Consider the following 121,896-nt stretch of genomic DNA (forward strand, 5'->3'; position numbering starts at 1 on the left):
TGGGAACTACTGGAGTTTACTGAGTAGGGGGTGATCCGGTCAGATATTCACTTTAGGAAAATCACTTTAATGTCTAACTGAAGGATGGATTGGAGTAGAGAGATACTCAGACAGGCTCACCAACCAGCCAGGTATTGCAGTAGTGTAGGAATGAGATGATGAAAGCTTGTACCTGCTGGAAGGGGGGACGATATCAGAGGAGAAAAGGGGGGCATATTCAAGAGATGTTGGATCTGGGGGGTGAGAGATTGTGAGGGATCCAGGATGGCTCCTAGGCTCCGAACCTGAGGGACTAGGAGAATGGTATTGCTCCCTCTGGTAATAGGGACTGTAGGAGGCAGGGGAGATAGAAGGAAAGATGGCTTTCATTTTAGACATATTGGAATGATGTATATTGTCTACATTGAGATCAAAAATACACAATCAAATTTTGACATGTGGTAAATGTCAAGTTTTTAAAATAAATATTTCCTTGACCATTTAAAAATCATTAATCAACTAAAATACATTAAGAATGTACTATATGCCAGGCACTATTCTAAGCACTTATTATTTACTCCTTCCTCCCTGTCTCACCACCTCACCCATCAGAAACCTCCCTTATAACAAGCTTGGTGGCAAATTGGGCTTGAAATCAGAAAGACTCATCTTCCTGAGTTCAAACATGGTCTCAGACATTAGCTGTGTGACCCTGGGCAAGTCACTTAGTCCTGTTTGCCTCAGTTTACTCATCAATCAAATGAGCTGAAGAAGGAAATGGCAAACCACTCCAGTATATTTGCCAAGAAAACCTCAAATGGTGTCACAAAGAGTTGGATACAACCGAAATGACTGAACAAGAACTCAGAACAAATGTATACACAGTCAGAGAAAACAGATCGACACACTGAACATGTTTCACTATGCCTATCTTACCCCACATCTCTAGTCTACCACTTTTCTGTTTCTGGGAGTCATACTTCCCCATCAGCCCTCTGAAGTCATGATCAGCACTGAATTAGGCGTAGACATGCAGTCTTTCAGTCTATAATAAACATTCATCAGCTTATCTTTTTTTTTAGAAAAAAGTAATTTATTTATCATTAGTTTTTAACATTTACTTTTATGAGATTTTGAATTCCAAATTTTTTCCCCTCCATCCCCTCCCTTTTCCCTAAGACAGCATGCAATTTCATATAGGCTATACATGTACAATCATATTAAACATATGAGAAAAAAACAGGAAAAAAAGAGAAAATAGTCTGCTTCCATCTGCATTCAGACTCCATAGTCTTTCTCTGGAGGTAGACAGCATTCTCCATCATGAGTCCTTTACAATTGTTCAGGGGTGGGGTCTGAGGTCTCAGCATTGCTGAGAAGAGCTAAGTATATCATAGTTAATCATTGCACAGTGTGGCTGTTACTGTGTAAAATGTTCTCCCAGTTTAACTCACTTCACTCAGCATCAGTTCATGTAAGTCTTTCCAGGTTCATCAGCTTATCTGACTGAAGAGTGAGGGGCAATTGGAGCGGAGAGAAAGAGGATGGCTGCCAAATGACAGCCAAGACTTGAAGAATCAGAGGAAAAAAGAAAGGAAAAATGTCGATGGAACTCACAAAAGTGGGGACCCTTCAGAGGTATCATTAGTGTTAGCAAGCATTTAAGGAGCACAAACCACGTACTAGCGAGGCCCCGGGCCAGGACCAGGGATGCAAACGCAGAGGACAGACGATCCTTGCCCTTGAGGAGATACAACATACTTACAGAAAAGTAAATACAGAACATGTCCAGAATATTTATATGAGGAATACTAGCAACTATACAAATCAGGAAGACTTTTTGAAAAAGGTAGCATATAGAGGTAGCTAGGTGGTGAAGTGTATTAGAGCATTGGCCCTGGAGTCAGGAAGACCTGAGTTCAAATCCAACCTCAAACATTCATTAGCTAGGTGACAACCCCAATTGCCTCCCTGCCTTCCCCCAAAATTTCCACTATTTCGTAAGTAATCTCAATCCACAATCATCCTGGAGAATCCCCCACAATTTGTAAGACTATGCCCTTGACACCTAATTCTGGTTCTTGCTCTTTTTCCCAGAGTGTGTGTGTAATATCTTGCGTCGTCAATTTTGCAAATGATTGTCCAAGACCCTGTCAATACAACACTCTGTATTTACGGACTAGGAAATTGCAAAGGCAGTTAATTAAGGTTCTATAGCATTGAAAATAATGAGATAATCAAGGCACAGAATGCTTCTCTGTGCTATCCACAAATGAGTGTAACCTTGGACACCTCCCAAGGTGGTGGAGGAGGAAGAAGCTTCCTGGAAGTAAACTGTAATTCAAGGATGTGAGCAAAGAACGTAAGAGAATTGTCATTTGTTTCCCCATATTCTTTCAGCATGCTCTTGGGATAGCCTACCAGTGGCCCCTCAGAACTAGATTTACCTCAGTTCCAACCCTGGGCTTCCATCTCCTACATGCAGTGGGTCTTTTGGCTTCCAGTCAGCCTCCAGAACCCGAATGTACTAAGTGTAGCTGGAACATGGACGTTCTGGCTCCATGGCCCAAATCCCATAAGAACAGATGACTCCAGCTCACTCTCTTCCCAACACAGTTTAAGAATATGCCAGGATTCTCCTATGTCTCCCTTCTGTCCTTCCCATGTTTGCACCTTCTCACAAAACTAATCCTCAGATTCAGGCTTGAGTCACATTGGGATTCACAGAATCATAGAATTTCAGAGTTGGAAGTGACCAACAACCACCCTGGGCAACTAGATGGCATAGCTGGGGTGAGGAACCTGTGGCCTCAAGACCGCATCTTCACAGAACAAATCCTTTTATTAGGGGGAGGCCGCAGGTTCCCCACCCCTGGGCCATAGTGAATAGAGGGCTGGACTTAACAACCAGGAAGACATGAGTTTGAATCCTGACTCAGACACTAAATCATGTTATTGTGAATCTCAGATGAGATTATAGATGTCAAGTGCTATACAAACCTTAGGGCATATATACATGTTAGCTCTTATTATTGGAAGGCAGCATGGTAGAGAGGAGGAAAAATGAATTCAGAGTCAAGGGACCTGAATTCTGATGCCTACTGTGAGACCCTAAACAAGTCACTTTACCACTCTGGGTCCCAGCTTCCACATCTGTTAAATGAGGGAGTTGGACTTGAATTCTGAGGTCCCTCCCAGCTCTAAATCTATGATCCTATGATCTTATTCACTGGTATCCGAGATTCTCAACTTGGAGTCTGTAAGTAGGTTGGTTATGAGAGAAGTACCTCATGGTGTCATAGGCAGGGACAGGACACTGGACAGAATAGATCACAGATGCAATTTTTCATTTGTCCTTATGCTTGGGCACTGTGAATACCAGCTCTGGAGTACTTTGCAAGGAGGGAGTGCCAGGGAAGCGATACGAGAGAGGAGGTCAGGTCTCCTGTGAGGATGGCCTTGGCCAAAAGCAGTTGAGGAGTGCCCAGGAGGTGCTAAAAGACCCGGAATGAAGCTCAAGACTGGAAAACAGCTATGAGTCCAAGTCAAAATGGCTCATTAAACTGGAATCCAACATCAGCTTTTTCAAACAGTTTGAGTCAAGAGAGTGTCTAGGTATTGAGGCAAGAGTAGCCATCAAGTCAGGAAACCCAAGGCTTTTACACCATGAAAGAGGCCAAATTTCTCATCATTAGCTTCCACGGAGTCAATGCAAGGAACGTTCTGGGTCATACGCTGTACTTCCACCAGCAGGTAAAATCAGGTTAAAAAGAACATCAGCTTTGGAAGAGAAAAGCAGTCCTCAAAGGGTGTAAGGGTGTGTGTGTGTGTGTGTGTGTGTGTGTGTGTGTGTGTGTGTGTGTGTGTGTGTGTGTGTGTGTGTGTGTGTGTGTGTGTGTGTGTGTGTGTGTGTGTGTGTGTGTGTGTGTGTGTGTGTGTGTGTGTGTGTGTGTGTGTGTGTGTGTGTGTGTGTGTGTGTGTGTGTGTGTGTGTGTGTGTGTGTGTGTGTGTGTGTGTGTCTTCAAGGGGAAAGGTGGGGACAGGTTCTGCCATTCCTTACTAATAGTTGGGAGATTATTATATGCACAAGAAATTTGCATCATTTTTTTTTCTATCACCAGTTAGTGGAGTTCACTTCCTTCTCACCCCCCAGCTGCCTGCCTCCCTGAGCCATTGCTCATTTACTGCACTTAATACATGTTGAAGGGGTCTCAGAAAACACAGGGCTAGGATGATCACTCTGATGAAATGATTCCATCTCACCTGGCCCATTCCAACAATCTCATCTACATTTCTAGTAGCCCTACTGGAGCTTAGATCTTCCATTCTGAAGGGATTCTACCAATCTCACACTCCCCAAAGAGCAGGGATTATAGGGACTACCGACCATGACTAACCTTTCTCAAATAGGATATGACTCAGGGTCACCGTTATGAACACCTTTTATTGCAGTTGGCTGAAATACAGAGCTGCCCTTAGACCTATCGAGTGAATGAAAAATCATTGATTAAGTGCCTACTGTGCATCAAACACTGTTGCTAGAGCTGTGGATACGAATACAAAAGCAAAGAAGTCTCTGCCTTCAAGAGGTTTGCATTTTTTTTAAATAAAATTTTTAGTGAAATCTTTTGTTTCCACAGTGCCCAGATTTACCCATCTCTGTCCCCTTTCCCCTCTCCCAAAGATCCATTCTTTAATTCAACTGATTTATTTTAAAAAGGAAAAATCAAGCAAAACTGATGGACACATTGAAAAAAATCTTACATGGAACATTCCACACCCATGGACCCAGATGATTACAAAGGAGTAGGTGGAGGCAAGAGGACACAAAGGTGACTTCTCTTATCTCTTCTTTGGGACCAAGCTTGCTCTTTATAATTTCGATTGTCTCGGAGTAGTTATTCTATTTAAATTATTGTCATCTTTGTTTATTTCCCTTTCTGTCAATTCATTTACATCTTTCCATTCTTTTGTATCCATCACCTTCATTGTCTTTTAGTCAATTACATTCACGTATCCTATCTATGGGAATCTACGTTGTTTCCAGTTCTTGGCTACTACAAAAAAATACTGCTGTTAAGTTTTCAGGTATATATAGAATCTTGCTTTTTATCAATGACACACTCCTGGGGTATAAGCCTAGAAAAGAAAATTCTAGATCAAGGACATTTTGTAGCTTTATCTACATAATTCCAAATTACTTTCCAGATTAGTTGTACCAATTCATAGCTCTATCAACAGTTCATTAGTGTGCCTGCCTTGCCAAAACAGCCCAGAAAATGGACCATTCTCTCTTTTTTTTGGTCATCTTTGCAAATTTCCTGAGTGTGGGATGAAATCTCAAGGTGGTTTTGATTTACATTTCTCTGAATATTAGTGATTTAGAGCATTCTTTTATATGAGTGTTAAATTATTATTATTCTTTTGAGAACTGTTTGTTCACATCTTTTGACTCATTATTTTTCTCCCTAAACTTCCTCCTCCTACTTCTGTTACTAGGGGAACACTATCCTCCCAGTGCCTCAGGCTCACAACATTGAGGAGTCACCCTGGACTCCTCACTATCTCTCGCCCCACCCCACCCATTTCCAAGCTGTTGCCAAGGCCTGCGGATTTCACTGTTGCAACATCTCTCCAATATGGCCCCTTCTCTCCTCTGATTTCTACTTACTCTAGTGAAGAGTCTTATCACCTCATGCAGTGGTCATTCCAATAGCCTGCTGGTGGGTCAGCCTGCCTCAAGTCTCTCCCCACTCCAATCCATCTTTTATTCAGCCACTAAAGAGATTTTCCTGAAGTGCATATCTGACCATGTCACCCCCTACTCGGTAAACTCCAGTGGCTCCCTATTGCCTCCAGGAGCAAACACAAAATTCTCTGTTTGGCATTTAAAGCCCTTATAACCTACCCCCTCCTACCTTGCCAATCTTCTTACACATTACCCCCTGACCCAGGGACACTGTCCTCTTGGCTGTTCCATGTACAAGATGCTCCACCTCTTCACTCCAGGTATTTTCTCTGTCTTCCATTGCTGGAACACACTCCTTATCTCTGCCTACTTGTTTCCCTGAATTCCTCTAAGTTCCAACTAAAATCCCATCTTCTACAAGAAGCCTTTCCCAACCTCTCTTAATTCTACTGCCTTCCCTCTATGAATTATTTCCTACTTTCCTGTAGATAGCTTGCTTTTGAATGTTGTTTTCCCCATTAGATTGGGAGCTCCTTGAGGGCAGTGGACTGCCTTTTGCTTCCTTTTAGTTTTTTTCTTTTTAAAAAAATTCATTTATTTATTTAGTTTTAGTTTTCAACATTCACTTTTATAAGATTTTGAGTTCTAAATTTTCCTCCCTCTCCCCTGCCCAAGATGGCAGGCAATCTGATATAGGCTATACATGTATAATCATATTAAACATATTTTCACATTAGTCACGTTGTGAAAAAAGAATCATAACAAAAGGAGAAAAAGGAGAAAACCACAAGAAAGAAAAATAAAGGAAAGAGAGAAAGTAGTGTGCTTTGATCTGCATTCAGACTCCACGGTTCTTTCTCTGGGTGTGGATAGCATTTTCCATCATGAGTCTTTTGGAATTGTCTTAGATGATTGATCTGCTCAGAAGAGTTAAGTCTAACAAAGTCAGTCATTGAATACTATGGCTGTTACTGTGTATGATGTTCTCTTGGTTCTGCCTGCTTCACACAGTATCGGTTCATGTAGGTCTTTCCAAGTTTTTCTGAAATCTGCCTACTCACCATTTCTTATGGAACAATAGTATCCCATTACATTCGTATACCACAACTTGTTCAGCCATTCTCCAATTGATGGGCATTCCCTCATTTTCCAATTCTTTGCTGCCATAAAAATAACTGCTATAAATACATATGTGTCCTTTCCCCTTTTTTATGATATATTTGGGATATAGACCTAGTGGTGGTATTGTGGGGTCAACAGTTATGCTCAGTTTTAGAGCCCTTTGGGCACAGTTCCAAATTGCTCTCCAGAATGGTTGGATCAGTTCTCAACTCTACCAACAGCATTAGGGTTCTGATTTTCCCACATCTTCTTCAACATTTATTATTCTCCTGTTTTGTCATGTTAGCCAGTCTGATAGGTATGATATGGTAGCTCAGAGCTGTTTTTGAATTGCATTTCTCTAACCAATAATGATTTAGAGAATTTTTGTATGACTAGATAGCTTTAATTTATTCATCTGAAAACTGCCCATTCATATCCTTTGACCATTTATCAATTGGGGAATGACTTTTATTCTTATAGATTTGACTCAGTTCTATGTATTTTAGAAACAAAGCCTTTATCAGGGACAGTGGCTATAAAAATTGTTTCCCAGCTTTTTGCTTCCCTTCTAATCTTGGTTAACTTTGTGCAAAAACTTTTAAATCTAATATAATCAAAATTATCCATTTTACATTTCATAATGTTCTCTCTTTTTGGTCATAAATTCTTCCCTTCTCCATAGATCTGACAGGTAAACTATTCTTTGCTCTCCTAATTTGCTTATAGTTTCACCCTTTATGTCTAAATTGTATACCCATTTTGACCATTTTTGACTTGATATATGGTGTAGGATGTTGGTCTAGTTTTGCTTCCTTTTGTTTTCTCACCATTTAACACAGTAGGTAACACTTAGTAGGCACTTTACTAAATGTTTACTGATTGACTGATTTTGACCTCTTCTTTTTGAGGGAATCATTTTGGCCTTATGTATTTGTCAATTTTCTTAATATCATATAGATCAAATCCTTTTCAAAGAGATTTGATAGTAAGATTTTTTCCCATTTGACTACTTCCCTTCTTATCTTAGATGTACTAATTTTATTCATGCAGAAGCTTTTCAATTTCATGTGATTAAAATTATCTGTTTAATCTTTTGTGATTGCCTCTATCCTTGTTTAGCTAAAAACATCTCCTACCCATAGTTGTGAAACATACTATTCTAATTACTTTATGGTATGATCTTTAATATTCAGGTCACATGTACAATTTGAAATTATTGTGGGCATAGGGTATAATCTGTTGGCTTATGCCTAATTTATATCATTCTCCTTTCCATTTTTTCTAGAAATTCTTATCAATAAAGACCTTTTTTTCCCCCTAGGTAGTTTATATTCTCAGGCTATCTAACACTGAGTTATTGAATTTCCTTATTTTTTATACTTCCTTAACTACTCTGTTCCTTTGATGTACTTTTCTATTTCTTAACCAGTAGCAAGTAGTTTGTATGAGTGCTTTTTTGTAAGGTAATTTGATGCCTGGAAGTGCTATTTCCTCTTAATTCCTACCTTTTTTTGTGGTTTCCCTTGATATTCTAGATATTTTGTTCCTCCAAATGAATTTGGTTATTATATTATCAAGCTCTGTAAAGTATCCCTTTGGTAGTTTTATCATTATAGCATTAAAATGTAAATTAACTTTGGTAGTATTGTCATTTTTTATATTGGTACAGTCTAGCCATAAACATTGAATATCCTCCAGCTATTTAAGTTGTTCATTTTTTTAAGGAGGATTCTGCAGTTGAGTCTGTAGAAGTGTTAACTCGTTTTGGTAAGCTGACTCCCAGGTATTTTATGCATTTTTGTAGTTATTTTGAATGAGACTTTATTATTAGTCCCTGTCCCACCCCTCGCCCCCCATCAGTTCCATTGTTCTTGAGGAATACAACCTAAGTCCCAAAGTCCATTGATTCAGGACTCTCTCCTTATTAGTAAGGCACAATGTCCTGTGCCTACATAAGGGGTGGGTAGAGCTGGTGAGAGTGGGAGAGAAAACTCCTTAGTCCTTTGCAAGTCTCTTCAGTTTGTTTTTCGGGTGAAGGAGGGGAAGTTCTGCAGTCACTTTAGGTGTTTGGGGCTTCCAGTTTCCCTAGAGAAGACAAAAGATGCCAAACCCACTTCACATTGCTGGAGGAAAAGACTGGGAAGAAGCCAACATAGGAGGCGCTGGCAGTCTCCATCATGTCTCTGTCCCTAGCTTGCTCTTTCCCAGGGAACTTCCCCTGGGATGAAATCTGGGACTATCTTGGTTAATCTGAATTACCTTGAGCCTAATGGGAGAGCTCCTCCACTCTCTATTGTCTGAGATAATTCACTGAATGGGTGTTACCTCACTCTAAGTGAGTACCTGAATAGGCCAACGTCTCCCATTGCATCCTGGGCCATCTCCAGTCATCCTGATGAATATCTGGTCACTGGATCCAGATGACTCAGGAGGGGAAGTGAGGCTGGTGACTTGCACAGCCCTCCCTCACTCAAAACAAAGTCCAGTGCAAGTCATGTCATCATTTGTCTGATGTCATGGTCTACTTCAAAAATGAAGGACAAACACACAGACAGATGATGGATAGATAGATAGATAGATAGATAGATAGATAGATAGATAGATAAATAGATAGATACATATGTGTGTATATAGATAGTCTCATATGAATATTTCTCTGATTTCTGTTTTCTTATCAACTTGGATAATTTTTTAAAATTTTTTATGTGTGTTCATTGTGGAACTAGGGTGTCTGGTGGGAGGGGAAATCAAGCCTTATACATAAAGCTAGGTGTGCTTCTCCCTTTAGTTAATGAAATAGTGATTGGAAGTTAGCTGGAACCTAAAAACCACAAACCCTAAACTAGTAATACTGAAGGGATCAGACCAATATCATTCTAGCCTGGTACCCCCTCTTCTAAGGAGAACAGAAGGCCAAACTTCTGGACGCAACTTCCTGCTTTATGTTTCTGATAGAAAATAAAGTCCCCCTTGGAGAAAAGGGGGATGGAGGAGGGCACAAAAGAAGCTAGAAATGTCTATTCTCCCTCGCTTCAAGCCACACACCATACCCTATGCCACAACATAAAAAAATGTGATTGGTTTTTAGGAACCTTCAGTTCTGGAAATATGATCACATCAACTGTGGTTGTTTCTGAAAGAAGCCTGTTAATCTACTCCTCAATACCTCTACTCACCTTTCTTGGACCTTTTCAGTGTCTCTCTCTGGCCATCATCCCCACTGCATTCCACCTCTTTACTCCAGCCCACACTCCTTAGAATGCAAGCTCCTAAAAACCCATCACATTTTGAGGCTTCTCAAAGGCCCTTTTTGAGTCTTTCTTAGGTCCAGTCGACACTGTAGAAAATTGAAGTTACAGGATGTCCGTTCTAGTCACTGTAATAATGATCATGCCCCTTTCTCCAGCTACATATATGTCTCTTCTCTCCTCTGAACTCTTTGTTTCTATCTCTGCTAGGCACTTACTATGTGCTGACTTGGAATATCTCCTCTACTTGATTTTAAACCCCTTGAAGGCAGGCACTGTGACTCCTTCAGTACTTGTTGTTTGTCCTTTGTTTTCAAAGAGGACCAATGACTTCGCCAGGGTGATGTCTTTGACTTGTCTGTGAATTGCATTTAAGTGAGGCAGAGTTTTGCAAAGCTGGCAGCTTCCCTCTCTCTTCCAGTGATCCAAATCCGGAGCAGGACAAAAGTTAAGGCAACTGCCAGTGGCCCAGGATGCAGTGGATGACCTTGGCCTTTATCCATATTTGACCAAGATCTAAGTGCTCCACAGCATCTTCATGGCTGTTGAAACAAATTGTTCTCATCTGTCCATTCCACCTGAGGAAGTCTTCACATGCTTGGGGTAGACATCCTCTTAACTGACAGGTATGAAGGCTGTTGGTTACCCTCAACCTGTTTAAGCCCATCTGCCTGAGATAGGGTGCAGATGTGGCTTGTGCTACAGCTACTTGGAGTCACAGATGAGAGTTGGGTGAAGGTGGACACTAAAGATGGATGAGCCAGCCTTCATACCAAAGGTGCTAGTCCTACCTGCACAACCCAGACATTCTTCTTCAGTACCTAGCATAATATGGAACACAGCAAGATCATCAGTAATAGTCTTTATGCTTTTCAAAGCTTTCACAGGCATCATCTTTTTTTATCCTCACAGCAATCCTATGAAGTAACCACCAGAGACCAAGCTATTCAGGCATGTTAGGCATGTAGGAGAGATGCTATTTTGTCCATTTTTTATATAAGGAGATTGAGGCCCAGTGAAGTCAAGTCGTTTGTCCAAGGCTACACTACAAGTTAATAGAAGAAGTAACATTAGAACCCAGATCTACCAGAATTATTCTTTATACAGACAGAATCACATTTTGCAGCATATTACAGGATCAAATTGTCTCAGAAATAGAGAGGACCTCAAAGACCACTTAGTTCAACCCATAAATGACAAGAGTGCTCTATACAATAGCGGCAAACCTAGCGATACCTCCACCCTGTACCCCAGTGTAACAGCAAGCACCCTAGCATACTCAGGATGACCTGCTATCACAGGTTCTTAGATCTGCGTTACTAGGAAAGATAGCTGTTTAAGGGGTCAACAATCTTTTTAAATTACATTCACTAATTCAGAAGAAAAGTCAGCACCCTGAACTTCAGAGAAAATAGAAGCAGAGAAATAAAGACCAATAGACAGGCTTTGCTGGCAATATTGTTATACACTTTACATACATCCCTGGATGGAGAGAGAGAGCTTTTACATCTGAGCAGTCAGGGGCAGGAGAGGGGTGCTGGGAGGTGGGGTGGAGTGGGGTGTGTAAACATATGGCCACTCAGAGTCTCAACCAGGGAATCACAAAGTATTTCTCATAAACAAGCCCCCAAAGCAAAAACTCACCTCAGAATATATATACACTTCTCAGAGCCAGAAAGCATTACAACCCTCATGATTCAGTGCCTAATTAGAAATTAGCAAAAGGTGTGAAAGTCTTCCTACAAGCAAGTGTTTCCTAAGCAAGCGTCCCCTAATGGGTTCCACGTGAGGCCTATTAATGGACAGGGAAGATCTTACATCCCTCTAACATTACACCCAGTGAGATTGAAGAATAAAAAAAAGGACTCATGCATAAAAATATTTATAGTAGCTCTTTCTATGGTGACAAAGAACTCAATACCAAAAGGAGTGGTCATGAGTTGGGGAATTAATGGCTAAACAAATCATAGTATATGAATGTAATGGAATACTGTTGTTCTGTAAAATATAATGAAAGCCAAGGAAACTTGTATGATATGGTGAAAAGTGAAGTGGACAGAATAATTCATGCTGTAACAACACTGTAAGAAATGAAGAATTTTGAAAGACTTAAAAATTTCAGTCAATATAATAATCAACCATGATTTCAGAGATCAATGATGAAGAATGCCACCCACCTCCTGATAAGGTGATAGACTCAGTGCATCTTTGGATGTGGCCAATGTGGGAATTTGTTTCACTTGATTATACCTACTTTTCACAGGGGTTTTCTTTTCTTTTTCTTTTCAGTTTTGGAAAAGAAGAGAGGCAGAAATAGGAAGGAGAAAACCAAATTCCTGTTAATGGAAAAGATATATTCACTTCAGAAAAAGTAGTCATCCACTTGCCTTTGCTTGATGATCCCAATGAACTCTAAGCTCCTTGAGAGCAGGAATTGTTTCATGTTCTTGTCTTTGTCCCCTCAGCCCCTAATCCAGTATCTGGCACACAGCAGGAGTTTATTAATTGCATACTGTTTGATAGTGATGAGGAACCTTTTGAAGTAGTCTATTCCACTTTTAGAGGCTCGGCTTGTGAGGAAACTTTTCCTTAATTTTTAATAAACTTTTTAAAATTTTTAATAAGCTTTTCCCTAAATTTGCCTTTTTGAATTTGCCTCTCCCCATGGCTCCTAAATCCTGCCTAATTCTTCTTCCACAGGACAACTCTTTCGATACTTGAAGGCATCTGTCATGTCCCTCTTCTAGATTAAACATCCCTAGCTCCCGAACCCAGCCTCCTCTGCATTATCTCAAACCCCTCTTGCTACCCTAGTCATCCTTCCCTACTCTCTCTAGCTCATCAGTATCCTTTCTAAGATGTGGTCCTCTGCATGGTGAACAGTACTCTAGATATGATCTGACTAGGGCAGAGTATAGTGGGAGGATCCCCTCTCTTATCCTGGACACTGCCTCCATTGATGAAAGCTAAGATTGCTTTAACTTCATAGTTTCCGTAACATTGATGACTCACACTGAGTTTTCAGTCTACTAAAATTACTGGCTCTTTTTCAAGTAATCTACTAATCTCCCCATACCCCACATATTCCAGTGCCACCCTCTTCTACTCTTCCTGTCACCCTTGTTATCTTTTTCCATCCTGATTCACTCATCCAGCATGTTAGTGATGTTTTCCAGCCTTGGTCTCTGAGAGTCATGTCATGTATGTCTTTATCCAATTGATAAAATTATCAGGTAACATAAGTGCAAGAGCACGTCTTTGGGACACTCCACAGAATCTTCCTCCTGAATTACACTTTATAATTCTTTTGTTGGTCATTTCCGGTGACCCACCCCTCTCTCCAAGGCTTTCCTATGTCATTTTGGTGATTTGGTTATTTTGAGACATAGGGACCAGGTCACTGGATCTCTTACCAGAGGACCCCAGGGCAAGTGAGGGCAGAATTAGAACTCCCAGTCCTTAAGGAAACATTCCCTTCCTTTCTCAGCAGTTCAATCTCCCCTGCTTGGATGAATCTATGATCTTACTCTTTCATATCTTCTCCTGGATGATTCTTTTTGACTTTTAAAGCCCTTCACAACCTGGCCCCAACTTTCCATTACATTTTAATATCATTTATTATTATATTTTGTATAATATTATATATTTTATATTTTAATCCCTTTCTCACATTCTGCAGTCTGGCTTTCCCTAATCCTCACACAATACTTCATCTCCTCTCTCTAGACTTTTGCACTTCTGGATCTTATGCCTGGAATGCATTCCCTCCTCAGCTCTGACCTTTGGAATTCCTCTCTTTCTTCATTCACTTCTTTCTACATGAAGTCTTCCCTAAACCTCTGTTTAAATCTCAAACCCTCACTCTCAAACTTCCTTTCATTTAATTATTTTACAATTGTTTTATATTATATTCACATATTATAAATATTACATATTTATATATTATATATAATGTAATTTATAAACCATAATTTTAAAATATATATTTATTATGAATATATTGATCTTGTATTTCATATTTATTCTCTTTATATTTATTTGTGTGTACATTTATATATGTGGTTGTTGTCTCTCCCAATAGGATATCAATTCTAATACATAAGAATGGTTTAATTTTTTTGTACCCCCAGACTAGCATAGTGCCTGTCCATAAGTGTTTAATAAATGTTTGTTCTTTTCCACATCTTTCCATAAATCTTCTACAAAGGACTGAACCAAGTGTGGAGGCTTTATTCTGGTTCTTTTAGTATTTTCTGAGTACCCCCATAGCCCCTGGGATTTCTGATCTATTGTCTCTCACTCTTTCCAGTTAATCAGCCCATCTCCTTTTCTGATCATGAGTATCTTTGATAATTCTGTTCTGTGTCATTTTTCAAATAAATGTCTTGAAATAACAAATCACAAGCATTCTAACGCTTTCAGTTGCCCTTAGACAATGGCAGTTTGCTCACTGTCATCCTTAAGTCCTCATTCTCACTCACCTCACATATCCAGTTTGTTGCCTAATCTCGTTGCTTCTCTTTTCACGTCTCGCCTAGGTTCCCTCCTCTCTCCTATCCCCCTTTAAAGCCCTCAGTGCCTCTCACCTGGACCAGTGTCCCAGACTTACCTCTCTCTGCGTATCTCCGGGCCATTCTCTGCTCAGCTGCCAATGATTTTCCTCTCCCATTAGAATGTGAATTCCCTGAGGGCAGGAATTGTTTTTTTTTCTACCTTTCTTGGAATTCCCATTGTTACTTGGCATAACGCCAGGCACACAGTAGGTGAGCAGTTAATAAATGCTTGTGGCTGCCTGACTGCCATCCATCCAGCATCCTATGCAGCAAAAGCTTGTTTTAAACCCAATATTCTCAGATGTTTACAATTAATTTTTTTTTTACAACTCTTTCCCCTGGGGAAAATCATAAGTTCATGCATTTAGAGACCTGAGGGACTTTCAAAGTCATGTAGTCCAACCCCCTTGTTTTACAGATGAGGAAACAGAAGTCTAGACAAGTTAAGTGACTTGGTCACAATGACTCAGATATTAGCTGACAAAAACAGAATCTGAACCCGTCGCCCGATTCCAAATTCCATGGTTTTTCTCTTCAGTGCCTATTATTATTCCATCTTCAATTTTTCTGACTTCTGCCTTCTTCACTCCTAGGTTGGTGAAAGGTTGGGATTCCTGGTCTGCTCCCAAGTTCTGGAAGGCAGAGGCTTTCCCAAGAATAGCCGTTCCAGCACCAATGCCCTCCATGCCATGGCAGGCTTGGGGCACAAGCATGAACAGCAAGAGAAGGGAAAATTAGACACCAGGTTCCTGAAGTGGGTTGTCTTTGCACCCAGAGGCAGTGCAGTGCAGTAGCCAAAGCAGACTGGGCTGCAGTCCCCAAAGAGAGGATCACCCTTAGCATCTGAGTGCCAGGATCAAAGAGCATTACCTTCTGCAATTGAAGCTAAGAAGAAATCACACAAAATGCATGATATCAGCCTCTTGCTGAAGTCATCTACAGGACAGCTCACAAGGGAGGGCATGGGGCCAGGGTGACTCTGATATGTGTGCTCCCCAGAGGCTCTGCCTTCTGATAATCCCTGCATATATCCTACACCCAGCCATTAGCAATCATTCTCCTTCTTAGAAGTCCTCAGGAGGGCTTTCCCTCTGACAGACACAACTAGACAGGGTACACCTGGTCCTTTGATGACGTCATAAGTCTTGGTCCCAGTGGGTTATTCCCTGCCTTTCTCCTGAACACTCTCATTAGTGAGGCCAACAGAAACTCACTACCCTTCCTGAACAGCTGTCATTGTCTGGTGCCAAAAAAGAATTTCCCTGGAGCCCATGGTGTCCAGATACTTGATATAGGGTCACTAGTGCCAGCCTGTGTGTCTAAGGCTATAAATTCAGCTGATTAGAGCTATTTTTCCAGTAACTTTGATTTTTCCCTCTTCCCTTGCTCAATGATCTGTTCAACAGATGTTTCCAAGTCTTCTTTTTATTTTAAATTGATCAATATGCTGAGTTTCGATACCACAGACAGTTCCTAGGAGACATCCAAACACTCCCTGTAGAGTGCATTCCCTGAAAAACATTTCATCCTATCGTTAACAGAAGGAAGGCGCCCTCTAATGGCAGGAGTACGGTGCTAACCATTCCTTAGCCATCACGCTATTTCAGGATTTGACTTCACATTTACTCGCTGTGTGACCTTGGGCAAGTCATATAACCTGCTTGCCTCAGTTTCCTCAAATGTAAAATGGGGATAATAATAGCAACTACCTCCCAAGATTGTTCTGAGGATCAAACGAGATAACAGCCAGTACGTGGCCCATAGTGTTACAGAATGCTAATTATCATCCTTTTCCTTCTCCTCCTCCTCCTCCTCATTGTTATTACTGTTGCCAGGTTCTCTGAATTCTTCATGTTCACCATTCCTTGCATATACCTAATTATTAACATGTTGTTTCCTTCATTAGAATGAGAGCTTTTTAAGGGCAGAGACTTGGTTAGCATAGTGCATGTCAAATCGTTGTTCACTTGTGTATGACTCCTCACAACCACACAGACCACACTTTTCATGGGGTTTTCTGGGCAGAGATGCTGGAGTGGTGTGCAATTTTCTTCTCCAGTGGAACAGAGGTTAAGTGACTTGCCTAAGGTCACACAAGCTAGTCAGTGTCTGAGGTTGGATTTGAATTCAAGTCTTCCTGACTCCAGGACTCTATATCCACTGAGCCACCTAGCTGCCAACCTGGCAAATAGTAAGTGCTGAATAGTGCTTTTTGATGGATCGCTCACTTCCAGCTGGGGATAATTGTGGAGTTTTTGATGGAAGAGGTCACATTTTCGCTGGGTTTTGAAGGACAGCTTATATTTCTAGAAGGAAAGAAGGATCAAGTGAGGACATCCCAGGCATTTGGAGTGAAAAGAGGAAGGGAGAAATTTTAAATTTTTATAAGGATCAGGGAGTGGCCTACCCACTGACTGAAGAGAGAGTCCCTGAAGGGAAATAGTTACAAAAGGCTGGGAAGCTCGAGAGACATCAAATTACAAATGGCTAAGGAGTCTACCATCAATTGGATGTCGAGGTTCTTGTTTTCTGGGTTTCTCTGATTCATCAGGGCCTTACCCAGAAGCTGCCTCCCTTCCCTCGCCCCCAGCACGCTTACAATAGAAAATAAGCTAGGCAGGAAGAGAGGCACACTCACCAGCGGATGAAGTTGAGAATGAGCACAACTCTTCTGGAAACAACTTGGAATTACATGAGAAAAGTGATTTAATGTTCAAACCCAGCAGTCCTACTACTAAGCACATGCCCAAAGTAGCTGAAAGACGAAAAAGGGTCCCACGTATATAGCATTCATAGCATAATATTTCCAGCACCTAGCAGGAACCTGGCACATAGTAGGCACCATAATGTTATTGATTGTCTAATTGATAGCACTTTTCAGCAGTAAAACAAGCAAACTTTGATAGGTGTCCTTTCGATGGTGAATAACTAAAAAATGTGGTCTGTGAATGGGGTATATGAATGAGTATGCTGTAAGAAAGGATGGGGAAGACTTACATGAACTAACACAGAATGATTTAAACAGGACTAAGAGAAAATATACACGATTTCTACAGAAATGCTAAATGGCAACTGAAGCCAGAACAACTATAATGGCCAGTCTTGATTCTGGAAAACATCCCTTGTCTTCTTAGAGAATTGGACAAATAACGGTGCAGAATGGTTCATGAGTTTTCTGATGAACTTAACTTGTTGGTTGGTTTAGGTTTAGTTGTGTTTGTTATACAGGATAAATTGGAGAGATTGAATTTGTTGGGAAAAGATTGTAATCTGAAAAACAAATGGCACCTACCTGCATATGTATAACCTGGGACAAATCATTTGCCTTCTCCATGAGGGAGGAGAGGAAAGAGAAGGGAGAGAATTTGGAATCTTCCGGCTTGTTGAGGCCTCTTCTGGCCCTCCCATTCTGTTATTTTTGTGACCTGCCAAGATAGAGAGGTAGGACTGACGGGAAGATCCTCTTACTCAGAATCTTTCTCCTTTTTTCAGTCACACCTCAAGGCTCATCTAGGGGATAGCCTTGATCACCAACCCTGCCTGCTGATTACATCGCTGGGGAGTGGGGGTCCTGAGAATATGCTGATCCTCAAGCTGTGTACCCATTTATTTCATTATTTGTAGTTTTCATAAAAATTTATCTTGGGGATTTCTCACCAGAGCTGAAGAACTGAGTGATTCACCTTATTCGTTCAAATGTACCTTCCATTTCCCACTTTAGGTATTTCATCACATTCTAAAATTAAGGTATTGTGTATCTAAATGAAGCACTTTGGAAACACGCTAAGTATCACTAATCCAATATAGATTAACGGGGAAAGGGTTCCTCTTCCTCAAAAGGTAAGTTTCTAAATAGAAGGGAAATATGTATCATACCAATATTCCCTTCATCCCAACATAACTCATTCTACACCGTTTTGGTTCATTAACTGATAGAAAAAGCTAGGTCCCAAAGTAACTCATTCTGTGCTGTCTGTTTTGGTTAATTAATTGACAGAATAAGATATGCAAAGAACCCTGAAAATTGCAGGCTACAATCTTTTACAAGGAAGTTCAGCAAAACATCTGTAACTCTCCAAGCTTGGCACTCACAACTGGGTCCTTGGGTTTACTTCAACACCTGACCTTTTACCTCGTTCCATAAAGTTTCTGCTGTCACATTAGACTAGAGTTTCACAAATACAACCAGGGCCTTCCAAACACACCAGATAACGTTTTCACTTCACTTTCAGAAGGAAAGACTCAGGAATCTCAGCACCCAGGGCAGCATGGAGAGACCTGGGGGTAAATTCCTGCTCTATCACTTAAGACCTGTGTGACCATGGACAAATATCACTGCACCTCCCCGAACCTCGGTTTCCTCATCTGTAAAACAAGGAAGTTAGATTCTAAATTACTTCTTTTTTGGTGGGAGGAGGGGGAATTGGGGTTGAGTGACTTGCCCAGGGTCACATAACTAGTGAGTGTCTGAGACCAAATTTTGAACTCAGGTCCTCCTGACTCCAGGGCCTGTGCTATATCCACTGCACCACCTAGTTGTCCCCCTAAATTACTTCTAAGGTCTCTTTCAACTCTAAATTTATGATCCCTATGATGGTCTGAAATGTGCTGCCTCTTTTAACTAAAAGACATACCCATCCCACCTGCTCTGGTATTCCAGGTACCAGGTCCCATGATAGCTTCTGACCTAAGCAAACCTTTCACTGGAAAGATAGAAATCCTGGCTTTTACTCTTGCGCCAGAATATGGATATTCTCCATAGTTCCTCTTCTTACTCAGCCACTGGTTCTTAGTCTTTCCATCACCACCTTGTCCACCTGGCCTTGATCCCTATTTGACCCTAGTGGTTTATCCTTCCTCCATGCTTCCAGATCCATAATCTTCCCCATCCCCTCTTTGTCCAGGAATATCCTGCCTCCCTCAACCACCTAAGAATTCCAGAGCCCCCAGAGTGCTGGAGCCTCAGAGAATCATCAGTGCAGAGGACACCGTGCCTCATTTCACCTGAGATATCTCATTAAGATTTGTTTTCCAATCAGAGAGAAGCCTGAAATGAGAACAGGGGTAAGGGGGACTATCTTGGAAGGATAACAGAATATAATTGCATCTGCCCTCCAAAAGACTTGTGGTCACCATCCTCAATGCCTCCCCAAAGGTAAGCCTTCCTCCCCAAACTTTGTAGTTTCCCTAGTAACTCATTCCAAAGTAACTTGTCATATCTAGTAACTCATCATACCTAAAGTCATCTTTTTTTTAAACTTGTAAATATTTTCCTTCTTATGGGGAAATGAGTTTGTTAAGTTTGCTCCTTACTCTGTGAAGTAACCCTGTTTATTTGTCCTAGATTTACCAGTTTCAAACTCAAAGAAAGCACCCCTTCTGGTAAGCTAGCATGAATTGTGAATTGTGTTCACCCCTCCCCCAAAAAAGACCTCTCCATTTTGCAGTTTTGTAGATTTCCATACTATTCCAGTAGCCTTCTAGCCTTTATCTTCCTAGACTGGAGAGTTACCATTATTTTAGCCTGTGCTCAGGACTCAGACCCAAATATCCTGTTCCAGAAGCCAGACACCACTGAATACTTCGGCCACCCCAAGCATTACTGTTCCCTGTCTCTCACGCAGCAAAGGAGTCACCTGAAGCTGAATCTAACCCACATGGATTCTTTTGGTGCCCAAGGAAAACACAAAGAGGGGCAGGGAAAGGGGAATTCCAGGGCAATGTGTTTATTTTAGGTCCCCGGACTGTTTCTACAGTCAGGCTCTGCTGCCTGACTTCCTAGAGGTGCATCCATATACTATTAAGACCCAGAAGCTTTGTGAACATAGTTACCATCTTACCCACAGGTATCCACGTCCCTGTGCTAGGGTTTGCCTCACTTCTGTTATAAAGAGGACTTCTAGCAGGCTTCAAGGGAGGACCACTGAATGGAAACCAAAGCCTTTGCAAGGTTCCATACATGCGCTGTTGAAAATGTTCAGTGGGGTTCTCTTGGGTTTCCATGTGGCTGTCTCATTCTGACTCTTTCTTGTCTTTAGTGAAGTCTTTAGTGAAGTCAAACCAAGTCAACAAGGATTTATTAAGACTTACTATGTGCCGGGTCCTTTGACAGGCTCTGATGGTCCTTGCCTTACATCCTAATGGAGGAAGATAACACATAAAGAAACTGAAAAGCAGAGAGGGGAAGGTACCCATGTTGGAGTATGGTAGAGAAAGTCTGGAATGTAGGAATAGCAGCTCTACTCTCCAGGCTCTACCCCAACTCTTCCTTCTCCCAGGGGAAGTACACCATCCCCCTGTACACCCTTCCTCCAGTTGATCTGTTCCTTCCAAGAAACCACATTTTGAGGAAAGTGCCCAAGCCAACTATGTCTGTCTTCCTCTTCAGATGACATCATGACTTGGCAGACTTTCTCTAGCATGGTGCTTTTTTTTACCTCACACTTTTTTCAGCTTCCTATTGTATATTGTCTTCCCGAATTGGACTATACAGGCTATGTGGGCAGGAACTATTTTTTCCCAGAGCTTAGTATAGTGCCTGGCACTTAGTAACAGTGTTTTATAAACAACTAAATGAGTGCTTGTTGACTTGACTTAACTTGATTCCATGAGGGCAGGGTCATGGTTTCAGGGCTTAGTACAGGGCCATATCAGTAGCTCAATAATTTTTCTTTTCAAAATTGAATTTCATAGGACCCAGTCCTAACCCTCAAGTAATTACATTCTATTTGAGCATACATGACATACATGTGAACATGAAACAATTATAAGTGACCAGACCATATATAATCAAATATTGCAGTGATACAGAACCAGAGTGCTGGAATAGTTTCGAAAAGTGAGGGTCCTGAGGGCTTTGTTGCAAAGAGTGTTTTTAGGCTAAATGTCCCAAACAAGATACACATTTTTGGACAAGGTCAGTATAGGAATTTGTTTTGCTTGACTATGAATATTCATTCCAAGGGTGGTTTATTTATTTTTTTCCCAATTGGGGATGGGGGAAGGAGTGGAAGAGAGAGGAAAAAAAATGCTTGCTAATTGAAAAATAAACTTTTTAAAGACAGTTTAGGGCAAAGGAAGCCATCTGTAAGGAGGAAGGAAAACAAGTCACCCTCCCAAATCCTCTCAAGTTAGCAAGTCTCAGAGGTACTATGAATGTCCCTTCCCTGTCTTAATGACTCTCTGCCCAATAATTGACAAGCTGGGTGAACAGTTCATAGCCTCACAGGCACATCTGTCCTTCAATTCAGGATCAGAGTTGATGTGGAATTGGACTAAAGTGTCAGCTTCTGGGGGAAGGCTTGACTTATCCATTGAACAGGCAAGGTTGTAACCTGGGGAATCCACTGAGGGTATGCAGTTCCATTTTTCAGGGACAATAATTGGGTGGAATAATCACTCTCTCTGGGTGTGTCCAAGCATGGCAATTAGCCTGGCATGGAATCAGCTCAGGGTGGGGAGGATATTAAGTAGCTCACTGAGAAGCAAGGAAGGAAGTCACGTACATGAAATGAGTTGTAATGGAAGCCCAGCCTATATAGCCAAACAATGCCTCAGGTTGCGTCTGTCCATGCAGAAGAGGCTCTGGAGACTGTTTTCACCAGTCAAGATGTGGAAGAAAAGTACTTTGTAGAGACAATGGGTCAATCTGGTTAGCTAACTCCATGGTGAAGAGGAGGTCTTTGGTCAGTTGCAGAGAAATTGTAAAGGGCCTGTCAATTTCAGCTTACTTCCTCTTATTCTCATTTGGTGACTCCTTCCCTCATGGCATCCAATGTAAAAAACCAATCCAAAAAAACCCCAATCCTATAGGGAAAGAGGCTCCAGGGCATTCTCTCCTCAGAGGCTATGGGCCTCAGGCCTTCACCTCTGTTTGTGCTTCTCCTTTCCAGATGATGGGAGCAGACCTTGAAGAAGCTTTTTTGCTTCAAAAGGTCCAGAAAGCAGCTCAGCATCCCAACACTCCAAGTAAAGAGGCACTTTCATGTCTTGGCATTCCAGGCAGGGTTTCTCAGTCCACCTAGCAATGATGCCCCAGGAAGCAAGGAGGGACCCTTAGGACATCTGCCCAACAGTGGTTGAGACAAGAACTTATCCAGCCACCTTTGGACATGAGCTTGAAGGGACCAGTACTATGTAGGTAAGCCTACTCCTCCAGAGACTAAGGTGGTTTAGGGAGGAATATACCCCACTACATCCCCAAGGTATTGAGGAAAACATATGTTTGTTCTTGCTGTGTTTTTGAAGTAAATATTCCTTTGAAAAAGCCATTTGATGTTAGATAGTTAAATAAAAACTGGGAGCTAGTTACTGGAAGCTAATACAGCTAGTGGGGGCTCCAGATAATCAGAGAAAAGAAAACCCCACAAACCCCAAGGATTACCTTGTGCATGGAACCCTGAGGGGCAAATGGAGCAGCCAGGCTCTGAGGGACAAAGCATAGTCTCCTCAGAGTGAACACAAATTCACAACTTGAGGATCTAAAGTTTTCTCATTCGACAAGTATTTACTGAATCCTCACCATGTGTCCACCACTGGACTAGCTGCTATGGGAGAGAGGTGGTCTCTGCTCTCTAGGCCTTTACACTCTAATTGAAGAGACAAGTTTAACACATGTGAAATTGTGCTGTTCAAATTTTGAAAGTGAAATATTAAGAGCTAAACTAGGGGGTACAGAATGTAGGTGCTGTAGGAATCGAGAGAGATAGAGAGATAGGGAGAGAGATTAAAAAGAGATGGAGAGAGGTAAAGAGAAAGGGTGAGGGAGATATATAGAGAAACATAACATAACGAGAGAGAAAGAGAGAGAAAGAGAGAGAGAGAGAGAGAGAGAGAGAGAGAGAGAGAGAGAGAGAGAGAGAGAGAGAGACTTAGTTCCCAGTGGCCTGAAACAGGAGAGACTTCATTCAAGACAAAGGATAGAACTGGGCTTAGACAGATATATCGTTAATAATATTTCAATGTCAGTGGAACATTAAAAAAATACAGAGGAGAAAAGAAGGAAGTTCAGAAGGGGACACAAGCAAGACAGAGTGAGAACTGCAGTGATGAAATTAATATAGACTTAAAAAAACAAGCTGTACTTCACAGATTCTTGGTGTCATATATAATTCCCCTTTTCTGCTTTTTTTTTTTGTGTAAGGAAATGTTCTTATTTTTTATTGATATTATCAAGTTAATAACAACAAAAAAGAAAATTAATTTTAATAGCTCTGATTGTATTCCCCATTAAATGGAAGCTCATTAAGGCAGGAAATTTGGCTTCAGTTTCTTCATGTACAAAATGAGATGGTTGTACTAGATGCCTGGGGTCCCTTTCCCCCCTAAATCCTATGATTCCTCCATAGCTTTACCTTAAAAAATCTGAGGCTTTGGAAGGTTAAGTGATTGACCCAAGGTCACACAGTTAACAAGTGTTCGAGCTGAGGGCCAGACCATAGAGAGCTCTGAGAACCTTACAGAATCATTTGCATTTGATTTGCTAGGCAATAAGAAGTTAATTCGGTTGTGGAGCCAGGGATAGTATAGTGAAACTGGATGAAAATGGAACAGACTGTTCCAAAAACAATCAAGGAATAGACATGTATTAAGCACCTGCTGTGTGCTAGGCTCCATCCTGGGCATTGGGAACACAAAAGAGAAACAGCTTTCCCCAGGAGCTTACAGATAAACCTTGACTTAATGATGGCCCAACAGAAGCTTAGTTTTACTTATTAGTGAACTTCATGAATTAGGAAGTCTCCAGAAATACCCCTGGCTTGGGCCAGGTGGAACCTATCTGAGAATAAAAGCATCTTGCCACCCCACAGAAGCTGGAGTTCCCAGGGGCAAGGATACAGGCCAAGAGGTACACCCTTTCAATCTGCCCCTTCATCCTCCTCCCCTCCCCCACTCCCATTCCCCCCCTCCCCCCAAGAGACAATGCAGACAATTTGGGGGCGATAGCATGAGTGGGGAGGTCGTCAAAACATATGCCTACCTATTAGGGGATTTAAAAAACCCTTCATGTGGAAAAATTGGTGGCATCACCAGGGCAAGACATGCATGTGTCCAAGGCAGAGTGGGAAAAGGACTTAGACTTGGGTTTCTCTGGGGATAAAACTGGGTCAGAATAGTCAAATGATCCAGATTTGAATCCTGCTTGCTGTTTGCCTGCCTCTGTGACCTTAGGGAAGTCGCTTAACCTGAAATCCCACTTTCCACAGGAAGCCTTTCTCAATCCCTCTTAATTCTAATGCTTTCCCTTTGTTGCTTGTTTCCGATTTATCCTGCACAGAGTTTGTTTGTACATAGTTATGTGCATATTGTCACTTTCCTTAGTGTGTGATAGCTTACCAATTGACTAAAACCCTCTGGACTTGAGGGTTCCTTATTTGTAAAATGAGGGGTCTCCAACGGTCCTTCCTTTTAAAAAAAAAGATTGAAAAGGGGAAGAAAAAAACAGTTCAGCAAAACTCATGTAACACATTAACTGAGACCAGCAGCATATTTAATAATTCACATCCACAATCCTCCACTTTTCCAAGAGAAGGAGGCAGGCCAAGCTTTCCTGCTCCCTAATCAAGTACGCCTTTTACCCATATCCACTTCCCTTTCCTATAATCACAGGATAATGAGCTGAAGGAGAGCATGAGAGAACTAGTCCAACTCCTTTATTTTACAGATGAAGAAACTGAGGCCCAGAGGGTTAGTGCACATAGGTAGTAAACAGCAGAGCTAAAATTTGAGCCCAATTCCTCGGACTCCAAGTCTAGTGCTCCTGACAATACTATAATACATGCCACCAGCCAAATAGCTATCCTCAAACCAGGAATTAGTCCTGCTCATCTTTCCCTAATGGTATAGACTTAGAAACAGGATTGGGAAGTTTTTTTATCTCCAGTCTCCTGATTTGATTGCCAAGGTTCTTCCCAAAAGGAGGATACTACTTAATAAAGCAGAGAGCTGACTCTGAGGTCTACCAGCTTCTCCCTTTGGTCAGGCATGCTGACTAGACCTTCAATATCCATCTACTTATGGAAATAATGACAGCATGAATAAAATAGCCTCAATTACAAGATACTCAGGAAAGATTCTACTGCATATCTCAGCAAAAAAAAAAAATCCAACTAGATAAAAACATAGACGGCAACAAAAGTACAACTGAGAGACTTGGTTACTCATGGCTCAATAGACCAGAATAATGGGGGTACAGGCCTTTATTGTTTTCCAGTGATCCAGGGCCCAACTACCAATAAAGGCTTCTGGACCAAACTCTGAACCCACCTTACCCTTATCAGATTTCTTTCACTAAGTGCTTCTCACCCTTCTAGGTTCCATATTATGGAGCAGATATCAGAACCCAGAAGTCTCTATAGGACCTAAGTTTAGTTCTTAGTCAACCCAAACTCTCCAGCTCCTCATGTACACAGCAAGCAGTGCCAAGCACTTTACAAATATCTCATTTGATCTTCACAACTCGGAGTCAGATACTCTTATTATTTCTATTTTACAGTTGGGAAAACTAAGGCAGAGAGACGTTAAATGTCTTGCCCAGGAGACACTTAGCTGAGAAGTGTTAGAGGCTGGATTGTAACTTGGGTCTCTCTTGACCCTAGGCCCAGTGCTTTATCCACTACACCAGCCAGCTCATTGCCTCATATAAGGTCACGAGTGTTACCTCTGCTTTTTTACATTTACCTGAAGCATAATAAATATGTTCCAGACTTATTTTAATTCTGTGAATCACTGTTTCAGGTATGTTTCATATAAATATATATGTTGTGCTCTGCTATTGTTTTCCAGATGAGTTCATCCAATTCATGTTCACTTATTGTTGATTGTGTATGTCCCTCCATCCTATTATCCTGAACTTTCCCTCTCTTTACAAAGAAGGTAGTGAAAGATCAGGTTGCAGAACACTATGGATCTGTAACCAAACCGTGTGTACCTGCTCCACTGCTCCTCTCCCTCTCCCCTCGCCTAGCTCCCAGTCACAGATTTTGTTTTTCTTTCCTTTTAATTCCCGCTTCCTGTTCACCTCTCTAACCTTAGCCTTTGTTTACAACTAATCCCTCACTTTTAAACCTCTATCTCCCTTGTCTCTGTCTCTGCCTGTTTCCTTGTTGAACTGAATGTATTTCAGCACCAGATGATATGTGTGCTCAACCCCTCTTTGGTTCAGATGAAAGGGAGGTTCATGTGATGCATTTTTCCCCTATCCGTTCTTCTGGTTTTGCATATTCTCCAATTCATGCACTCCCTTTTATTATGTGAAAATAAAGTCCCTCTCCTTTCTCTTCCTTTCTTTACTATTTCCCTTTTCTCATCTTAGAATCAGATTTAAAGCTTAAACACTGCTCTCTTAGATGAAAAGGGAGGTAGAGAGAGATTAAGTGACTTTCCTTGGGTCACATACCCAGTATCTCTGAGGCAGGTCTTGAATTCAGGTTTTCCTGACTCTAAGGCTAGTTCAATATCCACTACGTCAAGCTGCCTCTCAAAACAGCAACATACACCACCAGCAGCAGCACTACCTCCTCCACCTTATTTAATTCCCTCTATGTCCCCTAAACCCATCAGGCTTCTGAGAAGACATTTATTCTTCCTATTTTAAAATGTAAGCACTTCATTGTATTACCCCTTCTAAAATACTCAAATGCATTTATCCTAAATGCCCAAAGGTATTTACTTGTTTTCTTCTGAATCCTGTGGTTGCATTTCAAAGATTCTACTCAGCTCTGATATTTTCTTTGGAAATGCAAGAGAGTCTTCCATTTTTTCCCCTACAGGATTATACTGAGTTTTTTAGCTAAGTTATTCTTGGTTGTTAAGTCTTTGTATTTTGTCTTTTGGAATGTTATTCTAAGATCCCTCCCTTTGAATTGATAGCTGCCAAAGCTTGCATATTAACTGGTTTTAGTGCTTTTTTTTTTCTTCATCCTTCGAATATTTTTTCTTTAACCTGGAAGCTCCTGATTTTGGCTATCATGGTCCTGGGAATTTTAATTTTAGGACTTCTTTTGGGATGAGGGGGGAATCTTTATATGTTCATTTTGTCATCTAGTTCTAATGGATCTGGGGAGTTCTCACTTATAATTTCCTGGTTATGATTTTCATGTAAACATGAATCTTAGATATGTTTCCTAAATCAGTTTTTTTTGTAGCAGATTACATATTCTTCTGTGATTTTGCTTTAATATTTAACTCATGAAATCATGGTTTTAGTGTGCCCCATTCTAACTTTCAGGAAGTCCATTTTGCAGTTTGGAACTGTCCGAATCTATTCTTCTTCCCATCGTGTCCTCCTTAGCTCTTGTTTCACTTACCATTACATTTAAAACAATCTCTTGGACCATTTCTTCCAGGTACTCTTGTGGTCCGTATGTCCTGGTCATTCTTTTTCTTCACACTCTACTTGCATTTGTGAAGTATCTTCTTCTGGCTTCATGCCCTTGGACTTTTCTCAATTTATACTGCATTCAGCATTTTCTATTAACTCTTTATCTCCAGACTTTCTTGATTTAGAGTTTGAGTCAGACCACTCTTTCCTAAATCCTTAGATGTTTTGGGCTGGTCCTCCTGAATGAGGATACTAAGGCCAGGTAGGCCCAGACCTCTGAAGGAATTCCTGTTTTGACAGTTTCCTGGTAGTTTAGCCTAGGTTATGGCCTCAGCCTTTTCTCTGTATTTCTCTTTTAGGGTCCTACATCCAGGCTCCATCCCTTTCTGTGATTCTGACAGGCTCCAAACAGATGTTACCAATTACACTGATAGCAGGGTTCCTGAAAACAAATAAACAAAAACACTTTTAAGTGCTTTGCTTCCTAGGCGCTGACAGCCCCCTCCTCCAGTTGTGACTCGATCCTGGAATGGCCCTGTCTGCTGCTGCTGCTTGGGCAGCGATGCTCTCCAGGGGTGACCCTGAGCTGCTTGTGTCCCTTGTCTGTCTATCCTGGCTTGTCTCACTCAGATCTTCTCCAGGTTTTCTTGTACAGTCCTAGACTCAGTGGAGATTACAATTGTTTCTCTGACTTCCTTTCTTTGTTTCCCTCTGGTGCCTTTTTAGAGTTTTACTGATCAATTAGAGGGATGGGAAAGGAAGACCTGGACTCCTCTAGATCCTAGTTCCTAGGCATCTAGTCAGAACACCTGGATGGATGTCATTGACATAAAAAATATTAAAATATGCTAAAATTAAATTTTCTTTGTTAAAAAAAATGCAGGTCTTGTAGTTGCCAAAAACTGGAAGTCAAGGGGATGTCCATCAATTGGGGAATGGCTGAATAAATTATGGTATATGAATGTAATGGAGTACTATTGTGCCATAAGAAATGATGAACAAGAAGACTTCAGAGAGGCCTGGAAGGACTTATATGATCTGATGCTGAGTGAAAGGAGCAGAACCAGGAGAACTTTGTGCACAGCAACGACCACAGTGTGCGAGAGTTTTTTCTGGTAGACTTGGAATTTCGTAATAACACAAAAACTTCTTAAAAAAAAAAAATCCCAATGGTGGTTCTCAAGGCAAAATGCCTTCCACACTCAGAGAAAGAAATATGGAAGTCATTCGCAAAATGTAGCAGATCATGTTTGTGTATGTGTATGTTTTTGTGTATCATGTTTTGATTTGTTATATGATTTCTTTCATTTATTTTAGTCTGACTTCATAGCATGACTATAGTGAAAATATACTCAATAGGAAAGTATATGTAGAACCTATTGTATGCAGTCGTGGGGAGGGAGGGGGGTAGTGGGGGGCAGGTGGGGGGGGTAGTGGGGGGCAGGTGGGGGGGGATAAAATCTCAATTGTATGGCAGTGATTGTTAAACATTAAAAAATAATAAAAAATTTAAAAAAATAGATATGGAAATGATAAAAAAATAAAAAAATAAAAAATAAAAGAAAATAAAAAAATGCAGGTCACTGAATTTCTAGGGGAAAGTGTCATAAAACCAACAAAAGACAGTATATATAGTACCTTCAGAAGAGACTCAGGACTGCTTTTTTCCTCAATAGCACAAAAATTTAGAAGATGCAGTGGACGCCCCTTCTGGGCTGTTATTTCTTACATATCCTTATGCCCACATTCTGCACAGTTGGGCATGTAGTTGAAGTCAAGTATTAAAAAGACACCACAAAGTTTCACACTGCTTCCATCAGACCGTGAGCTCCTGGAGGGCAAGGAAGCATCTTTTGTCTTTCTTTGTATTCCCAGAACCTAGCACAGCATCTGGCATACAACAGGCAATTAATGAATGCTTACTGAATGAGGAGTAAAGAAACAGGAAGGCTAATCACATCTGAATGCCACTGAAATAACCCAAGCAGTAGAAGAACAAGAAAGAGACCAGAAAACTGCTGAGAGACATAACACCATGGATGACAGGGGTTAGAACGAAGAGGGGACTTGAGCTAATGAGTCCAAGCCCCTTTGACAGATGCCCTTGTCTCACACAGTTACTGGTAGATCCCCGTTCCTGAACTTTGGGTTTGACTCCTCCTCAGCCCCATGACCCCCTGGCTCTTTCCACCATGCGCTATATTGTCTCCATGAAATTCAAACTAAATACCAAAACTGAATGTGAGTGGAGAGATGCTTCCGTAAGTGAAATCTGAAGTGTTGGCATTTCATTGGCTGGTCTTACATGTCACTGTAAGAACACCCTAAGGTCTCCCCTCCAAACAGCACATTATCACTGGTCTTCTTTTCCTGGAAGGACCAATGTTAATGTTGTGGGGGGAGAAGGAGGGAGAGGAAAGAAGAGGCATTAGGGTATGTTGGTACATATTCGGAACAGGGACAAACCTATGCTTCTTACATGGTGAGCTGACAGAGAAGACCCCAACCCCTCCCATTTAATGGTTCCTCTGCCTGGTTAGTATTCAATTTTCCATGTCTCTAGCAGGCTTAGCTGTGTCTAGTTACTTATCAGTCTTCATCTAAGCAGTATCACTTCAAAGTACAAGCTGCAGGATTCTTCAAAATAAAACAGGCTTAATTAAGGTATCAAAAATCCTACCATATTTTGGGATAGCACAAAAGCAAATAGCTTCACCTATCCATGACAGCATCATTTTATTGCAGCTTTATGTAATAATGAATATTTATAATGTTGACTTTGAGCCATTAAGGTTAAATTATGTCCCATACTTTCCATTTAGGGAGGCAGGAAATGTTTAATATATTTCAGAAGGAATTCCTTTCTAAATGACTAAAATTTTTTTTAAATATAGTGCTTATAAAACCCCAGAGAATCTTCCACTAAATCCTTCTCTGATACCTCACCATGGTGTGGAATTACCCCTGTATTCTTTAGAGCTCTATCAATGGAGCACAAGCTCTGGCAGGACCGATATACTCACCATGCTCTAGACCAAATGTCCTGACAAAAGCAGCAACCTAAATGAAATCAGGGGTCTTATCACTAGGTTTTCATCCAGGTCATGAATTTTTCAGCAACAAAAACTCACCACTAAGACACAGAAGGGTTACAAACCAGAAAAGGGCAGGGAACACACACTGCTGAAAACAGATCTGAATTATGAACATACCAGCAACAAATCTGGGTATCAGGGCACTGTTCTGAGCGACACAAACTGTGACTCGTTTTTTTTTTTTTTACCAATGCCATCTCAGAAAAAGACATGCCCTGTCAGAGAACAACGAATAAAGCCAGGATAAAAGTCTTCTAGCCTACTCATTGTAATCTTTCAAGCTACAGTTTAAGAGATTGTAGACACAGTATCTTTAGCAAGGTCAGACCTTTAGGGTGGAGCAAAAGGAGGAAAAAAAAGAACACTGGTTTTCTCAGCACTGAGCATCACCTAGTATGTTTTAGACCAAAAAAGTTCCTTAATCACAAGAGGAACTGAAATTGATGGTTCCTTTTACTCCTTCCGTTATAATTTGCTGCAATGTAGTAAGTTCATTACTATCCAAACTCCTGGTGATATTTAAGGGGGAAAAAAGCTAGGTACAAATCCACCATCTAAAGATGGCAAACCTCTAGCAGGTCTACTGAGAAGGGTGAACCTGGGTTAGTTAGGCTCAGCAAGCATTTACTAAGTACCTATTGTGGGGGGTGTAGGGGAGAGGGAGGGGGAAGCACTGGGGATAATAAAAAGAAAAACAGGCCCTGCTTTTATAAAGCCTATAGTATATCAATAAGATAATAAGAACTTCTGATAATTATCAATGATAAATTTTCCACAGCAAGGAAATTACAAGTCTGGAAGATTTGCTCTAGCTCCCCTACCTAACCTATCCCCGCCCCCAGATAAATATGAAAGCCTGAGAAGTAGAAATTATGGCAGTAGATATAATGGTCACACAGACAAGGCCTTAGTTAAGACTCTCTACTTCCCAAAGCTACTTGAAAAATCACTTTTCTATATTCTTAAAATTAGCATGAGTTTTTAATTTGACAGATTATTAATAGGCACTTAATTCTTCCTAAGCATAAAGTAGAACCTAAAAGTAGCATTCTCCTTTAGAGAAGGATTTGAAAGCACTCTTAGCAACAGAATCTCAAAGCTGCACGAGTTTTTAAAAATACTTCACACACAGTAGGTGTTTATTATATTGCACTGTATAATGTCTACTGTACTTCTTTGTAAGGTGTATCATTCACAGGCTTATGTTAACACCCACAAGCTTACCAGTATGTTCTTTGTTAATAAGGAGATTCAATGAACAAGAAGTCCAGAGAAGAAAGATAAGCCTCCAGTAAGAGATGTTGACGTTTAAAGAGGTTTCTACAGACACTAGCACGCAGCACCTCTCTGAGATTTGTAAGGCAATCTGGAACAACCTGCTTACAGCCTGCTTTTGTTTGTAAAGTTTACAGGGGCTGATTAAACAAAAAAGTAAAACAAACGGACCTAATGAAATCTGTGAGTGATACTCTATTTTATTTCACATTATTATCTTGTAGACAACCAGGTCTATTTCTGCTACTGCAAAAAGTTCACAGAAGATCTTGAACTTCTACACATTAGATATAATGAACAGTGAAGAAGTCTTTGTATAAAGTATTAACAACCACGGTTGCTTGCTTACTACTGTATTTTTTGCCTGTCCTTTAGTAGAAAAAATGATTTACCATTGAGTTAATGGACTCGAGTGCAAAAAAAATTGTTTTTAAAAGCAAACCTAGATTCCAATTCTGTATACTGAGATTTTCAGAGTTTTATTTATACTACTAGCTAGATAAAAAGCATACATATTGTGTCTGTTGTACAGTCAATACAATTGCAACTTTTTCTACGTAAATTCTCTATACAAAGTCATTGCCAACTGATATGGTCATTGATGGCGTAGGGCTTAGAATAACCAAAAGGTATAAAAAACAAGTTTGCAGTCTTGCCCCAAGATACAAAAACTGAATTTCAAACAATGTCATAACATACATGATTTAAACTGTATACGAAAAATCACACATCAAATCAAGTACAAAAATAGTTAAGCTACCCATTATGAACAATTGTAATGTTTCATTATTCTGCACAGTATTTAGCACAGATTTTAGCAGTTTCCAAAATACTTTCATTATTTAGTTTAAGCATCATCAGCTTTGCAGAACAGTGTGACATTTAAGTGGAGTGATAATACTCCTTTTAGTGTTTTAAAAATACAAAAGTTTTCCCTATGAATTAATGAAGGAAAGCAATTCCTATCCCAGGCTTTGTAGTAACCAGACCCAATGCCCCCAAATTGAGGAAGAATATAGCTATTATTCTTCAGCAGGGCAGAGAAATACCTCTTGTTAATCACAGTTATCAGACAGAGAGCAAAATGGAATTTAAAACAAGTTTTTGTCTAGCAATAAGAACTTTTCAAATATGTACATACGTATTAGCCTTGGCAAATGTAAAATTGAAGCTGCAAGCTACAATATGAATTAAAACTTTGTCTCATTCGAGTTTTAAGGAAATAATTTTGGGAAGAGGTTACATTGAAATTTTTGTGACTAAAACTCCTTAAATGCAGAGTCAAGTTGCTCTTAATAATATTAACTCACCCACATGGCACAGTATTTTTGATTAAGATATATGCTCAATAGTAACCACTCACATACAGAATGAGATAGAGGTGAATTATCTTTGAGAACTTTCTCTGCATTTAAACGTTAGCAATGTTGAATTTATTCTGTAGAATAACATCTATAGATTATGTATATAGGTTTTGCACACAAAAGGCTCTAGAATATGTGCTAAAGGTTACATTTTCCAGCACTGGAATGATTCCTTCATATATAGCTAGTGAGGGCTTCATCTGGATTGTTTTCCCCTAATTCAAGCTCTGAGTCATGCCTCATACCTGAACGAGTTTCTAAATGGGGGAAAATTTTTAAAATCCAGTTTCTGTCTGCTAGGAGCAAGGCAGCAAACACATTTTCCAACCTTTTATGAAAAGATTAAGCAGAACAAAAGTAAAATATATCTTCAGGTTATAAACAGGATTGTATTTTACAGTCCACCATCCTGACAAACAGCCACAACAGAGACTTCAGTCTAATGGTTGTGGGTCTGCAATAGGCATGGTATGGAGTACTTCATCTAGGAGTTGGAGGGCGCGGTGTAAATGAATCTCAATCCAGCAAGGTGTTTCTTTGATGCTTTGCCTTGGGTAGTCAGGGCCCCAGCCTTTTACAAAACTCATCCTGAGTATGCATAATCGGCGTAGGTCATCCACACCAATCCCAGCAGCTGCTGATAGACCTAACAGGAGAGAAGAGAGTATGTCAGACAGACATGTTAACATCCCCCCTCCTCCCCACATTGCAAGTTAAATAAAATGACCAGTTTTTCTTCAGTTTCTCCTCAGCATACAATCTCTTTGCCAAAGTGCTAAGAAACAACTGGAGACCTTGACTTGACAAAAAGGGTCTGAAAACACTTTGGGCTGAGGTGGTTTGCTGCTCACAAGTGTGTCTACCAATATAAAATATCAAATGACCACAACCTAGAAACACTCCACCTAACTTTGTCTTTAGAAGTGGAGGTAAAGGGATTAAGAGACAACTCACATTTAGGCCATAATAGTACATAAATAATGGGTTGGTTATGAGAACCTTAGTGCCTACATCTACCCTAACATAGACTAGTTTGAAATAAAATATGGGGGGAAAAGAGATTGTTTCTATCTCTGATTCCACTAGGAATTCTTTGACCTGAGATAACTGCAGTGCCTCCATTTCCCAGTAAACAAAGTACAGAAAGTGTTACTGTGTTATTTAATGGTGGTGTTGGGATGAGAATGAGGATGTTGGTAACACTTTTGAGATCTCTGGTGAAAATATTTTATGTCATCAACAATTACATTGATGGTTTTGATGCCTGAGGAATTAAAAAAAGCCAAGCTGTCATCATTAAATATTAAATGCTAGCTAATTATTCTACATCTCATTTTCCAGTCAGAACATATATAATCAATCTGAACCCATCAATATAACAATGAAACTAATGGGAAGAATTTGCATGTACTGTAGAGAAACCTGCAGGGCCACTGCAGTTTTCTTAGCCAGTGTGATTTGCTTACCACACTGAAGAGGTTAAGAACAGGGGTTGAATGAATCACTAGTTATGCCTTCAGACGTGGAAGATGGTGCCACGTGTTTCCATCATAAAAGTCTATAGTCAGCAGTTTAACTCTGCAGTAAAAAATTCCCCATCAGTGTGAAACCTGGCACACAGTTCAATTTTACCCTAAAATTAAAAAAAAGTTCTACACGTTATCAAATACCACCCTCACTCAGTTTCATCTCCATGCTTAGAATAACTTAACAATGAAAAAGCCCTGAGAGGTGCCTGATTCTGAAATCAGGTTCCACTTTCCTGCTAAAGTAAAAAACAGCAGCCCACCCTGATAGAGCCTCTGGCCTGGTTTGGCAGGAAGGAGGGAATAAAAAAGGGTCAACATGATAGCACAGTAACCTTTACCACTTTGACCCCACTCTTCTCTTGAAATTAAGGAAAAATTCAGATACCATCTAAGAAATTTGTAAGCAAATTCATGTCACTTTCCTTAAGTACTATAATCCCAATAAGAAAGGTACTCATAACTTAAAGTAATGTACAGGCTGAGTTTATGAGGACAAAATACTAAGCATTAGCCTTTTTTTTTTTTTTAAAGGACAAATCAAAAGGATACTTACTGATAGCAGGGGCTATTCCACCTACTGATCCTGGTCCAGGGATATTTCCTGCTACTGCTGCGGCCTGAGCAGCTGCTGCAGCTTGTGCAGTGGCAGCTTGTTGTTGCATCTGACGATGGCACTGGCGTAAATCAAATACCTTTTTAAAAAAAGTATAAATTTTGCATTATTGAAAATAGCAAGAAAAGGTATTATAGATCAAACCTAGTACATCCTTATTATACACACCTTAAATGTGTAGCCCTAATTGTTTGGAACATAATATGTAGAGGCTATATTTAGTCTTTTATCTTGAAAAACTGGTAAAAATTTGCTTAGGAAAGGTGGTGGCCCTTAATTCTTCCACGCGTGCGTGCATACATGTGTGCATGTGTGCGTGTGTTTTCCACTTCTGAGTTAGCTCTGATTGCTTTATCTATTTCCTCCTGGGTGTGATTACGCTAAGAGGAGTAGAGGGTGAGAAGGGGGGGTGGTCTCTCCCCTTTTGCTCTTCATTCCTCTTGCCAGCCAGCATTAGAATATATACTCAGGAAGACCAGTAAAAATGGCAGAGTAAGAAGCAGCAGTCTAGCCCAGTTTTCCCCACAACTATTCTCACGAACACAAGCACCAACCCAAGAAAGTTGTGATCAGGAAAATGAAGGAGAAACCATATTGGCCATTTTTTCTAGTCTAAGATCATAAAGGCAGCTGACCAGAGGAAGAATTGTAGAACAGGCCTGTAGCTCTGTCACTGATTCAAGGAAGGACTGTCTCTGACCACCTTCTGAGGTCCAGAGCAGGGAGAAGCCAGCAGTGCTAGACCTCTGACCTCCAAGCAGGTGTGGAGATTCAAGCCCCTAGGTATTAGAAAGACTAGACCTACAGTTCTATTTGTCTGGACTTGAAAAGGCTTCTAAGCTAGATAACCAGGGCTTTGGCCAGTAACCGTCCACTGAAGTTCCACCCAAAGGCAAGCCTGCAGTTGTGTTGCCTTGAACCGAACAGAAATTGAGAGTCTATAAAGTCCAGATGGGCAGGGACCAAGAGAATGCCCTAAATCAGACCACTTAGGGACCAGTGAAAGTTTACAGCTCCCTCGCTCAAGGTGTCCTTGGGATCTTTAAAAAAGACAGCAATCAATACAAAGAGAAAGAACATAGTGGCCAGCCTCTAAGCAATACAAACAAGGACCACAAAAAGTAATGGCATTTCCTCCAGAAGTTATTGACCCTAACACAAAGTCCCAATCTGAGATGTACTGGAATATGAAAAAAAAATTCCCAAAATAATGCATTATTATATAATTCCAGGGACATCCAAGGCACCTATGTGCAAAGTGGAAAAAAATACAACAAAAAACCCCAGCTTAGCCAAAAGGCAAATTCAAAGTCCTAGAAGAAATGAATTCTATGGAATAAAGACTCAGAAGCAGAACTCACAGCTTAGTACAAGAAGCAGTGTGCACCAGGCAAATCAAACCACCACCCCCACCTTCACCAGCATCTCCCTCAGACTCTCATGGCGACAAACCCAGGAACCTGAACCCAAGAGATCTGAGCACAGCAGGGCTCCCAGCTCAGTGACCTCTGCCATCATCCCGGGAAGCAACCCCTGTGGAGAGGCAGCCTGGCAACTGCTCCGCCAGGGCCTGTAGCAATGGCTACTGAAGTCGAATAGTTCAACATCAGTAATTGCTATGATTTTATCAGTGGAAATGATATTAAAAATGATACTTTGCTGTTGTACCCTGAGGACCGTGGGACCTTTCCATCTGACACCTACGTGTTGTCTCCCCTATCAGCACATAAGCCCCTTAAGAGCAGGCACTACCTTAACTTTTCTACTTGTATCCTCACAGTTTAGCACGGTGCTTGCACACGCTAAGTGCTCGATAAATGCTTTGTTCATTCATTTAATCAGGAGTACAAAATCTTACCCAAGTAAAAGATGCCTTGAAATTTAGAAGAGACCAAACAGAACACAAGGATTCAATAGGAAATATGAAAGTGAAAAGTTTAATAAAAGAAGGAAATATAAGATACCTCATCAAAAATAACTGGCCTAGAAAACAGATCAAGGAGAAAGATTATTAAAACAGACCCCTGAGTTATATGAAAGCCATGACCAAAAACAAACAACAAAAAAGAAACCCTTCGATATTACATTCCAAATGATGGACAAAACTGCCTAGATCTAGTAGAACAAGAAAACAAAGACAGAAAGGATCCAACAACCAAAACAATAATCCACATAATTCTCCAGTACTGACAGTGAAGAATCCGACCTACGTGTTGACAGAAGGGAAGTGGAGAAACTATGCAGAACAAGACACATTTCTGGACACAGGCAACAATGAAATTTGTTTTTATTAATTCTGCATATCTGTCACAAAGACTGTGTTTTTTCTTTTTTCCTCCCTGCCACGGGGAAAGAAAACGTTTGATAAGATTATAAAAAATGAAATTTTAAAAAAAATTCACTGACAATTTTCTGAAAAAAAAAAAAATCCCAAAATGAAAACTCACAAGAATATTAGAACCAAATCCAGAGATTCCAGGTCAAAGAAAAAATACTGCAAACAGTCAGAAAGAATTCAATCAGTCAACAAGCATCTATTAAGCACTTACTATGAGCCAGGCACTATGAAAGCACTGAGAATATGAATGAGCAAAAAGTTAGTCCGACATCACAGAACTTACATTTTATTGCAAAAAGACAAAATATAAAAGGAAGATAAAGGGATCGGGAAGGAAGAGGAGTCAGGGAGTCAGGAACAAAGCCCAGGAAGGAATTAAGAAATAAATATGGCTGGCTGTGAGGGTCAGAGATCTTTCAGAATAAGAAGTCAAGATCAGAGGAGGAACATGACGGGAACACGCAGCCAGGAGAATGCAGAGAACACTTGAGAACACTAGAGAACACAAGATGGCAACTATACGAGTACAACTACCAAGCACTGTTTACAAAAATAAAGACAGATCAAAATGATCAGAGAAATATTCACTGCTTGTTAGTAGACCAAAGGGTGAAGAGAAAAAGCATTTACACCTGACCTGCACAATGTGGCAGCAGGAAGGCGCCAAAATTAAAACAGGCTAAACTTCTTCAAGGGTGCAGATAGGTTTTTAGCGGCTGCTCACTTTCCAAGTAAAGGTATAATTAATGATTAAACTATTTTGCAAATAAACTGTATTTTTAAAAAGGGAAATTTCAATTAATATCAATTAATTACACTTAATACTCAAGATTTTTATTTATCATGAAACCACATTAGTTTAAAAATTTTGCTTTAGTGGTACAAGTTTTAATATATTTTTCAGGTTTTCTTACTGTTTACATTTAGTTAATGGTACACTTCTTGTCAGCAATCAGTTTATCACATACTCCAAAATCATGTTTGAAATAGATTTCTTTAGAAATCTGAAAACTAACGTTAGTAGCCACCTCATTCTCTGAGTTTACTTTCTTGAAAAACCATTGTTCCCCACTGAGATTTTTCAACAATTTTGGACTCTTTAAGTTGTTTTTCATTGGTGTTCAATTTGCTTAAGTCCACTCTGGATTAAACACTCTATGCTCTGATTCAATTTTCTATTTCTCTTTATCACTCACTTTACAGAGTCACCCTAAAAACTCTAATGTTAGAACCGAAAAAATCTCCACAACAACTGCTCACATACAAATACTGAACCGAGTGTCTGACCTTGGAGAGAACACCAGATCCTCACTGGTGAGTGGCTGCACTCACTTCGTCCCTGTTCAAAGCCAGTAACAACCAAAAACAGAGCAAAAAGATACGACTCTTAACTCCTTTCAAACTAAAGACAAATTGATGATGGTCATGTGACACACAGGACAGTGTATACAGTGGCAACCCACCTGCTAAGTTACATCTTATTTTCTTTTACATCCTCTTCATTTTTCATGGGCCACCTGAAATGCTTTAGCAGGCTGCAAGTGGCCCACAGACCTGATATTGTGCAAGCCTGATTTACACAGTGCCTGCTACACACCAGGAGCTACTCTAAGTGCTTTACAAATATTATCTCACTTAATGAGTTAATAGACCATGCAAATATAATAAAAACATCAAAATTATTACCTAAACTAATTACTCGATGCCATGCCAAACCACAGGATTACTTTACAGAACTAGAAAAAATAATAAGGAAATTCATCTGAAGGAACAAAAAGTCAAGAATCTTAGGAAATAATGGGAAAAAGTAAGAAGGAAGTGGCCCTAGCAGTACCAGATTTCAAACTATTATTACAAAACAGTTATCACCAAAATGATTTGGAACTGTTTAAAAGATAAGAAAAGTTCATCAATGGAACTGATCAGATACAGAACATACTGAAGCAAACAAGTCAGATAAATTCAGACCCCAACTGCTAGGATAAAACCGCTGAAAAAACTAGACAGAAGTCTAGTAGAAATTAGGTTTAGACTAACATCTATCACCATACACCAAGGTAAACACCAAATGAATACCTGACCTGGATACAAAAGGTCATATATCATAACGAATAGAGGTACAAGGAAGAAATTATTGGAGACCTATGGATAGAGGAATAAATAGTTTATGACCGAACAAGGCATAGAAAGGATCACAAAAGATAAAATGGATGTTTTGGATTACATGAAATTCTTAAATTTTTACACAAACAAAACCAAATTCAGCTAAAATTAGAAGGAAAAATTGTCTTTGCAGCAAATTTATCTGCTAAGTGTCTCATTTCCAAGATATATAAGGAACCAATTCAAATCTTTAAGAGTCATTCCCCAACTGATAAAGTCAAAGGATAGGCACAGGCAGTTTTCAAGGGAAGAAATCCAAGCTATTAATATGAAAAAATGTCCCAAATCACTAATAATTCAAGAAAAGAACATTGTATAAAAATATAGCAACTCTTTTTGTAGTACTCAAAGACCTAGAAATTAAGGGGAAAAGGGTATCCACCAAAATGCTGAATAAATAAAATATGACAATTCATGAATATAATGCAATATTGTGCCATAAGAAATCATGAAAGGGATGGTTTCAGTGAAACCTAGGAAGACTATGAAATTATGTGGAATGAAGTAAGTATAGCTCAGAGAATAAGTTATACAATAACAATAACACCCTGAAAACCTCAGAATTCTGATCAAAGCGCTGGTCAGCCACAATTCCAGAGCAGTGCTGACAAAGCTCCTGAAAGAGACGATGGATTCAACACGTAAAGTAATACATATTTTGGATACAGCCACTGTGGGGATTGGTTTTGCTCAACCATGCATATTTTTTACAAATGTTCTAATGGTAGGTGAGGGTGGTTAAGAAGGGGAAGAGAAAACTGATTTGTAGTTCTTAACTAGGGCAAAAATAACATTTGATTTTTTAAGTTAAAAAAAGAAGAAATTTTGCTGTTTTTTCCCCTCTCTTAAAATAATGAAGAGGGATTTATGGTGAGCCATCAGAACTGTGCTGACTAGGCTCCCTTATAACAAACAGCATGCTTTACTAGCCATACGGTTAGGAGTCATGGGACAAAGCAAACGTAATTGGTCCATTGAGTACTAAACCCCTGATCCTACTACTTCTTCACCACTTACTAATAAACAACCAAATAATGTCAGGAATAGTTCTCAACTCAGCAAGCTAACCTTCCCTTTCCTCATCCCAACACATACACACATCATGTGTATATGTATATGCGTGTGTGTATACACAAATAAAAACACATGATATGCTAGCTCATAATTGAAAGACAAGTGTTAGAGGCATAAATTAACCCTGAAAACAAAGGAAAGATTCTTTACTCCTTTTTCCTGGTTTATATAAGTTTAAGAACCCAAATGTTGATGTACACAGACATTCCTTATCCATGATGGGTAAGTACCAAACTGATTAACTTTAGCTACAGTATCAACTATTCAAACCCATCTACTCTACAGCTGATAAATTATTAGGTATGAACCAAAGTAAACTAGAGAAAATACCCTTTCCCATTTGAGTTAATACCTTAGGTCATTCATATATACATAAAATCATTTTCATTTTCCCAAGTGCAAAACCACAGTCCTCCCCATTGTTTACATCTCTGTTCAAGACATATCTTTTTCTAGAAAGCCTTCACTGATAAATGCCAGTGAAATAAAAACCACAAACTTCTATTATGAATTTACATATCAGTTTACTGCGTTATGTTCACTCTAATTCCATTTATATCTCTTGCATACTGAGGTCAAAGGCAAAAAAATTATAATTTTATCATCACAAGAATTTTCACCAGAATTAAATTACAGAACTTCTACAGAGCTAGAATGAAGTATCCAAGACATTAACAGATACCTTCTGCTTATGTGCTTATCAATGGCCTTAATAACTACTAATTTCTTGTTTTCTCCCCAATTAAAATGTGATTTTAGTCAAAATGATGGGCAATACAACTTACTAAATTTCAACAACTAAAATATGCTTCCAAAACTCCTGGAAGAAACCATAAAAATAACATAGATGACTTTACCATGTTGTTAACCACACTTGGTTTCATAGGCTATTGTAAACAATTTCAGTTATGGTTGTTTTAGAGTAAATCTAGTATGATACTGATGGCATATGAAGTATGCACAATGATAAAGCTTGGTGACTGCAGTGTTGATAATCAAATGCAAGAATCTTAGCAGTGTTTTTCTCCTACAAGAGTCATTTCTGAAGTTTTAAAAGACATTAAATTCAAAAGCCTGACAATTCTTCCCAACTACAATGCTGGGGAAAAAAGTGAGTTGTTGTCTGCTGTCAAATTCTGATTCATCCATTATATCATAATGGATTCCATTTGCAAATATTAGAACATATTATTAAAGACATCATTAAAATGCTACCTTCTCTTATTTAGAATTTTTCATTATAATTTAGAACAATTTAGGATAACTAATGTTAAACAGATGCTGGCTTGAGGTCAAAAATACTTCTGTGTAGTTTCAAGCTAATAGGTGACTTCATTTGAACTTCCTTTGTTCAGAAATGTTTCTAGTCAGCTCTGAGATATGGATAAATGTAACCATCTCTGTCACAAGTAAGTGCTTCATAAATATCTCCAATGACTAATATTGTCTTTCTCCCTAGTGTTTGAATTTAATTAGCAATAAATCTTTGACAATACTTTCATAAATCATAACGTGAACACTAAGGAAAAAATCCAATCCTTCAATTAAAAAAAAGAATTTAAAATAAAATGATGTTTGGAAGTGTGAAGGCACTATGTTGGAGATATGAACATAGGATCCAACTGGATTCAAACATTTCTTTACTGCCTACTATGCACAAGGAACTGGGATAGACATCAGAGATTCAATATTAAAAAGATGATAACCTTAAGGAAGTTAAATTCTATCCTTTTCCTTAAGGAAGTTAAATTCTGCTAATGTAGACAAGATATATACATATACAAGTATAATACAAGATATGGGGTGATGCCAGAAAATGTGGAATCCAAAGTACTCTAGGATAGGAAAGAAAGAATACTTTCAGTTTGGGAGGGAGATTTAAAGCCAGACCACTACTACTTAGTGGCATTCTGGTGCCTGTTTTGCAACTCTTATTTCAAGTCTGGTGTTTTTTTCACCACTCCACACCACACCGCCTCCCAAAAAAAAAGTAAGGCCCCAGGTGCTCAAGTATCCAGAAAATTAGTTATGAAAAGAAAGGAATTTGAGGATGGGAAGCAAATTAAGACTTCCTGCCAGTAGATTCTAGGTCATGATACACAGTTATTTGTAGTGTGACAGGAAGCCTTTATTTACGACTGAAGGGATTATACATAATACTTGCTGAATTATGTGGTCTAACAGGTTAAATGAAAAGATTGGTATTAACTAAAAATGAATCAGAGAGGGATCAAGAATGGACTTATAATTTTCACTGATGATACAGAGAACTTGCAAGTAACTCTATCAATGAACATTATCACCTTCTTTGCGATCTATAATCTTCAGGTTGCCTAGCACACTGTGAGTTTAGGTGATTGCTCATGGCCACAGTCAAAGCTCTCGAACCCAGATCCTGCTAGCTTCAAAGCTACCTCTTATCCATTACATTACAATGACTCTCTGGGAAACAATGAGGATTTGTTTGTTTAAATCATTTGGCAATATGGATGCCATTCTCTATACATATACCTTGTGTTCTACTGCGCAAAAATTAACTGATAAAATGCCATGGCCTTAGACTTTGTACACATCCAGGTTCTTTTTTATTTTAGCTAATAAAAGCTAAAGAATGTGCTGAATACATGCTTGATGAAGTACAGGGATTTTCTGCCAGTTTCAAAAAAGCCTACTAAACAAGATGGAATAGTGCTCTCCTTACATTGTGCATTTATAATGAATGCTTCATAAAATCTGCTAACTGCTAACAAGAAAAGCCTGGGGTCACTGTAAAAATGGTCATCTAAAGTGCTAATCAGATATCTCTCTGTTTGTCTTTACACAAATTGCCCCACTCCAGATACTCAAGTATGGTACCTTTGCCAAAACATTGAATAAAACTTTTTCTTCTATGGCAACTCAATAGCAGTTCATACCAATTAATATATAAAATATGTTTTATATATGTATATATATACATATATATCAAATATCTACAACTTAATCACTTCAGAAATGGTCCATCATTAACTAAACCCACAAATTTTAATGGAATGGTAGCTTATAATGAGACCCCTGAGAATGTGGTTTATAAGGACTATCATTTCTACACAAGAATTGTTTGACTGAGGTAATATGGCATCCCAAGTAACTTTCCAAGAACTATAGGAAAATCCTCAGTCACTGTTAATATACATTAAAACACATCACTAAATTCACAAGCAAGAGAGGGCAAAGATAATATGCTAAAAAAAAATACAAATTACTAAATTACCACTCCTTCATGTGGAATGCATATTATAAATTTCAATTAGGTTGTAATATGCAAAAATGAGCGAAAATAAGGTAATTTACAATAGGCTTAAATTACATAATAATGCATCAAATATAAAATTATTTTAACACACCCAGATGCTGAAGACATATTGAAGATTTCTTACATTTTTGAGCCTTTGGTTTGAAAACTTACTAATTTTAGCCTGGATTCCCATTACTTGTAATATACTAAAAATGTGCAAAGGAAGAAATTTTTAACTTCTTTTGTTCAGTGAGGACTACATATAAGTGTCTTTATTTTTGCAAATTCCAAATGAGTTATAACTTGAATTTATGAGGTTCTGATGCATTAAAATACTTTTATGATGAACAAGAGATTTCATGTTACTCTGAAGCAAAAATTTTATAACAGACCCTCTAATAAAAGAGTCTGCTACCTAGGGTCTGCTAACTGAAAAAAAAAAAACCAATCACTAAATAATTAGTTCACGGTTGCTTCTACAAAATTCTAAGAGTTAGTTCTCAGAATGCTAAGCAAAATTTTCAAATAATTCCACACTTATTACAAGTAAGCACAAAAAACATTTCATCTTCCATTTACCCCAAATTCTTGTAAATGGTAATATTTTAGAAAGAACAAATTTAAAACACCAACCTTTATATATGCACTTGGATAAATCTTATGAACAGCATCTCCTGGTGCTCGTCCAGCTTCTCGGTCTAAGTAGTAACTCTGCACAAACACTGCATGATCACTGAGGCACCTAACCCAAACATCACCTTCACCTTTACATTCCAATTGCACACCCTTGCCTATGTGCAACCTTAAAAGAGGAAAAAGAAAATTAAATTTTAATGTATTTGCACATTTTACCAAAATTTGTTCTAAAACATTTTAATGCTTCTTTCATCTTATCCCTGGGAAACTATAATCTCTTATATTAACAAACAACAAATACTTGAGATAAAGATTTTTTTTTTCTTTTTATTTCCTCATTCAGAATTAAACCCCAGTAGGTTATACAGCTAGCCTTTGAAGGACATTATTGACCTTGCCCAAAAATTTACCTCACCTATGCCATCTTACCTAGGTAGAAATGTTACCCCCTCAACTAGAAAAACTTTACAAAGAGAATCCAATCTAGGTGAATTCTAGCCCATAGTGTTCTACTCAGGCTGGGTGGTGGGGTAGTCCTTTGTCTAGACTACCAAGGTTGGGGGTGGTCTAGGAGTAGGAGTAACATAATTAAAGTCACTTCACCCAGCCCCTCATTAGAATAGGTCCACTTCATTATAATATTCATTCTCTCATTGTTAACCAATCACAGAGATCTCCAGGAAACCAGGTCTTTGCTTTGGAGAGAAGGCCAAATGACCATCCTTTTATTAATTATTCAATAGTCATAATTCAGAAAATGATTAATTACCCATAAATAATGTCTTTTCATACATCACATCCCAAATTAAACTACAGAATTTCAAATGATTTAGCCACTTAACGACAGAACTAAAATTGTAGAAATATATATGTATGTATGCTTTAGAAAAAACAAGAACAAATCTTCCTCTGCCCATATAGTCACATTCATTTTTGCCACATTACCTTGCTCTCTCAATGGCTTCAGTTCTGTGAACGTTGGAAAGCTGACCCAAGCAAAAGCGGTCTCCTCCAGATGGGTCCACATATCCATCAACCGTAACAATTGGGCAGCTTGAAGGAACTTTAAATGTCTCTCCTACCTGAACATCCATTTCAAAGTAAGCAATTGAACACCAATATTCAGGAGCTGTAGGATAAAGCAAATGGAAGAAAAGAAATTGTGAGCATGAACAAAGAGATTTTGGAAAGATTTCTACATCCATTAAGTAGTAATAGCTAAAACTCTTCCTGAGAGCTTCTGTATCACTATAAAATCCATTCAAAGCAATGAATATTAGCAGTATACAAAAAAGCAGGTATTTTTAGCTTTTGAAATTATAAAGAAAAAAATGTTTTTTAAGTTTTTAGACAAGCATGGTTTTGTAAAACTATTCATTATCCACTGTGTACAGTGCACCATACCTATTGTTCTAATAAGTTATGAAGAATGGAGAAGATGCAAGTCCCTATATCTAGGTGTTAAGTGAACTAATAGCTAACATGCTGAATGCAAAATGTACGCTGGCCAAAAAGACTATTTTATGGAGAACGCTCATGGGACAGGAGATCACATGGTGGTCAGAAGAAGTGATACAAGGACACTCTCAAGGTCTCTCTCAAGAACTTTGGACTTGATTGTGGGACTGGCACAGGATCGCTCAGCATGGCATGCCCACATCAAAAAGGGTGCTGTGCTCTATGAGCAAAGCAGAATTGAGACATCACAAAGTAAATGTAGGATGTACAAAATTGGACTATCTGTGCCGAATCTGTGGTAGAGCATTCCGAGGTCATGTTGGTCTGATCAGCCACAGTTGGACAAACTGAAACTTGAGTTTATCATGGTGATGTCATTTTGGTCCTCTCTGAGAACAAAGGACAACAACCAACCGGCCAAGCTAACATGCCTAAAATGAAAGGGAGTTAAAGAAATTATTTTTCCATAATGATGCCAAATGATTATATGAGAGTGCTTTCAACCCTTTTTTAGGAGGCCCTGAAAATATTTCTTATTCTAAACTAAACTTAAGCATTTGTGGAGGGAATTCTGATTTTTATAATAATCACTATAATGTGTGTAATGAATATACAAAAAGATTAGACTTCTCAGACCTGCTGCTCTTGTGAGAGAGCTCACAATGCAGCTTGAAATGATCAAACCTTGACAACGCTCAGAATCACTGGCATCCTTGCGCCTACATACCTGAAATGAAGGGAATTAAAGATTGTACAACCTATTTCCATCACAGAAACTGGAACTATGACCCACCAAGTAACGACCCCCAAGAACTCAAGTAATATTGCTCCCCCAGGACTCTGTCTTCCATTTGTAGATTTGTCACGGCAAATCACTCTGGCCCTGGGACCGATTATTTGTAATCCACCTTCTCTCTTCCTTTCCTATTTGTGATTCATTTGTGATCTGTCTTCACTTAAGCAAAGTGGAATTCTGATTGGGAGAATTCTCAGTTTGCAAATCTGTTCCTCATAATGAAACTAATTAATGAAATGGCTACCTAATTACTAGCACTTTGTCTATGGCCTGCTGTTTCGTCATTCTCAGCCTAGAGACTGGCTCAGTAAAATCCTGTTAACATATTCCAAAATTTGAACCTGTCATTAAGGTGCAGAAAATCACAGGGTAGAAATTCAAAATTCTTGTTCCGAGATGGCTTTCCTATCCCTCATTTGATAGTCACATGGGATATCATAATCATCCTCCACCTCAACACTGAATCAAAACTACTAAAAACTTCTAAAACTATAGATGACCTATCCTTCTTCCTTGCCTCCAGTCAGGACTAATGTATGAAAAACTGGCATTTTTAAAAATAGTGTGTGGATCAGCAACAGTGTTGGGAGATCCTGAAGGTTACTTTATGGTTAAATGCAAAGTTATGGATAGCGTGGTCATGTTTTTATTGGGCTTTGCTAGTTAACCTCAGTTAACTGAAAAATCTGTTAACTGTTAGAAGAAATGGGATGACTGATAGGAGGAAAAAGACTTGGAGAAGTCTGGTCAAATTCTTTCCCAATTTTTAGTCAAGATCAGCAGTCTCAAGAACTACTTTGAATGATCTTGGAACAATTTCACTGAGCAGTCCACTTCATCATAACTGTTGAAAAATCCTTCCTCATACTGAGCTGAAATCTCCCTCTGTAATATGTGCTTAGGTATGCTCTGGACTCCAAGAGAGCAAGACTAATTCTTCTATCCAATAGATACTACATACTCCTACAGCTACAGGAGCAATGGGATTTGTAATAAGAGAACCTAGATTTGGAAACGAACAATGTTGCTTCTTGGCCATGTGATCTTAGAGAAATGGCCTAATTTCTCTATGCCATGTTTCCTTTTTTGGAGGGGACTGAACTACAAGGAACTGGGGTTCTTTCTGGCTCTGGCATTCTATTACCAAGTATTAAGTCTTCCCTTATCCAGAACAAAGACTCTCACGCTAATACCACTTGTGCTTAAGTTGTTTCAACCAATGCATCCTCATCATCCTCCTCTGGGGGCACTCAGATTCAAAAAGATTCTCCTTGAAATGTAAAGCCTATGACTGATCATATTCCAGATGTAGTCTATCTAGGGAAGAAGACAGAAGTACCATTCTCCCTATTCTTGAATATCATCTTCTATTAGCCTGTTAACAGGCAGCTTTTTAATAGCAATTTCCTGCTACTGACATACTGAGCTTAAAACTAAACCCCCAAAGCCTCAAATGAACTTTTAAGTCATTTCTACAGCTGATTTTCCCCCCTAATGTGAGGTTTTTTTGCAGGAAGGAATAAATTTCATTCTTTTGCCAAAACGGAGTAGCCATTTCTCAGAAAAATGTGATACCTATAGGTTAAATATCATTGTTTAACAAACTTCAAGGGAATGGACTAGAATGCTATCTATTGAACATTGCTTATAATAAGCAGGTCTCAGTAATCTATTGCTTTTAAAGAGCTTTTCAGTTTGTCAGGATTTGCAATTTAAGTAATAATACAATTCAATTCAATTCAAATATTTACCATGTGGAAAATACTGAAAATACAAAGACAAAAACAAAACAGTGCCTGCCCTCAATGAGTTTAGGTTCTACAGAGAAACTACAACCTGAAAAAATTTTTTAACGAATATAAAGTATATAAAATAGTACAAAATAATTTCAAGAGAGTAGTAATAACTGAAGGACAATCAGGAGAAGGAAAAGTCAAGTGGCACCTGATAAGCCTTGAAGGAAGATAAGGACTTTAAAAGGAAGAAGGGAAGGGAATACATTCTGGGGCAATTTGCCCAGATGATACCTGAGCTGAGTCTTGATAAAGGTTGGAGAGAGCAAGACGACAGATGTGAAGAGGAAGAGTGTTCTAGGGATAAAATAGGGGGTAGAGAGACTGGAATAGCATGTGCAAGGAACACAAGAAGGCTAGGGTTTGCTAGATCATAAGGTAGAGAGAGGGAGGGAGAGAGGAAGAGGAAAGGAGGGAGAGAATACATCTTTATGTGTGTGACTGTGCATTCTCCACCCTAGAACTGAGGAGGGAACAGAACAGAGCACAGAGACTAGGATCCCAAAACCACAATTTACCACTTTGCCCCAAAAAGAAAGAATGCTGGAAAACACAGGGTCAAAAAGCTACTGTTCAGCAGGATTGTTAGTTGTCTTACTCCAGTCCTAAAAAAGAGCTTACTGCCAAGCATTCCCACCCTCCAGTCCTTCACTGAGTGACAATAACTCCAGCAAATGCAGAGATAACAGAAGACTGGGGGTGGGTGGATGGGGAATGGAATATATGGTCAAGGTATGACATCTTTCCCAGTCTCTCTAGCAGAGGAGATGAAGATATATGCAAGCAGAAGTTAAAACTACAGGTTAAGAGACTACAAGCTAAAATTCCAGAAAAAAAAAAATTATGCAACTGATAAAGAAGGAAAAAAAACCTGGGAGGAGAACAAACAACTTATAACAGAAGATGGAAAATTTTACCCAAGTAGTGGGATAGCCTGTAAAGCAGAACGGAGAAAAGAAAATAAAAAAATTCAATAACAGAAAATATTACAACAAAGTCAAAGGTTAAAAAAAATAGAATAAATGAGAATAAAACTATCCTGAAAAAGAAAAAAATTAGAATAAATGAGAATAAATAAAACTGTCCTGAAAAAGGCTAGGAAAGAAGTTTAAAATCATTGAATTCCCTGAGAACTGTGACAAAACAAAAACCTGAATACCATAAAAGAAGTCTTTCCAGAATTACAAAGCCAATCCACTTGAAGGAAACTCCAAGTTTAAGAAAATCAGAAGTGTTACAGTCAAACTTCAGAACTTCCAAGTCAATGGAAAAAAAAAATATAAGCAGCCCAAAAGACCAAGTAGCAAGGAACTATAGTAAAGATTGCACAGGACTATAAAGCAAATATATATTAATATAAGCACCAAATAATCATAGTAAGGATAACACAAGACTATACAGCAAATATACAGCTTAGAATAAGACATATCTAAATAGAAAAGAAAAAAATCTACAACACCAAGAATAACTTGTCCTTCAATTAGAACTGAGGAAAAAACCCCACAAATAGAATGATGACTTTGAAGGACTCCTGTTGGGTTTAAAAAAACAAGCCACAGTAAAATGCAAATTCAGAAAGTAAGAGAAATCTAAACAAGAAAGCAATTTTGAGAGCTAAAAAGTGATAAATTTTTACATCCTACTAAAAGGAGAAGAGACTGTTATCCTTTCTTAATCTCACCACCTCTCAAGGGTCAGAGGGAACAAAACCAAAAAGTCTGATTGTGTTTTATGTTTTTAACTTAATTTGGTTTTAAGAGAAAAAAAGGAGAGGAAAAAGATATATACTAGGGAAGGATTGAGTAAGAAGAGGGAAGAATTAAGTATGGAGAAAATGGGGGGAAAGGAGTGGTAATCTCATCAATTTTATTCTTAGCTGGTAAAAGTTACTAATATTATGAATGGGGCGTGTATAGGGTAGAAATGTGGAACTGAGTAGCAAGACAGAAGAGATGAGTTCAATAGGGTTTAAGAATTGGGAAAGGCATCACTAAAAGCAAAATGAATCAATAAACATTTATTAAGTGCCTACTATGGAGGCACCAACTGTAGATGGTCTTTTGGGGATATTTAGCTAGAGAGGACCAAAGAGATGAGACAACGGCAAGAGTGGAAGGATGGGGGAGACAATGGCATGTCTGTGAGCAGAAGAGAATGAAGGGGTGTTACAAAAAGAAAAAGCAAAATCAAGACTCAATGACAAGAAGAGGGGGAAGAAAAGAGATTACGTGGTTCATTTCCTTTCTTCCCTCATATTCGTTCTGGTGCAGAGTAGACATAAGACATGCTTTTCTTACATCACAGATTTAGAACTAAAAGGAACCTCAAAAGCCAACTAGTCCAACTCCCGCATTCTACAGATTCCCTTATTCTACAGATAAGGAAACTGAGATGCAGAGAGGTTAAATGACTTCCACAAGATCATAGACATAGTCAGAAGTGGTATTTTAACCATGGTCCTCTGACTCCAGCATTGTCAGTAAGCATCTATTAAGTACTTAGCATATGCCAGGAACAGCACCAAGAGCCAGGGATATAAAGAAAGGGAAAAACGTCCCTAGACTCTAGAATTTCACAGTTAAGGGGGAGATAATATGTAAACAACTAAGAACAAGCAAGACATATACAGGATAAATTGTAGGGAACTGCAGAAGGAAGGCATTGGAATGAAAGAGGATCAGGGACACAGCAGTTAAGATTTTAGATGAGACTTGAAGGAAGCCAGAAGGTGCAGATAAGGGAGAAAATTCCAGGCATAGAGGACAGTCTAAGTGCACAGAGTTAAGATGGAAGTGTCTTGTTTGAGGAACAGCAGGGATGTCAGGAACATTGGATCACAGTGTATGTGGAGGAAAGTTAAGCATAAGAAGATCAGAAAGTTGACTAAGTTAGGAACTAACTTATGCAGGCATCTGAACATTAAAGGATCCTGATAGTTACATGGATGATGGACTAGAAACTGAAGCAGAAAGAGTAATAAGTCCATGCTAAAGGGGATGAGGGCCTGCATGAGGACGATGGCAGTGTCAAAGGAGAAAAGGAGGTATGTATATACAAGAGATGCTGGAAAGGTAGATGAGGCAACAGATCTGATATGGAGGTTGAGGAGAGATAAGGGTAAGGAATAATGGGTTACAGTCTAGGTTATAAGCCTGAATGACTGGAGAATGGTGATGGCCTCAATAAGAAAAATAATGGGTTTTGTTTTGAACATATTGAGTCTGACATGTCTACAAGACATCTAATTCAAGAGAGAAGGTAGAGTTGGATAAACAGATACGAAAATCGTATGCACAGGGATAACTGAATCCATTAGAGGTACTAAAATCATCTAACAAAATAGGAGGAAGAAGAGGGCCTAGGATAGAGCTTTGAAGTATATCCATGGTTAGTTGTCATGACCTAGATGCAGAACCAGCAAAGGATATAGAAAAGGGACAGTCAGACAGGCAGGAGGACAACCAAGAGAAAGCAATGTTGCAAAAACCTAGAGAAGTGTAAAGCAGATGAGAATTGAGAAAAGGCCATTAGCCATTAATTGCAATATCAATTAGCCAACTGTTGGTAGCTTTTTTACTATATTATGAAACTACTCTGGAGGAAAAAAAAATAGACCAAACAATAAAATTGTAAATGTGAATTTACTCATGGAACAGGAGAGTGGCAGAAAAATCAGGAAAAAAATCCAATAAAATGCTATAAGAAAACTTAAATATGTTTAAAGAGTTAACTAGGGAAACTGTTGTTGTTGTTAAAGAGTTAAATAGGGAAATTACATAATGTTTAAGGGAAACAAAAATAATGAAAACATATATTCCCTCAGAACTCTACCAGACATAGAACCTAGAACTGATTTGCTATGCTTTGATCATATTAAAAGAAGGATGAAAAAGATGTGAAGAGAAATACACTGGAAAGTGGTGGGAAAGAGGAAGAATGAGGAAAATTATATAAATGGAGTATGTAAGTAGAATTCTATACAAGGAAGAAGAGTGAGTACCAGTGGGTAACATTTGAATCACATGGATCAGTCACAGGAGTTAAGAATACATATACATACACATTCAGTTGGGTTCGGAAATACATTTCATCCATCAGGGAAAGAGGAAGAAAGGGAGTTAAGGGAAAGGAGTGTATAGAAGGAATAAGAGAGAGGACAGATCAAGGGAAGGATTAGTTGGGTGAAAAACATTTAAAGGGGATGGGAAATAAAGAGAAGAAAAGTATAAGAGAAAAGAAGGAAACATGCATTCGTTAAGCACTGCCAGGCAGTGTACTAAGCACTTTGCAAATATCACATTACAAATACTCAAACTACAAAGGACCTATAAAGGAAGATGCTATCCAATTCCAGAATTGCAGAGAAAGAATTGATAAACAGAAGTATGCACAGTACAGTTTTAAATACATACATATGCGTATACACACAGGCAGAGAGAGAGAGAGAGAAATAGTGGCCTTCTCTAGTTAGGTCACCAGTGGGGAAGGAGGAAGCCAGTTCAGAAATTAAAATGTAACTGAAATTTTTTTTACTTTAAAAAGCAAAATAAAAAAGCTCACTGAACAAAATAATTCATAGAAAGAGAGAATTGAGTTCAGGGAAATGAATGACTATGAGTTAAACCAAGCAGTTAGTAAACAAAACCAAAAATTTGAAAAAATAGAAGATAATGTGAAACATCTCCTTGGAAAAACAACTGACCTGGAAAATAGATCCAGGAGAAACAATTTAAAAATTATGGGACTACCAGAAAGCTATGATCAAAAAAAGAACCTAGACATTATCTTCCATGAAATTATCAAGGAAAACTGCCTTGATATTCTAGAACCAGAGGGCAAAATAAATATTAAAAGAATCCACCGATCACCTCCTGAAAGAGACCTGAACAGAGAAACTCCTAGGAATATTGTGGCCAAATTTCAGAGTTCCCAGATCAAGGAGAAAATACTGCAAGCAGCTAGAAAGAAACAATTTGAGTATTGTGGAAATACAATCAGGATAACACAAGATCTGGCAGCTTCTATATAAAGGGATCGAAGGGCTTGGAATGGGATATTTCAGAGGTCAAAGGAATTGGGATTGAAACCAAGAATCACCTACCCAGAAAAAGTGAGTATAATATTTCCACAAGGGAATAAATGGTCATTCAATGATATAGAGGATTTTGAAGCATTCATATTGAGGAAAAGACCAGATCTGTATAGAAAATTTGACTTCCCAAGACAAGAATCAAGAGAAGCATGAAAAGGTAAACAGGAAAGAAAAATCATAAAAGACCCTCTAGAGCTGAACTGTTTACATTACGACACGGAAAGAAAATATTTATAACTCCTGAATCTTTTCTCAGTATTTGGGTAGATGAAGAGATTGTACATATACACATACACACACACACAGATAGAGTACAGGGTGTGTTGAATCAGAAGAGATGATACACACACACACACACACACACACACACACACACACACACACACACACACACATAAAAATTAAGGGATGAAGGAGGAAAATACCGGGAAGAGAAAGGGAGAAATGGAACAGGGCAGGCTATAACTCATAAAAGAGATAAGAAAAAGCTTGTTCAATGGAGGAGAAAAGGGAGAAGGGGAGAGGAAAAATGAATCTACTCTCTTCACATGTGGCTGAAGGAGGGAATAACATGCTCACTAAATTTGATATGAAAATTTATATCACACAACAGGAAAGTAGAAGAGGAGGCAACAAGTGGGGTGAGGGGAATGTTAGAAGGGAGGGCAAATGGGAGAAGGGAGTCACTAGAAATAAACACTTTCAAGAGGGGACAACATCAACTGTGGTGGAAAAAATAAGGGGGGACAGAGTAGGACAGAGGGCAATATAATTAGTATTACACAACATGATTATTATGGAAGTCTTTTGCAAAACAACACATTTAGTCTGTACTGAATTGCTTGCCTTCTCAATGGGGCTAGGGAGTAAAGGGGAGGGAGAGAAGTTAGAATTCGAAGTATTAAAAACAAATGTTGAGAATTTTTATTGCATATAATCAGGAAATAAGAAATACAGGGAATGGGGTGTAGAAATTTATCTTGCCCTACATGAAAAGAGAGAAGATGAGGATAATGAGAGGGTGGGGTGTGATAGAAAGGAGGGTACAGTGAGGGAAAGAGTAATCAGAATGCAAGGTATTAGGAAACGGGGGGGTAGGGGAGTGATGGGGAGAAAAACTGGACATGTTACAAAGTGAGGTAAAAGCAATTAGTATTAAAACAACTGACCGAATTAATTACTGAGAATAAATCAATGACATCTTTAGTTTGGTGAAAAGAATTTTACTCTAAATTTCCTAGAGGAAGGTAACTTCGGATAAAATTTGGCACTGATGGAAAAGTTAAGGTTTTAATGGAAATTTGATTTTAAGATTGCTATTTAATCAGGAACTAGAACATGTATAGAAAGGCATGTAAGCCACTTAAGACTTGCCTCAAAAGATGTTCCTTAGCCAAAGTGAAATTATAATCATATTTGAAACTGGTTATTGGAACTTGCCATTTTTAGATGCTATGAGACTATAAAGTGACTGTTCTTCTGAGTCTAACTCCAGGTATGGATAGCAAAAAGGTGGTCTGAGCCTCCAATCCATGATGCTAGTAAGCCGGTGGGATGCTGGTATGAACTGCAAAAGGTGATCTCATGGGAAGGCTGCGAGAGCGGCTGTTCAGTCTGGGCTGAGGTAGGATTCTCCTGACTCCATTTCCCCACTGACACCTGGCAGACTTTAAGCCTGACTGAATGCAAGTGACAATCTAATCTTGCCTGGAACTGACATGAAGTTGGGGAGATATTGTATCCCTGCAATGTTCCTATTCTTGGTGGCAATTTCCTATCGTCAAACAGTTTGCAAGCTTAATACCAGATTTATTAAATTATAGATTATTGGTAGGGGAGCATACAAGGTTAAGTCTAACATTAAGCTACTAAACATAAGACTTTAGACCAACAACATTAAGTTAGGGTCCTTTAATTCTTAGTAATACTGTGGAGATAATTAGGTCAAGAGCTTGGGAAGTTAGCATCATAAATATTATTTGTGTCTCAGTTGGTTAATGTTTAAAAAAAAAAATTTTTTTTGTGGTCCATATTGTAAATGCTTTAAAAAGAAGTATCACCTGACCAAAAGTTTGAATTGTTTTATCTGTTATAAACTGTGTCAAAAATTAAAAATAAAGTTAAAAAAAATTAAAATAAAATGCAGCCTGCAACACTCCTGAGTGGCCCCAATCAGAGTAAAAGCAATTGAAAAATGAAAGAGAAAAGAAGTGAAGGCAACCAATGTAGATGACATCTTGTTTTTTAAAGAAATCTAGTTTGAAAGGGAGGAGGGATATGATATGACAGTTTGAGGGAATGGAAGTGTTAAGCAAAGTCTTCTTAAAGATAAATGAGATCTGGGAATGTTTACATGTAGTAGATTAGAAATCAGGAGATGAGGAAATAATTTGGCTGCAAAGTGTAGATAAGTTATGTACAAGATATCTACATATATATACACATTCATATGTATATATATGTGTGTGTGTACATGTGTGTGTGTGTCTACACATGTATACAAGTCTGGTACATCTTTTTACTCAGCAATTCTAACCCCAAAGAATAGATTTTATTTGAATAGACCCCTTTAAAATTGAAAGGGATCTGGGATCTTAAAGATCATCTAGTTCAACTTTTTTAGTATTACCAATATTCTTTAATTCTTTAATGTAATGTAATATTACATTAAACATGTTTAATGTAATATTACAAATATGAAGTCCTGGGTGAACTGATTAGTAGTAGATCCTAGAGTAGATAATGCTTCTCCTAATTTCACACTATTCTCTGTACTAGTTTCAACTAGATGAGGCTGAAGATAAAAGAAAAATTAGGTGGTGGCACATACCTTGACCTACCTGTACCCCGCCCCCCCCAAGCCAATCTCTAAGTCCTACTTCTACAAAGCAGGTGTCTACCTGCATTTGTAAAGAGTTTCCTAAATAGGAGTTCCCTATGCAAATGAAAAGTTCAGTCCAAAACAAACAAACAAGAAAAGAAACCTGGGAATCTATTCAAAATCTATTTATGGAAAGGACAGTAATTTAATGGCAAGTCAAGTATACTGCGCTTACGAGAAAAAGTAGACCGTTCACAGAAATCATATGCTTTATCTTAGAGCTTAGATCACTCAGATGAACAATTTAAAGAAGTCTAGAAGTTGGCTGCCTCAGGAGACTACGGGTCTAGCTAAAGGAGAGATTCTGACACAGAGGCTGAGTTAGGGATGTACAATATTGTACAATGAATTCCTGTTGAAGACTTGTACCACTCAAAGTATTTATTTGTATTTACACCTCTTCAAAAGGAAACATTTTTATTTTATTTAGTAATAGGTTCTAGTTAGCAATAGTGATCCAGATGACAGATGATAAGATATCTCTTTCTCAGCAAAAGTGGGGAACTATATAGGTGCCCAACTTTGCATATGCTGTCAGACTCTATGGTTGAATGGATTGGTTTTGCTCAACTCCCTTTGTTATAGGGATGGGAAGATAATGAGAAATGACAGTGGTGCAAGAAAACTTTAAATAAAACTTGATCAATAAAGCTTAAAACAACATAAATTCCAGTTGGATAACTTTCTTGGATGTTCAAGAAAACCACTATCTCATCCAGTCTAAGAAAGTAAAATATGTCAGATTCTTCTGCTTGTCAGTAACCACTTCAAAATCTTTCTTTGTTCTTAAACTATAGTCAGTCTCTCCATTCTACTCTGAAAGATGCTCTTCACTACTGTGAACTTTTCTCCATGCCTAACCTGTCATACACATTTAGTCATTAGTTATTTTGCAGAAACTACTCCTCTCTATTCTTTTGAATTAAAAAAAGGCAGTCATGAAGATAATTTATGTCAGCTAAGAAACTATTCCTTTACCATAAAGGAAAAAAATATATATCCACTAACAGAAGGCAGATGGGTAAAATTTCTATTTATTGTGTAATATATCTGAAGCCTTTATAAAGCCATAAAAACAAATGTATTCAGAAATATACTTACCAGGATGATTAGAAATAGGAGGTTGGAATGCAATCTCATTGTGAACTGGCCCTAGAGAAACAATAACAAAATTCCAACACCATTAAGTTCCCCCATAGTCTCAAACTTTGAATAATCCTTTCCTGTGTACAACCTTCTAAAGATGCTTAAGCATCATCTATGCTAATGACATATTTCTAAGAACTGAATTTGTTTTATTATTGAGCAAATATTTTGAGATTTGAATTTTTTTCTTTATATTTTTTCTAATGACTATCACAAAGAATGATCTAAATAATGTCAGTTCTAAATATAAGTTTACTGAGTGATAAGAAATCAACTGCCAAAACTTTTAAATTTTATTCACATTCTGTTAGATTAATCCTAATTACTCCTTCAGGTTTCACTGATATTTGGTTGAGGGCTTCACTAGAAATATGCTCAATCAAATCTGTACTAGCAGCAGAAATATATCTTGGTAGTCCTTATCTTAAGTCTCATTTTATGCAGATGACTAGCACAGAGGCTCCCCTTCCACCCCAGGATGTTAACATTTAGTTGGTAATATGTAACATACATATAAATAATATGAAAAAGACAAAGAACATTAACAAAACAATAAAATGAATGGAAATTAATAGTGTAAATAATATGTAAGTCTTGATACAGGACATAAATTTAGAACTATTAAAAATAAGCAATGCTTAGAAAGAAGAGTCAAAAGGTAGTTGTTTAGCAAAACAAAGTTATAGGTGTTTTAGTCATTTTTAAAAAATCTCACGATTGAGAAGCAAAGGTTAAGAAGACATCCTGTATCAAAACCAACAAACAAAATCCCCAAAGCAGCTTACAGTAATGTCCAGGATGGGGTGGCATAGGCGGATGATGCTGAAGATGACCATTTTGGTGGTGAGGTATATTAGGCGTATATGCTGTACTTCTACTTCCAGTCCAGGTGGTAGTACTGTCTAAAAATTAAGATCCAAAGGGATTAATTTAGATACTACCTATTTTCTCAAGAATTTGAGAGTTTTAAAGAACAGTAACAACCATGTACATACTATGATGGTAAGTAGCTGGCTGAGCAGTAAATCCATTCTGCTGCTGTCCTGGCTGAGGTCCTGAAGCTATCTGCAAAAGTCCTTCACTATGGCTGCCTGTCAATATACTGGGAGGCTGACCTGGAGAAACAATAATTTTTATATTTATAAAATAAAAAATGATTTGTATCACTGACTTTCTATATTAGATCAAAGATCTACTTTTTAACACGATAATTTATCTGTTCTTTCAGGATACAAAAAAGTTCTAGCAATAATCAGCACTATAAACATAGGGAGAGAAAACCCTTAGAAATTAACTGTTGTTTTGGCTATTTAATAAAAGAACAAGAATCTGAAATAATTCATAAGTAAGACAATTCCTTGTGTCTGAAGTAGGATAAAAAAAGATAGTTTTTACATGATATAACATCTGGAATAACTTATGGTGTCCTATTTATTCAGAATGCTTTAAAAAAAAAAAAAAGACTACTACTATAGTCCAAATGCCATAAAAATCCTCCCAGTCCCTCCGTTACCCACCGTACCTGATCCATTCTGATAACCCCTCTAGAAGCTCGCCAGCTTGCTCCTTGATCCACACCTGGCCATCTGTTCCAGTTTCCTCAGGACTCTTCTGAATAGAACTCCAAAGTCCCAGGACCAAAGAAACTATGTATTGAGTTGCCAATTTTCCACTTTGAAAACTGACAAATTAACTCTTCTAAAATTCTGATTTTGCTTTCTGTTTCAGAGTGGGTGGGTAAACTATGAAAGAATATTAGGAGGATTAAATATTCTGCTGGTACTAAATTAGTGATAGTGGCATAGTCTGGGCTTAGCACTAATGTTGTGGGATAGAAACTAGGGACAAGTGGAAGAAGAAGTCAGGCTATAGGGAAAACGCTGAGCTGTTGGAATCGGTGAACTCAGAGCTGCTAAGAAGCTGTCGCAAAGTTTTGGAGAGAGATAAAGAGAGGAATTATTTCTAATGAGAGATAAGGAGATTACGAATCATGGCTTACTCTCCGTGCCAAGGGGTTGCTAATAGGGGCTGCTTTTTAACTAAATGGCTGTCTGACTACACCAGACTATTTTAAGGGCTGATATGTGCATTTAAAAGGGAAAAAAAAGAACTACCTCTTTTTTTTTCATTCTTTTTCAGGAATTTTACTGTATTTCTAGGCTTAAAGCAATCCAATATTAAAAAGATAATTGTACTCTTCTGTGTCCGTTTTCTGAAAAGAAGTCATTTCCAGTACAGGTTTTTTCCTACCCTAAAGGACCTTACCCTAAATATTTTGATCTAGACGATGGATGTTGTAATACTGAAGAACCCCTACCAAGATTTTACCTTTCCCTGCCACCAAAAGAATGTGCCAGTGGTAACTGGTTTCTCTAAAAAGAGGAAGGGGAATGCCCTCCCCAACAGGAACATCTTCCCTAGTAAAATACAATGTAAACCTACAGGTCTGCTTTGACAATGAAACTTACTATCTAGGTTATTAAAAGATTTTAAAAAAGACTCTTTGCAATATGTGTAGTACTAGAAACTTTTTAGGGGGTAGGGGAGCCCTAAAAAAGGGCTCAAAACTTGAATCAAAAAAAAAATCTACCATTCATATTTGAGTAGCACTTTAATTTTTGTAATTTTCTTACCTTCTAGTGTTTTCTACTCAACTAAATCAAAGTTCTGAGCAGATGGAGAGAATGAAAGGCCCTATTGTTCAAAGTGTCAAAACACAGAACATTCTCCCTCCCCATGCCACAAACAACATTCCTTCAATCTTAAGAGATTAAATTCACAAAGTAAAAAGAGGAAAATATTCTTCCTATAAAATGAAATAATATTTCTTTAAGTAAAGAAACATTTTAACAGTTTGAACAAAAAATAAAAATCCATGTGAAAGTTTTACATCTACCTAAGCAAAAAAGCTACTTTTGTTCCCTTTTAAAGCTCAATTCTTCAACTATTCCCACCAGAAAGAAAGAGTACATAACAATAATGACACTAACTGAAGTGCACACGATATTTAGAAAGAACTGAAATGCTTAAAAAGTTTATGTTCAAATAATTGGTAAAAATTTCTACTACCTGCTACCACTTGTTATCTGGATGCTTTAATTTTACATTAATTTTAGGTATATGAAAGAGAGAATTTTCCCCCTCATTTTCTTATTTCCTTATAAGTTCCATCAAAATACCTTTTGTTTTAAGATTCACATAAGCGTTTTTGTCATCCTTTATTTGCTATAATTCCCAGAATTTTTATCTTAATATAATTCATCAACTCAATTATGAAGCAAGCAGTTTCAGGGAGAAAAACTATTAAAAAAAAGTTTGTCAGCAAAAGTGACTATTTCTCACACACTGCAATTTTTTAGTCCTCAACTAGAACCAAAGTGTTCCATATTTGAGCTTTTTATGTTCCAGTAACTATAAGAATGAGGCAAACTTCAATGACCTCCTGTAAAGGAGGGACTGTTTTTTGCCTTTCTTGTATCCCCAGCTCTTAGCAGAGTGCGTGGTACATAGAAGGGGCTTAATAAAACACTATTTGACTGACAATAACTAAGTATGTGCAAATTCAATTTAAGGATTTTCTGAATTAGGCAGATCAGATGTGCAAACTATTCCTTCAGTATATAGCAACCCCCACGACAGAAGTGAATTACTGGACTTGCTAGAGTGGGACCAAACTCAATGTTACCTGAAAACTCAAAAGTACAGCATTTTAGCCCCTTATTAACTCTAAACATCAGTTTATTTATTTATTTTTTTGCTTTCTGTCCTGCCAGAGAATCATTGGCCTCTAACAGAGGGACGCATGATGCTTAAATGATGTGCTCTTTCCTTGGCTCTACCACTGCTGGCAAACAAACTGCAGCGACGCTAACTGCAAAGCAGCTACATGAACATAGTTTAAACTGCTGTGGCCATGCTCTTAGTCATAAGTCAGTCCTGTAAGTTCCATCATCATTTATCATTTCCCATTCTTAAGACAGAATTAGTGTGAGTACAGAATTAAATGTAAAGAGAATTTCGTTTTACATTCAGTTTTATAGGATATAACCTACAGAGGAGGTACCTGTATTTCACAAATCTGTCAAAATCATCTAGATTTTTCTCAAGTGTATTTCTCAAGAGAGCTGAGATCCCTGCTGATATACATTACTGAGTAATCAGGATTTTTCCCACATAATAATAAAAAGCAAATTTGATCACTGGACTAGTTCAATGTTAATATTTCTGTAATCATAAATAAAAAATCTAAACAGTTAACAGCTTTGAACAGTTCTTTAAAAGAACATGTTTAAAATCCTGAGACTTCTTAACACCCTGCCTACAACGTTATATATTATAATAATAGGTTCACTAACACAAAGCTATAATTCAATATTCAAACGTCACATATAGTCTTACTAATATTTATAAATACCTTTGGCTATATTATAAATTTCAATTTATTTTCCAGGACCAATGCATAGACTAATAATAAACGTTTGTTAGGTGGGCAAGCACTTAGGACACCATGGCAATTCTTTCATTTTAATTTCTTGGACTTCACATGGAATATATACCAGTCTAAGTTAGGTGATTTGTATTTGCTGATTCCTCATTTTGTATATCACTCACTTGTGGAAGCCACAGGAATGTTGGGAAAGTTAGTGGTGCTGGTTGTGTTAGACTCAGATGGAGCTAACATGGCTGGGTTGGTGTATGTCTCTGAAGATGCACGGTTACTCGGTGGATGCTGTATGGTTTGAATTGAATGTCCTTCAGTGGACAATGATGGTTGTCCCTCAAAGTCATGAACGTACTCGTCCTTCACCAACATACTTGATGGAGCTGAATTAAAAATTAAACAAGTTTAAAATCCTTTCAAAATAAAATAAACAATTTAATAAGCATTAAAAAAAATTTACTAAATTCCTAATCCTAATTAGGAAAATCCTAATCCCAATTAGGAAACTCAGGGGAAATTACTTTATTATTACTTATTTCTTTGAATATAGGAAAGCCTCAGGTATCACCAATGTATAGATTATCTGCCTAATCTTTGGGATACCCTGAAGCTTCTTATTGTCTTAAAGGTACAGCACTGTAAGCTGTGATCCAGCACTACAATGATAAATACCATTAAAGCAACTTTTAGATTCCTGAGCAACAAAAAAACCCTATATTTAACTAATTAATTGACTTGCAACTACCATCATGAGAATAATATGTTTAAGTGTTATAGTGACACAAGCCAAATTTTGGGAAAACATTTTTTCTTCTTCCAGCTGCAAAGCCCAATTTTTCAAGCCACATCCAGGGAGAGAAATGTATAGTTATAATTCTTTGCTTTATTATTTACTGGAGAAGACAGGTAATGTTAACACCTGATAGCTCTATGTCAAATAAAGTTACAAACGGCTAACTTTTTTTTCTTTAAACCTAAAGAACTTCAGCTATCACTACTGCAGAGGTGCACTAGAGCCAGGCCAACCACTGAGTCAAATGTTAAGTTTTCGATGTGAGCATTTATATCTTGGAAATGGTATAAATCAGGGCTTGATTTATTGTTCTGTTGATTGTCGAGACTTATAAAAAGTGACAGAAAATATGTTATTAATGTGGACTAAACTTAAATATGGTGCTTACTTTGCAGAACCAGTTATTAAACATTTACCAGCACACTCTCTGGGAATCATATAACCTCTATATACAAAATAGAGGGGTCAAACCAATAACTCCTCCTAGAAGCTAGATACAGTAATGATAAACTTATGGGTATTATGAACAATTCAATGAAAAATAGCTCCCTAGATGTTCTTTCAAAAAAAATAAAAGAAGAGCTAAACAGGGTATCTAGTTTTTGAATCTTTAGATCACATTTCCCACACACATTCAGATTTAAAATTCTTTTAAGATGCAAATTTGCCCTACTTTTCCCTCTCAGGGCCATTCTTTTCCCATCAAGAATTGTCTCCACCCTAAAACCTAAGAAAGGAAGGAATGGAAATCTATATCACAGAGAAGATTAAAGGGTACTGTGAGGGGTGGCAGGTCTGAATGAAATACTGCTGTATAAGACAAGGTGTACCCATAGCTACACTGTCATAATTTTCCAAAAGGAGTATAGAAGGAACTTATCTTGGTAAGTTAACAAAACTGAGGTAGAACAGCATCTCACATCTGTAATGTCTTCACCAGATTTCCCCTTTGATAATTATAATTTAGGTACATGAAAACTATATATAGGCACTAATGATTCAGCTAGATAGTATGCTGAAGCAAGTCAGCCAATGAAATCTCAGAGGAGAAGCTAAATGGAATGGTCTTTAAATTTCTTCGTTCAGGTCTGGAAGATTTATGTGTTCTTTGAGGAAAGGAGACACAGACGGCAACATTTAGAGGACCAACGCTAGAGGGAGGCAAAGTACAGTATAACATGAATAACTTGTGAGACATCCAAAAGTTTCCTGCTCTATAAATGATAAAAACAAATTGGTGAGTGATGTCTATGTCCTTCCATTCACTATCATCACACACCACGGTGGCGGCTAGGGAGTATATCTGAAAAATCTAAGGCATGTAACCTCAAAGCTATTAAAGTCCTCTACATGGGCACAATGCATTTATAATGGGTAACATGGTAGATGGTTGGCTCCTGGTCAGTAAAAAAGTTAAGATATCTCTTTGAGGAGATGGAAGGATTTTTTCAGAAAATACAAAGATAAAATGCTTAGACAGGCAGATTGGGATAAGTGAACTTTGGAATTAGCAAAACCAAAACCTGCCTTCCTGTTTGGCTTTCCTACGCCAAGGTCAAGTTACTTAAATTCAATGCCCCCAGGCAACTTATAAATTACAAATGAGTTGTCCACCTACAAAGGTAAAGGAAGTTTCCACATCTGGAATTCCCAGCACCAGAGAAATCCAAGGTACATATCTCATTCACTTATACAGCACATTAAGGATTTTAAAGTACTTTTTCCCTTCTCACAACAATCTTATGAGATAAGTTAGTATACATCATTATATAACTTGATAATGAGGAAGTGGGGGCTCTGAGAAGTAAAGCAAAAACATAGCTAGTAAGTGGCAGGAAGGTCTTTATGCCACTTCTGATTCTAACTCCAGATTTCTCCCATTTCACAAGAAATAATAATGAGCCACCATCAGAACATCATACCGTTCTAAATTACCCATACTTGCCCAATCTTTCCTAGAATAACAAAACACATTTATAACATGAATGACCAAAATGCAATTACTTACAACACGCTCAGAATTATATTAAGTGATACAAGTACTTCTGACTGGAGAAGTATAATCCTCATGAAGAGAGAAATTTATTTGTATAAATTTAACTGATTCATGTGACCACATCATTAGCAACAGGCTCAAAAGCAAATAAACTTCAGTTCTTAAAGCAAAATTCACTTACTAATCATAACAATAACTCAAAAATGATTCATTCTATAGCCCTAGGGAAAACATGGCCCCTATGTGTTTCAATTTTTCTACCGACAGGTAACAGGTTAAGGGTGTGTTGGTAAAGGTCTCTAAAAAATAAAAATGTGCCCAGGATCCATTTTTAAGTTTAATCAGTATTATCACCACTTTCTTAAGTCTAGAAACTCAACAAAACAATAAATCAAGCCATGAACAGCCACAGCCATTAAGATAGTAATTATAGACAACCCAAGTAATTTTATGATTAACTTTCCTGATTAACACTAGCTTTTTCTAAAATGGGATCAGTACTGACTTAGTAAAATGTTTGATTTTAATTAAAATTTTAAATCAAACATGATGATGAATATATTATCTGCTATTTTGGAAAACAGAAACTAAGGCATCAATTCTATAGATATTTCTAAGTGATTTCTAAGGATGCAATATTCTGGTTGGTTTTCACTGGAAAAATGGTTATTCCCTCTTAAAACTACTACTACTTGAGAGTTCTTCCAAAAGTAGTACTGTGACATTCCTGTTAATTCATTAAACTTCAATCCTAAAATCAACCTTCCCTTTGCCTAATCACATCTATGGGCATTCTTTTGTCATACTGCTTTACAGAATCTTTGTATGGGTTCTCAATACTGGTAAATGATTAAGGACAATTCAAACAAAGATGACAAATAGGTAACTTTAAATGGTTCAACCCTTTTTTTCCCAAATGATGCATCCAAAATAAATTTAAAGAATAGGTTTCTGTTAATATTATAATATTAATATTACAATACATAATATTACTATATTAATAACAAAAAAACTAATACCAAACTGGGGGGGGGAATATAGAAACTAGAGACAATTATTAAAAACAGATTACCTACCAGAACTTTGCAGTGTCAATCCTGAGAGATCTTAATTTGAAAAGGGGAGAGGACAGTAGAGGTGGAAAAAAAGGAGGAAAAGATGTTATCACCATGGAACCAGACAATAAATCTGAAAACCCATAATCATGTATCACAATACCAAAACTGAACACCAAATACATATTCAACTATAATTACAATAAGACAATCTTATTCTGAAAAATAAAGTTTCAAAAATTTAAATAATATGGATTCTTTTGAAATAACTAAACATTACATAAAAACTATTTTTTTGATTCACAACTGAGATAGCTTTAACCTTACAATCATTAACTAAAGATTAAATCTTTTGACAAATAATTTCATCAGTAAAAGATCAGTCTACCTACCAATGCCAGGTGATACAACTCTTTCATAATGATATGGATTCACACAAACACTATCACATTTTAGGTCAAAAGCGTACTGACAGTACTTCACATGTTTAAGTTCATTTTTGTGAAGATCAGGCCACCTCCAGAGACGAGCATATATAACATGAGGGAAACCTTTCCGACCAGCCACCTAAGAAGTTTTAAAATAAGTAAAATGTGTATCATAACTATAAATTTTGAAATTTTCTAAAGTACTGAAATATAAATTCAAGAAGATAATAGATTCCATAATGCTCCTAGAGAAGTTTTAGGCTTAAAAGACTGGCTAAGATTAGTCTACCTATAAAATCTGAACAGTAAACAATTCACTGAATGGTAAACAGACATTATGACATAAAAATATCTACTTTTATTATCTCATGAAATAAACTATTCATAAAAACATCTAAGACTGTGAAATGAACTTAATATTAAATTCCTTGGTCTATAAGTTAAAGAGGAGGAAAAAGTTTTCTGGTTTTCAATATAATACAAGTGCTAGATGTATGTTGGGTTTTTTTTTTTTTACTAACATACTAACATTTACTAACATATTAAGACACACAGTAAAGAAAAACAAGATTTTTTTAAAAAAATTTTAAAAATTCATTTTAATTCAATTTTAATTCATAGTATAAAGTATCTTCTTTGCATATATTCCTGTAACTTTTAGTCTTTCAGTGGAACAGTATTTGAAGTAGGAGAACCAAACAATTTATTCTATAGTAATAAATACATCTTAGGAAGAACTTACATTAAGAAAATAAAGTAATAACAGGAATAGAAAATCAATCACCCTAAAGAGACAAGAGTAAGGCTGTAGACTAGGTTGTTGTATTAGACTAACCTGAAGCCTGCCATCCAATGTCCTCTGTATTGTGACACATTTGCTGGGATGGGCGCCATTTGTAGTTATAGCTGTTATTAAAGAATCCAATTCATCCTTCTTCTCCTTCAACTTCTTTACCAAACTTTCAATTGCTCTTTTTGCAAATGTTTCACTTTCTCCACCTTGTCTATGGCACATCAAACTATGAACAATGCTCAGACAGGCATCATTACTTGTGGGTGTATTAGTAATAGACATATTGTCCATTTGTTACTACTTTTTCTTTTGAATCAAATAAGTCCAAAATTCCTAAAGCAATGTTGATAGTGTTCAGGCAGCAAGGAGCAAATTCTAATGCCACCCACAGGCAGAATAGTTACAGACATGTGGTATACAGGATAACCTAGGAAAAATATGAGAGAGAACAAGAGATTAGTAAAGCTGTTTTTTGTTTCTTTTTAACTAAGTATGCTGCAAAGGTGAGGAAGCATAAAACGTGCTCTCATAAAGTTCCAATTTAGATCTTACAAAATTTGGGATCTTTGTTTAGATGCTTTTAGATATTGAAGGTGTTTTGTAAAATTAAAGTCAAAGACCACTAGACTATAATTCTAATGTCCTGCTGCTTTTAAAGTAATATGTTTAAATATCAGAAAGACATTGTCAAGTTGTTACTATTAACTGTATTTATTATAAAACTTATTCAATTAGTCTTTTGCAGGGGTTGGGCAAACTTAAGATCATAACAAAAAAGATGTAATAATAAAATACAACTCAAGAATAAAGATTAAATTCAATCATTTTAAAGTCATTAAAAATAACATTAGTAATCATTTGAAGAGCAGGATTTAAATACAATCCTAATAACCAATCATTCAACACCCTTTGAACTAGAGACAACTTACACTCCAAGGAAGCCAATGGTAAAAAGACCCCCCCATATGCTCCCAAATATTTATAGCAGCACATGTTAAAATAGCTAAGAACTGGAAACAAAGTAGATGCCTATCAAATGGGAAATGGCAAAACAAAGTGAGGTACTTGAATGTAATGGAGTATTATGGTGCCCTAAGAAATGATGTGTGTGATGAATACAAAGAAACATGGAAAGATCTACATGAACTGATGCAGTCAAGTAAGCAGAGTCAAGAAAACAACAGTAACTACAGTAACAAACAGAAAGAACTATCCACCAGAAAATTAAAAATAAATATAACAAAATTATAAAGATCCAGAAGGATTCAAATTATGAGATATTAAGGACACTCCCAACCCAACTTCTTGAAGGTGGAGATCCACAGGTGTTACACATCACATGTTTTCAGAATTTTTCAAAGTATTGATTAGTTCTGCTGATTTTCTTCCTTGCTAAAAAAAAAAATGCAATTTATTACAGGGGATAGCTCCCTGGGAGGGAGAGGAGGATGAATACTTACTTGGGAAAACTATGATGATGTAAACTTATTTTTAAAAAAGAAAAAAAAGATAACCACTAGGCATAAGTTTATCATTTATTTTTTTCTTAGCTTAAAACAAAAGAGAAATTTCACTGGAAAACAAAAATTAACTACCACCACACGATGTTTACTAGCTATCAATACAACAACCATTTCAAAGGAAAAAAATCCCAAATTCTTCAAAATTTTATGTACAAGAAACAAGGGCATACACTTGGATCTTTGATGTGATCAGGGTTTAGTGTTTATACTAATACACAACACAGACCCTCCAACCTTGTTAGTTACTGCTAGTTTCAAGGCTTTCCTCTTACTCTTTTGGTATCTAAAAAGTAACAATGTTATTACTTGGACAATCCATTCAGTTTTTTTTCATTCTTACTATAAGACTTCTCTTCCTACAGTCTTACACTGACTTTAGAGTGTCATTTGCAACCCACTCCATGTACTCATGCCATCACTTACAACATGAAGGATGATACACATTCTGATCTGTATCATGTATCTTACCACTGACCTACGGCGTTTGTAATTTTAGTTCTCTTGAGATTATTATAGCCTTTAATTTAAAGATATATATATATGTATAACATCACCCAAAGAATACTAGGGTCAAAAAGATATATATATATGTATAACATCACCCAAAGAATACTAGGGTCAAAAAATTGCTTTTCAAATGGCACGTGATGTATTTATTGTGCCATACTTTCAGTTTTCCATTTGCCGATCATGTCTGACCTCCCCTTAAATAATCCTGGGCCTAGATCATTACTCATATCTAGTACTTCTCATAGATAGACAGATAGAGATATAAGGATTAACGTAATGGGACATACATCTAGCACAAATCTTCTACATTATTACAAATTTCTGAAGAGCCATGTTCCAAGGCTCCAGGATATGAAGATGTCATCTGTGAAGAATAACAATCGAAGAGTATCACCATACTTTGTTTGGAATTTGTATAAGACACCTTCCCAAGACAAATACATTTGGTGAACATTTTCACCTTGTTTAATATTTTGTCCAAATGTCAATACTTAGTGCAACAAAGTACTATCTGTAAAAACATCTGTTATGGAGACTTATACAACTTTGGCCCAAGAGACACCTTGTCTGAGCAAAGCCTTTCTCAAGATCAATAAAGAAACACAGTAGAAACTACAACTATCAGTTATGTCACCATAAAGATATGATCTGCTGAGAAACATCAATGCAAAACTTTCTCAGTCTCTGTCTTTGGTGACAATGGTTTCAATGGAAGGACGGCTCACTAAAGATTTTACAGACAAAGCAGGCATATAGGCACAAAGCAAAAATATAGGCAGCTAGATGCTAATATCTTTATAAGACTTTAAAATTTTTTGGTAAACAAATAGTCATCACGACTTCTTCCTTCCTTCACCTTTCAGATCTTCCTCATGATATACTTTTTAAATCGTGGCACCTCCACAGTATCCACTTGCCAACTTCATCTTCTTAAGACCATTTCCACTTCAATCACATAACCACCTCTATGTCTGAAATGCTGTGTCCAAATATATTGGTTCTAATATTGCTACTGAGGGCAAAGGACACTGAAAAATACTAGCAGCTTGGTTCTATTACAGATGTTTCCATGTACGTTTCACCTATTATGGCAAGTAGGATGACTAAGCTTAACTATCCTTATTGCAAGTTCTATGCTTGCTCATTTTCTCAATTGTTTTTAATAATATCTGGCATTCAGACAGTGCTTTAAGGTTTGCAAAGCACTTTATAAATATTATCTTGTTTTATTCTCACAACAATCCTGGGAGATAAGTGTTATTATCACCCCTATTTTGCAAAGAAACAGGCAGACTTGCCCAACCAGGATCATAAAGCTACTGAGTGACTGAGGCTGGATTTGATTTCATGTCTTCCTGGCTCTACGTCCAACACTCCATCAACGGTATGCACCACCTAGCTTCCTCCAATACAAAGTCATACTTTTTATTTTTAACAACCTGTAAGACAAAATTCTTAGTATTTATTTGCAGTCATAGTCCAACTAAGTTTTCTAACTGTTCTATAGTGTTTTTTTGAAAAGGAGTTTGTCCAAAAACTGTATAAATATAAATAAATGCAAACATTGGCCCTGAAAAATCAACCAAAGAGCTCCTTGTGTAGCAGATACCATGTGAATACTGAGGAAAGCAAAAAGAGGAAAATGAACACTCTCATCTCATGGAGCTTTTTATTTTGTTTATTTTTGTTTTATATTTCCCATCCCCTAAAGAAAAAGAGTTAAGTATAACCAATAGATATTGTGTACCTGCTAACATATGAACATTCCACATTCAAAGTTCTTCACTATTCCAATGAAAAAGGGGTAATAGTCTAAACAGGGAGATAACCTGCAAACAACCACATACAAGTAAGACAGACATGGGACAAAATGGAAATAAATCAACAGAGGAGAGGCAGCACTACCATTAAGGAAGAAGGAAGGCTTCTTACAAAAAATAAGATTTTTGCTAGGACTTGAAGGAAACAAAGAAACATGGATGAGGAAGGAGAGAATTCTAGGCCTGGAGGACAGCTAGTGAAAATGTTCAGTTGGAAGATGGACTGTGTGGTTCAAGGTATCACTGGATCAAAGAATACATTGGGGGAGGAGGCACACATGTGGCAGTACTGAATAAGAAGACTGGAGGAGGACAGGTTATGAAAAGCTTTTGAGTGTCAAGAGGATTTGATACTCGAAACTGGAAGTGAGAGTGGAAGCCACTGGAGTTTACTGAAAAAGGAAATGACATGGTCAAGACCAGTGCCATAGAAGATCATTTTGACAGCTGAGACGCAGATGGACTGGAATGGGAAGAGATCTGAGGAAAAAAGAACAACAAAGTTATTGCAACAGAGATGAGAATATATGCATCACACTTTTTTCATGAGAGTGATGAGAAGACTTTGGATGTGTAAAGTTGCATCAGGTAGAGTTATCTATTGACTATGCTTAAACCTTTTGCTTTTTAAAAATTTTTTATTCATTTTGAACTTAAATACAAAAACACAAAAAATTTCCATGTACACAAACACAATATAGTGGATTCAATATAAAACCATGAATTTCCATTTTACAGCTTACTTTTTTGAAAACTATATGAAATAAATATTACACATCATTTTCAAAGCTACTTCACTTTTTCTGTGCTTTCTTCTAAGTTTTCTTTTACTCTCTACTATGCACTTTATGTTCCCCTCTCTCTCTACCTTGTCCTAGAGAACGTTATCACTAGCACACATGCAAGTGCCTGCGTGTGTGTGTATCTGTGTGTTATACATTACACATACTTCTATTCGTTAGTTCTTTCTCTCGATAAGGATCATCTTCCTTTAAAGTCCTTTGCAGTTGAACTGAGTATTTATAATACTTAAAATGACTTACTCATTCAAAACTGTTCTTAGAGAATAATATGGTTGTTGTCATGTACAACATTCTCTTGGCTCTTCATTTTTCACGCAAATCTTTTCATGTTTTTCTAAAATCAACCAGCTCCTTCCATCACAATCCTACAACACAATTTGTCTGAGCATTCCCCAATTGACAGTCATCCCCTCAATTTCCAGTTCTTTGCCACAAGAACAGCTAATATAAATATTTTACAACACATAGGGAGAGGATTCTGGGAAGATGGTGGAGTAGGTCAGAAAATTTCAAGCTCTCAAGAACATATAAATTCTTTTCCTTTTTCCCTAATCACCTTAGGAAACAGAAAAGTGGTAATGTTGGATCAAATGGTACATACAGTTTTATAATTCCTTGGGCATAATTCTAGATTACTCTCCAAAATGGTTAGATCAGTTCACAGTTCCACCAACAATGTGGTGCCCTAATTTTTCCATATCTCCTCCAACATTTGTCACTTTTCCCTTCTATCATTTTAGCCAAGCTGGTAAGTCTAAGATATCTCAAAATTATTTTAATTTGCATTTCTCTAATCAATTGTGATTCAGAACATATTTTTCATATGATTATATATAGTTGTGACTTCTTCATCAAAAAACTGCCATTTATCAATTGGGATACATCTGACAAAGTTCTTCATATATTTAAACAGTGCGAAAAACTACTTATAAAAAATTTCTCCCAATTTTGTTTTCCTTCTAATCTTGGCTACATTGATTTTATTCATACAAAAAACTTTTTAATTTGATGTAACTGAAAGTATCCATTTTACACCTCACAATACTCTCTATCTCTTGCTTATTCATAAATTGTTCTCCTACCCGTAAGTCTGATAGCTGATTTGTTCCATGTTCTAATTTTCTTATATCTCCCTTTATTTCTAGGTTATGTATTCATTTTCATTTAACTCTTTTTCTTTAGAGTATGGGAAATATATGGAAATGATTCAAGTAAAAAAATTATCAATAAAACATAAAAGATATTACAAGAAAAGGAGTTTTTGTTCTAACTCATCATCCTTAACTACTTGCTAAGCAAGAATATTAAACATGTTTTGGTTAAGGCAGTTCCCAGAACTTTTGGCCTCACTATGGCAATTACTTTGCATAAATTTCTCTTAGACATTCCCAATCTTTCAGCTTCAAAAGCTTGTTTAACCAGGTCGGTGCTAGAGTTCAGTGACTTCTCTTTTTATCCTCTTTTCTTTCTAGTGCAGCATTATTACTCTGACCTTTGCTCCATGATTTGACTCTACATAGACAAGGTGTTTCAAAATGATGGCTACATTCAAAGGTTGTCACTTCTTGCCTCTTAGGATATAGCTGATTTCATTTTTTGTCACTAGATGCTTCACACTCAGTTATTTCCATATCTCTTCTGGGAGAAAACAATACAAAAGCACAGAGTTTCAGAGTAATTGACAGGCCTTTAGCCACTTTCCAATAGCTTAAACAAACAACATTTTCCAGAATTTTTGCCATCTTCCACTACACCCACTTTCAAGCTAAAGTCAAAATATGTGTTGACTTAATTTGGAGAATCCAATAAAGTTCTTCATATAAGTACTCTACTTTAACATTCTTTTGCATCATCCCCAACAAATGTTGGCAATTAAAATAACAACAATTAAATATCTGAAAAGCAATCTGATTATGATCATTTTACGGACTGCAAGATGTGATGAATTGCCCCAAGAAATATATCTTACCTTTGGGTATGTAATGAAACCACTTATGCCAATTCCTCTGATATTCTAAAGAGAATTTCTCAGCTATATTTCACCTGAGCCATGGCTTAGGTGTCTTTTAATTTTATTTATAACAATAATGTTGAAATAGACACTTCAGTAAAATGTGAGTTCCTGCCCCACCTCTGAACAATGCTGGTTATGAGAAGGGGAGGGAACCTGAGGGCCTCAAGGCCACATGTGGCCCTCAAGTTCCTCAAGTGCAGACCTTTGACTGAATCCGAACTTAACAGAACAAATCACCTTAATAAAAGAATTTATTCGGTAAAAAACTTGGACTCAGTCAAAAGACCGCACTCCAGGGATGTCCTAAGCAAAGAAGATAACTCCAGGTTAACTCTATAAAAATTGCTGAATACAAATGTTCATCAGTAGAGTGAAATGAACTTACTGGGAATTTAATCAATGAAATAACAGATCCAAATCAAAAAGAAAAAAAAAGAATATCTTGATTCTAAATACTCTGTTCCTTATAACAAGGGACACACATTTAAAAAAAATATATACATATATACAATAACTAATATTTTAAGAACCAGCCACTATCTCTATGGCACCACTCCGGATTTTATGGAGACTCAAGACAATCCTTGCTCTCAAAGGCCAAACATTTCTAGGGGAAAATAAAGCCAACATATCACTCCAATTTCATCTGTAAAATAAAAGAACTAAATTCATGACTTCTGAGAACCCTTTCCAATTTTAACTTTATATGTTTCTTTCGTCACTGAAGACTCAATAACAATGTCAATGGTAGGGAAGAATTAACTAACTTATGAATTGTTTCTGTTTATATTCTATATTCATGAACAATTCTCCCAAAACTTTAAGTGTAAATGACCCTGAGAAAGTAAATATATTTTGTCTGAATTTTATGTGTCATACATTTTAAAGGCACTAGGAAATAAATAAGGGATAGAATGTCTAATTTTCTTTTATAATTACAGGTGGCAGAAAAATTTATAATCAAAGAATAGAGGAAATTATAAGATAAAACAACTTTTAAATACAGTTAAGCTATATATAATTAATACTGGGAAAAAAATCTTTGCAAATGTCTTGAGTAAGTCAGATATAAAAAAATTTATAGGAAATTGACATAATCTGAGAAGTCTAAGAATTGTACCTCAATCAGTGGCAAATTATATCAACAGTTTTCAAATGAAAAACTACAATCAACAAATGTAAAAGTGTTTCACATCACTAATACTGTATCTCTCTTTCCTTTCTCAGCCAAACTCCTAGAAAAAGTCATATTCACTAGTTGCCCCCACCTCCTTTCCTCAGACTCTCTTCTACTAAAATCACTGCAATTTGGCTTTCAACCTCATTACTCAAATGAAACCAATGAATTCTAAATTACTAACAATCTTTTAACTGCCCTATGGACTCTTCTAAATTCTCATCTTTCTTGACTTTCAGGGTCATCATTCTTTTTCCCCTCCTAACTAGACTCTATTATCTAGATGTTTGTGACAATATTCTTGCTTCATTCTCCTACCTGTCTGATGACTTGCTCTTATTTTCCTGGAATGTCATCCATCCAGTGTCCCTTTAATTGTGAATGAATGTCCAAATAGTTGTCCTTCATCTTTTCTCTTCTTTCCATACTTTTATCAAGTATTCAATTATTTCAATGGATTCAATTACCAATGCAGATTACTCCCAGATCTATTTATCTATCTTAGTCTCTCTCCGGCATTCGAGTGACAAAGTATTAACTGCTTACTGAACAAGTATTTAGGAACTAGGTGTTTCAAAGGCCTCTTAAACTAATAAATGTGTCCAAAACAGAATTCGTTATCTTTACCTTCAGAATCCAAGGCCACTTCTAAACTTTCCCATTTCTATTGCGGATACCACCATAGTGAGCAGCTCTCACATTATTCACTGGCTTTTCAGATCCACAGTCACTTCTCATTTGTACTACCATTCCAAAAGTCTGCTAATTGATTTCCCATCCTCATTTCCCCCCATTCCAATCCATCCTCCACAAAGCTACCAAAAAGTAATCTTCCTAAAGCATAGATGTCACCTGCTGAAAAATTTCCCAGTAGCTCCATATTACCTCCAATATTAAATACAAACCCCTCTGTTTTGCATTTACAGCCCTTCATAATCTGGTCACGACCTACCTTACAATATATCACTCTCCCTCTTCCACAAGAACTTTATGGTCCAAATAAACTGACTTCCTTGCTGTTTATTGCAAGTGACACTTCATCCTCCATTTCTGTATCTTTGCACAGGCTGTCTGTCCCCCATCCCTGAAATGCGTGCCCTCCTCCTCTCCATTTCTAAGGCTCCCTTCCTGCAAATCTTGGGTCAAGAGCTATGTATCCTAAGTTAAGTCATTTCAAGGGGCTTAATGTCTCAATCAATCAATAAACATTAAGAACCTACTATGAGCCAGACACCATGCTAAGTGCTGGAAGAATCACCTTGCATTTATATATGTATTTATAAGTGTGCATTTTGTTTCCCATGGGAAATGTTTTATTTTCATCTTTTTATTCCCAAAGTCTAGAATATATCTTGGCACATGGCAGGTGCTTAATAAATGCTTCCTGACTGATAGCCATGAATTTACACAATACTAAAACACAAGAGAATTCAAGTCAAACATAACAATAGACGATGATAGTTCTAGATGATTCAGGTTAAAACACAATTCTTTTTTTTTCTATTAAGTTACATGACTACCAGTGGCAATATTTTTGCTTAAACATTCAGGGAAAGATGTTATTAAGTCATAACTGATACTTAAATGTGCAAAGTGATTTACAGGCAATATATCATTTGATTTTCACAATCATCTGAGGAGATACTAAAGCCCAAGTACTACCACTTAATGGTTATTTTGGGGGCCCTCCTGGCTCAGAGTAAATGTAAATACTGTTTCTCTTCTGGCTAGCAACACTGAGGGTCTTCCCCTCTCAGTCTGATTTTTTTTTTTTATTAAAGGGACCATCCTTTGACTTACTTCTTAAAGAGGTCTATTCACTGAAGGGGCACTGCCTCACTCAAAGTGAGAACTTGAAAAGACCTTAGATTAAAAAGACCAACGTCCCCTACTGCATCCTGGGCCATTACCAGTTATCCTGATCAATATCTGGCCACTGGACCCAGATAGCTCCGGAGGTGAAAGTGAGGCTGGTGACTTTGCACAACCCTCCCTCAGTCAAATCAAATTCAATTGCAAGTCACGTCACCATCTCCCTGATGTCATAGTTCTCAGGACAAACCACATAACGATAATAATAAACATTTTTGTATCACTTTAAGATTTGCAAAGTGCTTTATATATGTTAACTCATTCGAACTTCACAACAACCCTGAGAGGAAGGTGCTATTATATTCCCCATTTTATAGATAAGGAAATAGAGGCTCAGAAACATTAAGTGACTTGCCCAATATGTTGTCAGAAATAGGATTGAATCCAAGTCTTCCTTACTCCAAGTCTAGCACTCTACTAGTCCACAGCAGGGAAAATGAAGAGAGTCCATGTTAAGTGATGTGCCAAATCAAAATACATCTTTTTTTTTTTTACAAAGGTAAAGTGGCCTTGATTATACTTGCTAAACTCCACATATACAAAGAAAGCAAAAACAGTCTCCACCCTCAAAGAGCTTACATTAGAAAATGGGAGAAACAGTAAGTAAATAAATAGGCACTTTCAAGATACATACAGAATATTTGAAAAATAACTTAGGAGAAGATTCTATTCACTGAGGGGACCAAGAAAGGACTCCTACAAAAGATGGCACTGAAATGAAGCCTTGAAGGAAGCCAAGGATTCTAAGAGATGAAGGTAAGGAAAGAGAATATTTCAGGCATGGGGTGTAGGGCAGAGATAGGAGATGGTGTATCTTGAATGTGTATCAGCAAGTAGGCCAGAATTGTAGAGTGTGCAGGACAGTAAAATGTTGGAAAGTCAAGAAGCAGCTAGGTAGTGAAAACCTTTAAATGCCAAATGAAAGACTTTAATCCCAGAGATCAGAAAAAGGAATTACTGGAATTTATTAAGGTGAGGTGAGGACAGGGAAACATGGTCAGACCTACAATTTAGGAAAATCATGTCAGCAAACGTGGGGAGGATGGAGAGGGGCTGCGAGAGACATGAAGCAGAGAAACCAACTGGAAGACTATTGCAATAATCTGAGCTAGAGGTGATGACGACCTAAACCAGAGTAGTAGCTCTGTGACAGGAGAGAAAGGGACATTTTTGGGAGATGCTGCAAAGGTAGAAGAAATGACAAGTTTTGAAAACAGATTAAATATGTGGGATCATTGAAATATTAAAGAGGAAACCAAAGTTGCAGAGTGGATCACAGAAATGGCAAGGTGGTACCCTGAACAATAACAGGAAAGTTTTAAGAAGGAAGGGTTTGGGGGATTAGATGAGTTCTGTTTCCAACATTTTGATTTTAATGTCCTTAAGTATTAGCTTAGGAAAAGAATTGTAAACAGAAACAAAATTTTAGGTTGTTCTTTCTTGTGGACATTAGCTATATGGAATTTATTCAAACAATAAACATTTATTAAGCACCTACTTATGTGCCACTGATTTTTTACTTTTTTTGGATGTGTCCTATTCTCCCCAAATATTTAGAAATCCCTTAACGTTAGGGACCTAATATCTTTTTTGGTATCCTTAGTGACTGATTACATAAAACAGATAATCAACTTTGTCATTTATAACTAAATACTATTATTTTAAATATACAACTTTAACCATTTTCATGAAAATCATTAAAATGCTTTATATATTCCCCTCTTCTTAATTGATCAGGGCCAACATTTTGAACAAACTATTGTACTGTATTTATAACAGAACACTTCGATGGACCTTGAAGATATAAAAGCTGACAATTCTTGTGCCTACTTTTTAGAGATTTTTTTTCTTCATTTCCTAGCAGAAATTATACTTCATACCATTGCTCCTATGCCTTTAATACTCCAGCACTTCTACAACATTAAAACTGTGACCAAAAGGAAAGTACATTACAAAACTTCTGAGAATTAAGTTCCTAGATTTCTAATATTAAACATCATTTAAGGAAAGCTTTTGTCTTACAAAAGAGCTGAGATTTAAGGGGAGAAAGCACTAAATGTTACAAAGTACCAGTGTTCAAGCAATGGTTCAGGTGCTTTAAAAAAAGTTTCCTCTTTTGAAATAGACATAATAAGATCATAGAGTTAGAGCAGGAAAGGAGCTCCATAAGTCGGCTGGCTAATCCAATGCTTTTATTATTTTACAGAAGAAACTGGGGCCCAGAGAGATCAAGGTGACTTGTCCAACAAAAATCACAAAGACAGTGAGAGAAGAGATGTGATTACATGTGAGGATTTAACTAGAAGAAAGTTGTTGTTCAGGCATTTCTCAGTTGTGTCCAACTCTTCATGATCCAATTTAGGGTTTTCTTGGCAAAGTTACCGGAGTGGTTTGTTATTTCCACCTCCAGCTTATTTTACAGATAAGGAACTGAGGCAAACAGGGTTAAGTGACTTGCCTAGAGTCACACAGATGGTAAGTGTCTGAGGCCAGATTTGAACTCAGGAAGGTGAGTCTTCCTGATTCCAGGCCTGGGACTCTTGTCCACTGCTAATACACTTGCCCTTTAAAAAAAAAAAAAAAAGAGCAGTAACTAAAAGTTCAGAGAGCTAGTTGTTATGAAATTGAAAACAAAGTTTTAAAATCTAAACCATAACTATAATTTGAAATGAAGTTAACAAGAAGAATGTTTCTTTTATTGGAATTCTTAACATATTAAATTGAAAATAGCTTCATGAGCACAGGGACTAATATTATATGTAACATTCTGCATCCTCTTCAGCACCTAAGAAGTAGTGCTCTACGTATACTGGGCACTTAAAACGTGTTTGACACATAACATTACATACCATATATATATATCTATATATATATCTATATCTAAAAACGTGATTTTTTTATTGGATAGCTTAGTTACACCATTTATTTCATTCTGTTTAAATAACTGGTTATAGCATTTCAATGCATTTCCCCATTAAATTCTTGTATAAGGAAGAACTATAATCTACAAACTATAATGGATGCACCTGTAGAATTTGTTTGTCCTGATTCCCAGCAGATTTTTACACCGCTAACTACAACTTCCTTACACCCTGCAAACAGATGACAACACAATGGGTTGGATGCTCATATATATAAAAATATATGTGATGCTCATATATATTATAAATATATATATATGATGTTCATATATGTAAAAATAGGTACTGGTAGCCATTAAATTTCTGTAATACATGATAGCTAGATTCCAGAATCACATTAGTACCATGGTCACAGAAACTCATAAAATAGATAAAAGATGTTAATACTTGAAAATTTTTTCATAACTTCAATACAAAAATTATTTAGACATCTTAATTTTTTTTTAAGACTGTCACACAAACTGTCCTACCTACCACAGAAAGAAAAAGCAGAAGTAGCTGCTGTCTTGACACAGATAATAGTAAATGGGAATTAATCATTTTCTCACCTTCCCAAAGTAACCAAAAATTTAATATTTAGGCATTCTGAAATTAACAATTAGTAAGGGGTGAGGGGAGATGGTCTAAATGAAAACTCTAAGAGAGAAAGGAAGTAATTAATGAAAATGACATAAGAGAGGGAGAGAGACCTAAGTGAGTGAATCACATCTAGAAAACCAGTGAATGACAACTGGGTTTATCTATAGGTTTTTTTGTTTTACTTTTCTATATTAAGTTAGAAGAGAAGCCTGAAAGTCTTTTATAACCCTGTGATAATAACTGAGGCATATCTGGAAGATATAGATGCATATATACATATACACACATATATAAGTATACATACACACATGTGTACACACACACACAAACACAGAGTCAGGTAAAACTAAAGGTACTTATTGAATGACACCAGTTACTAGAAAAACTTAATATAGTTCTCACCCACAGGGAGGATCTACAATTTGCACCGAACACCTAAATGCTATCTTTTTACACATGGTTATTAATCTCTAAAATGTGTAACCTACACATAATTTTAAACACAGTATTGCTTTTGTACCTTTAAAAAAATCATAGTAATTGTAAAAACATCATATTCCCCACTCTGATTCTCAGTTTGCTTAAACTCAATATTATCAGACTGGGATGGTTTCTTTTATTTTTTCTTTATCCTTTACACGTAGCATGATGCCTGGCACCTTAATAAATGCCTATTGATTGAATATGTTTTACAAGAAGGAAACAGTTGGAAGAAAAACAGCACAAATCACACAAAAGTTGCAATATATTTTTACGAGCCCACGAAAAGGGATTAAAACGGTATAATGATAACATCTGTTGAATATTTGTGTTGCAACACTATGCTTGGTGGTATAAAAGTAGCACAGGAAAACTAAAATCAATTAGAAGGTTTTACAACAGTACAGTGTAACAACCTCAAAATTACACAACCAGATCTGGTCTTTTAGTGCGCAGAAATGCATTTAAAATTAAAATAATGGAAAGTTTTCTTCAGGCATTTTGTAACTACAGCATTGATGGAATTCTCAAAACAGACATGAAGTCTCTGGACGATTATGCCAAGGATAGCTACAAGTGCGTATGAAAGACAGAAACATTTATTCATTTAATCTAAAACACTTTGCAATACCAGGGAATTCAAGACTTAAAAGTTTTTTTTTAATCAGCTATAAGCTACTTGCTCATAGTTTTACATACTTCTATACTAATACTGGAAACAAACTTTCATTTTAGATACCAAATCATACCCCATAACAACCAATTTGACAGAACCTCAATTACTAAACTATAAATTTCTTATCATCCAAATTGAAGAACTTCAGAAATGGAAGGAAAAAAAGTCTCACATTTATCAAATTACTTTAATACTGCTTTTATCTGATAAATGAAGAACCCCACAATGCGTGTTAGTAAACTGCTTCTTTTTCTGACAAAAAGAAAGTTGACAGCATTCATTTTGAATGCTTTAGGGACAAAATCGGTTATTTAAAGTAACTTTTAAAAAGTGTTACTCATCTTTGTCAAATGACTATTTTTACTCCCCACCTCATAAAGTGGTCAAATCAGATTTAGATTTTTTGCCATCTCTCACAGTATTCCATCTAATCATTCAACGTGTATTAATTGTCTGGTATGTGCAGAACACTGGTTAATAAAAAAAATTATTTTCTAAACTGAAAATTATAAAGTTTACTAAACAAGTAGGTTAAATTTTATGTCATTTTAAGAGTCACTACTAAAGTATCAGAGTGTTGGGTTTTTTTTCCATTTACAATTTAGACCAACACTCCTCCCTCTAAATTTAAAAAAAAATAAAAGGCCAATAAAAATACTCAGTTGACAGTAGTCTGAATTCTGCCAACAATTCACTAAATACAAAAACTGAAGAGCAGTTATCTAGAATAACGAAGAGATAGGCCATGTGATTACTCAAAAAGAAGCAAAAGTTTAACCAACACTCATATGTTCATTTTCAAATTGTTAAACAATTAGGCAGGAGATGGAGTTAACTGCCCCAGCAACTAGATATCCAATTAGAATGGTGTTTAATGACATCACTGTGACACTGGTATAATCAGAACAGGCATTTAGCTAGAGTGGGGCTGGAGCAGGAGGACTTAGTAAATGCCTTCCTATTTCATCCAGAAAGAAATACTTTGGGGGCAAAAATGCATATCCAAAAGACCCAGGAGTGGAGAAATCTCTTAAGCTAAAAACTGTCGGAAATTTAAAATGTTTCTACTTTTCCACACATGAAGTAAGAAACAAGTTTTTCACTATTTTACAAAGAAGAAATATTAGGGATGGTAACATATAGCTGACAAGCTGTAAGCAACACGTAATGATTTACTCTTCCATATGAGGTCCTTCTATTTCAAGTGGAATAATGAAGGGAAAACTCATGCCAAATTTCAACCTTAGCATTTTTCGCAGAAAAAAACCCAGTATATATACACTGATCAACATTTCCAGCAGACAGCTAAAATCTTCTCTGTTAAAATACCTGTAGTCCTGGGGTAAACACAAAACGTTTAGAGAATGTGCATTATACTTTAGTGAGTAAATTAAATAACGCAACCAGACCGATCACTCCACAAAAGCAGATTCTTTTAAAAAGCCTAGGCATTCTCTCAAATCTTAAAATGACTTCTGGCTCATAAAAAGTGCAAAACTGACTTTAACCAAAGGAATCATCCTGCTGAGACTCAAAGGTGCTAACCAGCACAAGTCAAAACCTGTTAGCTCAATTAGCCTCAAGCTCCCTCGCATGCCTTTTGAAATTGTCTGCTTAAAACTACTCACTCTTTTTTCTCAAACAGGGGAGTTTCTGCTTCAGTTTTGCTGCAAAAACTAAAGGCAGCAGGAATCACCTGCAATTTATTTTTCCAACGCTGAAGCCGTCAACTTGCTCATGGTTAACGGAGGTGTTTATTTATAAGCGTCCACACTCCCTAAAAAACAACCCAAACCTTCTGACTGAACCTTTCCTGAAATCTTGGCCAGGACAGGAAGGCACCCCCAGACAGAGCCCTGCACGCCCGGCCTCCCACTATCACGACCCGCGCCGTCCCGATAGGAGCCCTCCGTTTCAGGCTCTTCTCGGCAGCTCTGCCAAGTCAATACATGACGTCTGTCCCGGGCAGCCCCGTCGGCGAGTCCGCAAACCGGAGCGGGAGGACGGCGGAGCAGAGCGGGGCACACGCAGGACGGGCAGCCAACTTCAAACTCTTCCGCAACTTCCAGGGGGAAGGCAGCCTGCTCGCCTGCCGACCCGACATGCTTTGCACGGCCAGATAGTACAACTGGCGAACAACAAAGAGTTGTAGCAGCCAGGGCCAGGATGGGGCTGGAGGGGGCGCGTCGCCGCCCAGCATTCGCCTCGGCTCCCGGCCCGGGAAGGGTAGGAAGCAGCCCGCGGGGAAAGTGCCCGGAAGGGCTGGGAAGGCGGGGAGGGGGCCGGCAGTCCTGGAGCTACGGCCGCGCGACCCGGGACCCGGCGAAGGAGTGGCGGCAAGTGGCCGGCCCATGTCCGGGATGCCGCTGGGTGTAGCCCCGGCGGGCGGGCGGACGGGGCGGGGGGAGCCCGCGGAGGCCGGGCCGGCTCCACCTGTGGCCTGGGGGGAAGAGGGGGCCCACGTGTGCCCGGGCGGGATCCCCGGGGAGGGGTCGCCCAACCGGGAGGGGGGGGGGAGAGGACATGGCGCTGCTGTTACCTGGGTTCCGGCCACCGCGGGCAGGAGGAGGCGGCGGCGGCGGCGGTCCTCTCCCGCCCCTGGGCTAGGGCGAAGTCTGGGCCGCCGCCGCGGCCTGGCACGGGGTGCGCAGCGGGCTCCCTGTCGGCCGGGCCGCCGCCGCCACGGCCCCCGGCCTCCCTGCCCCTCCGCGGGGCCGGGCCGCCCTCCCCCTCCTCACGGGCCGGGCCGGCTCCGGCTCCGGCTCCCGGGCGGCCGACCCGCGGCGGGGGCCTCTCCCAGGACAGCACCAGGCTCCGCTCACCCGCCGCGGCGTCCAGCCCTTCCCGCCCCCCGGGCGGCGGCCAAGCTGAGGGGAGGGCGGCCGGGGCCTCGGGAGAGCGAGCGGGAGCACGGACTCCGCCACCCGGGGCGCTCCGTTAAGGCGACGACGACCGGGGCCGTGTTGTTGCTGCCAACTTGTCGAGGGGGGCACTGGGCATGCGCAAACGCAGACCACATCCGGGTAATTTTTTTTTTAACCAGAGCCTGTGTGGCTTTTTTTTCCCTTCTCCTTTCTCCTCTACCCGCTCCCCCCACCTTCATCCCCACCCCCACCCCCGCCTCCCTCCCCTCCTCTGCTTCTCCTGCCCCTGCCTCTATCTCGGGGATTCGGAGCACTCTGCAGCGCGCAGGCGCAGGCTGCTCAGATTGTTCTGTGGAGTCGAACGCCGCCCAGGGCTTCAGGCCTCGAGCCGGGCGGGCGCGTTTAATGAATGGAAGCGGAGGAGGGGCCGCGAGCTCGGCGGACTGGCCTGGAGGGGCCGAGCGGCCCCGCGCTCGGTGCCTGGCCCCGGAGAAGTGGCCGCGCTGTTTCCGTAGCGATCTCCGGGCTCCTGCTTTTTGCTTTCTCCCCAGCGGAAGAAGGAGAAGAGAACTCCTCCAAGGCGCTCCTCCCCACGTCGCCCTGGGAGAAAGTTTGCGGGGGCTTGGTCGGGGAAGTCGGGCGGGCAGCCCCGCTCCTGCCCGCAGGGGCTCGGGGGGTCCGAGCGCGGAGGAGCCCCGCTGCTGGCCTCCAGGGTGCGGGACACGTAGGTGTGTGACTGGAAGCGCACGGAAGGCCGTGTATGTGCACCGTACGCGCTGCGGTGCCCATCTGGGAGCTCCCACCCGCAGATGTGTCGTGCGTGGACGTACCCCCCATCACCTCAGCAGGGAGTCCATGCCAGCCACGTGCTGGGCACGGAGCTGGAGGCACAGAAACAACATTAATAGTCCGTTACCTTGAATGTGGCAGCATCGCAGAGTCACCATTTATACCGTGAGCAGAAGATAATCCTTATGTATGTTCCTTAGCAGCCAGTTAGGGGTAGCCAGGTGGTGCGGTGGGTAGAGCACCAGCGCAGGAGTCAGGAGGACCTGAGTTCAAATGCCAACTCAGACACTTGACACTCACTAGCTGTGTGACCTTGGGCAAGTCACTTAACCCCAATTGCCTCATCCTGGGTCATCTCCAGTCATCCTGGTGAATATCTGGTCACTGGATTCAGATGGCTCTGGAGGAGAAGTGAGGCTGGTGACCTGCACGGCCCTCCCTCACTCAGAACAAAGTCAAGTGCAAGTCAGCTCCCAGTATGGGACTTTGCACAAACTTGAATCAAGAAAAAATGAGAATGGTCCCTCTCCACCCTCTGAACTTTGAGTAGAATTCAACTGAGGAAGATGAGTTCAAATCTAACTTCTGGCACTACATATGTGACACTTAAAATCACATTTCTTCTGTAAAATGAGGGGATCCCCATCGAATTGCCTTCTGAGTTCCTTCAGTTCAAGTAGGGCGTGGATGATGGGTTCCAGCAGCAGTTTTATCAATGTCCTAACAGATCTATTTGAGTTAAAAATCCTAATAGCCAAATACCCACAACCTCGCAGAAATTTAGGAGGCAGAAGGTAGATGTTACAAAATAAGCAACTGAACTTCAGTGGATCCCTTAAAAAAAATTTTATTGAGCTTTTTCTGTTTTTGTTTTTTTTTTAGGAAATTAGTGTTCATTTCCCACCCGCCATCCCACCAAAAAATAAAAATTTTAAACCAGATGGTTTTCAGTTCAGCTGATTTTCATTCCTATCCTCTTTTAGATATTTAATGTAGTGTCCCTGAACCTGTTTCCACATGCATAAAATGAATGATATAATAGCACTAACTTCCCAGCACTGTGAGAATCCAATGAAAGCATAAGTAAAGGACTTTGCAAACTTTAACAGATTATATAAATACTAGGGGTTTTTTTTAAGTGTCCATGAGATGTGGAGGCTTTTTTAAAATGTTAGAATAGATTTCTACTCAACTGCTCTCTCCATATCTACAAGTGTACGTATTATCTATGTATATAACATAGATATGGAAACATTTACTAAGCCTCTACTGTGTGCATAGCAAAAAGGTTAAGATTTAGTCTTTGCCCATATAGAATATATATATATATATATAAAACCACAATATTTTAAATAGGCTGAGCCCAGGTGAATGGTGCTTCAGTAGACAGTGGCAAGCAAAAGAGGCTGTGTATCATGGAAAGTGGATAAAGCCAATCCACATTTGGGAAGAAGAGGGTTTTTTAAAATTGTAGTTTAAATAATGTCCCTTTTATATGAGGGCTAGAATGGAGAATTGCAGCTGTACTCTGACCCACAATCCCTAGGGGAAATGTGGGGATTAGGAAGGGAATGAATCAGCCCCACTAGCCTAGCAGGTGATTTAGGGCAGAGGGGATCACCAGAAGAGATTGGTTCACTCTCTTATATTAGACTTCCTAATTCTTAATGTCATTCAAATTCTGAGATTTACAAAGGCATTGGGAGTATAGTGGCATGTGCAGTGGAGGTGGAGGCAGAACACCTGACTAACTGTGGATCCTTGGCCAAGTTACTTAATTTTTTTGATCTTTAGTTTCCCCTTATTAAAACAGGGATAATCACCATACCTGCTCTTTCAGCCTCATAAGTTTACCACGGTAACAAAAATGAGACTATATGGAAAAACATTTGATAAACTGTGAAGAATGATACAAGAGTGAACTACTCTTATTATTGTAGGTTACTTCCCCTAAAACAGGAGTAACACTACCTGTCCACCCCAAAGCCCAAGGTGGGTAGCAAAATAACTGTGAAGCATTTTATAAATTGGGAAGGGGCGAGGAAAGGAAATGTTCATGTAGTACTTAACTGTGTGTCAGGCATTGTGCTAAGGTCCTTTACAAATATCTTATTTGATCTTCCAAGCAACCCTGGGAAGTAGGTGCTATTATCATCCCCATTTTACATTTGAGGAAACTGAGGCAAACAAAGGTTAAATGACTTGCCCAGTCTCACAACTATTAAATGTTTGAGGCTAGATTGCTACATAATTGCAGAATAACAGAGTTTTAGAGTTGGATATAAATTGTTATCTTCTTACTTTACAGCTAAGGTGAACTAATATTCATTAAAGGTCACACAACCAAAAGCAGGATGAGGACTAAAATCCAGCGCCCAAGCCTCTCCATTCCAGGTTCCCTGCACTGTGCCACACTGCCTCTCGTTTATTTATTCAATATTAGTAATTTATTAAAATACCAGCGATAATTCAGTAAAAAAGATGCTAAGATAGTACCAAGTAGGGAGATCTACACTAAGGCTGTGGAATGTCATATACACTGTATGAGCCAGTCCTATTTCCTTCCTTTTGCTTTCTGTTTGAAGAAAGATTTTATAATGATTTAACATGATAAAAGGAACATTGCTGTGGTATAAAAAACAAAAGGCAGCAATAAAACTTTAACAAAAAGGTCCTTGTCAAACTTGGAGTGAGATATTCTTCAGAACACAACTGCTTCAACCTCTGACTAATTTCACAGTTAGTGTCCTGAAGTCTTTTCTTTCTGGTTAAATATTTGAAATAAGAGAGAAACTGAGTAGTTGAACGGTTGCTTATCTGTTCCTGAGAAGACTAGATCAGCTACAGCCTAGGCCTTGGAACCCAAAGCCCTGACTGAGGCAGAGATCATTCCCAAATGATCCATTTTCGGTTGGCACAGCCCTGGAATAAGAATAGTTAGCATTTATATGTAGCATTTAAAAGTTTGCAAGCTGCTTTACATATATTATCTCATTTGCTCTTCAACCCAGGTTTCACCCAGGCCAGTAGAACCAGGTTTGAGGATGACCCCGGGGAAACCTGAGAATGGAACAAACTCAAATCCTGGTAAATAATGGATGTGACCCAGTTTCTTAAGAGACCCCTAGATCAGTCCCTCCATAGGAAAAGGACTAGGCTTATAGATCATTGTCTTCCCCAACAATGCCTTACATGTAGCAGGCATGCAAGAAATATTGTTGAATTTAATTCATAAACACTTGAAGAAATCATGAAAATTAATGCTCATATAGCATTTTAAAGTTCACAAATGCTTTTCTCACGGCAAGCCTGTGAAGTAGGAAGAAAGTAAACTGGGTGTCTCATCTGATTTCATCCCCGGTAGATCAGAGGAGTTCATACCAAAATTCAGAAGCCCACAATCTCTGAGTGACTTAGGAAGCATCAATAATCTTACCAAAAGTGCATAGCTGCGTTCCAATAGAGTGGTTAGCAAATGATTTTCAGTATATTTAATTTTCTTCAGAACATGCAGAAATGAGGGATGGGGAGGAAAATTTTGCCTTTCTCTTTTCTCCCAGCAAACCCCAAAGTAGCCTAAACTAGACACCTGCACTTTCTTACAGTCTTACTACCACAGGCATAAAAAAGAACATTGAAGCTTCCGGAGAAGATGATTTTGTTATTTTTTAAAAAAAAAAGCAAAACAAAAAGCCAGGACTGGCATGCATTGTTTCATCATCCCAGTGACAAAAATATTTCCTAAAGCATATTTGTGGTTGGGATTTTTTTTTTTTTAGCATTCAATTTTGAGAGAGAAAAAGCCTTGCAGCACTAAATTCTGCTTTTTCTTTTTCTTTTTTTTTTTTTTGGTAGCAATTTTTAAAATTTATTTATTTAACTTTTAACATTCATTTCCACAAAATTTTGGGTTCCAAATTTTCTCCCCATTTCTCCCCTCCCCCACCCCAATAAGTTCTGCTTTTTCAAAAGACAGATGATCTTTAATGCTGTACTTAGATTAAAAAAAATCACAGTTGCTAGCTAGAAAGTTTGTGAGTCAATCAAGCATGACCTTTTAAATAATTAAATTGAAACCAGTAGGTTTAAAGTTGGAGAAACTATTATACCAGAATTTCATAGACACACAATATCATACTCCTTCATATGGAGGCAATGTTTGAAGAATAATGTTTTCTAAATAATTTGGAGAAGAAGAAAAAAGTACATCGAATACAAAACACCCACCCTATCCCCCAAAAAGCATCTGATTTCCTTTTGGATTTCTTTCCCTACTGCACTCACAAAATGATGTTTTTGAATTGCCATGGAAAAAACTTACCCCTTGATTTCTCTGCCTTTCCCTCTCTCTCCACCGCTGTCGATTGGGAATTTCTGTCCTTCCCTTTTCCCTTTCCCCATTCACTTTCCTTTGCCTGACATTTCTGACAAGCTTTATCCAGCTGCTGCCTTTTCACTGTCACAGGGGCAGAGAGCCTGCTGTCCCAGCACTTCCTTCATTCCTGTCAGGCTTCCTGAGCCCCTGTGAAATTAGTCAGAACCCTCTGATTCTACCACAGCACACTCGTCTCTTCTAACAAAAGAGAAGAGAATCCAGAGACTAATAGAAGAAAATCACTCAGTGCTTACGCACCTCAAGACCCTCTTTCTTGTTCCCCTGGCAAAACTGAGCTTCTTCCTCTCCAGCTAACTCCCTAATACATGCATATAAATTCAAAGGAAAGGAATGTCACATAACCACCCACAGTGTCACTGCTCCCGGAGGCTGCTGGTTGCTGCAGCTTCTCTGGAGCCTGGTTCTCATGCTAACTAGGGTCTGGCTTGAAAATCACACAGATCTTGCTCAACAAAGATGTGCTGGCTGGATACAAGTCCCAGATTTTTCATCTCCAGATGTGCATTGTAGCAGATGTCATGGACACAGTTATGACTAGCAATTTCTTTTTACCTCAGCGGAGTCCAAGGAGTTCAGAAGTTCATCTGAGAACCCTCCAATCAAAAGTTGCCACAGGGCGCCCTATCTAAAAATGTGAGTCTTGACTCCCAATCCTGCTGTCAGACCACTAAGGCCATGCTCAGTCTGAAAAAGAGCCTGTTGTTGGAATCAGGTAGCAGGGGAGGCAATCTTATTGTGTGATCCTTTTTTAAAAAAAAAAATTTTAATGTTTTATTAAAATCTTGACATTGGATGTCAGTACAGCTTACAAAACTTAGTAATCGTCCATGCCACTTTGAAAAGACTGGCATTGAAATTTTCAGTGGAAGGAGAAGACCCTAAATAACTCTTTTAGGACCATTGGGTAAATCATCAGGGACAGAAACTATGATCTGGTTTATCCTCTTAAGACTGGAATTCCCAACTTTTGGCTCCAATCTTAACCATCCCCCTAAGCTGACCTGAAAGCCTACTACCTCAAAGGGTCACTGTGAGGAATGTACTTTGCAAACCTTAACATAAAGTGTTACTGTTATTACCTTTCTATAATGATAGCTCACATTTAGGTAGTGCTGTAAAATTTGGGAAGTACTTTTTTTACGATCGTGGGTTCTTAACCTGAGGGTCTCTGAACTTTTTTCTTTCTTGCACTTGGATAACTATTTCAATATAATTAGTTTCCTTTGTAATCCTAAAGTATTTTACTTTATGCATTGAGAACCATTATTCTGAAATAGGGTCCCTAGGTTACCCCAGACTGCCACCAAGATCCATCACACACACACACAAAACTAAGAATCCCTGATCTACATTATCTCATTTGATTCTCATAACAATGGGCAAGTTTTTGTTGTTCAGTCATTTCAGTTGTGTCCAACTCTTTGTGATCCCATTGGGGTTTTCTTGGTAAAGATACTGGAGTGGTTTGCCATTTCCTTCTCCAGCTCATTTTACAGATGAGGAAACTGAGGCAAAAGGGTTAAATGATTTCTCAAGGGCACACATTAAGTGTCTGAGGCTGGATTTGAACTCAGGTCTTCCTGACTCCAGACAAGATCTATCCATTGTACCACTTAACTTCCCCTAGGCTGGTATTGCTTATTAATTCTCTTTCAGAGGTGAAGAAATAGACTCAGAAAGGTTAAGTGAGTTGGCTGTGGTCATAAGTAGTAAGTATCAGAAGCAGGATTTAAACCCAAGCCTACCAGTACATCCACCAAGTGCAACATTATCCTAGGTAACACCTCTTCTCCAAAGTTTCAGTGAAACCCTAATTACGCCAGTACTCACTGATCTCCCCCTTTGCTGCACTTCCACAGTGCTTAGAAAGTCTGTCCCACACATTGGAGTACTTCATCAAAAACAACCTGATAGTAATTCATGCATGTGTACTTTCTAGTGGCATCAATGTGGTACAGGGGAAAGAGTGAGAAGGTTGACATCATGGGACCTCAGTTCAAATTCAGACTCTTATTTACTATCTGTGTGACCTTGAGAAAGCTAGCTAATCCTTTTGGTTGCAGTTTCCTCATAAATAACATGAAGAAGTGAGACCAGAGGACACCTTTAAAAAGATCATCTAGTTAGTTTCTTTTTCCAGTTAAAACATTTCCAATTTATCTCTTAATACCACTCAACAGGGTTCAGTAATTCTTATTTCTGTCAGACACCTACAGTAGAGACCAAGTCCAGTAAGGGCACTTGTTCCTTATAGCCTAAGTTAGCCTTTTAAAGGCATCATACCAAGACAATTCTGAAGTACTTATGATGAAAAATGCTGTCTACTTCCAGAGAAAGAACTGATGGAGTCTGAATGCAGATCTAAGCATACCTACCAGTTTTTTATTTTATTTTTCTTGTTTGCTTTTTGTTGGTATTTTCTTTCACAATATGAATAATATAGAAATATGTTTTGCTTAACTGCACGTATGTAACCTTTATCAAATTGCTTGCCTTCTTAATGAGGGGGTAGAGGTAGAGGAGAATTTGGTACTCAAAACTGTAAAAAATGAAGGTTTAAAATTGTTTTTACATGTAATTGGAAAAAAATATTTCTAAAATAAAAGGCATCATAGGGCAGTGGAAAGGGGACTGGATTTAGAGTCAGATAACCTAAGTCTGAATCCTGGCTGTGTAACTTTGGAATGAGTCACATAATTTTCTCTGCGTCTTACTTTCTTCATTTGTAAAATAAGGGGGTTTAACTAGATGGTCTCTAAGATCATTTTTTTTTTCTAATTCTAGATCCATAATCTTATGAACACTGTGACCTTTTGGCTCTGTTCTCTAGAAATATAAGGTAGGACCTCAATTTTCCTATAATCCTGTACTAAACATGACCTTGGTAAAACCCTGAACCTGATCTTGTCCTATGGACTAATTTATACAGGTCATCAGTGCTTGCTACTGTCTAGAGAGACAAAGAGAGAAAGGGAAGGAGAGAGAAGGAGGAAGGGAGGGAGGGACGGAGGGAGGGAGAGAGAGAGAGAGAGAAGTAATACAATTCCGAAGGATAAACAGAATATAAGAAAAGAGAATGTGAGAATCTGTCCAAAGGATGTGGCAATAAGATTACCTGATTGCTATATAATGAAGACAATGGGGGAAAGTTTTATGCAGATTTGTGGAAGTTTCTATTTATTAAAGGGTTTTATGCAAATTTGTGGAAGTTTTTATTTATTGCTTTTGTAAATGGATTATTTAGATCTAAGGAATCCAACTTTGAACCCTAGCTTTGCTGTCTTTATTTTGTTGCCACTGACAAGTGATTTTATCTCTCTGGGCTTCAGTTGCCTTGTCTGTAAAACAAGGGAATTGGACTCTTTCCCTGCCCTCCCATTTTCTTCCCATAGTTCCTAAAGTTCTTTCCATCAATGATATTCTTTGATTATGATATCTATAGAGATGTATATATGATCCCTAGAGTTCTTTCCTCAATTATATTCTATGATTATGACTTGTCTACCTTATAGATAAGCATAAAAATAACAAAAGATTATAGCATGTCAATAAGTATAGATTTTAAAAAGAAACAAGCATTCATTAAATACTTACTATGTGCCACTTTGCAAATATTTTGTCCTCACAACAATCCCAAGAGGTAGGTATTATTATTATCCCAATTTTACAATGGACAGAGGTTAAATGACTTGTCCAGGGTCACACAGCTTGTGTCTGGAGCTAGATTTGAACTCAGGGCTTCTTGACTCCGGGTCCAGTGCTCTAACCACTGCAACTCATTGTTCTGTGCCTCTTTTTTCATCCATAAAAGAAAGTTGTACTAGATTACTAATATTAGGTGTGTATTCAGAACTAATATACATTACATATATAATCAGTATATTATATACAATAAATAATAGTTTAGAGGTGAAAGGGACTTTAGAGATTGCCTGGATCAGTGACTCTCAAAGTGTGGCACGGGGACTCCCAAGACTCTTTCATGGTATCCAGGTCAAGAGGTCAACTATCTTCATAATAATAACATTTTAATTTCTAATATGGTAAATCCCGATAGTTGTAACCCTCATAAATAAAACCTATTTGGAGGATCCTCAATGATTTTTAAGAGTGTAAAGGGATCCCGAGACCAAAAGAAGTTTGAGAACTGCTGGTCGAGATCATCTCTCTCATTTTACAGATGACTTACCCACTGTCATTCAGGCACTAATGGGCAAGGACAGTATTCCCAAATCCAGTCTGCTATTCCAAAGTCTCTTTCCAATATATTTTTCATTACCCTCAGATAATACTTTCCTCTCTAACACTCATAATTAACAATTATCTGTTGGAAGCTTTATGAAAAAGAAAATTTTACTCACCATCCACAATAACTTGTTCAGTTGCTTTCAGGCTTATCTGATTCTGTGACCCCTTTTGGGGTTTTCTTGGCAAAGATACTGGAGTGGTTTGCCATTTCCTTCTCCAGATCATTTTACACATGAAAAAACTGAAGCAAACAAGGTTAAGTGACTTGTCCAGGGTCACACAGCTAGTAAGTGTCTGAAGTCAAATTTGAACTCAGGTCTTCCTGACCCCAGACCCAGCACTCTATCCACTGTGTCACCTTACCGCCCAATAACTTAGCTTATATCAAAACGTAGAAAAGTATCTGGCTGATTTGATCAGAGAGAGCCAATTTATATAATTCAGACCATTTCGGGGTGGGGGGGGGGCATGGTGCTTAGTAATCAACTTGGTCATATTTCTACTTTATCATCTATGTACAGCAGTAAGTAAACTAGAGCCTGAATATTCACAACAGTAACCAGAGACATGCACATGCTGAGAGGTTTGTTCCTGTACTTTGAATGAAACCATTCTCCTTTGTTTCTTCTTCATAGACTTTGTTTTTGTATTTACTTCTGGTGCTCCCACGATCTGATAACTTTCATTACCAAGGCACTGATAGGATGTGTATTAGAGTCAATAGAACACTGGCCTTGGGAGTTACAAGAGACTGGATTTGAATTCCATCTCAGATACCTGCTAGCTGTGTGACCAAGAACAAGTTCACAACTTCTCTGATTCTCAATTATCTCATCTGTAAGGACAGTCCCTACTGTAGTGCTGTGAGTCCATTAAGAAAATTTATGTAAAGTGCTTGATAAATGTTAAAGCATCATATAACTTTAGATTCAGCTAGGTGATATAGTGGGTTAGAGTTCTAGATCTGGAGTCCTGAGACACCTAGGTTTGAATTCATCCACATCACACAAGGTTAAGTGACTTGCCTGGTAAGTCAATCAGCTGGTCAGTATCTGATGCCAGATTTTAATTCAAGTCCTTCTAACTCCAGGGCCAGTGCTCTATTCACTGTGCCATCTAGGTGCCCTCAGATGGGATTTTGTAAAATGTTTTATAGGCCTTAAAACTCACCAGAATTACTAGCTATCATCATCATCATCATATGAGTAAGTTACTCAGTGAGTTCTAAACAGTGTAACAAAATGGTAATAACTAAAAGTGGTGATGTCTCCTCCAGTTATGATCCAGTGATCCCTCTATCATTCTTGCAAACAGGAACCTATAAACTGAATATCTCAAATAGGTAGTTTAACATATTGGCTAATAGAAGTCCACGCCCAAGAATAAAGAACCAAATTTTAACTTTTCTGCTGCATGTAACTGTACCAACATTTTAAGGTAGATGGACATGGCAACAATAATAGACGTTAGCCATTGCTGCAAAACACACCTAAAAATGGCCTCCAGAAACCAACTTCTCTTCATTCCAGAGGATTACAGTTCTTTAAAAAAAATCCAGATATGAGCCAGTCAGAAATGTCTAGGCCCCCACCCCACCCCCATAACCATCTGTGAATAAATTTAGAGCAGATGGGAAAATTAAAGACCAGGACAAAGCTTACATCTGCTAACGAATTAATACAGTGAAGTCAAGTAACTCAAATATATTACTTGTCATTGAAAGAATATTTACAATACATGAGATGAGGCAAAAAGTGCCAGACAGCAAAAAATCCCACTCTCTAGGACCTGATGGCTCAAGTTAGCCTTCTTAATTCCATTACCTTCCCTCAGTAAATTTTTTCCTATTTATCCTGCATACAGTTTGCTTCATATATATTTGTTTGCATATAGTCTTCATTAGACTGTAGTTGGCAGGGACTGTTTTTTGCCTCTTTTTGTATCCCCGGCATTTAGCACAGTGCCTGTGCTACATACATATATATATATATATATATATATGTGCCTACATAGTAGGCATTTAATAAATGTTTATTGTTGATCAATTGATTGAAAAACATTACGCGTGTGGAGAATAACCATAGGGCCCTGCCACTGTGATTCACTTATTAATATCCTCAGGTTGTCTTAGGTTTACATTTGGCACTCAGCAGATACTAACTTTGCAAAGTGCATTATAAACATGAACATCACAAAGAAATGTGAAAGAATTTTTTTTACTCATAGGATCACATCTTTAGGGATAAGAGATTGAGAACTGCAGGATGGTTCAGTGGAAAGAGAGTTCCAGCTTTGTAGTCAGAACACCTGAATTCAAATCCTGCTTTGGATCCTGATTTATATCTGTGACCTTGGGCAAATTAATTAATCTCTCTGGCTCTCAGTTTCCTCATCTGTAAAATAACAGCAGCCAGACCTTTGTGGTCTCTTCTAAATCTGTGTCGATGATTTTGTGATCATATGTTGTCTCCCCAAGTAGATTTGAATACATTTAGAGCAGGAACTGTGTTTTTGTACCTAAGACACTTACTATAGTGTCAGACAGTGAAAATGTACTACTAGATCATGTAAATACTATATGAGAGGGAAAAGAAAAACCTAGCAATTCTTGACTATAGTAAATAATCTAATACTGAATGGTTTTTGAGATAATTAATAAAATATTTATGCCAAGTTAAAAGACAGTTGGCCAATCCAGAGGCTCCCCTGCTGGCAAAGTGGCACCTTATGTCTATGGTTTTGTGAATTTTAAAAAAAAAACATTTTGCAACATCATATTTCTATTTTCTTAAACCTAGAAGAGTTTTAAAATCTACATTGCATCCACACCTGGGGCAAGAGTCTTTCTCCATCAAATGAGATAATATTTGGAAAGTGCTTAGCATAGGACTTGGCACATGGGGAGGGCCATATAAATGCTTATTTCCTTCCCTTCCTCCCCATCACCACAATCCTAAGGAATCTTGGTAGAGAATCAAGTAGGGGTAGACTAACGCCTTGGTTCTGTTGGATGTCTCCCATAGCTCCATGAGAGTCAAGAAGGCTCCTGATAACCTCCAGAAAAGGGGAGAAAACAGGGATGTAGGAGAGGGAATCTACTAACATTGGGACAGTATTCTGTTGGAATCTTCATCTTGATATGTGAGACTAAAGGAAGGATGCTTGGGGCAGGATTGTTTGGGATAAGATAGGCGATAACATAAAGAATGCTGTTGTGGATTGAAGAAGATTAATTGTCCTAGGATTGGCTTGGAACCCCTAAATCCATAATCTTCGTGTTCCCTGGCTACTGTAGACGCTTCCTGTAGACTATCAAGCCAGTGTTCTTTCTGCTTTACCATGCTGTCACTCATCCCCTCTTGTAGTTCCCAATCTGTTGTCACTCCTCAGCATGTCCCTTCCTTAAGACTTTTCTTCCCTCTTAGGAGCCCTTGTGTCCTGCACAAGACCATCTCAGGAGATAGTATGAGAAGGACAATGCTTGTATTTTTCTCTCTAGCTCTCCTTGGGTGGAGGGAGGAGTAAAGTATCTTTTGATGGGGGTTGTGGGCTACTTCAGCATTGGGGCAACATCCTGCATGATCCATACATCCCTAGATAATGGAGTTTTAAGAGATACCTGTGGGCCAGTTGTGCTGAATAGGGCTATTGACCTCAGGACTGGTAGGAATGGGCTACTGATTTCCACTGGATCCTGTTTATCCTTTGGCAAACATCTCTATCCATGTAAGTCACTTCCAGCACCTTGTAATTTGAATCCAAGCAATGATCTGCTGGTGTCTGTCAGGCTTATACAGCTGTCACTGATACTGGTAAACCAAAAAGAGTGACCTCGGGTGAGGGAGGCCTGGATCCATCTTGGTTGGGGAGGGATTGTATTCAACATAGAATGGGTAGCCCATATGAGATACTGACAATCTCTTTTCTGGTAATGCTAAACTAAAAGTTATCTGGTTCTACCTGGGGCTGGCCAGGCTGCAGATACTGGAAGGTGGGGGAGAGAAGGAAGATTTGGATAGCTGGGACATTTTATCCCCTGCTGTTTCCCCTTTTACTTGTATGTAAGCAGATTCAATCTCCATACCTGCCGTGTCTGCCGAGTATATAATTAGAATGCTGACATCTGAGCAGCAGGGTATCTCAGCCAGCTTTATTCAGAGGAAAGTATTTTTAACGTTGGATAAGCTTGGAGATATATCTGAGACCCCGATTTCCTTTTTTTATTATATGCCTCTCCACTCCAACCTACCTCCATCATAATTCCTTAAATAAAGAAGATACCCCATTATCAGTTGGGTAACTAGGTATCACAGTGTATAAAGGGCTTGGAATAAAGAAGACTCATCTTCACAAATCTGACCTCAGACACACACTAGCTGTGTGACTCTGGGCATGTCCCTTACCTCTGTTTGCCTCAGTTTCCTCATTTGTAAAGTGAGCTGGTGAAGAAAATGGTAATCCACTCTATTGCCTTTGCCAAGAAAACCCCAAATAGGGTCACAAAGAATTGGACACAACTGAAATATCTCAACAACATCAATTAGGCTGTCATAACCTTTTACAGAAGTAGGGAAAATTTAATATATGTCCCTTTAAAGAAAAATCTTGATATGTAAGGTTTGTTGGGGTTTTTTTTTTTTTTTTATTTCTTCATCTATAAAATTATTCTTTCCCCCGAAACCTCCTTTTATTTATTTATAAATTTATTTTTTGGACATTTTAAGTTCCAAACTGTCTCCTTCCCTACCCTGAATCCTATGATTCTTTTTTTTTTTTAACACTGCAGAAACATTTACTATTCAGATTTTACAGAATCAAGTGGAAATAACAGCAAATAATACAGTATCATGTTCAAAATCAAAGGTGTTGTATACTCATGACAGAATTGTACAAGTTTTGTGATTTATCATACACACAAATGATGCAAATTTAGATACTTCAGCCACGAGGCTTATTGTGAATCTCTTAAATTTTCACAAAGACGATTTCATTGCCAATGAAATTTAATAAAGAATTTTTTTCATACTCAAAATTATATCCAAAGTTAAAAAATGTGGCACAATATTCCATATATGCCCAGTAATCATATGTGACTGTTGGATAAATCACAATGCTAAATGCCAAAATAAAATGGTTTGATTTATCAAGTTTCTAAACTGTGTAAGGTCTATTACCATTTTATTTCATTCACCTCAAAAAATGGTCAAGGATCCCCAAATCTGAAATTAACAGTAATGTTGACATAGACGCCACTCAAAAAAGTAACAAACTCAAGTCAACGGAAGAGGCCTATTTTCCCTTCCTTTCACATTGGTATTACCTTTATCAACTGGTACAATAATTTCTGTCAGTTATACCATCAGGGCAATATTTTTTATTAAATTATGAAATGAAATAAAAGACTGAACTGAGACAAGCTTATGCTTTTGAAAATGGTATATAATCAACAATGCTGTCAACTCATCATAGAACTAAACAATAAAGGGCATTCGACAATTGCCTGGCATGTGAGCTGAAACGAAAAAAACAATGCCATTAGGTCCATAGAATAAAGATTCTCACAGGTAGCATATACCAGTAACATAGTCTCCTAAAAATAAACATGGAAAAGTGAGCACTGTCATCACATTATTTTCCAGTGACAAACTACTACATGTCATGAATTCTTCTGCTAATATGTAAAATTTAGAAAATAACTTTCTACAACTAGAAAGGTATAATAAACCCTTTCATTTCCAACAACTTTCTCTAACATATATACCTGTCCCATTTTAAAAGACTGAAACAAACCACGGGAATTAAGAAGGATAATTGACCATCATAAGCAAGGATTCACCCCCCAGTAGATTAAAAGTTTTTGTCTGTAGTCAAAACATCCTGAAGTAACCTTTCTAAAAAAGAAACTGATCTTAAAGATTAGTGTACTAAGACAATAAAAATGTAGTATTATTTTCAGGTTAAATTAGGCTTTGAGCAGTAGCTTACAGAGTACTAACATTGATTTTCTGGCATACTTACTAAAATTATCATACTTAAACCAACAAAATTATTAATGTATTCAGTTTTGAAAGAAGCTTGCCTTAAGTTTTCTTTCCATATGCAATGTTTTCAATATTTCAAAAAAAATGGCTGCAATCAGATCCACCCATTTATAATAAAATTAAATACCACTGTCAGTTGTCAAGTGATTCTATAAAAATTAGAAATTGGGTTTGGAAAAGAAATGAGTCTAGTACACAGCGTCACCCCTCATGTATAAGGGTCCAGTGGTGGAGCAAATTTTAACTTTAAATAATTGGTTCCACTTCATCATTATTAAACACATTTCAGACTTTGGCAGGCTAAAGTATGGGCTTAAGGGCACTTGTTATTCACTTGGTAAAAAAATTGAAGGTCTAATACACAAAAACTTTAGGACTCTTACCCGCATTACTACCACACATATACAAACTTCCACATTGAACACCAACATTACAACTACCACAGTGTTTTAAAAATTATGAAATAACTAATCCTGGCCAAGGGTACTTTAATTCTGAATTTAAAAAATGAAAGTTCATTACTTCTGAGTGGTGTGGTGAATCTTTATGATTCTTAAGAAACCATTTTTATCCTCATGCAAAAGTGCAATTTGTCATCCAGGAAGGAATTAGCTTAGCTAAATGCCACTTATTACAAAAGAATTGTGGATAGGAACCAATGAGGAATCTACTCTCATTTGCTGTAGTCCTCACCAGAAAATAATAATAAAAATAAAAATTTGTATTTAGAAACCATGTTTTGACAGTTCAAAGTCATCTGACTTGAGGGCCTCAGAACTCCTAGTTCTCTGAATATCTCAGTGAGGCAGGTAGGACACCACTTCCACTTCCTTGGCCTCAACAACTTGGTGTGTCCCAGCCTCTTTCCACACCTGCACTCTGATTGTTGTCTCCCATGTAGCTGTCTTCTCCTACTCTACCATCTATTGATATCCTATCCTTTCTTCAAGATCAAGTTCCCCCTAAGAGGAAGAATGTTCTTTTTGTTCAATGCTTTAAATGTGAGAAAAGAGGAAATAGGAGAATTTATCTACAAGCACAAAGTAAAGCTGGGGAATTGTGGAAAATATAGTGGCAAAATGTTAGGCTTTCCTAAAGAAATCAGAAAGTTCTTCCACTCTACTTCAAGCATGATGCCTGTTCACCTTGCTTCAGCCAGTAAAGTGCAAAATTCCAAGAATTAGCAATATTTTCCCTTTAGCATTTCTGTAAAAGAATCACCTGGAGGAGTGATAGATCTAGAAAGGAACTAGCTCTTACCACTGTGATCTTATACCTATGACAAGGAAAAAAAAGCCCCTCAAAAGAGATATTTGTAAAGCGTTTAGTGCAGTGCCTGGCATATAGGAGGCACTTAATAAATCCTTGTTCCCCTCTCCTTTCTTCCCTCCTCCCCACCAGTATGTGCTCATCATGGGCCTATCTGAAGCTATTTGAGCAAAGCTAGATGACAAATCCTAAAATGACTTAAAGGGAATTCAAAGAAAATGCCATCACATTGCATGGGGTGGTTGAAGGATAGGATGAAGCTATTTGTATTGGGAATGAAAGATAATGAGCCCAGGACTTAAGCATCTTGGTAGAACAGTGTTAGAAAGGTCACTAATGATGCATACATTTTGGCATATCAAGATTTGCTGCATATTAAGAGGGCTGCAGTGGACATTTCTTGGGCACCTTGCTAAGGCTATAATGTACCTATAAAGGTGCTCCTATTTAGGCTGGCAGAGGAGTATGGAATTCTAAAGCTTGAAGAAAGTTTGAGGGTAGGGGAGCATTTCACTTTATAAAGTAAAAACACCTCTCCCATTCAGCCCTTCCTCTGTCCTCACTGGTCTACCAACCCAGTTTGAGTTCCTATCGATTAACTAGACTATTCCAACCCTTATTAGTCTTTTACCTTCTCCCCTCTCACAGCAGCTATTATTCACACAGCTGCCAAAATAATCTTCCCAAAACAATATCACTCCCTATGCAAGTCTTCAGTGGATCCCTATTCCCTCAAGGACAAAATACAAAGTCCTCAGCAATCTGGTACCAACTTTCCTGTCTTGGCTTCATGCCCTATACACTTCAGTCAATCTGGCCTACTTTGTTTCTTCTTTTTTGGGGGAGGGGGGAAATTGGGGGTTAAATGACTTGCCCAGGGTCACACCTTGCCCAGTGCTTGTCTGAGGCCTCATCTGAACTCAGGTCTTCCTGCCTCCAGGGCTAGTGCTGTAGCCACTGCACCACCTAGTTGTCCCTGCCTATTTTGTTTCACAAATGCAGAATTTCATTTTTTCCCTATGTGCCTCTGTCCAAGCTGTTTCATGTGTCTGGAATGCACTAACTCATCTCCACCTCTTAAAATCCTTTTCTTCAAAACTCAGCTCAGGAGCCAGCTAATAAGAGAATCCTTTCCCAATTTCCCTACAGTGCTTGCTGACCCCTCAAATTATCTTAAACTCATGTGTTTACATGTTATATCTTCCTGGCAGAATGTAACCTTTTTGCAGGCAGGTGCCACTTTCCCTCTGTATGTCCAGCACCTAGCATAGCACCTTGCAAGGGAAAAGAGACATGGAATTCATTGCCCTATATAAGTGGGGCAAGTAAGAAATGCAAATAGTTTCAAGAAGCAATGAATTTATGGAATACAGTTGTAGATTATTAATGGGAAGTCAGAGATGTTCTCAGAACATTTCTGAGCAAGAGACTTTGAAAACTACCGGGCTCACCCTTGCTGCCAGTATTAAGAGAATAAGACCAGGGCACTAAATGAACCATAGGTTTCTTATGGACAATGAATATAATCATATGTAATAACTAACACAAGCCTGATTATCTTGTGTCTACAGGGACATGGTTAATTTCAGGTGGAAAGTCCTAAAGATCATCTTGGGAATAACCACATCCTAGGAAACCCAACAGATAATTCTTCTTTCACAAACATTACTACAGCACAATTCTGCATGCATGACCTCAGCAAGCCACAAATGAACTCTGGAATGCTCATAAATGGTGCAGGCCTTATGAGCAATAGCTTTAATAGAGTGTGCTCTCATTAAAAGTAGCTGTTTTATTTAATAAATGTTGTTCAGTTGTTTTTCAGTCATGTCTGACTTTTTGTGACCCCGTTTGGGGTTTTCTTGGCAAAAGATACTGGAGTGATTTGCCATTGCCTTCTCCAGCTTATTTCAGATGAGGAAACTGAAGCAAATGAGCTTAAGTGACTTGCCCAGGGTGACAAAACTAAGTGTCTGAGGCCACATCTGACTCCAGAAGAAGTCCTTCTGACACCAGGCCAGGTACTCTATCAACTGCGTCACCCAGTTGTCCAATAATAAATGTTACAGCAACCAAAATAGCTAGATTTGAAATGTCTCTTCCAAACCAGCATCATGAGATTTCTAAAACTGTCAGCCTGTAATAGCCCACCTTACAGAGCTCAGCCCATGTACTCAATAGACACTGTAGTTGTTGAGTTTAATTTGGAAACCAATATGCTCTTCAAATCTAGGTTGATTCTATAACCTATAAGATTGATAACTTGGAATGGAATAGTCCCAGGAAGAAATCCATACTAGGGAAATCTTACCAGGACTCACTGAGTCCCTGACTGATCAAGTTAGAGATCCTAGAACTCAGGATGCTCTCTAAGTAAGCCCACAGATCCATGAAGCTGCAAATGCTATACACCACAACATGGGAACCAATTACCAGTATGAACTATGACTCTGAAAATTTAAGTCAATAAAAGACGCTAAGTTACTGGCAAAGGTGAGTGGAGGTGACTGCCAATATTAAACAATGCAAATTACAATATTTAATTCTGTGCAACACGGGAAGAAAAGAGGATTCAATCAATCAACAACTGTTTATTAAGCAATTATGTTTTAGGCTAAGGACTCAAAACTTTTTGTGTCATGGACACGATTTTTTAAATGCATAAAATACATTGTAAAAGAAACCAATTATATTGAAATACAGTTATCAAAACAGAAAACAAGTTTATAGACAGGTTAAGAACCCTGGTTCTAGATTACAAAAACAAAAATTCACAGTCCTTGCTCTCAAAGAGCTTATAATCTATTTTAAGAGAAAACAACATGTATATCCAGATATATACAAAACAGTTGATTTTAAGAAGAAAGTAGGAGCTAGGGGTAGGAAGTATCAGGAAAGTTTTCATGTGGAAGGCAGCATTTGAGCTAAATCTTAAAGGAAATTAGGATTTCTAAGAGGCAGAGGGAAGGAAGCAGTGCACTGCAGGCCAGGGGGACACAGAGACAGTGCACAGAGGGCCATGGAGGAGGCACAGTAGGCATGAGGGGAGTAGCAAAGTAACAAGGTTGGAAAGGTGTGGTGGGGCCAGGCTGTGAATAGTTTTCAATGCCCAATAGAGAGGAGTTTATATTCAAGCCTAAAGGCAACCAGGAGTCTGGAATTTACGAAGCAAAGTAACATTGTCAGTAATTTGGATGTATGCAGCCTTGTGATGGAAGGCTCCCCCAGTACAAAAATATATCCTCCCCTCATTAGAGATTTATTTGGAATAAGAGGGAAGAGGAAAAGGAGGAGGGAGATAGTAAAGAACAAGGAAGAAAATTTCAGTTTCATAATTCTGCCTCGGTTCTGGCTAGAAACTTAATGTATCACTGAAAATCCTTTCCAGATTAGGAAAGCCTATGTGTCACCTTAGCAGCATGGGCTCTCATGGTCCATTCCATTCTGCCCTTCACCTCCTCAAGAGGCCATAAATACTGAAGAGCCACAGGTCATGGGAGGGTCACATGCCTCTTTTTCTTATTTTTATCTTTGGATTCCTTTTGGGACTCTCTTAAACTTATTCACCAGAATATTAGGGCCTCCTGTGTAAGCTATATATTTAAATAACACCTACAATTAATACACTAAAGAAACCTGCAGGTCAGTGTCAGTTGCCATCAACATGAAGTTTCTTATGGAACCTTAATGGTGGTATGTCATCTGCAGCAGAAAAGCAGTGATCAAAGTTCGTATTTTTAAAAGGTCCACTGGATGACGTGTTGCAAAGAGGAAAACAGAACCAAAAATCCAATATAAACAGTGACTGAAAAGGAACCAGACTTTTGTTGCCTCCCGCTGCTCTTAGGTAACAAAACTGTTGAACATGCTGATAAATCTATTTTCAGGGAATGTACTTGAAAAGAGAGAGAAGCGATTTCTCCTCTCTCTTTAGGGCAGAGCTTGAGCATTACGATGACACAATATCTAGTTTCATTTCTGTTTTTTCTATTTTACATTGTAGCAGCCACAGAGATCATGTTCTGCTTACTTTACTTTGCATCAATTCAGATAAAGTCTTTCCAAGCTTCTTCATAGTCACTGTTTATTACAATGAAGAAACATTGTATTACATTCATGTGCCATAATTTGTATAATGATTTCCCAGTGGAACAGCATCCATTTTATTTCCAGTTCTTTGTTATGAATGCTATGAATATTTTGGTATATATCGCAACCCATTTATTTCAAGAAATATTTGATTATGTGAAATATGCCAGTCCAAACAAATAATTCCCACAGTCTCTTGTAGTTTCTTTATAACAGAGATTGATCCAGATATTAATTCTAAAACCATTCAAGTTAACAGTTTTGATTCATCATTTATATTTGAATTTAAACACAAACCAAATTAAATAAGAGTTGTTAAATTCAACCTTGTGCTAAGCACTTCAGCTAACATATAGCAGTTTTGAGTTCTTATATTCATCCTCAAATGTTTTTTTAAGATTTCCCTTACACCTCTTCTCTTTTTCTGCTTAGTCCATTGTTAAAAGAAAACAGTTTTCTCTGTATTTAGGTGATGCCAGCAAAAACATTGAGCTGGTAGGGGGAGAATACTGGATCAAACTCATGGGGACAGTTAAACTACAGTTAAGTATCTAATCAGGTCACCATTTAATCAAACTGGGACTTTAAGAAGGCTGCTGGTGTTAAGAGCCACTCTGAGTAATACCATTAAGGCCACACAGGTCAATTCAGCAATGTAGCCCCACCCCTCCTAGGATTATTGGGCCCAAAATAATTTCAGACAGAAATCTGGAGAGTAGGCTCAGTTACAAATTGGCACATGAAAACATACTCAGGTAATGTTGATAGTTTTTTTCTTTGGAATGTCAATCACCATAAAATCCTCTGCCAGGGTCACTTCTTGGAAATCCAACACAGATTCTGCTTGCTTTTTTAATTCTCTAATATCATCTGTTTCTCCTTCTCCAGACAAGAGAGGTGGTTTGTACCTCTGACTGAAATGAGTGAGAACCAGTCTCTTGACTTTGCACAACTTGGCAAACTCTGCCGCCATACGTGGGGTGCTATGACCATATTCTTTCGCTTTGTCCATGTGAGTATCATCTAGGGTGGCTTCATGAACCAAAAGATCTGCCTCAAAGCACAGTTTCACTCCTTCATCACCTACAACCCCAGAGCAGTCACCCAAAATGCATATTTTTCTTCCAGGAACAGGCTTTTCTAAAACGTCTTGGGGAGAAACTTTAACTCCATTTTCCAAAACGACAGTAACTCCATTTTTCAGTTTCCCATAGGCAGGACCTGGCGGAACACCTAATGATGAAGGCAGATGTGATTAAATCACAAGAATGGTATTTACAACTTTTTAAGAATGTTCCACTCTATCATCATCACAAGTGTCAAAGAGAAAAGGTATTTGATTCTTCTCACAACTGTGTAACCATTAAAAAAAAGTATAAGAAATTAGGATTAATTCCTAATCAATTCTGGCTATTAGTGTTAATGGTTCCTCTTCCACACGTTATATGATGTTTTAAGCATCCAAGTCCCCTCTGGGATCTCATTAAAGCAGCCACAGCAGCCTCGTTTCCATGCCCTGCATGGAAAGGAACACAGAATGTGCCTCTGTACATGTACCAGTTAATCTCTGCATTACACTGGTCAGGTAATGAATGCTATATAATCTACACCTAACTGATGCACAAAAATAACAGATAAAGTAACTCTCTTGTGTGACCGACTTTCAGAGCACGGTTGGGAGGTTGTCTGATCACTGATCCTTCATTCCAAATTAGTTATAACCATCCCACAAACTGAATAAAGGCATAACACTTCATCTTTTTTGTTGATACATAAAGCCAAGCATCACCATAAAGGCCACTGTCACATCAAACTGTTACAGAAGGTCAATGATGATTCTTAATGTTGTTGCTATGCAGCTCCATTTCACCTAGCATTGTGCTGTTTGGAATCTCTCTAATGAAGTTAGGTGAGGTGTGCCTGTAATAACTGCAAACATGTACAGCACAAATACTATTTAAAAGTCAAGGTGGTGAATCTGTACAGTCTTTTGGCAGCTTCTTCTAAACAAACAAAAACTAGGATGCAGTTCTGATAATGTGTTCACATAATTATATAGTCTGCTGCTCCAAAGGGACTCCTGACTTAAAAAAAAAAAAAGTTCCATAGCTCTGCCTCTACAGTAACAACACCCCCCTCTCCCCACAGCCCTCCAATGTTTACACACGTTTGGCTTTTGCTCTGGCAAGTACTTTAGGCCTTCTGGAATTAAGTCTTTAATCAATAAGCAAACTTCCAGTAAAGAATTTTAGACATGATTTTGCTTGAATGCTTGGGTGGCTGATGAGACAGGCTGGCTCACAGCTGCATTGCAGTTTAAACACTTGCAGCAGCATCGAAGATCACCCTAACGTAATTAATGGGCTACAAACTCACTTACTTACCAAGGTCCTTCAGTTTCTGTGCATTGAGTCTACCTGGACGTTCCTTCTCTGCCACTGAAAAACCAAAGGATGGAATGCGATGGAAGAGGCGAAATGCTTTTACAAGAAACTGCTCATCATTGACCAGTACGTAAGAGCCTTCAACTGAGTCTAAAAGGATCGTTCTCCCTTGTATTTCTTTGGGAGGGCTGTCAGTTCCATCTAGGTAGGAGAAGTCTTTTAATTCTCCAGCGGGGCACTGATCTTCTGTGGGTACCAACTCATGGACAACATAGGGGAAGGTCAACTCTGAGCGAGAGAGCTCCATGGTTTTCCAGATGAAGTTCCGAAGCCCTACAGGCCCATAAATTTCCATTGGTGGTTTAGAAGCACTGGGACTGCTCTGGAGACTGATAGTACAAAGAAGACCAGGAAGGCCAAAGAAGTGATCCCCATGAAGATGAGTTATGAAGATCTTTGTAATTCTCCCTTTTAAAATGAAACAGAAAAATAGGACCATAATTTTATTTAAGAAGGACCAAAATAAAATGACTTGGAAGATAAAAACGAGCAGTGGTGTATAATTAAGGGTTCTGTTTCCCATGATCTCATTCACTGAAGTTAACCGAGTGATTCAGGGATCTTCTTTGTAATAATTATACCGTTCAGCACAGAGTAGCAGATGAGGTGCTTGGAATCCAGAAGGTATGGGTCCAAGTTCTGTTCCTGACACTTAACTAGCTCTGTGAAAATAGGCAAATCATTTAACTTGGGGGCTTCAGACAGCTCACTAACCCTGTAAGTGACAGACAGGTTTCATGTTGCCTTGGTGAAAGAAGTTCCCACACCAATGAAATTTCAGACTACTGACAATTTATTCTAGCTTTCTTTTTTTCCCCTATAAATCCTTTTAAAATTAATTTTTAAAATTTCCAAGCATTTATTCTTTCTCACTCCCAACTCCCCACCCCCACCCCCTCCCTGGGGGAGGCAAGGAGAGAGAAGGGAATTTTTTGTTCTAGTTTTTAAAGTTCTATCATATTTAAAACGTGAAATCTACCTGTGACCTAACATGGCTCAAAACAGCTTTTTTTCAAATGAACACTCCAAATACAATACTTTAGTTTATAATCTGAATTAGGTTGTTCTCTATATGAAACTGCTCCATCACCAATAGCCAAACACTGGAATGGGGTAGGGGGAGGGAAGACAGGTCTACTCTAGGAAAGTATGAGTAAATTGGGGCCTTTGACACAAATACTGTGGTGTATCACTTCCTTTTATTGCCTTTATTTACACTTTTCTTCTCAGGGATGTCTATATTCCCTTTCTCTTGCCTAGGCCTGGACATGTCTAAGCACAATCCAGTCCTTGTCGAGGCAAATGAAGCTTCTGAGGAGGCTGCTAAGACCTGGTCGGAACCTGGCCTCAGCAATGACATCATCAGACTCTTCTTTCTTCTCCATCTTCTCATCTCTCAACAGCAACGATAACTGAACTTAGAGTTATTGAGCAGCTACTGAGATATCAAAAACTAGGAAGACTTTTTGTACTAAGTGAAAAGCTATTTCCCACAGTTTTGTCACATAGTTTTACAAAAGACGTAGCGAGAAGGTCTAAAGAGAAAGACAATTAAGAGAAAGATAATTATAATTATCAGAGGGAGGGAAACAGTCATATGACAGATTGCAAAAAATCAGGACTCTCATTTGGAAAGATTAAATATGGGTGGGCACACAATTAGCCTAAAGTCATAAGAGGGACAGAAATGATGAACTTGAACTTTGTCTACAGAGATAGAAGGAATCTTCGAAGTATGAAAGAGGTAAATTTAAGACAGGTAAGTTTCTAAAGTGAGCAGTAAATTTACACAAACTGCTGCCTGAAAAGGCAGTACAAGATGAAACAGCCTGGGACGCACTAATGGGCAGCAGGTCCAAAATGGGATGTTTAGAACTGGAATGGGTGACAGGTTTCTGATCTCTTAGGAAGACCATGGAAAACAATCACACCTTCCCACAAAATACCCTTGGTGCTTTTGTCAGCAAGTGTACAAGTCTCAGAGCAGCCTTTTTCACGTTCTTACATAAGAAAGGTTTCTCTACTCTTCAGAGAGAATAAGCTTCTGGAGGGTAGCAGTTACAAGAGCATAAATCAAAGCATTCCTTTATACAAATCTTGAAGGCAAAATTCATTTCTAGTCAGAAGAGTATCATACTGTAATGGAAAAAAAGGTCTGGATTTGGAGTCAGAAGACTTGGCTTTGAATTCAGTAGGGGCCTACTACTTATTATCTACACAGCTGTGGCCACATCACTTAACCTCTCAATTTCCTCAACTGTGAAATGGGGACACTACTACTTATGCAGATGGCTGTTTGGGGGTAGCACTCTATATATTATAACATCATACAAGATAGCTGTGGTATAGTCAAACTACACAGACCAAGGTTCAAACCCAGATTTGCTCACTTACCAGCTGCGTGACTTTGGGCAAACAGCTTAATCTATATATGCCTCAACTTCCTCAGCTGTACCACAGGAATAATAATATCTGTGCCACAACTTCAAAAGCCTGTGATTAGGGATCAAAGGAATTAACGGACCTAACTCTGTCTGTAAACTGGAAAGTACTGTGTAAATGTGAGCCATTGCTAGAAAATACCATTCGACAAAGATTCAGAAGGCTCAGGTCCTGGGTATCAAAACCTAATAATTCAGAATTTGTAAAAAACATTTAATAACAGTGACTACTGAAGTACAATTAATAATAAGCAAGTTTGAGATTTATCACTTGAAATACCTGTTAAATGGGAACAATAATCTGAGCATCTACCTAACTTTGGGCACAGGATGTCTATTTTGAGCTCCTTTGGAAGAAGGCATTACACTACAGAGGTCCTAACAACCTCCTCCTTGCAGCCTCGGGCATCTGTGAAACCAACTTTAAAAACTGATGACTCTCCTAGAAAGGCAGGAGACATTGAGTAGAGCTTTGTTCAGGTACTCAAAAGCCCCAAGAAGTGGCCCAATATGGTCTTAGAATAGATAGAGGGCAGGGCACAGATTAGCACCAATAGAGCCTGTTTCTTATAGAGGGATATGGGTGACTGTGGGGCAGATGCCCAAAGGCTAACATGTTATCACATCCCTATAACTTGCCTGCTGGAATTCCTTGCCAGCACTTTCTTGGTTCAGCACCATCACTTCCGCTTTCTCTCCAAAAATATCTCAGTAAAGGATCCTCACCATAAACATAACCTCTAAGCATTAGTTAACTTTTCTCAGGCATGTAATGTACTGAAAGAGAAATGATATCAATCAACAAGTATTTCCTGAATACCTACTACTTAAGGACACCCTACCTGGTACAGAAAAAGCTTAAGACTGGTTTCTGCCATAAAGAAGTTTAAAATCTATTTGTGGAGACAGGATTCACACAGAGAACAATGCATGGCAGCACAGAACAGAAGGGTTGTAGGACTTCAGAAGACAGAAGACCAGAGAAAACTAAAGCGGGCAGAGAAGGCTTCACAGAGGAGTTGTTGGGACTTGAAGAATGCATAATTTGTTTAGGCAGAGTGGAGAAGGCGCTCCAGGCAGGAAGAATGATACAAGCGAAGGCAGAGAGGGAAGGGAGACTGAGTTTGGTGTGTTCAAAGAATGGGGAAATCAATCTGACAAAAATAGAAGGTGCCACACTTGTCAAATCAGGGACAAAGCACTTACCTAGATGTAAAAGTCCTTTTATGATCTGGGCCCTAAATGATCTTTCCAGCCTTCCCTGTGTTACTATTCTGTATGCATTTCAGCTGCAAACAAGTCTGGCCTTTTCCCTACTCCACTCCTTTGCTCATCAAAAAATAGGCATTTATCTGTTAAGCATCTGTTATATCTAGGCCTGAGGATATAAAGAATGAAACAATCTCAAGTTGAAAGAAACATATTCTAATGGGAGAGACAACAATTACATACATAAGTACATACAGAATACAGTAAAAATACAAATAAAAGTTAAATATAGAGTAGGTGGCAAAGGAGAAAAGGGGTGAGGGAGAGGGAATGAGGAAAGGCACCATGTAGGTGGTCTCTAAGCTGCAACCGGAAGGATAGGCAGAAGTGCATTCCAGGGATGGAAGCTGGCTTCCATAATGAGGAACAGAGGAGGGATGAAGGGCCGTGTCTGAAGAATGGAGAAGTAGTCGGTCTGTAGAGTATGCCTACAAATGCCACTTGGGGCCAGGCTGTGAAGGACTGAACAGAGGAGTTTATATTTTATCCTAGAGGCAGTAAGAGCTGACTGAGTTGGGGGACAGCACAGTTAGACCATGTTCTTGGGGAAAATCTCTTGGCTCTTGGTCAGCAGCCTGCTCTTCTCTATTCATCAAATACCATCACAATGTGACTGCTACAGGCTACTTTTCCAGACTGACAAGGAAGCTCAAAATACATATTCAGAAGAAGGTAATGACTTGAAAACATCGACAAGCAAAACCTCAAAGAAAAATGTAGATAGGACATAAGTCCAAAAAAAATTCTTAGAAGAGCTAAAGAGGCTCAGATTCAATCTAGCTGAGAGTCAGTCTGGCCTGCTTGTCAATACAAGCATCACAAATACTTAAGCTCCTTAAGAGTCTACAAAATATGGCAGATCTTCAATAAACTTTGTTTTTTTTTTGACTGGAAAAAGAAAAGAGCTAAACAAAGCAAATTCCTAAAAAACCAAAAAACCCCCCAAAACCAAATTAAACTCAAGTAAGAGCAGTAAAGGAAAAAATGGGAAAAGAAATTAAAGCAATGTAAGAAAATTACAAAAAGAATTAGTTTGCTAAAATTAGGTACAAAAAAAAAATCAAAGAAAATGACTCCTTAAGAATCAGAATTGCCCAAATGATAAGATACACAAAACCTTACTAAAGAAAATAACTCCCTAAAAATGAGAATTGGTCAAGCAGAAACTAATGACTCCATAAGACATCAAGAAGCAATAAAACAAAGTAAAAGACTGAAAAAAATAGAAGAAAATATGAAATATTTCATAGGAAAAAAAAAACCTGACCTGGAAAAAAGAACGAGGAGAGATAATTTAGGAATTATTAGGCTATCTGAAAGCCAGGATTTAAAAAAGGGCCTAGACATCATAGTTCAAGAAATTATGAAGTAAAACTGTCCAGATACCTTAGAACCAGAAAGCAAAACAGAAACTGAAAGAATTCTCCAATCACCTCCTGAAAGAAATACCCAAATGAAAACTCTCCGGAATATCACAGCCAATTTCCAGAGCTCCCTGGTCAAGGAGGGAATACTGCAAGCATCCAAAAAGAAACTATTCAAATGCAGTGAATCCACAATAAGGATCACACAAGATGTAGCAGGTACAACTGTAAAAAAGCAAAGAGTTTAGAATGTGATATTCCACAAGGGAAAGGATATAGGATTACAACCAAAGATAACCTACCTAGCAAAACTGGGTATAATAGGGGAAAAATGGATATTTAATAAAATAAAGGACTTTCAAACATTCCTAATGAGAAGAGCAGACTGAATAGAAAATCTGGCATTGAACCACAAGACTCAAGAGAAACATAAAAAGGTAAATACGAAGGAGAAATCATAAGGGACCCAATAAGGTTAAGCTATTTATATTCCATATATTTATATGGAAAGATGATACATGTAACCCTGAAGAACTTTATCATTATTAGGGCAATTAGGAGTCTACTTAGAGCATGGATATGAATGTATTTTGTTGGGATGATCTCAAGAGGAGATTGGAAGGGTGAGAAAGAGGGATGCTCTGGGGAAGAGGGGGAAGGGAGAAGAAGATTAGGAAAAATAATCTCACCAAAAAAAAAAGGTATGCAAGGAAGAACTTTTATGGTGGAGGTGAAAATGGTAGGGGAAAATGGGCAAGATTTGAAGCTCTCATCTGAACTGGTTCAAAGAGGAGAGAATATCTATCTATCTATCTATCTGTATCTAGAGGTAGTAGTTATCTAGAAATTCATCTTACCCAACAGGAAAATAGGAGAAGGGGCTAAGGGAAAGGGATGGTAAAATAAAGAAAGCAGTGTTCAGAAGCAAAACAGACTTTTGAAGAGGACATGGCAAAAAAGGATAAATAGAAGAGAACAGAACAGAGGGCAATACAGATTATAAATCATAACTATGAATATGAACAGGATGAACTCACCTATAAAACAGAAGCAGATAGGAGAGTGGATAAGAAACCACTGGACCTCATAATATATTGTTAACAAGAGACATACTTGAAAGAGAAAGACATACAGTTAAAATAAAGGGCTAAAGCAGAACCTATTATGCTTTGTCTGAAGCAAAAAAAGGCAGGGGTAGCAATCATGATTTCAGACAAAGCAAGAGCAAAAATAGACCTAATTAAAAGAAGGAAACTACATCTTGCTAAAAGGTACCATAGACAATGAATTAATATCAATACTAAACAAATACGCACCAAAATGACATAGCATCCAAATTCTTGAAAGAAAAGTTACTGACTTACAGGAGGAAATAGTGAAACTATACTAGAGGGGGACCTCAATTTATCCCTCTCAGACCTAGATAAATTTAACGATTAAAAAAATAAGAAAGAAATTAAGGAGATGAATAGAATTTTAGAAAAGTTAGATACAATAAATCTTGGTAGAATGCTAAATGGAAATAGAAAGAATTATACCTTTTTTATCTGCTGTACATGACGCTTTCACAAAAAATGACCCTGTATGAGCACATAAAAACTTCACAAACAAATGCAATAAAGCAGATATATTAAATATACCCTTTCTGAACCATGATGCAATAAAAATTACATTCAGTAAAGGGCCTTGGAAGCACAGATCAAAAATTAACTGGAAGATAAATAACCTAGTCCTAAAGAATGAATAGGTCAAAGAACAAATCATAGAAACAATCATTAATTCCATTAAAGATTATAACAACAAAGAGATGACATAACAAAATTGGTGGTGTGCAGCCAAAGCAGTACTTTGGAGAAAATTTCTTTCTCTAAATGTTTCCATAAATAAAAGAGAGAGATAATAATAGATCAATGAACTGGGTATGCAACTAAAAAACCTAGAAAAAGAACAGAATTAAATCCCCAATTAAACACTAAAATAGAAATAGAAATAGAAATAGAAAATAGAAATCCTAAAAATGAAAAGAGAGATTAGTAAAACTGAAAGTAATAAAAAAAACCCCAATGAATTAATAAATAAAACTAGAAGCTGGTTTCATGAAAAAATAAAGTAGATAAAACAGTGATTTATTTTTTCTAAAAGGAAGAAGACTAAATTTGTCGTACCAAAAATGAAGAGGGCGAATGCACAAACAATGAAGATGATATTACAGCAATTACCAAGAGCTGTTTTGCCCAGCTATGTGCCGATAAAACTGACAGTCTAGGTGAAATGAATGAATGCGTGTTGTTTGTGTTTCAATCATGTCAGACTCTTTGTGACCTCATTTAAAGTTTTCCTGGCAAAGACACTGGAGGGGTTTGCCATTTCTTCTTCAGCTCATTTTACAGATGAGGAACTGAGACAAGCAGGTTTAAGTGACTTGCCCAGGATCACACAGGGAATAAGTGTCTGAGGTCAGATTTTAATTCAGCAAGAGGAGTCTTTCTGACTTCAGGACCAGCACTCTATCCACAGCGCCACCTAGCTGCCCCTACACAAATATCTACAAAAATATAAACTACCCTTTTCAATAGAACTGGAAATAGAATACTTTAACCCTATCATAAAAACAGCCATAAAGAAGCTCCCTAAGGGGAAAAAAAAATCTCAAGGACCAGATGGATTTACAAGCAAATTGTACCAAACATTTAAAGAACAATTAAATCCAGAATTGTATAAACTGTTTGAAAAAGGAGATAAAGGAGTCCTACCAATTTTCTTCCATGACACAAATATAGTTTGACAACTAAATCAGGGAAAACACAATATATAAAGTAAGATGGGTCCATATTAAAGGACCTTGAAAAGCAGGCAAAATGATGGAATTTCAAGAAATTCTTATGAATAAGTGTACTGAGGTACACTGACCAACCTGCTTTAAGTTGGCTTTTCATGAACTGTGTTTGCGTCCCTTCCCCACAATCAAAGAGCCAGCAGGAACCTTCACATCGGAGAGCCACAGCAGAGGCTCCTCTGGTGGGTGATGGGTAGGCAGAGCCCGTTCCTAGGAAGGTTACATCCATGGACATCTTTCACCCTGAAATAACAAAAAAGAATCCTGAGATCACTGCACATCACAAATCAAAAAACTTGGAAACCCTGTAGAAATTACTGGTAGATGGTGAATGACATTCTGGGCACTAGACCCCTCTGTTAGGTAACCCAAAGTCTGGTGTAGTGTTAACAGCTCCCAAAATGCCTCTGAATCACCAACTTCTAAATAACATAGGACTGACAATTTTTTTTCTATATAGTTTTATTGTTTTTGTTCAGTGTTTCCTAATCATGGGTAAAAAAATTTTTTTAATCATTTTAAAAAAACTTTGTTTCAATTTCTTTCCACTCCTCCCTTCTACTCTCCTTGAGAAGACAAGCAATTGCTATTAATTATACATGTGAAGTCATGCAAAACACATTTCTGTATTAGCCATGTTGCAAACAGACAAAAACCCTCAAGAAAAACAAAGTTTAAAAAGTATGCTTCAATCTGCATTCAGAGTTTATCAGTTCTCTCTCTGAAGGTGGATAACACTTTTCACCATGGGTCCTTTGGAATTCTGACTTAAAAAAAACCAAACCACCTACCCATAAACCAATTGATTAAAAACAAGCCAGAATTCAGGTCAGAAGATATTAAAATAATGTTCAGCAAACGTTGGTGACTCCGAAGCCACACTGAGCTCCTCTCAACAAATTCCTACTGCCTTTAAGGCAATCATTTTGGCTTTTAATCTTGTGTTGTTGTTTAGTCATGTTTCAGTTGTATCTAACTCTTCGTGAGCCTATTTGGGATTTTTATGGCAAAGACACTGCCATTTCCTTCTTCAGCTCATTTTATAGATGAGGAACCTGAGGCCAACAGGGTTAAGTGACTTGCCCAGGGTCACACAGCTGTAAATATCCTGAACTCAGAAAGATGAGTCTTCTGGACCCCAGGCCTAGCACTCTATCCACTTTGACATCCAGCTGCCCTCTTAATCCTACAATTCTTTGGTATTTAACTGTTTTGTGAACATACAGGTTTATTCCCCAACTAAACCTAAAGCCCAGGGGATCGTACATTTTTGCTTCTTTTTGAATTCTCATCACCACCGAATGCAGTACTGCCCCTATTTCAGGAACTAGTAGGAACTCATTTCTAATGAATAATAACTCATATTCACATAGCTCTTAAAGTTTACCAAATGCTTTCCTTACAACAGGCAGATAATTAAAATATCATTATCCACTTAACAAATGAGGTATTTGGAGGGCAGAGTGGTAAAGGGAGCAGTCACTGGTAGTACAAGTCACATGCTGGGACTTGAGTCCAGGTCAAAGAGTCATGGATTTAGACCTGGAAGGAATCTTAAAGACCACATTTTACAAATGAGGAAACTGAGGCTTAGAAGGGATAAGTAAACTGCTCAGGGTCACAAAGTTTATGTCTGAGCAGGATCTGAACCCAGGACTTTCTGACTCTCAAACTATGGTCTGAAAATCCCAGGGAGTCCCTGAGACCCTTTGGAGAGTCAGCAAAGTCAAAAATATTTTCATAATAATACTAAGGTCCTACTTGCCTTTTAAAACACCTCTCCCTTTTTCAACTACTTATCTGTGTGAGCCCAGGTTTTCTTCTTACATTTCAACCCAAACATAGCACAACTGCATGAATGCAGAAACAGCAATGAAAATCTAGTTGCTGCTATTAAACCAGAATTAATGAGATTTGCTGAAATATGTAAAAAAGCAACTCTTCTCACTGACTTTTTTCGTTTTGGAAAATATCTTTCATAAAAATGTTATTTATGTTAATGCAATCAGTTATTGCTATTTAAAATAAATTAATACATATTTTAAAAATTTGTTTTAATTTCCAATATGGTAACTATCAGCAGAATGAACCCACATAAACCAAGCTCTTTGGGATCCTCAGCAAGTTTTAAGATTGGGAAAGGATCCTAAGACCAAAAAGTTTGAGAATTGCTGCACTATACTCCCTCTCTTCTGACTCCTAATCCAGTGTGTTTTTTCATCTTTAACTCAGTCTGTGAAGTCATTTAGGCCAAGTGGAGAGGGTGAAAATAAACCACAACTTGCACAAACATGCTAGAGGCAAATTGTATAAATTACCTTGAACTTGTTCAGTTATTTCAGTCTTATCTGACTCTTCATGATCCCATTTGGGGTTTTCTTGGAAAAGAGAAGGGGGCAGGGTTTGCCATTTCCTTCTCCAGGCCATTTTACAGATAAGGAAACTGAGGCCAACAGGGTTAAGGGATTTGTCCAGGATCACACAGCTACAAAGTATCTGAGGCCAGATTTGAACTAAGGAAAATGAGTCTTTCTGACTCAACTTGACCATCAACCTTAACCTATAACCTTAAACTAGGTTATAATTAATTATTAATGTTTTAACCAGGAAAGCTAGGTGGTACAGTGGACAGAGTGCTAGGCCTGGACTCAGGAAGAGCTGATTTTAAATCTGGCCTCTGACACTAGCTGTGTGACTTTGGGCAAATCCCTTCATGCTGTTTTCCTCAATTTCATTATCTGTAAAAAAGAACTGGAGAAGGAAATTGCAAATCTCTCTAGTATTTTTGCCAAGAAAACCCCAAATGGGGTCATAAAGAGTCAGACAGAACTGAAAAAGGAATGGACAATATCTTAAAGCTAAGAATGGAGGCATGAATAAACTAGGGATCATGATGTATCATAGTATGTGTTATCTAAACTTCTGGAAACACAATATTTCTAACAATACACTTGAAATACCGCTGTGAAAATCCTTTCAAAAGCCCAATAATACCCTGGCCTTTGTCTGAGCCACTTCACTTTGGGAACAGCCACCAATAAAAGGACCAAGAAGTAGAGGGAAGTGGGAGAATGGAGAGCTCAGTACCTTTTATCACTAATGTGTGACCTCAAACAAATCACTCAACTTTTCTGGATCCCCTAATACTGGCCTTAGTCCTAGAAAGGCAATTTCAAGTCCTTAACTCTGAGGCACTGACCTTGAGTGAAATCAGTTCTCTCTCCAGGGCTCTAGGCAACTTTTCTGGGGCCTAAGGAGAGGTTGTTATTTTTCTTCTTCATTTCTACTTACCAAGCAGTTATCTTCTTTCCTTCTTACCTCTTTCAGTTAAAAAAAAAAAAGTCCTTTTTACACATATGCAAAGTCAAGCAAAGCAAATTCCCACACTGGCCACATCCTAAAATGACTGGAGTCCCTCCCCTTTGCCAGGGGGTGGGTAGCTCTAGAGGTGTAGTTAGGTGGCACAGTGGGCAGAGCGCTGGGTTTGGAATCAGGAAATTCATCTTCCCAAGTTCAATGCTGGCTTCCAACATTAGCTGTGTGACCCTAGGGAAGTCACTTACCTGTTTGCCTCAGTTTCCTCATCTGTAAAACGAGCTGAAAACCCCTCCGGTATCTTTGCCAAGAAAATGGCAAATGGAGAGTCAGTAAGAGTCCAAAACCACTGACTCCACAAGGGACAGCCATTAGGCATTCTTCCAAATCAGAGGATTTTAACCTGGGGTGACTTTAGTTTTGTATTTTTTCCTAATTTCTTTCCTTCTTGAATGCCCATGGCAATACAATTTAATTTATTTACTTAAAAAAAATCTCATTTAACATTTTAAACACTGCATACAAAGTATCTTATAAGGTGATATAAACATATAAAATACACATTATTTTACACGTTTATAACATTCAAACAATTTCAAGTTCTAATTTCTATCCCTCCCCCCACCCACTTGGAAAGTAAGCAACGTATCCATGAAATATGGGAAATTAAGCAACACAGACTTCCAATTAGCTACGTTGTAAAAAAAGAAAAAAAACAAGACAAATAAACGAAGACTTTCTCGTGGGGCGCGCTCAGGGGGCGGGTCCTCTGGTCCCGCCCGGGCTCCCGGGGTACCCGAAGCGGAGCCGCGGGTCACCGCCCGCACCTCGCCGCGCGCCCTCCCGGCCCGCTCACGTTGCTTCTCATTCATTCCACGTGTTCCCAGCTTTTCCATAGGATCGATGTCCCCCCCTAACGCACGCACGACACCGCTCGGGAGGGGTCCCCGGGCTTCCCCGGGCAGACACAACTCCGGGCGGAGAAGGCGCAGGCCCGGCTGGAACCTCCTCCCCCCCAAACGGGGCACCCGCCTCCCGGTCTGAGGGACACCGTCCGGCCGCTGAGCCGCGCTCCCCCGGCGCGGGTGACAGACCGAGGCACCCCTCATTCATCCCCGGGCGCCGGGGATCCCGGGACCCCCAGCTCCGTGCCCCCCCCCCCCCGCCCTCATCCTTCAGCTAGCGCGCGTGGCGAGGGGCCCCCGGGGGCGAGGGAACGCCCCACAGCCGGAGGTCCGGGCCGAGTCCCGGGGAGCCGGAGCCGGAGCCGGAGCGCGCAGGCGCGGGAACGCGGGGCCGCGGGGCCACGGCCTGGGCCGGACCCCCAGGGCCGGGGGCGGGGCGGGGCGGGACCACTCACCTTCTCCCGGGGCAGCCCCGGGGGAGTAGGGCGAAGACCGACGTCTGCCCCCGGGCCCCGAGCGGGAGCGGGGGACGAGGAGAACCAGGGCCCCAGCCCCTGGAGGCTGAAGCCACCACGCGGGGAGCGGGGCGTGAGGGGGGGGCGTGAAACAAGCGGCGGGCGGAAGTGTCTCCGGCTTCTCAGCCCCCCCGCAATCACTTCCGTGTCCTGCCCAGGCCGCCGGGCGGCCTCGGCTTCTGGGTGATCTCCTCGGCCTGCCCCCCTCCCGCCCAGCTCCGGACGGCCTCCGCCCCTGGAGCGCCTTCCTTCCAAAAAGCCCCACGAAACAAAACCCTCCATCCATCGGGATGGCCGGTTAGTCTGGTAACGGAAGGTGGGGGCGCGGCCAAGCTCGCCCACCCCCACCCCCTGCTGTGGGCATCCTCAGCGGACCGTGGGGAGAACCGCGGGGGTCCGGTGCGCCGGCAGGAGGACGCGCTCGGTGGCTGCCTTGGGTGACCTCCTCCGTTCTTACCGAGGAGAGGCCGGTGAGGGAGCAGTGCAGCGAGGGGGCGAAGCGTCGGAGCCGGCGGGAGGCCGCGCCCCCCGGTCGGAGCCCGGCGCCTGGCCTTGGGGGAGGGGCTCTCCTCGCCCCCTCTCTGCCCCCCCTTGTGACTCGGGCTTGGTTTTGGCTTGGGATGAACTGTGCCAAGGACGGAGGAGTCAACTCAGAAAAAACCACGCTGCCGGAGGAAGAAAAGGAGGCCATTACAGAAATCCTTGACCTCAGACCCCCCCAGGGCATTCCCCGCACGCAGGCCTCTGGTCTCCCCATTCTCTCCCTCTCAACAGCACCTGTTTTCCAGGGTTGTCCAGGTACAGAG

At 38.6% G+C, this 121,896-nt stretch overlaps 3 protein-coding genes across 20 annotated transcripts; 1 reads left to right on the top strand and 2 right to left on the bottom strand.

Moving 5' to 3' along the window:
* Positions 1-32,444: 32,444 nt before the first annotated feature.
* Positions 32,445-84,979, bottom strand: SMAD4 (SMAD family member 4). 3 transcript variants are annotated; one of them, XR_011966415.1, is made up of 13 exons: positions 84,845-84,979; positions 67,973-68,357; positions 67,102-67,276; positions 66,731-66,760; positions 63,036-63,248; positions 59,420-59,539; positions 59,210-59,326; positions 58,380-58,430; positions 46,204-46,387; positions 45,256-45,424; positions 35,711-35,849; positions 35,095-35,206; positions 34,143-34,274 (listed from the first exon to the last, which is right to left on the bottom strand). XR_011966415.1 is itself a non-coding variant. In XM_072606025.1 (12 exons), exons 2-12 carry the CDS (start codon positions 68,219-68,221, stop codon positions 34,063-34,065), a joined length of 1,659 nt encoding a protein of 552 aa, XP_072462126.1. In that variant the 5' UTR covers positions 68,222-68,357; positions 84,845-84,979; the 3' UTR covers positions 32,445-34,062. The 3 variants fall into 3 exon arrangements, 2 of the variants coding, with proteins under 2 accessions (XP_072462126.1, XP_072462127.1); XM_072606025.1 differs by lacking the exon at positions 35,095-35,206 and having other exon boundaries at positions 32,445-34,274; XM_072606026.1 differs by lacking the exon at positions 34,143-34,274 and having other exon boundaries at positions 35,145-35,261.
* On the top strand, positions 84,174-108,931 carry LOC140501915 (uncharacterized). Of its 14 annotated transcripts, XR_011966416.1 has the most exons (8): positions 84,174-85,328; positions 85,721-86,123; positions 88,970-89,045; positions 90,912-90,987; positions 93,139-93,193; positions 106,890-107,013; positions 107,206-107,333; positions 108,390-108,931. XR_011966416.1 is itself a non-coding variant. In XM_072606033.1 (5 exons), exons 1-4 carry the CDS (start codon positions 84,657-84,659, stop codon positions 93,152-93,154), a joined length of 840 nt encoding a protein of 279 aa, XP_072462134.1. In that variant the 5' UTR covers positions 84,186-84,656; the 3' UTR covers positions 93,155-93,193; positions 103,484-103,716. The 14 variants fall into 14 exon arrangements, 2 of the variants coding, with proteins under 2 accessions (XP_072462135.1, XP_072462134.1); XR_011966421.1 differs by lacking the exon at positions 85,721-86,123 and adding an exon at positions 103,817-103,933 and having other exon boundaries at positions 84,185-85,328; positions 106,890-107,333; XR_011966423.1 differs by lacking the exons at positions 85,721-86,123; positions 88,970-89,045 and adding an exon at positions 103,817-103,933 and having other exon boundaries at positions 84,178-85,328; positions 106,890-107,333.
* On the bottom strand, positions 104,484-121,631 carry ELAC1 (elaC ribonuclease Z 1). 3 transcript variants are annotated; one of them, XM_072606032.1, is made up of 4 exons: positions 121,548-121,631; positions 116,434-116,598; positions 108,386-108,853; positions 104,484-107,234 (listed from the first exon to the last, which is right to left on the bottom strand). In XM_072606032.1, the coding sequence occupies exons 2-4, from the start codon at positions 116,588-116,590 to the stop codon at positions 106,753-106,755; spliced, it is 1,107 nt and encodes a 368-aa protein (XP_072462133.1). In that variant the 5' UTR covers positions 116,591-116,598; positions 121,548-121,631; the 3' UTR covers positions 104,484-106,752. The 3 variants fall into 3 exon arrangements, with proteins under 3 accessions (XP_072462133.1, XP_072462131.1, XP_072462132.1); XM_072606030.1 differs by lacking the exon at positions 121,548-121,631 and adding an exon at positions 121,031-121,166; XM_072606031.1 differs by lacking the exon at positions 121,548-121,631 and adding an exon at positions 120,527-120,908.
* Positions 121,632-121,896: the final 265 nt, after the last annotated feature.

Source organism: Notamacropus eugenii, chromosome 4 (assembly GCF_028372415.1).
Source record: "Notamacropus eugenii isolate mMacEug1 chromosome 4, mMacEug1.pri_v2, whole genome shotgun sequence".
Taxonomy (NCBI): domain Eukaryota; kingdom Metazoa; phylum Chordata; class Mammalia; order Diprotodontia; family Macropodidae; genus Notamacropus; species Notamacropus eugenii.

Excerpts from the sequence above, each read along its gene's own strand:
- SMAD4 (XM_072606025.1), bottom strand. The coding sequence starts at position 68,221 with ATGGACAATATGTCTATTACTAATACACCCACAAGTAATGATGCCTGT. Across the intron at positions 66,761-67,101 it reads AGTTGTATCACCTGGCATTG|ATCTCTCAGGATTGACACTG; the intron begins GTAGGTAGACTG and ends TTTCAAATTAAG. Across the intron at positions 35,850-45,255 it reads ATCCAAGTGCATATATAAAG|GTATTTGATTTACGCCAGTG; the intron begins GTTGGTGTTTTA and ends TTTTTTAAAAAG.
- LOC140501915 (XM_072606033.1), top strand. The coding sequence starts at position 84,657 with ATGTCCGGGATGCCGCTGGGTGTAGCCCCGGCGGGCGGGCGGACGGGG. Across the intron at positions 85,329-88,969 it reads CAAACGCAGACCACATCCGG|GTTTCACCCAGGCCAGTAGA; the intron begins GTAATTTTTTTT and ends TCTTCAACCCAG. Across the intron at positions 89,046-90,911 it reads TGGAACAAACTCAAATCCTG|CGGAGTCCAAGGAGTTCAGA; the intron begins GTAAATAATGGA and ends TTTTTACCTCAG.
- ELAC1 (XM_072606032.1), bottom strand. The coding sequence starts at position 116,590 with ATGTCCATGGATGTAACCTTCCTAGGAACGGGCTCTGCCTACCCATCA. Across the intron at positions 108,854-116,433 it reads GAAAAGCCAACTTAAAGCAG|GGAGAATTACAAAGATCTTC; the intron begins GTTGGTCAGTGT and ends TCATTTTAAAAG. Across the intron at positions 107,235-108,385 it reads ACAGAAACTGAAGGACCTTG|GTGTTCCGCCAGGTCCTGCC; the intron begins GTAAGTAAGTGA and ends CTTCATCATTAG.